The sequence below is a fragment of the Paroedura picta genome, chromosome 2 (assembly GCF_049243985.1).
Source record: "Paroedura picta isolate Pp20150507F chromosome 2, Ppicta_v3.0, whole genome shotgun sequence".
Taxonomy (NCBI): Eukaryota; Metazoa; Chordata; class Lepidosauria; order Squamata; family Gekkonidae; genus Paroedura; species Paroedura picta.
This window is the reverse complement of record NC_135370.1, coordinates 23951966-24056668: the sequence shown is the minus strand read 5'-3', so window position 1 is coordinate 24056668 and position 104703 is coordinate 23951966. Positions and strand designations below refer to the sequence as shown.

Genomic DNA, 104703 nt, shown 5'->3' with positions numbered 1-104703 from the left:
CCGCCCTCGGACGTTTGAGAGGAGCGGTATATAAATATAATAAATTGGATGGATGGATGGATGGATAGGGAGATAGGGAGAGGGAGGGAGGGAGGGAGGGAAGGAGGGAGGGATAAATGGATAGATGGATAGATAGGTAGACAGGTAGATAGGTAGAGGGATGGATGGATGGATAGGGAGATAGAGAGATAGGGAGAGGGAGGGAGGGATAAATGGATAGATGGACAGATAGGTAGACAGGTAGAGAGAGGGAGGGAGGGAGGGATGGATAGGGAGATAGATAGGGAGAGGGAGGGAGGGATAAATGGATAGATGGACAGATAGGTAGACAGGTAGAGAGAGGGAGGGAGGGAGGGAGGGATGGATAGGGAGATAGATAGGGAGAGGGAGGGAGGGATAAATGGATAGATGGACAGATAGGTAGACAGGTAGAGAGAGGGAGGGAGGGAGGGAGGGATGGATAGGGAGATAGAGAGATAGGGAGAGGGAGGGAGGGATAAATGGATAGATGGATAGACAGGTAGATAGGTAGAGGGATGGATGGATGGATGGATGGATGGATGGATGGATGGATGGATGGATGGATGCACGGCTTTTTTGCCATAGTTATGAGGGAGGGCCAGGTAAAAAGGAGCACCGGTTGTGCTCTTGGCTTACTGTCAACATTATTAACTCATCTTTAATATCGCGTCCAATTTTCCTCCCTCTGTCTGCATATTCCAAGAGCGTGTTTAAATGTTTACGTAAGTCCCGTCCCTCTTCTAGTCTTGAAGTTAGAAATTTTACATAGAGAGATCTTTGGGATAGAGTTATTCTGATATCTCTCCTCTAATTTTTCCCACATTTCCTTGGCAGATTTAGCTGTTAGGAACAGGAAAGTGGGGGCAGGGGGGCTATAGCGGGCCTGAATCCATCGGATTGGGGGGGGGGGACAGAGGTCCATGGGCAACTCTTTCTCACATATGAAATATGCCCTTTGTGTAGCATTAGGATAGGTTAAGGAACAAACTGCCAAGTTTCGAGGCAGAGAATATGGCAAAGTCCCTTTAGATCTTCCCAAAGATCCATACTTCCAGAGTAAATCCCATTGTGTCTTGCTCTGGCTCAATTTTGGAACCTCTCCCTGCGTTTGGGGATTTTCATCTTCGGCCGCTGGTACAAAAACTACCTATTTAAAAGATACAAGGGGTTTCCGTTGCAAAACTGAAATCCGAAGGTTCCTAAAACTGCCATTTTAGTAACCCTAGATCAGCCTTTCTCAACCTTTTTACCGGGTTGAGAAACCTGTGACACTTTCTTCAGGCTTTGAGAAACCCCAGAAGTGGCGCAATCATGCGGAATATGGTTGAGAAGCAGAGCTGTGCCTACACAAGGTCCTTCCCCTCCCCATCCCCTCCAGGCCCATTGGCCATTTTGGGAGAGGGGTGGGTCGTAAAATCTGATAAATGTTTCACAGATTTAAAAAATAGATATTAAAAACTGTTTCATTCCCATCCTTCCAGAGTTGTCAAGAAACCCCAGTGTTTCGCAAAACCCTAGTTGAGAAAGCCTGCCCTAGATATAACTTTTTTATACACCAATATCTCACGGGATGAAGCCAGAGCAATGATGGGAGATTCAGTTCCACACAAGAAATGTTTCCTCCTCCGCATTTTCATCTTGATTCATTAGATATTATTTTAGAAGAGAGCTTATTAAGGTCTGCTGTGACTTGAAAGCAAAAAAAGAGCTAGTCTTCCCATGCCCCCATGGCCAGAGCGAAGGAGAGGGTCAGCATTCCTCAAAAAGAACCAAGACTAGAACAGCCATGTGGGAGGCAAACTGCCTCGTGCTGCAGTGTCTGAACTGGGACACGATATAAACAATAACCTTCATTGGGTGTTGCTTTCACAACAGTCCTGTGAGGTAGGCAGCCCAGATTAGTTCTAACAGCAGAAAAAATTCTTCTCTGGCTAAGATGTTTGACTAACATCTATATCTATAACACTTATATTTATCATAAACCGCACAGAGCCATATGGAAGGGCGGGATAGATAGATAGATAGATAGATAGATAGATAGATAGATAGATAGATAGATAGATAGATAGATAGATAGATAGATAGATAGATAGATAGATAGATAGAGATAGATAGATAGATAGATAGATAGATAGATAGATAGATAGATAGATAGAGATAGATAGATAGATAGATAGATAGATAGATAGAGATAGATAGATAGATAGATAGATAGATAGATAGATAGATAGATAGATAGATAGATAGATAGATAGATAGATAGATAGATAGATAGATTTGGCCTTTTGTTGGCTTTCCAAAAAGCGACTCCTGGTCTGGATTTATACATTAACTTCTGAAATGTGCATTTCTTTGAAATTGTATATATTATTGACCACTGAGGAATAAGGAATATTATTGACCACTGAGTCTGAAATGCATACGGTCTTTTTGGTCATTGGATTTATTTATTCATTTAATTTAATTTATGGCAGTTACATATAGGAAGCAGGTAGTAATATAAAATAGGTAGCCAAGTAGATGCAATAGTTATGCAGACAGACTGGACAGTCTCCCTAAATACGAATATCTAAATTTTCAATCTACTCCGCAGCTGGGATGAGTACAAAGAGCTCTGTCACATCTCCCGGGAAAGCACGATGTTCAAATTCTGGGGTCAGATCGAAAATAGTTTGGCAGGCTGCACCAGAATTGCATTCGGGACTTGGTATTTTGGCCCATTTAAACAACAGATCTGCACGACTGCCAAATGCTGATCCTATTCATTGGATATATTCATCAGCTGCATATATGTATAAAATGATATTGTTTGTTAGATTACTACAGCTTCTGTAAGCTCATTCTGCTGTTCAAGGAGTCTGATATTCAGGCTTGTTTCTAATTGCCACCATTATGTACACTATATAATATAATTATATATGTGTTGATGATCATTTGTGGTAGTTGTACCCTTGCAACATTATCAGTATATTATGCCTTGAGCCCCCCCCCCCCCCCCACTTTCTTTTGTTTGTTTAAAATGTTTTACTCTGCATTTCCGGAGGCCTTCTACCTGGCCCTGTTGCAGAGCCCAGTTGGTGGTACAAAGGCCAGGGACCATAACTGGGAGTTCAGGTCTCGGCTTGGGGGCTTGGGTTGCCATCCTCCAGGTGAGACCTGGGGATCCCCGAGAATTAGAGCTCATCTCCAGGCTAAAGACATCAGCCCCCCTGGAGAAAATGGCTGCTTTGGAGGCTGGACACCATATCATCGTACACCACTGAGGTCCTGCCCCAAATCCAACCCATTTCCAGGTCCACCCCCAAAGTCTCTAGAATATTTCCCAACTTGGAGCTGGCAACACAGGTCCCCAAATGTCCCTGCTTCACAGGCCTGCTGTCCTTGGCCTTCCCATGCCTCCTCTTCCGGAATTCATTTGGCTCTGCGGAAGGACAGGAAATGACCCAGTGGCTCTGCTCACGCTGTTTGTAGAAGGCGGGGAAGAGAGAGGCAAAGCAGGCCGCCTCCCTTGCAGAGTAAACTTTGGGAGCATTCTGGCAAGATGAAGATGGAAACCAGCTAGATCCGTGCAAAGGGTTTGCTCAACAAAGGAACCAAAAGCAGACCTCGGCCTTCTGTATAAGTGGCTTTGCGGGTGGAATCTGCAAAATCTATAGCGTGCACCTGATTTGACGGCATATGAAGACTATCCTACAGGGGTGTATCAGTGGGGGAGATGGGCAATTAGCATATTCAGATTAGGAACTTCCTGATATTTTCAAATAATCTCCTCCTGCCTCCTGATTGGCTTAGTTGGAGACTTCCTGCTCCTTTGAGCCCACTTCCTCTCTACATTCCCCGCTAGACACCAGTCAGTCAGTCGGTTAGGACTACCTCACTCCTCTCTTATTTGCAAAGTTGTTTCCCTTCTCAAAAAAGCTATTTGATTCTTTGTGCCCCTGAGGCTTCCCTCCTCTTTTGCATAATTAAACACTGCAGACATTTGTGATCTTGGTTATGTCAGCTGACAGACCCTGCAGATGCCACTTATCTCGGCGTCCAGATAAGTGAGAACAACTTGCAACACATCCAAAAAAGATATGTACGTTCTCAAAACAGCGATAGCAAGCATGTCCCTCCCTAATCTTTCGCACTCGAGCTTCCGGTGTCCCGATTGCCATTTTTTCCCCCTTAAACCGGCCAAAGCAACAAATAAGCGATGCTTCTATGGCTGAAATCCCTCCACAAGCAATTGTCCGTAAAGTTTCCAAGCACAATACAGCCTCCTGTTCGACACCGCACTAATTTCGGCCAAAAATAGCACTGCGGTGGGGGGGATTTTTTTTTTCAGAATGTGTAAACGAATAAGCGCCAGCTCCTAAGCCAGCAAAATAAGGTCTTTCTGATACATCAAATGAACGAATATGCGTTGCTACTGGTCTTTTTGTGTTTTTAAAAAATGTTTTTAAAGGGAAACACGAACACAACAGTTAATTGGCTGCTCTCTTTGATTGACGGCCAGGGGAGGGAGGAAGCGCAGAAAAATATCGCCTTCTTTGTTGAGATTTCAGTGAGACCGGAAACTTGTGCGTTACGATAGCAGCTCTAGTGGGAGAGCCTTTCTTTCGATCGAACTGGCTGTGTGCGTTACTGAGACCTGCCGCTTTTGCTTCCAGCGCTTTTCAATAGCGCTTCGACTTAGCAAAATGGCCCGTTGTGCGGAATTACTCAAAGTCTGAAACAGATATAAGTGTGGGGTACAGGAGGCAAGCTTTTAACTGTTAGATTCAGTGGCGCTGCTTGGAGGAAGCTAAATTCAATCTTGCCGCTGTCCACGTTTCAATGTATATCCAAAGTGCCACAAACTAGATTATGACATCAGCAAAGTGACTCAGCTATTTGGAGCAGCTGGCAATAGCTATCAATAGAAATGGTGGAGAGAATGGTGAAAAAAGGAACTTCCGCCCTTCTTGTCGTATAAAGCAGCAGATGGACCTGTGGGTAGGGTTGCCAACCTCCAGGTGAGACCCGGAGCCCTTCTGGAATGACAACGGATCTCAAGTTTACAGAATTCCATGAAAATATGATGTCTTGAAGCAAGTTTTAGTTTTATGATATGTCTTAACTGGCCTATACCTTCTGAGTATACTGCGGTGGTTTCGCTACGATTTTGTTTGTATAACTTGGTCTGAATGACTGTAATAATAAACGTTGACTTTGACTACAGAAATCAACTCTGGGAGAAGATGGGAGCTTTTTGAGGGTGGGCAGCTCCCCCCTATCAAGGTTCCTGCCACTGTTCCTTCAAAGAGAGCTCGCTTGTTGTCCTGGTTAAGAGTGGCAGCCTCTAACTGAGAGAGCCGGTCCCTCCAGAAGATTAGAGCTGCAGAGTAACAGAGTGTTTTAAAAGTATGCAGTTACCTTTGTGGATGAGGCACTGTGTTTTGAGGTTTAAAAGAGAGATAATCTTTCCTGGAAATATTATAATCTTTCCTGGAAAGATTATACATCATTATAATCTTTCCTGGAAAGATTATACATGAAAATAGCATATTCATTCACTTCGGTCTCCTTACTGAAGTACAAAAGCTTAAATTATAGTTCCAAAGAAAACACACTGCAAGCCCCTATGGCTGGCTCAAGCAGACTACATGCCTACACATCAGCAGAGGGAGAGCTGAGAGCTTTGATGGAGTCTGCTCCTTGCTCCTGAAGAAAGAGGAAGTAGGCGGGAGCCCACCTTAAACAAAGGAATCCCCAAGACATGTGCAGCCTCTCCTGTGACCGCTTGATGCACTAGTGAGCAAACAGGGACAGCTCAGCAGCTTAAATAGCTTAACAACATTCCTTCAAGGCTGACTTCACAAATTCCTTGCTGATTTAAATTCCAGCGGATTCCCCACTCCTCCACATGCAGCCAGCTGGGTGACCTTGGGCTACCCACAGCTCTCTCAGTGCTCTCACCTACCTCACAGAGCCTCTGTTGTGGGGAGAGGAAGGGAGATGTATTTATCAGCTGCTTTGGGACTCCTTCGGGGAGGGAAAAGCAGGGTATAAAAAAACAGCTCTTCTTCTTCAACTGTGCAGGTGAGAGGCTACACTCACGAACACCAGAAGCCTTGGAGCCCCAGGAGTTCAGAGCCACACAGGGTCTTGCACTGCCAAAGGTCCATTTTAAGATTACAGCAGTTCTATTCTGCTCAGGATGAGAAGTGCTTCACTCAATGGGAAGGTGGGGGGGGGGGGGGGAGAGGGAACACTGGTCCCTGCCCTCTCCAGGGTCTAGCCCCCAAATCTTCAGGTATTTCCCCACCCAGAGTGGCCAACCCTGCTTAAGAGTGTTAAAGGCACCTCAATAACGGCTTGAGGCCTAGGTTCGACAGCTCTGGGTGGGGAAGTGCCTGGAGAAGTTGGGGGTGGAGCTTTGGGAGGGTGGGTTTTATGGAGGGGAGGGGCCTCAGCAAATGTTCCCCATAGCCCTGTTTTGTTGGAAGATCCGTAGTGTGCATGATTCAAAAGTATATGGAGAATATCCTCCAGGGGGCATAAGAGAAGATGCACAGTTAGCATAGTCAGATTAGGAACGTTGGTATTTTTCAAATCTCTTGTTTCCTGCTTGGCTCAATGGGAAACTTCCTGCTCCTTTGAACACACTTCCCACCCAAACCCCATCATTCCCAAGGCCCCTAGGAAGTTCCTAACATGTGGAATTCCCTGCCGCAGGAAGTGGGAGCAGCTTCAAGAGGGGATTGGAGAAACCACTGGCAATTAGCCACAAGGGACAGAGGGAAAACTCTGTCCTTGGCGGTGATTTATTTGTATTCCTTGTGCTCAGGTGGCAGCAGTGGAGTTCTAGAGCTTCTGGAGTTCTAGCCCTATGGTGGACTTCCTGATGGGCTCTGGGTTTTGGCCACTGATGGTCCACTGGCCTGATCCAGCAGGGGTTCTCTTACATTCTTATGTCTGGGGCAGTGATGCTCTGTCTTCTTGCTGCTGAAGGGGGAAACAGTGGGAAGGCTTCTGGACTTCTGGCCCCACTGGTGGGCCTTCTGATGGCCCCTGGGATTGGGCCATTGTATGATGACAATGGCCGGATCCAATATGGCTTCGCTTACGTTGTTCTGAGCTCACAGCCCAAAGCTGGAAAGCTCTGGGTTGTTCTCGCTCTCAACAAAATAGAGCCAAAGCAATTATAAATGTTTCTTATGCAGTTACTAAATCTTGCTGGCCTATTTTTCAGATGGGATTTGGGACAATGGGGGAAAAAAACACAGCATATGGCGTATGATATTAGGGTGATAAAGAACACTAAGATATATATTGTCAAATGCCAGCGGTATGCTTTTCTGCAATATCGCAATATGGTGTATTTCTTTTCTAAATGATAAAATGCTTTTAAAAACAACAACTAATCTGTCGCGTTTCCCCAAGCTGTCTGTGATGGATTATTTTTCGCGAGGAAAGTCACCCCTCGCAGAGGGCATAATTTTATCGACTTGCAGTTTACATAAGGCAGCACGGCTCTTGAGATAAAAGCCCATGCAAGAGTATTTTTTAGAGGTCCGAAACAATATTTACAGGCAACAGGTAGGTTACCTGCAGATGAAAGGCCTTGCCAATTAAAATAGCAAAGGGATATAAAGAGGGACAAGTAAAAAGGTGGGTTTTCTATTTGGCTTTCAATTAAAACCCATTTAGTCCACTGGTCAGGAATTGACTTCGTAGCTCCCTTGGACGGAACTGGGCCATTGGACTGATTTAATTCTGTTCACTGGCAGTCCTCACTACGGTTTTAAATGGTGGCCTTCTGGGTTTAAATCTGTATTTGTCATTTTATTTATTTTGTAAGCCACTTTGAGCTCTGCAGAACAGAAAGGCAGCTAATGAGTGCTTTAACTACATAATAATGTGGCAGTATTTTCTCCTTTGCCTGGGAGTGGGTCTCCAGGGTCTTAGGCATTCATTTAGGGCAGTGGTTCTCAACCAGGGGGTCGGGACCCCTTTGGGGGTCAAACAACCCTTTCACAGGGGTCGTGGCAGGGCAAGCAGCTTGGCTGGGGGGAGCGCCATCCACACAACAACCTTGTGGGGTAGATCAAGATCAAGCGTTAGTCTGTCTGGACCAGCAGAAAAGAGCGAGATTGGTATGGTAGAACTACAGGCAGAACTGAACTGAGAAACCCCAGAAAGAAACCAATTTATATACAATCCTGAACAATGGACCTTCATGCCGTTGGTCAGTTTCGGTTTAATTTCTGTGAAAGAACCCTTGCATAATTTTATGGTTGGGGGTCACCACAACATGAGGAACTGTATTAAAGGGTCGCGGCATTAGGAAGGTTGAGAACCACTTATTTAGGGTTACCAGGTCCCCTGGTCTGGGCAGAGGCCCCCCGCTATCCAGAGTCTTCCCCCCCCCATGCTCCTCAAACTGGAAGAATGCCATAAATTAACTTGACATCCCAATGTCACCTGGAAGTTACATTAGAACACTGGTGCTCTGGGTTTTGGTCAAAACTCTATGGTTAAAACTTAATTCTACCATAGAGCTTTGCCCAAAAGCCAGAGCAAACTCCCCCCCCCCCCCCAGTCCCCGACATTCTGAAATTACTTTTGTTCTTATGTCTGGGTCAGTGATACTCAGGGCCATTCCGCACTCGTTCAAAATTGCACAATGGTTGCAAATTGAAATCGCTACTGATTTGCTGTTATGCACAACGTCGTTGACAATCTGCAACACTCCTGAAACCGATCCACAAAAAGCGCTTCGTTCTAGCACTTTCAGGGAAATCCCAAAAAGTGGATTCACCCTCCGGAAAGTGCTACACTCTTGCAACCAATCTGCAACACTAGCGGGAAAGTTCTGTGCGTTAGCATTGTTTCTGCAAAGTCCCTCCCCCTGGCTCTCTCCTCTGATCTTCCGGCGAAGCGATCGCCATTTTTTTTTCTCAGCGCGAGCGGAGATCAACACACTGGCGAGCCTTCATTTACCCAGCGAGGCTTCCCCGGCTGCAGTCCCTGCCCAGAGCTGTTTTAAGTCACCAAGCAGCAAGCAACACACAGCCCTGTTTGCTGGTTTATTTTCCCTTTATTTTTCACTCTATTTTCGGCCGAAAATTGCGCCCGTGCGGGGGGGGGTATTTTTTTTTCACTCGGGGGGAGCGTGGCAACAATGAAACGGCAGCTCAAACACCACCTGCTAGCTAGATGGGTCTCTCCGTTGCAACGAATCAACGCAGATGCGTTGCAACGTGTGTGTGTGTGTTTTTTTTAAAACCTTCCTTAAAGGTAAAGAGGCTTTTCGGGAGCATGATAACGGCTGCCCATTGGCTGCTTGACGGCCAGGGGCGGGACAAAGCTCGGCAATATCACTTACTGGCTAGCGATTTTTGCCGAGACCAGAAACCTGTGGGAAACAATAGAAACGCAACTGGATTCCACTACAAAGGCAGGTATGCATAATGACGAATTCCACTATTTAAAATGGCGTTTTTTCGTTCCGCAACCAATTTGCTACATAGATCCTGGTGCGGAATGGCCTTCAGTATTTGTGGTGTTCTGCCCCCTGCTGGTAGACCTTTTGATGACACCTAGATTGTGGCCACTGAGTGACACAGAGGGTTGGACTGGATGGGCCACTGGCCTGATCCAACATGGCGTCTCTTATGGTCTTATATCTGGGGCAGTGATGTTTTGTATTCTTGGTGCTTGGGAGGCAACAATGGGAGGGCTTCTGGAGTTCTGGCCCTGCTGGTGGCCCTGCTGATGGCACCTGAGTTTTGGCCACTGTTGGACTGGATAGGCCATTGTCACGATCCAATATGGCTTCTCCTGTGTTCTTGGAGAAAAGTGGCTGCTTTGCAGGGCAGACTGTATGACATTATCCCCTTCTGAGATTCCTCTCCTCCCCAGGCTCCACCTTTACATCTACAAGAATTTCCTAAAACAGAGTTGGCTGATGTAATCTGGAGTGGTGGTCCCAGGTTATGGATTTATTGATTTACATGGTTCATGTATAGTTCGCCTTCCTCGTTGACTTCAAAAGTGGATTGCAGAATAAGAAGAATGCGATAAAAGCAGTTTAGTACATGATAAAGACAACGCAAAGGAACAAGCAGCACCCCCAGATTGCAAAATTAGGAAACAAGGCATTTTATATGCAATAAAAATACAGCAATAAAAGCAGAATGCCTTCAATAGGCCTTAAGGCACTGCAAATCTGAATGCTAGCGTGGTTGACATAGGAATGGTATTGGGGAGAACAGCTCTGCTAAAGCATTACATTTTACTGATACTGGTTGGCTGTAACGTCATGCAAACTGTTACAGTAAATGAGTTTTCAAAACAAAAGAGAAGAGCAAGATTGCCATCTGGGGCTTCTCTCAAGTATTTCTACAACCTAACAAGGAGATGCATTTGTGCCTGTTTCATATTCTTCTAGCAAATTCTTCCCTGGAGCCCTGGGGCTCCCCTGGCCTTTCCCCTATATCCTGCCTTAATAGACTTGGCCACACCTCTGTAAAAGAAGCTGAGGTCTTCTGTGTGCAAGACCTGAGCAAGGCTGTTATGGACATTTTGGAGTTTGGTCATTCATAGGGTTGCCATAAATTAGAAGCAATTTGACAGCCAAGAGCTGCACACAAAGCCACTGGGAGAGCTTGTTTTATGTGCGGAGCTGGGTAGCACTTGGTGGAGTCCCCCCTCAGGACAGAAAGATGAGCTAGGGCTGCCCACTCCGGGTGGGGAACAACCTGGAGATTCGGAAGGGGGAGCCTGCGTAGGGTTGCCAGCTCTGGGATGGGAAATACCTGGAGACTTTGGGGGTCAAGTGGGATTTGGAGCAGGGAAGGACCTCAATGCTATGGAGTCCACCCTCCAAAACAGCCGTTTTCTCCAGGGGAACTGAACTCTGTTGCCTGGAGATGAGCTATAATTCATAAATATAATTCTGCCAGTGGTCCACTGGTAGAAACCCAGAACCCGGAAACACATGCAAAGGTTCCTCAGGTTTGCAAACTGCTACCAGCAGTTCACCTCCAACCTCCTGTCCCTGTCAGCAAAGGACCACTCTCCTCTGTGAACCATCCCCAGTCCGATGGCCAGATGGAATGGGTCAATGCCATTCTTGAACTGTTCCTCTGTTGCCAAGGCAACCATGAACAGGACAACAGGTTGGCGCTCCTCCCATTGGCTGAGTTTGCATACAACCAGTCAGGACATTTGTCAACACAACAGACACCTGTTCATGGCCAACTACTGGTATCACCCTCATTTTCTGCCTGCTGCCCTGCCTGAGACCATGGTATCTGTTGGTGAGATACTGGCATACGTGCTCCAAGCCCAGCACACCATCATACAGGAATAGCTCAACTAAGCCAAGCGGGCCTACAAGACCAATGCTGACCAAAGGCAGAGCAACGTTGGCAACAAGGTGTGATTATGCATACACCATTTATGCAGCTCCTGGTCAACATGGAAACTGGACACCTGATTCATTGGCCTGTTCTTGGTTGTGGACCATGACTATCCGGTTGCCTACTGGCTACAACTTTGACCTTCCATGTCTACCTGGTCTTCCACCACTCACTGTTGATCCTCCACCATCACTTCCTCCACCAGTACTTGTCCACAGCAATGAGGAATATGCAGTCAATCAGATCCTAGACTCCTAGATTCCTGTGGGCATTGTAGACAGCTCCAGTACCTCATCGGCTGGAAGGGGTACGAACCTGAGGACCAATCCTAGGAAACTACAGAGTAGGTTCATGTCCCACACTCTTCTGGGTATTCCACAGGGCATATCCCCAGAAGTTGGGTCTGGACCCTTGCCAGGAAGGCAACCTTGTGGAGGGTGGAGTTGTCATGAGTCAGCCTCAGATCAGTGAGGACTCCTCAGGGTGGGAGCTGAGCTGGGAAGAGAGGACACAGACAGGGTCCCAACAGGAGAACCAGCTGCTCAGAGAAAAACCCATTTGACGCTAGTAAAAAATCATTGTTTAATGTGGTCACTAATGATAAGGAATGGTGTGATTGAGGTACCCCTTTTGGCACATTATTTAGAAAAAGTCACTCCATAGATGAATTTAAATTCGTTACCTTGGACAGTGTTTCATATAAGGCTCATGAGAAGATCAACACGGAGAAGCTCTTTCTTCCAAAGAAAGCTGCTTTAATAAACAAGTTGGTAAAATGTGGTATGGATCCTAATTCTGTCAGGTGGATGGATAACTGGTTGACAGATTGTACCCAGAGGGTATTTGTTAATGGTTCAGCATCTTCTTGGAAAAGAGTGACAAGTGGAGTAGCCCAAGGATCTGTTCTGGGACCTGTGTTGTTCAGCATATTTATAAATGCTTTGGATGAGGGTTTAGAGGGGATACTTATTAAATTTGCGGACGATACTAAACTGAGAGGGGTAGCAAACACAACCGAAGAATCAGAATACAGGGTGATCTCGAGAAGTGGGCTAAACTGAATAAAATGAAGTTCAATAGGGACAAGTGTAAAGTTCTGCATTTAGGTTGGAAAAACCAAACACACCAATATAGGATGGGGGAGACTGGTTTTGGCAGTAGCATGTGTGAGAAGGATCTAGGAGTCTTAGTAGATCATACATTGAACATGAGTCAATGGTGTGACTCAGTGGCTAAAAAGGCAAATGGGATTTTGGGCTGTATCAAACGGAGTATCGTGTCCAGATCACGGGAGGTGATGGTACCACTTTACTCTGCTCTGGTTGGGCCTCACTTGGAGTACTGTGTTCAGTTTTGGGCACCCCAGTTGAAAAGGGATATTGACAAACTGGAGCGTGTCCAGAGGAGGTCAACAAAGATGGTGAGGGATTTGGAGACCAAGATGTATGAAGAAAGGTTGGGGGAGCTTGGTCTGTTTAGCCTAGAGAGGAGACGACTGAGAGGGGATCGGATAACCATCTTCAAATATTTAAAAGGCTGCCATCAGGGATGGAGCAGAGTTGTTCTCCATCTTTGGAAATTTTTAAGCAGAGGCTAGATAGCCATCTGACGAAGATGCTGATTCTGTGAAGGCAAAAGGGTGGCAGGTTACAGTAGATGAGCAATTGGGATGTGAGTGTCCTGCATAGTGCAGGGGGTTGGACTAGATGACCCATGAGGTCCCTTCCAACTCTATTATTCTATGATTCTATGATCCTATGAATACATTAAATTGTTTTTAAATAACGAACGAACGGTTTTAATAACGTGATTTTTGTAACAACCATTCATAATCTTTTATGTGAGATTGTTTTCCTCCTTTCCCACTTTCTGTATACATTGGGATCATTCCAGCTATAGCTGTAGCTAATTACTAGCACCTTTCAAGGGCACTTCATCCTGTTGTTTGTGGTTTTCTTCTTAAAATCTATCACCCTGAAAGAAAAAAGATTACTTTGAAGAGGTTCTGCTGCGGTAAAAATAATAGTCACGAAGAAGACTCTAACAAGTCAAAACCAATCATTACTGGGGATCGCTTGACTGTGATATTTTTGGACTTCTATGTTACACGTTTAATGGCTTCATTGGACTGTCACCAATTTTGGGAGTTTCTTTTGGCAAACAGCATCACCTTTTGATTAAGAGTCACCTTAGTGACCACATGAAGTACTATTTTGATTTTCTACCAGCCTCAAACGTTTTTCTTTTCTTTTCCTGTTTTCTAACTCACTCCCTTTGGCCTTCTTGTTTGTCCGTCCAAGCCCAGTGGCAGAGCAGGCTGCACAGGATCCCAAGCTGGGAGTACCAGCGGAAGCTGTCCAGACTGGCTACCAGCCCCACCCAAAACTAGCTGGAGCTCACCAGATTGACAGCTCCCCTGAGAAAGCTGTGGGTTATCGCAGAATGTGAGTCAGAGGCTAAAAGGCAAAGTGCGCACCTACTTTCAGGTGCTGATTTCGTCAGAAGTCACCAACCTCCAGGTATTCCCTAGCCCAGAGTTGGCAACCTGCGGTGTTGTCTGGTCATCGCTATACAGCATGCCCATGTCTCCAATTTACTGGTGCATAAAGTTTTATTCCCCCCCCCCACACACACACACACTCTTTCCGCCAGGCAGGGTTCCTCTGCTTCTGGGGCAGCACCCGTAGGGCACCAACCTGCATACCAGGTAGGAATCCAACGGGTTCAGGTTTGCCCACTTTGGCTACGAGGACGGCCGGAGCGTGCACTTCCCGTCATGGCCTCTAGATGGCGAGCGCGCGAACCATAGAAAACGAGCCGAAAGAGAAGACAGAAAAGCCCTCCGTTCGCTTTTCCTCCCTTCCGCTTTCCGGCCGCTTGCTTCATAGTGGCGCGACCGAGTGACGCCATTCTCCCGCGCCGCGTATTGTCCGGCCTGGCGAGAGAATCTCAATGGGGCCGCTCGTGCTTCCGGCGCTGAGGCAGCGGCTGCCCAGGTAGGTCCCACGGGCGGGCGGGGAAGGCTGACTTCACAGGGATGGTGGCGTCCGTTGACGTCACGGGGGCGGGGCTCTGACATCACGGGCGTGGGAGGCCCGGCTCCGGCGTTTGTTGAGGCTTCTTTGGACAGCAGCCTTCTTGAGCATGCGCACTTCTTCAGTTGTCATAGTGAAGACCAACCGAGTTGACCTCTGGGTCTAGGTCAGGGGCGGCCAAACTGTGGCATGCAGGCTCATGGGAATTGTAGTCCATGGGCATCTGGAGAGTCCCCATTTGGCCACCCCAGAGCCAGGGGTAGGCAAACTGTGGCCCTCCAGATGTCCATGGACTACAATTCCCATGAGCCCATGCCAGCAAAATGCATTTGCTGGCATGGGCTCATGGGAATTGTAGTCCATGGACATCTGGAGGGCCACAGTTTGCCTACCCCTGCTCTCCGCTTTCTTGGGCAGGCATCCTCCGGATTGACCCTGGGTGGTCCTCAGGGGGCCCCTGGGCTCCCACTTTGTTCGGCTGCTTCAGCCCAACACAGCAACCTGCCTGAAGCTAGCTGCTGCTTCGGAGAGTAATTCTGCATATAGATCTCAGTGGACAGCTGTCAGCAATTGGCTGTCTATTTGCCCATGGTTCTCTTAATGTGGACAGATTGATTGAACCCGAGATGTTTGCCCTGCTATTCAATCTCGCATGAATCCAACCAATCCAAATTGCTGTTTTTTTTCCTGTTTATCTCTGGAACCTGCTAGCAGTTTTCATTGTGCTGTGTGTTAATGTATTCCCGCATGCTACCTATAAGTTTGAAGTGATTACTTTCATTCTGTCACGTAACTGAGGAAGGGTGTGGGCACACAAAAACCTTGAATAAAAATGTGTTGGTCTTAAAGGTGCCACGGAAGTATACATTTGTAATTCTGCATGGAAGCGTTCACGTGCATGCTCAGTTCATAGAATCATGGAGCTGGAAGGGACCTCCAGGGCCATCTGGTCCAACTCCCTGCGCAGTGCAGGAAATTCACAACTACCTGCCCACCCACATGCCCAGATGATGTCCCCCCCCCCAAAAAAAAACCCCAGAATCTCTGACTTGGAGGAAATTCACTTCCCAACCCGAAAGTGGCAACCGGCATTTCCCCAGGCATGCTAGAAAGGGCCACAAGAACCAAGCATTGACACAACCCTTCCTGCCACTGAGACCTGGCTTCTTTGGAGGTCGGACTCAATAGCATTCCATCTCTCCATCCTCCCTATGTTACGCCATTACATCTGCAGGAATTTTCCCATCAGGATTTTGAAAAGTTAGATGGGCAATTACTTGTTGCATCCCATACAATTGACATATTTACTACTTACATCATTGCTGGTTTATGTCATTGCTGAAAGTGGTGCACAGTAACCGAGATCACTTGTAACTAGGATTGCCAGCTCCAGGTTGGGGAAAAACTGGAGACTTTGAGGTGGAGCCTGCAGAAGGCCGGGTTTGGAGAAGGACTTCATTGAGGCCTAATGCCATTCAAGCCGTCTTCTAAGCAGCCATTTAATCCAGAAGAACTGATCTCTGTTGCCTGGTGATGAGCTGTAATTCCAGGGGATCCCCAGGTCCCACCTGGAGGCTGACATCCCTAGTTGTTACTCTTGGAGGCACCACCTGCTGGTTGGGAAATCAACTGCAGCCCCAGAGCTGTAATGTCAAATTACACTTGACCCCCATCCCATCCCTTTCACCCATGTGTGTGTGCTCCCAGGCGCCACCCTTAGGCTGCCAGATTGGTGAAGGTATAACCTCTAGGTTGTGTGGGTTCTGTGGGGCAGGCTTGGAACGAAACTTGCAAGTATCAAAAAATTTTTTAAAAAAGCAATTAAACAAGCGTTACTTTGTTTTCTGGTCGAAATCCAACACAGTACATAACAATGCCATAACAATGGTTCTCACCGTCTAAAGCAGGGGTAATCAACCTGCGGTCCTCCAGATGTTCATGGACTACAATTCCCATGAGCCTCTGCCAGCAAATGCTGGCAGGGGCTCATGGGAATTGTAGTCCATGAACATCTGGAGGACCGCAGGTTGACTACCCCCGGTCTAAAGGGTGGGCTTTCTTTTCAACAGCACACTGCCTTGTAGTCGACATCTTTCCCTTAAAGGAAAGATTCTGCAGACCAGATGAGCTGGCTTCTAGTCTTCCAGATTAATAGGACCCCGCTTTCCTCAGGCAGTTTCTCCACTGGCTTGGCCATCCACTCAGCCCCTGGCTTAACTTAACTTGACTATCCACTCAATTCAGACTGTCTTGAGAATATAGGATTTTTTCTTTGTACAATTTAAATTGAGTGGATGGCCAATCTAAGTTAAGCCATTAGTGGTTAGGTTTATCCTTTTCCCAAGCTCCCATTAGCGGTTAGGTTTACTGTAAACACTATGTTAGGAGCCCATGAATAATAATGAGAGCTAGTTTTTTATACTCTGCTTTCCACTACTTGAAGAGATCCCAAAGCTGCTTGCCTTTCCCCACAACAGATACCCTGTGTGTGTGTGTGTTTGTGGGGGGGTTGAGAGCTCTAAGAGAACAGTGACTTTCCCCGGGTCACCCAGCTGGCTGCATGTGGAGGAGGGAGTGAGGAATCAAACCTGGTCCTCCAGATTAGAATCTGCAGTTCTTAGCCATGCCCCTGACTACTCTGGCTTTGCTCTCCCAGCAGCCTCTTCCATTAGAGTGAGCCATCCCTGCGAACAGCGATATCAAAATATTACAAGAAAAGGCGTTGCACAGTACATAGAATGCAAGCCGATAAAAGAGCCCCAAAGGGTAAACTGTGCTGCTGCCAATGTGCAATCACAATAAACTAAATATAATCTAAGAAAACATATGTTTCTGTAAAATTATTCAATTTTTTTACACACAAAAAAAATCTTTGGCATTAAATCACGAAACATAATATTAACAAAGCTATTCCAGTAGATAATTTTTGTGTTTCAAGGCACAACCTAAACATTTGAAAATCCAGTTGCAGATTGAAGACTAATCAACATATAGAAGGAAGAAAGATAACAGTAACACAGCAATGAGTCGCTAGCTTTGATCCCCTAGCTTTGATCCCCTTTCGCCCTCCAGAAAGGGAAGTGGCTATTTTCCTTCCACAGGGGAGTTGGGTTTTGCAAGCTGCCAAAGACTGGTGCAATAACAGAATGGGTGAGAAAGCAGCAAGGAGAATAAAAACAACAGGAATTCTCCCCACCTTGTACCATTTGGTCACGGCGATCACATGGGAATAGATAACTGGGATGAAAAACAGTCTGTTCTGTATTGTCAAGGGTCCCTGTTACTTATGTTTATGTGTAGAAAAAGATTTAATATTTTAATATTTTCTAGAGAGAAGGGCTCACCGGGATGCAAGTATACGTGTGATGTACGTTTTTGGGTGGCCGAGGCTCTGCTGATCTTCATTTTCTTCTTTCAGGCTGAAACCATTCCACAGATTACAGGTCGTCCTGCAACATTTAGTGAGTATGGAGGACTCTTTCGTATTGGGTAGGTTAGCAAGGGCCAGACTGCAAAGAACCCTCCCAGCCCCGGAATTGTCCTTGTGTCAGGCCGCTGCCTTTCGTGCCACCGAGCAAACGGCTTGTGAACTGGAAGGGTTTCTCAAAAACATGCCAATATTTTTGGTGTGCAAAATGCCAATATTTTTGGTGTGCAATGTACGCAAACCCTCAAAATACCCTTCTTGCCTCCACCCCCCTAATGGAGATCTCTTGAGTTTTTATATCCCAGTCTGGAGGTGAGAAGGATGCTGTAAAGAAGGAACGCAGTGTGCAAAGGTGCCTATTAGAGAGCAGAGATATTCTTTGATGTCAGGTGCTGGATGTCAGGTTACACCTAGTTCGTCTCATGCATGTGTGTATTTTTGTCTGTCTCTGCAGAATATGTCCAAGTCTGCAGATCCTTCCGCCGAAGTCCTGCTGGAGAAAAGGGGTTGTGCTGGTATTATCACCTTGAACAAACCGTCAGCTCTGAATGCTATCAATGTTTCCATGATTCGGCGGATATATCCCCAGTTAAAGGTTGGTGGCCAGTGACGGTGGGCAGAAAATATTCCAGTGGAAATATTTCCTGTGGGAAATTTTCTGCCCCACGTATGTAAAAGTAGTCTGTTTATCTATAGGCGTCTGGCCTGTTGTCTTTCAAATCGATCCTATTAAGATGGGCTCAACGTGGGATATGAGTCATGTTTATTTATTCCTTGGAATGGGTTTCGAAGCAAGGTGAAACACATGGACTATGGGGCTCATGGGAATTGTAGTCCTCGGACATCTGGAGAGCCACAGTATGGCCACCCCTGCCCTAGTACAGCATTCCAATTGCTAGCACTATCCTAGCTACACTCTTTAATTAGATATTAAATATTTAATTCATTTAAAACCATTCGAATGTCAATTTCAATATCAATGATGAACAGAAGGAAACTCATGAACAGGCCACACAGATAAGAGTGTGTTGGGTTCATAATGACTCTCCAGGGGTGAACAAGTATAATCTTCCCCCTCCCCCCAAGGCTTATTTCTATTCCAGTGTGTCAGATTAGGATCTTGGAGATCCAGGTTCAAGCCCCACTGAGTTCCGATAGGGTTTCCAACTTCCAGGTGTAGCCTGGAGATCTCCCACAATTACAGCTGATCCCCAGACTATGGAGATCAGTTCCCCTGGAGAAAATGGCCACTTTAAAGGGTTGTCTGTATGGCATGGTGTTATGCTGGTGCCCCTCCCCGGGAGCCAAGGTAGACATACACACTTACAATCCTTTAAGTTCTTGAAGAATTTGTTTCAGTTGCAGTCCCTGGAGGTCAACATTAAGCGGAGCAAGAAGAAAAGTATCTTGTCTTCAGATCCAACCGAGACTAGTATCCTGGGTATAAACTAGTTTCGTTGAACTTCTTCAGTTGTACAACAATAACAAGTGACTGATAAATTCAGGTGGAGCTCAAGTCTCTTGAGTAGCTGAAAAGAGGTCCTTACTGTGGTTGAAATGAATTCTTTGGAAACTTACAGGATTTATTGCCCTGCATGTCTCCTGGGAGCCAGGACGGTTTAGTGTTTAAGAGCAGCCGTCTATAATCTGGAGAACTGGGTTTAATTCCCCACTCCTTCTCCACATACAGCCAGCTGGGTGGTGACCTTGGCCTAGTCTAATCATTTATGCTTTTACCGTTCTGTAGATAAGTTCATTTCATTAAGAAATCTGTTTCCTTTAATTTATTTTCCCCTTTAATTTTATCAGTCCATTCTCTGATAACTGGAGACAGTTTCTTTTTCCAGGGTCTATTGTGAAGACTTCAAGGATCACTAGCTGTAGTGATTGCGTGTCATGTAACGTCTTGGGATTTTCTTTTAAGGGAAGTTATTTAGCAGCAGCACTTCCAGAGCAAGAGAAACTTGCACATTTATGCCCAATGGCAACATCTCAGCAATGGTTCTTCAATAATTAACTACATTGATATTAACAACATTCATAATAATTAACAACACTGTATTTTAATAGATGTAGTTAGCCGCCACGGGCTACCTGGCTAGAAGCAGTGGCCTAGAAATCAAATCAAGCAATTAAAAAAAACATGTAGGCTAAAGGTGGACTTGGTTTTTCTGACATCATTTTTTGTTCTTTTTCAGAAATGGGAGCAGGATCCCGAAACTTTTCTGATCATAATAAAGGGAACCGGAGGCAAGGCATTTTGTGCTGGGGGTGACATCAAAGGTGAGAAATGTTCACGGATTTTATCTAATGCGTTTTTCTTGGTCGCTGACGGAAGCAGTTTTATGCAACATCTAGTTACAGCACTTAAGCCCTTACAGTCTGTTGGCCTATACACTTTGAGAGCCAGAGTGGTTAAAATAGTGGTGGATTCTAATCTGGGGAACCAGGTTTGATTCCTTACTCCTCCTCCACATGCAGCCAGCTGGGTCAGTCAAAATTCTCTCAGAGCTCTTCTCAGAGCAGTTCTCTTAGAGCTCTCAGCCCCACCTGCCTCACAGGCTGTCTGTTGTGGGGAGAAGAAGGGAAAGATGTTTATAAGCCCCTTTGGGACTCCTTCGGGCAGTAGAAAGTGGGGTATAAAATAAACATATTTTCTTCTTTCTCCTGTGCTCTCTTCAGCAAATTCATTAGGTGCCCCAAGCTGCACCAATAGCACTTTGATATTTGGGAACTGTATTATAAAAGCTGATTTTTACCATAGAGCTTTGCCCCAATATCAGAGTGTCATTTAAACATCTCTGGTGTGATGATGTCACATCCTGTGTGATGCGGGCAACAAGGCCTGGGTTTTTCTCCAGGCCAGTCCCCTGCTGTTCCCCGCCAGTTGCCAACAGGAACCTGGCAGCCCTAAGTAGCTGAGGTTTATTGTGCTACACTTTATAGAACACTAGAGGCAAAGCCCGTTGTACCCAGGAATACAGCGGGTGCTAGGAAGCACGCCTGCACTGTGGCCTTCCTGGGGGCTGGCTACATGGCCAAAGCTCCTGCCCACCCTTGGACTTTTGAGGCCCTGCCTCCAAACCTCAGGAAATTCCTGATCCAGAGGTCACCAACCTCCAGCTGCAGCCTGGAAATCTCCTGGAATTGGACTAGAGATCAGCTTCGCAGAGGGAAATGGCTGTTTTGGGGTGGGGACTCTTTAACAAGAATTCCTCTCCAGGCTCTTGCTTGGGAGGGGGGAACTCTGTGGCAGAGAGGTTGCAGGATGGGAGAGGTTGGGACCTTGGGATTTGCAGGCCATTTCCAGGCAACAGAGATCCATCCTCCTGGAGAAACGCCCTGGCTTTGGATCCCATGGAGGTGCAGGGATGCCAGCCTCCAGGTGGGAAACAAAGAGAAATGCTGGGTGGCAGTAATTGCTAATAACAATGAACATCAAATAATTCATAAACTTGTCAGTTTATTCCTTCAATGAAAGTATTCAATTAATAGCAAAATTTGCCTAAAGAACTGAAAACCTTTCAGTCAGTACATTCTTCAAATCTTAAAACCGCCCGCGGCGCCATGGGCACTGCGGACTAAATAAAGCAGTAACGGCTGTTGGGGAGGAGTTAGGGCGAGACCTGTCCGGGATAAACACTCGGAGAGGGCCAATCAGGAGCTGCAACGCGGCTCCTGATTGGCCCCCTCCGAGTGCCACTCGGGGGCCAAGTGGCCAATTGGGAGGCGCGCGTACCGCCCCGGACTCCGTGCCCATACTCCGTCCCCACATGGCTCACTGGTGGGAAAGGAGCAGGGCTGCCGCATCGAAGACTTTATATGATGCCTTAATATTATAAAGGTTTGTTGCAGTGTCCAATTGCTTGGTACTTCTAAGGTAATAAACATTTCAGTATCCGACTCCAGTCATTTTGTTTGCTAGCTATCACAGAAGCCGGAAGAGCTGGAGACAGGCTGGCCAAAGATTTCTTCAGAGAAGAATACATCTTAAACAACGCCATTGGTATGTATGATGGAGTGGGGTTTAAGGAAATGATTACAATTGATCGTACAGTTAATGGAAATTGGCTTTGTTTCCATATTGGAGACCGAGGGCTGACCTCTCTCTTAAGAAATACTGCTTGTTAGAAGGGCCTTCCAGGTATGGTAAGAAATTCATAGAATCACAGAATCATAGAGTTGGAAGGGGCCACACAGGCCAACCCCCTGCTCAACGCAGGATCAGCCCTAAGCATCCTAAAGCATCCAAGAAAAGTGTGTATCCAACCTTTGCTTGAAGACTGCCAGTGAGGGGGAACTCACCACCTCCTTAGGCAGCCTATTCCACTGCTGAACTACTCTGACTGTGAACATTTTTTGCCTGATATCTAGCCTATATCGTTGTACTTGAGGTTTAAACGCATTACTGCATGTCCTCTCCTCTGCAGCCAACGGAAACAGCATCCTGCCCTCCTCTGACAACCTTTCAAATACTTAAATTATGGATCAGGATTCTAGGTCGCTATGGCTTTCTATCCTTGATCGAATAATATCTGATAAAGTAAGATTGTTTAGGGAATATGCTCTGCTTAGCATAAGCTTGAAGTGATGTGTTGACCTGGTGACCTCCATGGCACATCAGGGGCCCCAGGGCTGGCCTGGAGACTTCCGTGTGGTCCTGGAGATGACACTGAAGAAGTAGCATTATTGCATTGTTCCAGGCCTTTGAGTCAGCCCTGGAAAAATAGACCAGATGTTGACATATAAAATTCTGTGTAACCCTCTCTTTTTGGTGTGGTTTTTTTGACGAACAAGAGATCCCTGTGACTTTTTCTTTACGCTGCCGCTAAAATAAAAGCTCATTTAGTTTTCCAGTCTGTTTTGTATTTGGATAATCCTTGGAGGAGGGCAGGATGCTGTTTCTGTTGGCTGCAGAGGAGAGGACACGTAGTAATGGGTTTAAACTTCAGGTACAACGATATAGGCTAAATATCAGGGAAAAAATGTTCACAGAGTAGTTCAGCAGTGGAATAGGCTGCCTAAGGAGGTGGTGAGCTCCCCCTCACTGGCAGTCTTCAAGCAAAGGTTGGATACACACTTTTCTTGGATGCTTTAGGATGCTTAGGGTTGGTCCTGTGTTGAGCAGGGGGTTGGACTAGATGGCCTGCATGGCCCCTTCCAACTCTATGATTCTGATTCTATGATTCTATAATTTATGCTAGGCAATTACCCTTGGCTCAGGGCCCACATGTATGCAAAAAAAGGCAGTGTATCAGATCAAACAGCCATATATTAAAAGGGTGCATGCAGTCTTAAGGGGCTGGTGATAATACCAATCTGTCGTATTTAATCTGAAGAAGAGATGGAAGTGGATTGTGAAGGGGAAGAATCTGAACTAACATTCGGGAATTCATGGTATGTGCATACACTATACAAAGTTTTACATATTGGTTAGAGTGTTGAAATTTGGGACTTGGGTTCAGATCTCTGTTCTGCCAGATAAATCCCCTGGAATTACAGTTTACATTCAGACTACAGAGATCAGTTTCCCCAGGGAAAATGGGTGCTTGGGAGTGTAGACTCAATTTCATTGTATCCCACTGAGGTCCCTGTCCTTCACAGGCACCTATTCTCAAATCCCTAGCTGGATCTGGGAAACCTAACCCCCCACCACCACCACCACCCCCGTCCCCTGAGAGTGGCCAGAGAGTGTAGTGAGCCCCTTTGGATATTCATTGGAAAGGAAAGTAGGGTGTCCATAAAGTAAATAAATATTCCGCAGCCAGTTTTTAATGACTCCCATTTCTCTGGAGAGGACTTGATCTTATACGTAAGGGTAGAAAAAGGTAAAGGTAAAGGTATCCCCTGTGCAAGCACCAAGTCATGTCTGACCCTTGGGGTGACGCCCTCTAGCGTTTTCATGGCAGACTCAATACGGGGTGGTTTGCCAGTGCCTTCCCCAGTCGTTCCTGTTTTACCCCCCAGCAAGCTGGGTACTCATTTGACCGACCTCGGAAGGATGGAAGGCTGAGTCAACCTTGAGTCAGCTGCTGGGATCGAACTCCCAGCCTCATGGGCAGAGGTTCAGACTGCATGTCTGCTCCTTTACCACTCTGCGCCACAAGAGGCTCTAAGGGTAGAAAACAAAGCAAAAAAAAAAAGCTGTTTAGATATCCTAGAAAAGACCTGTCAGAAAAATGACATGGTAAAGGTGCGTAAAATAAAAAGCTGTCTTATTAAGCCTAGATTCAAGTCCAGTAGCAGCTCAGAGAGAGGGGGCCTTGACTCTAGAAAGCTTATACCTGGGAATTTTTTTTCGTCTCAAAGGTACTACTTGTTTCCGGAGTTTAAAGATGCAATGGAGGAACAGGGCACCAGTTGTTTAAGGAATACAAAAGTTTTATTAAAAAGAGAAACTACTATGTAAAGAAAAGAGGAGAGAGAGTCCTAACTGTCTAACTGTTGTTCTTCTGGAAACGATCAGGGAGGAAGTACATTCAAAGGAGCAGGAAGTTTCTAATACAGCCAATCAGAACACAGGAGGAGATTGTTTTAAAAATGCCAAGAAGTTCCTAATCTAAATATGCTAACTACAGACCTCCTTGGATGCCCCCTGTGGGGTATTCTTCAGAAGCTGTTGAATGAGGTCCACGACAGATCTTGCAGATTCCAGCACTGCAGGATTTGAATCTAGCTCCTCTCCTGCAGACCCTCTGAAACTCATTAAGGCTGATTCAAACATTCATGGTTGCTATGTTGTTGTTGTTAGGTTCGAAATCATGTCTGACCAATTGCAACCCCATGGACAATGATCCTCCAGGCTTTCCTGTCTTCTACCATTCCATTTAAGTTTGCACCTACTGCTTCAGTGACTCCATCCAGCCACCTCGTTCTCTGTCGTCCCCTTCTTCTTTTGCCCTCAATTGCTCCCAGCATGGTTGCTATTATGTGCTCTAAATATCGATTTGCAAACTAGTTAATTGGTACCAGTTCAGTTTTTAGACTGTGATTACAGCTGAATGGCGGACCTTGTAGTGTGTGAAATAGTTGTGTATTTCTCTATAGTTTAGATACAAATAAGAAAAGCATCAATTGAAGTACAAGGAGAAAAGGAAAGCTGATAAACATACACGTGGCTTGATTTTTCACGCCATTGTCCCTGCTATGGATAAAAAACGCCTTCACCTACATCTACCATTTGCATGAATACATGAAGATTATGCTACACACAAAATGTAAAAATAATTTAAAGGACTCACTGCCCCCTTACCGATTAACAGCATAGCGGAAGCTTTTGACTGTCTCAGGCCTCTTCGTTGTCTTGACCACAATAGATGAACATGCCTACTTCACTTAAGTTCAGGGTTGATTCACAGGTTCAGATGGCCCCCTGTGTTGAACTGTGTAATAGCTTGGCCAGGTGCTGGTATCAGACTGCAGCATTCTTCCCAATTCTTCCAAACAATCAGAGCTGAAGGAGGTGACAAGATGCAAAGTTGTTCCCAAGCCAAAGTTTAGGGTCAGGCAACCACAGTTTCCGGCCCAAGAAGTCAAGGTTTTCTTGACAAGAGACAAGAAAGCATAGAACTTTCATTGTGTCCACACCCTACAACATTTCTCAAGAGCTGCTCAGTCTCAATCCTGCAATAACTCATCATCACTCTTAGCAGACAAGCCCAGTCACACTACAGGGAGCAACAAGATAACTTGGGTTCTAGGCTTCCAAGCTTCTACCCTGGACATCTTGCTGGTCTTTAAGTACTATTGGTCTTGGATTGTGATTATCAATAATAATAAAAAATCATTTAGCATGACAAGCAGTTACGGGTTCTGTTTCCTCACAAAAGCATGCACTAGGCTATTACAGACATCTGATTTTTGTTATTTTTCTTTGTGACAGGTACCTGCCAGAAGCCTTACGTGGCACTTATCGATGGAATTACGATGGGAGGTGTAAGTAGAATTCCCCCCCCAACATATGTGAAGTGGTTGGTCTTGTGTATTCAGCTAGTTTTAAAACGTAGTGGATGCCTTTGCTTCAAAGAGTGTGGGAGGGTTTGGAAAAGCCTTTTGGGATAAAAGTAATAAGTAGCTTTGTTTCTTGGTGCTTTCCTGTATAGAAGTTATATAAGGGGTCCCCTTGTTAAGCCTTCGGGCCCCTTTGGAATTCTGATACAGCACTGTGGGCTCAACCACAAGATGGCCGCCATAGGAGGCGGAGCCAGCCTTGCAGTGGCTGCCCCCGCTTACCTTTGGTCACAATGAAGATCCTGGTGACAACTTCTCCTGGGGCAACCTGATTTCGACCTGCCCAGGCAATCAGAACTCCAGTGACCTATCAGGAAGCTTGCTAGGCAAAAGCCTAATTTGGACCCCCCCCCACTTTCTAAAAACATAGGAAATAATGCCAGCAAGCAGCATGGCATTCACGGGCATCAGGTTGGCATCTTACACTGGAGATGCAGCCCTTGGTCTTGTAAAATGCTGCAAGATAGCCACACTCTCTTCTGTGGGAAGTTTTCAGCCACAGAATGTTAACACCATTCCAGTCCTGTGAGCTGTAATGAAAGGGTTGACTGGCTGGGATGAATCTTAATAAAGGCTTAGAGCAGTAGTTCTCAGCCTGTGGGTTGGGACCCCTTTGGAGGTCTAATGACCCTTTCATGGGGGTTGCAGCAGGGCAAGCAGCTTGGCCAGTGGGGAGCCATCCACACAACAGCCTTACGGGGTAGATTGAGATAGAGCATTTGTCTGTCTGGAGCAGCGGAAAAGAGTGAGATCGGCATGGTGGGAAAAGAGGCAGAACTGAGCTGAGAAACCCCGGAGGGAAAAACCAATTTATAAGCAATCATGAACCATGGATCTTCACGCTATTGGTCAGTTTCGGTTTAATTCCTATGAAAGGACACTTGCATAGTTTTATGGTTGGGGATCACCACAACATGAGGAACGGTATTAAAGGGTCATGGCATTAGGAAGGTTGAGAACCACTGGCTTAGAGACTGGAAGGAACTGTTTGGGCAAAGGTTGATGGCTGTAGGTGGGACTGTTCCATGAGTTACGGGGTGGAGACCTCAGAGGCTGAGAATGTGAGCAATATTGTGTATGAGCAGTGTGTTGACCACTGGTTCACCAGGATGAGTGGTATAAAAGTCTAATAATAAACAACATTTTAAAAACCTGCAGGAGAGATGGGCAGGGGCAACAGAATCTTGAGAAAAGGATTGCTGAATTTGGATTAGGTGCTGGAGGAGGGAAGGCTTTGAGACACCCCAAAAGAGGCGTGAACGTGCAGAATATGGTTGGGAAGCATAGCTGTGGACACGACCACCCAGAGCCCCTCCCCTTCCCACCCCCTCCAGGCTCATCATTGGCCATTTTAGGAGAAGGGTGGGTGGGTCAACATGACCAGATATGGTCATTTCACCCAATAAATATTTAACATATTTTTAAACTATATAAAATTTCATTACCTCCCACCCATTCAGGGAACTCTTCTAGGGCCGTCAAGAAACCCCAGGGTTTCACACAACTCTGGTTGAGAAACCTTGGGCTAAAGGAATCGGGACAGAATGATTAGCCGAAAGGAATCCCTCAAAGGGAATCATGGGAAATTCTGAGTATTGCAAGAGGCTGAGTAATGCAAGATCTTTCTACCAATTTTTACGGGGTCCTTCCCGTGGGAGAAACCCTTCTTGAGTAATAGACAATTAAGCTTACATTCAAGGGGAACTATTGAGGGAAATATTGAGATCCATTCAGAATTCACACACAAGCAAAAACATACACATACTGAATTCTACAGGCCAAAAGGTTAGCCAAATAGGGAAATACTGCACCTGAGTCAGTCCAAGAAGCAAAGACATGGGGTTGATGACATCAGGAGCAGAAACAATGCCAGTTGTGGAGAGATCAGCACACACTCAGCAGAGCTCAAGTTCTGACAGATAAAGAGTTTGTTATTCCCAGGCCAGCCCATGGACCGGCCTGTGGGGAGGTACTGTGTGATGCAGGTGATCAGTGATTGGCTATAGGTTATTGGCTATAGGTTAGAGCAGGGGTAGTCAAACTGCGGCCCTCCAGATGTCCATGGACTACAATTCCCAGGAGCCCCTGCCAGCATTTGCTGGCAGGGGTTCCTGGGAATTGTAGTCCATGGACATCTGGAGGGCCGCAGTTTGACTACCCCTGGGTTAGAGCCTCTGGTGGCACAGAGTGGTAAGGCAGCAGACATGCAGACTGAAAGCTCTACCCATGAGGCTGGGAGTTCAATCCCAGCAGCCGGCTCAAGGTTGACTCAGCCTTCCATCCTTCTGAGGTCGGTAAAATGAGTACCCAGCTTGCTGGGGGGTAAACGGTCATGACTGGGGAAGGCACTGGCAAACCAGTATTGAGTCTGCCATGAAGGCACTGGCAAACGTATTGAGTCTGCCATGAAAATGCTAGAGGGCGTCACCCCAAGGGTCAGACATGACCTGGTGCATGCACAGGGAATACCTTTACCTTTTATAGGTTATGGACAAATCTGATAGGTGAGATGGCATATGGTGTAACTAGAGCGGGAGGTATGGGGTTGTGTCGTGTAAACTTATCAAGTGGAACAATACCCTGGCTAGGTGTGAAGTATATCCAATCTAAAGAATGTGTCTTAATGGCCCTGTGTTGTTTATTCAGGAAGGACTCTTGTGGGGAGGGGGAGTACAATAGGAGACATTAAACGGGAGAGATGCTACTGACTGAACAAATAGACAGGTGAAGTTCTGGGGGAGCCACTCCCTTCCCTGGGCAGTCTGATGGTTCTGGCTGGGTGGGAGGAATATTGTTCTCCCCATAACGTCCATTCAGCTTACGTCTGGTGGAATGGCCTAAAGAAAATGGAGGATAAGGGAACTTTCCCATCCTGTTCTAGGAACTCCAGACAAGATGGAGATCCTAGTCCAAGAAATTCATCCAATGACTTGCCATATCCAGCAACTGTCAGTCTGATCTCTGTGTCTACCATTCTGCACAGTGCCCAATATGTGCCAGGCATACGGAGGTGCCACCTCGAAGTCTGCCTTCTGTTATAGGGGCTCTTGCCAGGGTAACAGGATAGCCCAGGGCAGCATGCACCAAAAAAGCAAGTGGAGGAAACAGGAGTGACTGAGCATCTTTGAGGGTCATCGCGGGTTGGGTGGGGTCATGCTCTGTCTTTGTAGCTCCTTGCCCCAGGTGCTGGATCCTGACTCAGATTGTTGATCTGCCACCGCACACGTTTCGCTCTGCTAATGCAGCGCCAAAGGCGCTCCCCGCTTCTGAAGCACAACACAGAACATTAGATGATCGAATCTTCTTTTCCCTCCGTGATTGAATCAGGTCTGCAGATGTTTCCTCATTTAAACTATCAGTCTTTAAGATGACATTCGCCAGATGGGAAACGAGGCGGAAAGAGGCAAACATCTGTCACGGCAAAATACTGCCGGAGAGGGGAGTATGGAAAACAAACCACTTAGCGATCCAGCCGCAGGAGCTTTTAGGAGAGTTTTACGGGTTAATTTATCAGCCTCTTCATGCCTGTAGACGAAGTTGAGGTTTCAATGAGCTCTCTCGTGTTTGCCTAACACAGCCCTTCACAGAGAAATCGAGTGAATGTTTAGAAAGCAAAGGACTCTGGCTTGTGCTGTAATTCTGTAAGCAAAGAGGAGGCCAGGGAAGCAAGTTTCTGCCAGGGGATCTTTTTTTTTTTTTTACTTTTCTTGCCGTCAAGTCACAGCTTGACTTATGGCAACCCTGTGGAGTTTTCAAGGACAGAGATGTTCAGAGATGGTTTGCCTTGGCCTGCCTCCACATAGCAAACCTAGACTCCCCTGAAGGTCTCCTGTCCAAATACTAGCCTCTGGAGGGCCAAGAACTGGGCAGAGAGGCTGAGGCCTTCCTAAGAACATCAGAAGAGCCCTGCTGAATCAGACCAGGGATCCACCTAGTCCAGCATCCTGTCTTATACAGTTGCCAACCAGTTCCTCTAGAGGACCAATAACTCAGCATAGAGGCTGAGACTATCTTCCCCTTCATTTATAGTAGTCGAGGAGATACACCCAAAAGAGGATCGAGGCTGCCGTGATCCACCCACTGATAAAGAGGGAAGGAAACAGTTTGGGCAGGAAGCTATATTCTTCTTCTTCTTTGGAATTTAAGATGGCCAACTACCAAACAATATTGGCTGAAGACCAGCTGTTTTTTTTTTGGAAACTTAAGGTCGCATTTATTGAACTTTTGCCAGAGGATAAGAGACGGTTAGCAAAAGTGTTCCAATCAGAAGCTGACAAACTGTCCAAACAACAAATTCATGCCAGCATACGCTCCACAGAGTCAACTCTCCGTTCCGTGGCTGGCTTGGTTGTACTGAGACATCAGTCCTGCTTCTTTCCACAGCACTGCCATTTGAGGCCAAGGGCAAGGTGGAAGATTTACCCTTTGAGGGTTCCACGCTGTTTTCCTCTAAGACAGACAAGACTTTATTGACTGTAAAGAAAAACAAATAGCTAAATCCTTGATGTCACAGCAAGAACGGAGTCAGTTTAAACAATGTCCCTTTCAAAGATCCCTTTCAACCCTATCAGAGGCATGACCGGTTCAGCAGCTGATGAGGAGCACACTCTCCTCAAACAAAACCATTTCTGCAGCAGGGATACTCCAAGTGGAAGGGTTCTAGCTGTTCCAGAACAGCTTTTCCCCCTTCTTCCCGGAAAGATCCTTTGCTGCAGCACCAGAAAGCTGGATTCTGACAAGAGGGGTTTCCTGGGCATTTGGAGAGAGATGAGCTAAATTTACTAAAACTTGGCATCACATTACTTTGGACCCTTGGGTCCTGCAGATTTTATTGAGATGGGTTACAAGGTAGAGTTTAGCTCATTGGGAAGCTCTGGTTCAGAAAGGAGCGATTGAGGAGGTACTGCATCCAGAATGTTCTGAAGGCTTCTGTTCTCATATGTTTACATTTGACAAAAAAGATTGGGGTGTTAGGCCCTTCTTTGATTAAAGAAGGTCAAATGTTTATCTACAATTCTCACATTTTAGAATGATTGATGTCACTTCAATTTTGAAGCTATTAAAATCCAATTGTTGGTTTACTGTGATTGATTTGAAAGATGCTTATTTTCACATCTCGATTCATTCTGGAGATAGAAAGTGCCTGCGATTCAGGTGTGGTGACCATGTTTTTCAATACAGTGTTCTCCCCTTTGGTCTGTCCACAACCCCAAGGGTGTTTACAAAATATATTGCCGCAGTGATGGCTCATCTAAGGTTGAAAGAAAGGATGCAACATCTTTCCTTACTTGATGATTCTTAGTAGCTGGTACTGGCTAGCCCTCTGCCACCTTGCACACAAGGCTTCTGCTGGACTGAGAAGGGCTTTCTGGCACATCCTTGCTGTAGTCTAAGAACGGGGGCCGCCCCCATCTTTCATCAATCCCCTTGGGCAGCTGTTTCCTCACTACTTGACTGGCTTCAAATCTTCCCAGACCTCAGCTACTTCCCTTCTGCCTTCCCTTCCCTACTGCCCTGGTCCTCCCCCTTGAGGCTTGAAGGCTCCCAATGCCTGGCACCTGTGGGCCAAGCTGACTTCCAGACACCAAGCTCTGTCCTGATGCTGTGCCCAACCATACAGGACTTGGCCTCCATAGCAGCTGCGTTTCCTGGCCATGACCCGCTCCCTTGAGCTGCCGACTGCACTCACTCCTCTGCTGCCACATTGTTGCAGCCATCCAACTGCCCCATCCAGTGACTAACTTCGCGGATGTCATGGGGATGAGCGGGGGTGCCACACCTGGATGCCGGTGGATGGCACAAACAATATTAAAACAAATCAGGGTTCCGATTGCTGGGCTGGCAACTGGAAGGAGACTGAAATGGTGAGGGTTTGCATGCAATGTAATTGCATCGATGGGGACATATTGACATACTGGCATCATTTCTGGTGCACCAGGAAATGACATTGCCAATGTTCAGTTAAAACTCTGTGGTTTAACCATAGAGTTTTGTCTGAATGTTAGCGTATGCTTTGGAACCCACAGACATCATTTCCAGTAGCATGGGAAGTGACATCATTGCATCAAGAACCTGCCTGTTCCCACCATTATTTTCCCCCTTTGTTTTTCTTCCATTGCCCAGCTGAGTGGTGGGAACCTGGCAAACCCTAAATATAATACACACAATGTTATCTGCAATTTTATTGCAACTTTATATTTAAAAACAGCAACCGAATTGGTGTTTGATGTACTGAGCTAGAGGAAGAAGGGTTTTGACAGTACTTCTTCCACTCTATATAATTAAATCTCTCATGCACTTTTCTCCGTTTCATACTGACTGCCTTGTAGTTGAGGCTTAAAAAAAAAAAACCCTCTGAAACCGGAGCCATGTTTCCCTCCCCCCAATGATTTTGCTTCCAGCCTGCAAAGAAGCTCCGAGGAGCCCCACTCCCACGTTTCCACATACCTGTTTTGAGTGCTCCTCCCAGTTGGAAGGAGGCAAGCTCAGAGCAGTGACTCATGCAGAGACGTAGGGGTAATTGCGTTGCCCCTCTGTGTGGGGACTGAATAATACAAGTTCAAGTTTGAGTTCAGTTTATTACATATAGCTGATGGCCGCTGCGAGCCTTACAGTAAGCAACTTTAATACTATACAAACTACATACACAGAAATCATTAATATAGAATGCTTGGGTAAATCAAAGGAATTTATGTTTGACAAATCTGCCCCTGATTTTTCTTGCAGCAAAAGCAAATAAGGCTACGCTGTGGGTAATATGGGGGTCTACATCTGACAACGGCATGCATAATATTTCATCCTCAGTATGTCCACTACACATATCAAGCACCTCTCTCAAAAAATTGTATCTTGGTTCTAGATAGAGAGAAGGTTGGTTCTTATATACTGCTTTTCTCTACCCAAAGGACTCTCAAAGTGGCTTACAATCGCCTTCCCTTTCCTCTCCCCACAACAGACACCCTGTGAGGTGGATGAGGCTCAGAGAGCCCTTATATACCTGCTTGGTCAGAACAGCTTTATCAGTGCTGTGGAGAGCCCAAGGTCACCCAGCTGGTTGCATGTGAGGAAGGAGCAGGAATCAAATCTGGCTTGCCAGTCCACGCTCCTAACCACTACACCAAGCTGGCTCTCCTAACCACTAAATCAAGCTGGCCAGTGGACAGTGAACCACCTAATGAATTAGATCCTCTACAGCGGGTTCTCTTGTGGCGCAGAGTGGTAAGGCAGCCGTCTGAAAGCTTTGCCCATGAGGCTGGGAGTTCGATCCCAGCAGCCGGCTCAAGGTTGACTCAGCCTTCCATCCTTCCGAGGTCAGTAAAATGAGTACCCAGCTTGCTGGGGAGTAAACGGTAATGACTGGGGAAGGGAATGGCAAACCACCCTGTATTGAGTCTGCCAAGAAAACGCTAGAGGGCGTCACCCCAAGGGTCAGACATGACTCGGTGCTTGCACAGGGGATACCTTTACCTTTACCTTTTACAGCGGGTTCTCCACAGACACACATCCTTAAATCTTTTTTTCATTTTTCCTTGCCCTGGGGGAAATTTGGCTTGGTTCATAGTCAGTCTATCATACGCAGCATCATGGCTATAAACCCATTCTTGGATAGGTCATTAAGGTGTTCCAGCTTATAAGTTCTCATCAGTTCATGAAAACAAAATTGGGAAAATGACTAATTCTGAGCAGCTTGTGCACTATGGGGAGATTTCAATAGGGGACTGAATAATGCAGTTACACCTACCTATGCACTAGCGCTGCAAATTGCCCTGTCTCTTTTGGAAAGCAAGGAAAAACAGTATGCCGAACCACGCCGGAACCGAATCAGGTCGCTGAGGGTAAAAGCCCAGCGATCATGGAGCTCTTTAATTGTTTCGTTTAATTGTCACAGCATGCACATTGGGAATTAACGCCCTGATGGCTATGCAACTAATCCAAGGAAAGTGATAGCTTAAATTTAAGGAGCTCTGCATCTCTTTATCTCAGTCACCTTTCTAAGTGCCATCTGGCATCTCCAATATGCTTCTCCCCTGGTGGTTACACCAGTTACACTTCGGTATGGAGAGAGTCCCATCTTGCCCGTGTCCTACCTCTGAAAATGCCAGCCACAGTTTCTGCTGAAATGTCAAGGATTAAAACAACCTGGAAAACTCACAACAACCACTCGTCTCTGGCCATGAAAGCCTTTGATAATTCATTGTTATACCGGTGTTTCACAGCACCTCAGGATTTTCAGTAAGCCACGGAATATATCCAGGGCCCATTCTGCACATATCAGATAATGCACTTCCAATGTGCTTTTGCAGTTGTGCGGAACAGGAAAATCCACTTCTAAATGGTATTGAAAGTGCATTACGTAATGCATGCAGAATGGGCCCAGGCAACTGCAGGCAGAGCTGTTTCATGAGTGGAATGCACAATCTATGCTCAGGACAAGTGGCTACCAATAGGACCAAAAATGGAGTATTCCACAAATACTCAAACCCAAGGTTATCCAGTAGAGCTGATGGGCAGTAGGTTCAGGATGGACAAAAGGAAATACTGCTTAACACACAGTGTGATTCAAAGGTGGAATTCTCTACCAGAGGGTGAAGTGACAGCCACAGAAATAAAGAGCTCTGAAGTGGAATTAGGTAGATTCATGGAGGATACGTCTATCCATGGCTTCTAACTATGGTGACTGAGGGGTCCTTCCCCATCTAGAGGTACTAGACCTGTGAAGTCAAGAGTCAGGAGGCAACATCGAGGGAAGGTCTCGGCCTCTCTGTCCTGTTGTTGAACCTCTAGAGGAACTGGTGGCCCTGTGTGAGACAGGATGCTGGACTAAATGGACCACTGGTCTTATCCCGCAGGGCTCTTCTGATGTTCTTAGGAAGGCCTTGGCCTCCCTGCCCTATTATTGGCCCTCCAGAGGAACTAGTTGGCCTCTGTGTAAGGCAGGATGCTGGACTAGATGGACCACTGGTCTGATCCAGCAGGGCTCTTCTCGTGTTCTTAGGAAGGCATCGGCCTCTGTGCCCTGATCATCTGGCTGGCCACAGTGTGAGATGGGATGCTGGACTATTGGTCTGATCCAACAGGGCACTTTTTGGAGAGAAACATGATTGTTTCCAGTTGGCCATTGTGTCAGACAAGGGTGTATTTTATCTCCCTATCCCTTTGATCTGTACGCAGAACAGATCATGTGGAAAGCCGGATTAGTTTGACATTAAAGAGGAATGAAAATTGGTGGAAGGAACACTACAAATTTGACATATGGTGATGACACCATGTTACTTGACAGAAAGAGAAGACTTTTTGGTCCCAAGAGGCAAGAGTCACTGGAAAGGACAGTCATGGCAGAAGTCATCAAAGGTTGCAGGAAAAGAGGAAGACCCACGTGAGATGCATTGATTCAGTCAAGAAGGCTTAGCCTTCAGTTGGTAAGACATGAGAAGGGGTGCTAACAGTAGGATGCGAACTCTCGTTCGTAGTATTCTGGCTCCCCCTTCCTGCTCCCAGTATTTTGCTTCCACAGATTTCTTCTCCCAGCCTTTAAAATGTGAATAAAACAAATTGTAAACACGATAATAACGAGGCAACTCTGAAGACGTTTGCAATTGCAACCTTGAAAACGGAAGGCAACTGTTAGAGTCAGGGTGGCTATTAGAGCTCTCAGAAGAGCAATAGGACATGACATCCAGTTAGCGCCATTCGCCTGTGCCCGTGGTGATGGAATGCATTTTATCCTTCCCTGCACTTACAGGAGGGGTGGAAGTGTCATAAGCAATTGCTGTGGTAGCAGCGCACAGGTAAACACCTTTTGAGAAGCCCTTAGCCAAGCGGCCCCTGCTAGCGTTATTGACAGTGAAGACGTCTCACGGTAACGTTCCGGCTGTCACCTGGGCGTTTCAGGAAGCTGCAAATGACGCAAATGGTGCCGTTTCACAGATATTAGCAATAACCTCTTGGAAGACTTAGTAAAACCGTTCTTTGAGCATCTTGCTGTTCAGGCTTCCATGTCTGTTGGGCAGCCGGAGGTAAATATAGTGTGCGTCATTGATGTGACTTGTGAAAGGAGGCCCCAGGCGGGCCTTGGAGCTCTGTTGGAACCACTGCTGATATCCACATGTCAGAGGTCAGTTCCCCTGAGGAATCCCTACCAAATATGCTCCTCTAGCTCCACTCCCAAATCTCCAGGGGTTTCCCAGTGTGGTGTTGGCAAGTCGTTTGCTAGCTGAATAGGCTGCCTAAGGAGGTGGTGAGCTCCCCCTCACTGGCAGTCTTCAAGCAAAGGTTGGATGCACACTTTTCTTGGATGTTTTAGGATGCTTTGGGCTGATCCTGCGTTGAGCAGGGGGTTGGACTAGATGGCCTGTATGGCCCCTTCCAACTCTATGATTCTATGATTCTGTTGTGACCTCTGACCTTCTGATCCTTCTAGCTGCATGGAGCTCTTTCTGCTTCTGACAGTGTGGTTAATTAAGACTGATAGAATCATAGAGTTGGAAGGAGCCATCCAGGCCACCTGGTTCCACCCCCTGCTCAGTGCAGGATCAGCCTACAGCATCCAGGAGAAGGATCTGTCCAGCCGCTGCTTGAAGACGGCCAGGGAGGGGGAGCTCCCCACCTCCTTAGGCAACCCATTCCACTGCTGAACTACTTATTTATTTATTATTTATTTAATTTGTTTATATTTATCTATAGCTCCCTCCCCTGAGGCTTAGGGCGGTTTACATAAAACATAGAAAACAGTAAGAACTGAGTGTACATACAACAGTAATAATATTCACATCAAACTGTAACACAGGTGCACAATATAACAATGCAAAGAGCTCCAGAGCAGAACACATGGGTGGATTTTTTAGGAGGGAGGGAGGGAGCAAGGGGCCTTGTAGATGTTGTTGGTAGCTTGGCCTCAACCAAATGCCTGGCGGAAAGGCTGCCTTTTGCTGGCCCTGCAGAACTGTTTTAGCTCCGTCAGGGCCCTGATCTCCTCCGGGAACTCATTCCACCAGGTGGGGGTCAAGACAGAGAAGGCTCTGGCCCTGGTTGGGGCCAAGCAGGCTTCTTTAGGGCCAGGGACCATTAGCCGGTTGGTGGTGGCAGAGAGTAAAGCTTTTTGAAGGGCACAGGCAGGGAGGCAGTCCCTCAGGTACACTGGGCCCTGACCATGTATAGCCTTAAAGGTAATTACCAGAATCTTTAGCCTCATCCGGAATTCAGCTGGCAACCACTGTAGTTGATAGGCTGAATGTGAACCCTCCATGGTGTTGCTATGAGGACCCTGGCTGCTGCGTTTTGGACCAGCTGTAGTTTCCGGATCAAGGCCAAGGGCAGGCCTGTGTTTTTTCCCTATCATCTCCTGCCTGGAGGATGGCATCTGCATGCTAGACCTGAGAGTGAGAGAGAATCTCCTTCCTGCTTTGGCAGTTTTCAGGTTTCCGCCGTCTCCGTGGCCTGGGGGTGGGGGGTTGAGTTAGAGGTTCCAAACCTTCAGGGTAGCTCCAGGAGCCTCTTTTCTAATAAATGCACTAAACCAAAACAAAATTCGTCTTCATATAATTTATTTTATTCATCCAATTTGTATACTGTCCCTCGCTATGACGTCTCGGGGCGGTGTACACAGTAAAATAGAATGTACTTTGAATTATTATAACGATATAGAAGCTTCCTTGTTGTTAAGAGAAGTCGAACTACACACACAGAACTTTCTTTGCTTTTCGGTCCAGGTGTGTGTGTTTGTGTGTTTTGTTGTTCCTTGAAATTTCCAAGCAGCCAGTAGATGGCGCTCTAGGGCTTCCTGCGTATATCCTTTGGAAGGGCAATTCTTGCAGTGGCTTATTTGCATACGGTTCGTTATGTGTAATGGCCTTTGAACAATTCCTGCCCTTCCCTAGAAGCAGAAAGGAAATGTACCAGTGTGCTTTGATTTGAGAAGTCAATGGTGCAGATAAGTACTGATCCATTCCTGCGTAAAAGGTACTCCAAATGCAGTGGTATTGATGCCCCAAAGCTGGATTTGGGGCTGAACTCCATAGTCCTGAACACGAATTTATTTTCTCTGCATGGACTTTAGTTGTTTGGAAAGCTATTCTTCCTCTATGCAGTTGCTCGTTGTGATGGGAAAGGGGTAGTTTTGGTGGTCTGCTGCCCCCCCTCCAGCTTCAAGAAATCCGTATAACCACTTCTAGAAAGTAGAAGAAGAGCTGGTTTTTGAATCCCGCTTTTTACTACCCAAAGGAGTCTCAAAATGACCGATAATCACTTTCCCTTCCTCTTCCCAAAACACGCACCCTGTGAGGTAGGTGGGCTGAGAGAGCTCTGAGAGAACTGCAACTTGCCCAAGGTCACCCAGCTGGTCTCCCGTGACTCAAAAGTAGCTGACAATCGCCTTCTGTTCCTCTTCCCACAACGGACATCTAGGAGGCAGATGGTGCTTGAGAGAGCTCTGAGAGAAACTGCGACTGGCTGCATGTGAAGGAGCGGGGAATCAAACTCAGCTCTCCAAATTAGAGGCTGCCACTCTTATCGATTACACCAGGGGTAGTCAACCTGTGGTCCTCCAGATGTTCATGGACTACGATTCCCAAGAGCCCCTGCCAGCAAAGGGGCTCATGTGAATTGTAGCCCATGAACATCTGGAGGACCACAGGTTGACTACAACTGCACTACACTACACTACAGGTCCCGATTTAGGCCTACTCTTGACCAGGACGTGATCCAGCTGCCCAAAGAACCATGAAAAACAAGTTTTCCAGCTTGCGGTCGGCAACCCCGGCTTTGCCTCATTCGTCCGCGTTATTAAAAACTTTAAAAAGGGAAACGGCAGCGCTATCTTGTTTTCCCCGTCTCCTAACAGGCTGCTTACATCTCCACGATGCATTTTTAAAATGGGCCTTGATACTAGTAAACCATAAAAAGAAATGAAAAATTGGCAAGGAAGCGCCCCCCCCCCCCCCACACACACACACACACTCTGAGCAGGGAAAAGCCTTTCGCCGTCCTTAACAGGGCAAAATCATGTTTGACAAACAAACGAACAAAGAGTGCTGATAACCTATTACATGAGCTTAAATGGAAGCGGCAAATCAGCGCTTTGTTCGCTCGGCTAATTTCTGCTGAACTTGGGGGAATGGGCCGGCGGCTTCTTTTGTCACGAGCGGCGCATCCACATGAAGAGCGGTGCACGTTAGCTTTGCACTGCAAGCCCCAGCCTGGTTCTGTTTTGCTCCTGCTATTATGGACAATAAGAATACAGAGAACTGCTAGTCCATCACAGAGATGCAAACAGCCTGCTGGGACACAGGGAAAACATGCTGGTTCCCTTTTTCAGTTAATAACTTGAATGAAGGAGGCGCAATCAGGCTGCTAGCCGCGGGTTGGAACATTCCCGGAGATTTGGGGGCGGAGCCTAGGAAGGGCCGGGTGTGAGAAGGGGCGGGGCATCAGCAGGGTACAATACCATAGAGTCCGAGCAGCAGGACTGGTCTGGATTGTGGTCTGTTTTACTCTTCCTCATTTCATGGGGGGGGGGGGGAGGTGTTAAATGACTGCTGGTCATTTAACCCTTCATGGTCGATTCTACCCCCTACCCGCCACACACACTTTCTCCAGACTGTGGCAAGCTGTGGTCGGAGAAAGGTGGATCCCAACAGGCTGGCTCAGTTTGGTTTGGGGCTTGGTTTGGGCCATCCCAAACTGGAGCAAGCAACGTATGGAGAGGTGATAGCCTTTGATCTCTCTACCAGCAACACTTTGGCTTCTCTCTGTAAAGTACACTGAATTCTAGGGCAGGGGTAGTCAACCTGTGGTCCTCCAGCTGTTCATGGACTACAATTCCCATGAGACTACAATTCCCAGCAAACGCTGGCAGGGGCTCATGGGAATTGTAGTCCATGAACAGCTGGAGGACCACAGGTTGACTACCCTTGTTCTAGGGCAGTGGTCCCCAACCTGCGGGCCACGGCCCGGCGCCGGGCCGCAGCTCCCTCTCCCCGCCCCCCCCCGCAGTAAAAAACTTCCCAGGCCGCAAGCTTGGCCCAACCCGCGGGCGTGGCTCGCGGGCGCGGCCCGATCAGCGGGCGTGGCTTCCGGGCGCGGCCCGATCCGCGGGCGCAGCCGGGCGTGGCCCGATCCGCGGGCATGGCCCGCGGGCTCGGCCAGAAGTGTGGGCGTGGCCCGCGCGGGCGTGGTCCCCACGGGCGCGGCCCGATGCCCTGCCAGTCCCCAGCCTAATAAAGGTTGGGGACCACTGTTCTAGGGGATTCATTGGCTGTTTTGACAAAGGATTATCATTGGCTGTATCTGGTTGTGACACAGATGTAACATAACTGATTTTTGCTATATATTCCCTGTCATGTAAGAAGTTCATAGTCTGACGAAGGGTGCTTGCACTCGAAAGCTCACGCCTTGAATAAATCTTTGTTGGTCTTAAAGGTGCTACTGGACTCTGATTTCATTGTGCTACTTCAGACCAACACGGCTACTCATTTGAATTTATCATTGGAATTTTTAGGTTCATGCCTGAATGTTATTTGAATGATTAGAAGAGAAGCTAACTTCTGCATCTGTGCTCTGTTTATTCAAAACATTCTTTTCTGACTTCATTGAGCCCCTTTTAATTAGAACTGTAGGAAATACCATTTTTTAAATCCCCATGGACATACATTTAGTTGAGATTTTAAAGAGTTTAAAATTCGTTGTGCATTTGATATGCATAGAAAACTGACTGTGGAATAATATATGGAAAGCGTGTACAATATATTTTAAAAACAGAAGGGCAAAAAAGAAAATAGCAATGGGAACGAAGAAAAAAGGAGTATAGATGAAATAGATGAGGATCAGAGAGCTGAATAAATGGTGGGGAAATGATTTTGCGTACCTCTGTGCTAAATGTAACAATTTAAGAAAGAACACAAAAGGCTACTCACGATTTAGAGGAAAAAATGTTAAAGATTATCCATAGTTTTCAGAGAAATATTCAAGAAACTGAGTAAAGAATCCAGAAGAACATTCAAGAAGTGTGTCAAACAGTATTGCCTGGATTTTCAGAAATTAATTTTGAATTACAAGAACAGTCCCAAGAAATCATAAACATCAAAGAGGTGCAAAAAGGTAATGGCACACAGTTTGACAGGCAGGATTTTCGGATTAAGAAAACAAAGTATTAAAGTCCTGGAAACTCAATGCACATCTAATTATTTGGATTTTAGAAAAATCCTGGGGCCTTTTAGGAGGCCAAATTTTTCATCGTTTTTTGATACAACTTGTAATACTTCAACACCGTTTTCTTGTGTTAGGCAAAATGTAATAGATTTTGTGGGGCCGAAACGTGATGTGAGAAAAAAATGACATAATTTTCTTTGATCCTAAAAACTCGCTTCTGAATTTAAAAGAAACTAAGAGAGCCAGTTTGGTGTAGTGGTTAGGAGTGCGGACTTCTAATCTGGCATGCCAGGTTCGATTCTGCACTCCCCCACATGCAGCCAGCTGGGTGACCTTGGGCTCGCCACAGCACTGATAAAACTGTTCTGACCGGGCAGTGATATCAGGGCTCTCTCAGCCTCACCCACTTCACAGGGTGTCTGTTGTGGGGAGAGGAAAGGGAAGGCGACTGTAAGCCACTTTGAGCCTCCTTCGGGTAGGGAAAAGCGGCATATAAGAACCAACTCTTCTTCTTCTTCTAAAACATTTTCATGGGCCGCGGAACGTATTGTGAACCCTAGGCACTGTGCCTCTTCTGCCTAATGGATAACTCTGTTGGGATGTGCAAAATATTGCATGTGCATAATTCAGCCGCATAGATGAAGAATATGTAAACTGCCCTGAGCTACAAGGTACAGAAATATAATTAATTTATTAACAAACAGAAACAAACCAACAAATAACCTATGTGGACATCAAAGGAGATGTGTAGTTATCTTCCGATATTTTCAAAGTATCTCCTTCTGTGTCCTGATTGGCCCAGATGGCGACTTCCTGTTCCTTTGAGTCCACTTCCTCCCTGCTTGCCTCCAGGACGAATGCAAAATAGTTCACTAGATTGTGAAGATCCTCTCTCTCTCTCTCTTTAAAAAGTTATTTCCGTTCTCAGTTAAGCTATTTATTCTTTAAGCAGCCAGTGCCGTGCCCCTTTGTATGTTTAAACTCTGGCCAAAAATGTCAACCCCAGACCTTTCTGTCCAAGGTTGTTGTCCCTTTCTTGGAGGGCACATCAGAGAAGAAGTTCCCCTTCTCTGGGGCACAACAGGCCTCAGTTGTAGCTGGAGTGCTACATTTATGAGTCGGAGAAGCAAGCCAACTGTGGCACTTTGAATCTTGGCAGGATTGCTACGGAGACATCAAGAGTAATGTTTGCCCTTTGCGGGCCAAATATACAATGAATAATCGCTCCCGAAAGGTTTATTATTGAGAAATACTTTTAGCCAAAGCTTCAGTTGTTGCTGCTGCTGTTGAAAAACATCCCAACTGGGGACACCATTTGTGAGCTGGCCAACCCCAAGGCAGACTCTGTACATGGGCGATTGGGGGGGGAGGGGGAATGTAGCTGCACAGAAGCTTCTGCTGAATGAGTACAGGTGTGATTTGTGGATGACGCCCTTGGCCAAGCCTCATTAACCTCAGTAGGTAACAGCTTGGCTGGAAAAAAGAGAGGAGAACTAGGTGAGCGATACATTGAGAGGGCTCAGCTCACTAGAACATCAGAAGAGCCCTGCTGGATCAGCCCCCAGGGGTCCATCTTGTCCAGCATCCTGCCTCACACAGTGGCCAGCCCAGTTTGTCTGGAGGGCATAGATGCCAAGACCTTCCTAAAGACAGAAGAAGAGCCCTGCTGATCAGACCAATAGTCCTGCAGGATCAGACACGTAGTCCATCTAGTCCAGCATCCTGTCTCATGCACTGCCAACCCGTTCTTCTGGAGGGCCCAGAGGAGGAGCGTGTCTCACGGCTTAAGTGCCACTCAGCGTTTAACACCCACTCAGGGCGGCTGTCCCGCCCCTGAGTGCCTCCTCCTCCAACCAGCTTGCCTTTTTGTCCAGCGGCCAGCCAGTCGCCTTCTGTCCCCTACCCCTGACCACCCTCTCCTCCACTTCCCTCCGAGACTCGGAGGCTGCAGATCCCTGCTGCGTGAGAGCTGCCCCTAGCAGCTGCCTGCAGCCTTTCCAGGTCCCGGGGGCAGGGAGAGGCCGTCCACAGAGTTCTCCCCACCTCCCAATCAAGAGCCTGTTGTATTTCTGAATGCAACAGGCTTGGCCCCTAGTAAATAAATAAAAATCATTATAAATATAAGGCAGCGGCTCATGTGCTTGTATTCTTGGGTGGTTGGTAACTCCTCTCTGACCCTGTGAAAAATCCTCATCAGTAAATTAGCAATGTACAGAGCTTTTGCAGTGAAATACAGCTGAAGGGCATACCTGTACTTAAGATGGCACCAAAAATACTTTTTCTGTGTAGGTTCATGCATGTCACCAGAATGGAACCTCCATCTTGGAGGATTTGGGGGCCTCTTTCAACAGTCTAGCATTCATGTTTGAAATTACTTGATTGTCTTTGAGGTACGACAGAACAACGTTTGAGTCCAGTGGCACCTTTAAGGCCAACAAAGTTCCATTCTGGATATTTGCTTTTGTATCCGAAGAGACGTCCGTGCACATAAAAGCTTATGATTTCGCTGGTCTTAAAGGTGCCATGGGACTCAAGCTTTGTACTGTTGCGTCAGACCAATGCAGCTACCCACCTGAATTCTATTTCTAGGTTCAGTGATACTCAAATCAATATTGAGGGAGTGACTGTGGCTCAGTGGCACGAGCATCTGCTTGGCACGCAGAAGGTCCCAAGTTCAATCCCCGGCTTCTCCAGTCAAAAAGGACCAGGGGATGTGGAAGACCTCTGCTGGAGACCTTGGAGAGGTCTGATTATACCAGGGCTAGTCAAACCGCGGCCCTCCAGATGTCCATGCACTACAATTCCCAGGAGCCCCCTGCCAGCGTTTGCTGGCAGGGGGCTCTTGGGAATTGTAGTCCATGGACATCTGGAGGGCCGCAGTTTGACTACCCCTGGATTAGACCATATGGACCTTGATGGACCAAGGTCCTGATTCAGTCCAAGGCGATTTCACATGTTCATGAGTCGCTGTTTGTTGTCCTGGGTGATAGCAGCTCTCCAGTTCCTAGGTGATGGTGGTATCTCTAAGGGAATGATGAACAGAATTTTAAAGACTGGAGCTTTTCCACTTCACACTTACTGCTGTTTGTAGAACAATAAATTATCCTCTGAAAACCACTTAGCAGGTTCAGCCTCCTTCTCTCTCTCTCTCTCTCTCTCTCTCTCTCTCTCTCTCTCTCTCTCTCTCTCTCTCTCTCTCTCTCTCTCTTGTGTGTGAAATGACTCAGGCTGTAAAAGTGAAGGACAGGGAGAACTGGCTGTTACGGGGTTCTTCACTTATGCCTTGGTCTGTGGTGAAATTATTCTATCAGCCGTTGGGTGCGCCAAACTAGGTGGGGCAAGACATTGTATTGTCTCTCAGGACAAGATCGTACCCCGAGCAACGAGCGTGTGGCTAAAATCCACACCCTGTCCCATGTCTGCATAATGATGACTTAATTCAGAATAATGGATCCCCAAATATAATGCTCCTGAAACCGCCTTGAATGCCCTGGGGTACGAACGACCCAGTGAAGTGAAAATGCTTTTAGTTCCCATCAGTTCTTCAGTGCAAAGACTACAGTGCGGAGAAGTCTTTTAATTCTGTGTTGACGGGGGAAGGGGGATGACAGTCTTTGAAGGGTAGTAATGTGGTTTTAATAGCGTTTGTGGTTTCAAATGCTAGGGAAGCTTGGGCAGGCTGGTTAATGGAATAATCATGCCAGTGCTCACTGAAGCATGTAGGCCTTCATCTAGAAGTAGTCGTGGCCAGGAAGTTATTGCACGCTGCTCATAGCATGCTGGGAAATGCCATGTGTAATAGCCCAGAGAGGAAGTGGTAACTATACATTTTCTTCCCTGTGTGCACCTTCATGTCCCTCTGCACAAGGCCAAAGGGGAGCTCATGAGTCCACCTACATGTGCTATGTGACCCCATTCAATTTGCAGTGGTGGTCAAAGGAAGGTGTGTTGTGTCCTGCACTGTGCAAGGGGTAGGATTGGGAGACCCTGGGGGGACCTCCCTGCTCTATGTTTCTAAAAAACAAGGCAAGAAACAGTAGGCAAAATCAGCACCGTGTGTAGATATTTGATGAGAAACCCTTCTTTATCTATTTTTAAAAGAAAGTGTGGGGGGGGGGACCCTCTCTCCTAAGAGGTCATTATGCATCCAACAACCTTACAACTTTGGGCTCCTGTATTCTTCCTTCGTAATCACAACTGCATACAAACAGTTGGCATCTTGGTGGCATCTAGTTGGGATTGCCAGGTCCCTCGGAGTGGCCACTGGGGGATGGGGTGTGTGTACACTTACTGGGAGCAGGGAGGGACTCCGGGAATTAATGCAACACGCCTCCCTGACCCAGAAGTGACACAGGCACACAGGGGAGTGACGCTGTGGCTTTTGGGCAAACACTCTAGGGTAGAATTAACTTCTGCCATCAAATTTTGCTCCCAAATCAGAGTGTCGCACCCCCTATATGCCTACATTACTTCTGGGTCACACAGGCATATTGCATTCCTTTCCAGCATTCTTTTTTAGGCTGGTGGCAGAGAGGTGGGGCCTGGCACCCCACCATCTAGGGTGGGTCCTTTTGGAATCATAGAAGTCATAGAATCCTAGAGTGGGAAGGGGCCATACAGACAATCTAGTCCAACCCCCTGTTCAACACAAGATCAGCCTTAAGCATCCAGGACAAGGATCTGTCCAGCCACTGCTGAAGACTGCCAGTGAATTGAAAGGCAGGTCTTTGTGAGCCAAGCTAGGTGTCACAGCAGCTGAGAGTCCATCCTTTGGCTTCTGATGCCATTTTAGATTTTTAAAATTGTGCATTTAAAAAGTGCCAAGAGGGGGTCCATGACACAGGATGGGTGGGTGCAGGTGGATTTGTCCCCCCACCACCTTTTAAAGTGCCAAAGCAGCCCCAAATCCCTTCTGTCTACCAAGCCACCTCCTAAATAACAACATCCAGTATAAGTTTTCACAAAGCCGTCTCTCTGCACCTGCAAACTTTCTTCTACGTGAGCCACCTGCCGAATTAGAAGCAGGTGCCTGCATTCTTCTTCCCGTACACGGCCAGTTTGTGGCATTAACTGGACTGCGAGATCGGCTGTTGAATGTGTGTAGCAACTAGACAAAGGAACACAATTATTTTCCCTTAACGAGTGAATGACATTTTGAAATGGAATAATTGCGGCTGCGTTTTAGGAGCAAAAGCCCCGGTCCTGATTTTAGGCAGTGGAGGAGGTTGTCTCCACATTTGTTCTTAATCAGATGCTGCTTTAACGTCCAACTGACCCAGACGGTTTTGAGTTCAGGTGCCCACTGAGCGAGCTCGGCTTGCGTCAAGGACGAAGTCATTCCGGGGTTACGCGAACTCCACCGTGAGCGGTAAAATGTTCCGATAGGGTTGGCCAAGTGTGCAAGAGCAACAGCTTGTTGTGCTGGTCTTCTCGCACGATGACAAATAATAAAGACTTCACAAAGAAATGATATAATGTGGGCAGTCATGCATTCTTGGATTCCCCACGGTCCCGTTTTTGCTTATTTCATCACCGAAGGACATTTTGAATATGTGCCTATTAGGATGTTGTCTGTCGTCTTACGTCGCTCTGTGAAATAGCTCTGCAGAAAATATTGTCAGTCCCCCAGGTCAGGGCATGGTTCAGAAATTTCTGAGAAGCAGGTGACGGCCTGATGATGAAAATGACGTATGTATGAGCAAAGGGGTGGTAAACGGGGAGCATTCCATTCGAGGAACCGAAAGATCCATTCCAGGTGAATGAAGAAGAGTCCAAAGCATTGTTGTATTTTTCCTTTCCCTCTTGAAAGCTGGAGATGCCCTCTGCATAAGTTTTAAAAGGCTGGCTTTCTAAGGGAAACACATTGTTGCAGGAAGGGGTGGTGACAAAAAGGCTAGACAATTTCAAGAGGGGATTGGATGAACATATGGAGCAAAAGTCCGTCATTGGCTCTGAGGCACAAGATTTTGATGGAATACTAAGTCTCGGGCAGTTATTTCCTGTATTCGTCATGCTTGGGGGGGGGCACTGTGGGAGGGTTTCTGAAGTTCTGGCCCCACTGGTAGACCTCCTGACGGCTCCCGGGTTTCGACCACTGTGCGACACAGAATGCTGGACAGGATGGGCCATTGGTTTTATCCAACATGACTTCTCTTACTAAGGGCAAAGCCTGTTGCATTCAGGAATACAACAGGCGCTAGACTGGAGTGTGTGTGGAAGTACTCTGTGGATGGTCTCCCCCTCCCCCCAGGACCTGGAAAGGCTGCAGGCAGCTGTTAGGGAACTCACCGGCAAGGGCAGCTCTCACACAGCAGGGATTTGCAGCCTCCGAGCCTCAGAGAGAAGTGGAAGGATGAGAGGTGGTCAGGGGTGAGGGACAGAAGGCTGGCTGCTGGCCAGACAGAAGAAGAGAAGAAGAAGAGTTGGTTCTTATATGCCGCTTTTCCCTACCCAAAGTAGGCTCAAAGCGGCTTACAGTTGCCTTCCCATTCCTCTCCCCACAACAGACACCCTGTGGGTGGGTGAGGCTGGGAGAGTCCTGATATCACTGCCCAGTCAGAACAGTTTTATCAGTGCTGTGGAGAGCCCAAGGTCACCCAGCTGGTTGCATGTGGGGGAGCGCAGAATCGAACCTGGCATGCCAGATTAGAAGTCCACACTCCTAACCACTACACCAAACTGGCTCTAGACAGGCAAGCGGGTTGGAGGAGGAGGCACTCGGGGGCGGGACAGCTGCCCTGAGTGGGTGTTAAGTGCTGAGTGGCACTTAAGCTATGAGACTAGCTCCTCCTCCAGGGCCTTACCAGAAATATTAAGAGAAGAAGATTTCCAACATTCACTGGTACAGTTCAAGTCTCAGTAAATTATTACTTTCAATAAATAACCCAATTTCCCTCTCCTTGATTTTATTTACTGGTAGGAATCGGCCTTTATCAAGAAAGATGTGTTCTTGCACGTGTTCAATGGTTAGCTTGCAAAAATCCTTTATTGTCTTGGGGAATACATTCATTCCAATGGAATTCTTTTGGGGGGAAGCCTCTTCTTATCCCTACCCCTAACCCTCTACTCCTTTTTTGCCATCAAATCACAGCCGACATGCGGCAACCTTGTAGGTTTTTCAAGGCAAGACATATTTAGAGATGATTTGCCGTCACCTTTCCCCTGCATCATGACCCTGGGCTTCCTTGGAGGTCTCCCATCCAAATGCTGATCAGGGATGTCCCTGGTTAGCTTCCAAGATCTGATGAACTCAGACTAGTGTAGCCTATCCAGGCCAGGACAGTAATAATAATAAGAGAGGAGCTATTTTTTACTACCCAAAGGAATCTCAAAGCAGCTAACAATCGCCCTTCCCTTCCTCTCCCCACAACCAACACCCTGCGAGGTAGTTGAGGCTGAGAGAGCTCTGACAGAACAACTCTGACGGAGACGATCGCCAGACAGTGTTGCCCGGCAGTGGCAAGGCTGTGAGCGGGTACATGGTGGATCTCTGTCATCCTCTGTGCCATGACATCACGTCTGCAGAAAACACAGAACTGATGTGGGATAGCTGTAAGAATCCCCAGGAAGTCTGTGGTTAAACCATAGAGTTTCTTGTGATTCCTGGAGCTACCCATGTCACTTCTTGGTTTTCTCTGGAAGTGATATATCAGCACAGAGGATGCTGACTTAAAAAAAAATCCTCTTGCCACTTTTCAAAGCGATGGTGGGCAAGAGCTCCTACTGCCTGGAGGCTTTATTGTCAGGGTAGGTGTGAGGTCTGTAGTCCCTAAACTTGGGTCAAATCTGGGTCCTTGATGGGGAAATTCTGAGGCCAGCCAGGCTGTCGTGCATTCATGGGGTTTGGCTTTCAGGGTGGTTGATTAAGGGCAGGGCTAACATTGCTTCTCTCTTATCTGGCTTCCATGCTACTTGGGTAGCAAATATTGACCTGGTTCCTTCCAGCCTTGGAAAACTTAGTTCCGGTTGGCAGCAGAGGATAGGACCCAAAATCATAGGTTTAAAGTACGTGTAGAATGGTGCCGGCTAGATTTCAGGAAAAGGTTTTTCATGGAGTAGTGAAGGAAAGCAGTGGAATCGGCTGCCTAAGGAAGTGGTGAGCTCTTCAATCTGTGACTGGACAGATCCTTATCCTGGATGCTTTAGAGCAGAGGTCTCCAACCCCTGGTCCGCGGCCCGATACCGGGCCGTTAAGGCCATGGTACCGGGCCGCCAGCGGCCGCGCCTTCCTTCCCCTCCCCCCGCAGCGAGAGGGGGGGAAGAGGCAGGTGCGGCCGCTGGCACGCCAGTGACGCAAACGCGCACGCATGGAGCCGCCGCGCATGCGTGTTTGCGCCCCCTGCTGGCGAAAACGTGCACGTGCAGCTGTTCTGCACATGTGCGTTAGCGCCACCTAGTGGCGAAAACTCACATGTGCGGCAACTGCGCGTTCGCGTTTACATGCAGCTGCTGTGCCCGGGCCGCCGGCTCTCTCCCGCCCTCGGAGGCGGTCCCCGACTACAAGAAGGTTGGGGACCGCTGCTTTAGAGTGATCCTGCATTGAACAGGGGGTTGGACTAGATGGCCTATAGGACCCCTTTCCAGCTCTATGATGATTCTATGAGTCTAAGACAGTCATGCTATGGAAAGGTGAAGGCAGCAGGAAGACTCAACACAAGGTGGATAGACTCCATCAAGGAAGACTCAGTTGGCAAGACTGGAATAAGGCTGCTAAGGATGTTCTGGAGGTCATTCATTCGTAGGGTCACCATCTGTTAGAAGCAACTTCAGGCACTTCGCACACACATGAGTCAGCCTGCTTTCCCTCAGTGAATGTCATCAATGGAAGCAGTTGCCCCCTGGACCACAATAAAACCCTTGAAATTGGAACAGACTATCGATGGCACTCTGCCTTCCAAGGTTTTCAAGGAAGTGAGAGTATTATCTTCCCACCTAGGGTTGCCAGCTCCCAGGTGGAAGCTGGCATTCACAAAGAATTACAGCTGATCACATGATAGCGATCGGTCCCCCTCAAGAAAATGGCAGCTCTGAAGATTTCTCTCTGTGCTGCTCACCTCTCCAAACTCCTCCCTCTCGAAGTTCTGGGAATTTCTACAACCCAGAGTTGGCAACCGCATTCTGATATCTTGCAGTTTCAATTATGTGTTAAATATGTGTTACCATAATTATATCAGCGAACCTTCAGGCAAAGAGATGGTTTACAGTGTACCATAGTCTGGACTGGAATGGAAAACAAAGTGCTGTCAACTCGCAGCCAACATTTGGTGACACTAAGAGGCAAGAGACAAACATGGGTGGTTTAAGAACATAAGAGAAGCCATGTTGGATCAGGCCAATGGCCCATCCAGGCCAACATGCTGTACCACACTGTGGCCAAAACCCAGGTGCCATCAGGAGGTCCACCAGAGAAATGCCCTCAGTCGCTCTCCAAGCACCAAGAATACAGAGAATCAGTGCCCTGGACATAAGAACATAAGAGAAGCCATGTTGGATCAGCCTAAGGGCCCATCCACTCTCACAGACTGTGAGATACAGGTGCTATCAAGAGGTCCACCAACGGGACCAGAACTCCACTGTTGTCTCCCAAGCACGAAGAATACAGAGCATCCCTGCCTCAAATGTAATGTTCCGTCTAGAGCAGGGGTAGTCAAACTGCGGCCCTCCAGATGTCCATGGACTACAATTCCCACAAGCCCCCTGCCCGCATTCACTGGCAGGGGGCTCCTGGGAAATGTAGTCCATGGACATCTGGAGGGCCGCAGTTTGACTACCCCTGGTCTAGAGCTTGGGGCTGACAGCCACCAATGGACTTCTGCTCCAGATGTTTCTCCAACCCCTTCTTGAAGCTGTCTAGTCTTGTAGCCACCACCACTTCTTGTGGCAGTGAATTCCACATGTTCATCATTCTTTGGGTGAAGAAGTGCTTCCTTTTATCTGTTCTAAGCCTACTCCTCATTCATTTCCTTGGGCGCACACAAGTACTTGCATTGTAAGAAAGAGAGAAATATACTTCTTTCACTACCTTCTGTGTCCCCTGCAAAATTTTTCAAACCTCAGTCATGTCACCCCTCAATGTCAAAGCACCTCTGGAAACCTCTTGGCTTGACAATCCAATGGGGTCACCACAGGTGACACTTCATACTGACATGGTTTATACCAGAATGTCACCTGATGATACTTCCTACCAGCATGGCTTCTTTGAAACTCAGCTTTTTGCCCTTCTGACCAAGGCTTGTGTGTGCCTTTGGTTTTCCTGTGAAAATAAATCTTAATGGCCCCAAAACATGTCCATGGAGGCTTGGGCATGCCTGGTGAAATCAACCACTTCCTTTAAAGAGTAGCGCTCCGAGCTGTACCACACCCTGCCATTAAAAGCTCCTTCTCTTTCAAAGGTCATGTTCATGCCTCACCCAGGCCCCGATTCTTGGTCATATTTGGACTTTTACTTGCCCCTGGATCGGATCCGCAGAGGAGAGCCCCTTCCTTCATCCCTCACGCTGTGTCTTTTGCTAATTATTTTCCTCGCGCATCGCTTGGAGCGCTGGGTTCCTTGCTAAATATAACCTTCAGCCACCTCAAACTGTTTAGCGCCTGAATAATGGAATGCACCATGCAAATTTAGAAACATGTCGCACGGGGATGGTGCTGTCATGCAACGACTGGAAGCGTGCGGATTAAAGACATGCCGGTCTGCTCCCAGGGGTTCACGGACGCTGTGAAGCAGAACAAACAAGGAGGTGCCCCCCTTCCCTTATCAAACAGAACTCCAAAACGTTAATTATTAGCCAGCTGTTTTTCTACCTGTTATAAGTGCCTTATCAGCTCTCATGGGAGGGCAGGTAAAGCATTCAACAGTGCTGATATGAATTGTTTACATCAGGGGTAGTCAAACTGCGGCCCTCCAGATGTCCATGGACTACAATTCCCAGGAGCCCCTGCCAGCATTTGCTGGCAGGGGCTCCTGGGAATTGTAGTCCATGGACATCTGGAGGGCCGCAGTTTGACTACCCCTGGTTTACATGAATGCCCAAAGCTGTAGAATGCCCCCTCCTACAGCAGGGTGTGAGACTCCTTGTGGGCACCCAGGAAGCTATCTGGATCAGCAGAGGCACACGGATACTGCTGCCGTTAGATTTTTTTTCGGTGGCAGGCCAGGAGCATCGTCCAAAGGGTCTGAGTGTGGCATGTGACATGTAATTGTAATACTAATTACAACCAGAGTTGCCAAGTCCCTTCTAGAAGCCATGGAGGAAAGGGGGCGGGCTTACCAGAAACAGGGAGTTTCTACCAATGATTCAGTGACATGTCCATGCAACTTCCAACGTGACCTGGAAGTGATGTAGGCAGGGTAGAGACATTAGAGCAAAAACTCTATGGTAGAATTAACTTCTACCACTGAGATGCTGCCTAAGCAACAGATTGTCATCCCAACGTGCCTTCATCACTTCCAGTCACTATGAAGTCATCAGAACATTGCTAAAATGTTGAATGTTTCTCCCTTTTAGAAGAGGGGGGGAGTCAGCTGATCAGTGGCTGGCCGGCTCATTGGTGGTGAAGGGGTGGGGCCTGGCAGGGAGGTCTAAGAAGGACCTCCTAGGCCGATTGGAATCTGCAAGAGGTTTGTGTGAAAGCAGAAGGCAAAGGACTCCTTAGCAGCTTACATGGGGCAGGGAGGAAGTTGGATGCTTAGCCAGAAGAAAAGCTCTGGAGGGGGAAAAAAATTCTAGCACTTAATTTTTGAACAGAAATGTTTCCATTTCTTTTTTCTTTTTAATTAATGTAATTTATATTTAAGAACATACCAAATTTATTTCTTTGCTACCTTTATATCCCAACATTTTGCCCTCTTGGGGGCCAAAGGAGGGTCAGAGAAGACCGCAACCCTTGCTCACAATACAAGAACGTGGGCAATCCCATGAAATTGAGGAGCAGTAGGTTTAGAACAGATCAGAAGAAGTCCTTCTTCACTCAAGGAGTAATTCAGAAGTGGAATTCCCTGCTGCTGGAAGTGGTGGCAGCAACAAGCGTAATTCAAGAGGGGACTGGATAAACATCTGGAGAAAAGGCCCATCAGTGACTATTAACCACATGGTTTATTTCTGGAGCAGTGATGCTGTGTGTTCTTGATGATGGAGAGCAACAGTAGGAAGGCTGCTGGAGTTCTGGCCCTACTGGTAGACTTCGCCTTCTGATGGCACATGGCTTTTGGCAACTGTGTGATACAGAGTGTTGGCCTGGATGGGCCATTGGTCTGATCCAACCTGGCTCCTGTTATGTTCTTATAGCCCTGCTTGTGGACCTCCTGGTGGCCTCTTGGTTTTGGCCACTCTGTGATACAGAGTGTTGGCTTGGATGGGCCATTGGTCTGATCCAACCTGGCTCCTGTTATGTTCTTATAGCCCTGCTTGTGGACCTCCTGGTGGCCTCTTGATTTTGGCCACTGTGTTATACACAGTATTGGCCTGGATGGGCCATTGGCCTGATCCAACATGGCTCCTGTTATGTTCTTGAAGCCCTGCTTGTGGACCTCCTGATGGCCTCTTGGTTTTGGCCACTGAGTGACACAGAGTGTTGGCCTGGATAGGCCATTGGCCTGATCTAACATGGCTTCTTTTATGTTCTTAAGAATAATGCACAGCATTCTATTAATCCCAGGACACTATGACTTTTGATATCAACTTAAACATTTATATCCATTGAACATTTATATCCATTGTAAAATTGCTTCTCTAACCTGTTCTTAAGGCTTAGTCTCATTCCAATATGTTCCAGTGGGAGGGTTGGTAGTGGGGGCATAGTTGGCAATACCTCTACATCACTTCCAGGGAAAACCCGGAAGAAGCATAGGGTAGCTTTAGGAACCGCAGGAAGCACCATGATAAAACCATAAAATGGTGAAACCATAGAGTTCCTGGCAATTCCTAGAACTCCCCTATGGAACTTCTGTTTTGTTTTTTGTTTTTTCCTGAAAATGTCATTTAAAAAAATCCACTGTTGCTGGAGACAACAAGGGATGCCGGTGGGAGATGTTCCGCTGTAGCAGGAAACCTGGCAGACCTCGATGAAAGGTTGCCAGTCGCTAATACATTTTTCATGAGCAGCCACTTTCCCTTCCCGCGTTTGCCTGTCTGCAGTAATGCTCTCCATTTAGCCTAATAAGCCAAGTTTTTTCTGGTCTGTTAGGTCACCTAGCTTGGTTCCAAGACCGTTCCGTCGGTGATCTTGCTGGTATTTCCATTTTCTCTGTGTGTCTCTTTTTGGTATAACGAACCCTAAAGAACAGCACTGGGGTCAAATCCTATTCTAAAGTGTGTTGTTTCTCATATACCTTCGGCCGTTGAACAAATATCAAAAAGGATCTCATTATCTGATTACAACTTCTGCCTATCTCAGAGGTTGATGGCACAATTTGAGATAAGATATCATTTATACCTGGCGTAGTGTTAAGGGTGTGGTGTAGTTTTCACTGAGCTTGAGAACCAGGTTCAGTTCCCTGCTCCTTCACATGCAGCCAGCTGGGTTACCTTGGGCTAGTCACAGTTTTTTTAGGGCTTTTCTTACTGAGCAGTTCTCTTAGGGCTCTCTCAGTTCCACCTGTCTCGTCACAACCAACGTCTGTTGACCCCACCAAGGAGTTTCCAAAGCAGGGGAGAAACAGAGGTGGTTTGCTGTTCCTTGGTGGTTTCTCTTCCAAGCATCCGCCCTGCTTATCTTACGAGATCAGACAACATCAGGCCACACTGCGTTGCTTTCCCTCCTGATCCAAGATCCATAACAATAATATTTGCTTCGAAGATCACTTAGCTAGAAGTTACTGCTGTCCAAAACCAAATAAGCTACTTTTTGCCACTGTTTATAGAGGCAAAAACATCCTGCTCTGTTCTTCCAAATTTTTGTGTTTCGGAATCGAATGCAGCTCTCATCTTAAAATGTACCAGTTGCACTGAAGACATTAATCTCCTGTTTCACGACGGTTTGAGGTTGACCCGTGTGCTATTTTAGCAATAATGACGGAGAATATTTAAAGCAGCTCTGATCCAAGTAAAACCGACGCGGATTGGATCTCGGCAGATGTGCCAGCGTTTCCCATCTGGCCTCAGCTGGCTATTAAGCCCCTGAGCTTTATCCTGTAGGCAAAGGCTGCAGTTAACTCTCTAGCTTATCTCTGGCTACCGTAGTAACTCCTACAAGTGAAAGAATGGAATCTGTTAATGGCATGCTTGATTTGGGTGAGAGGGGCAGTTGCTAATTTGGATACATTAAACCAGGGGTAGTCAAACTGCGGCCCTCCAGATGTCCATGGACTACATTTCCCAGAAGCCCCTGCCAGCGAATGCCAGTGACCAATTGCCAGTGACCAATCAGAAGCTTTGCTGGGCAAAACCCCCCACCTAACCCCATCCACTTCCTAAAAACATTAACGGGGCACCAGGAAAGGTGAGAAAACTCCTAATGAATGAAGGCCTGGAGGTTTTACATGTGAATAAAGTGCACACGTGAGACTTCAGCACCAAAGTATTACCTCTGCATCTAGTGTCTGTTGATCCTGAGCATGAACTCTCTTTTTCATATATGGGGCCAGAAGAAGAAGAAGAAGAAGAAGAAGAGTTCGTTCTTATATGCCAATTTTCTCTACCTGAAGGACTCTCAAAGCGGCTTACAGTCCCCTTCACTTCCCTCTCCCCACAACAGACACCCTGTGAGGGGGGTGAGGCAGAGAGAGCCCTGATATTACCGAAGAAGAAGAGTTGGTTCTTATATGCTGCTTTTCCCTACCCAAAGGAGTCTCAAAGTGGCTTACATTCACCTTTCCTCTCCTCTCACCACAACAGACACCCTGTGAGATGGGTGAGGCTGAGATAGCCCTGATATTACTGAAGAAGAAGAAGAATTGGTTCTTATATGCTGCTTTTCCCTACCCAAAGGAGTCTCAAAGGGGCTTACATTCATCTTCCCTTTCCTCTCCTCACAACAGACACCCTGTGAGGTGGGTGAGGTTGAGAGAGCCCTGATATCACTGCTTGGTCAGAACAGCTCTATCAGGGCTTTGGTGAGCCCAAGGTCACCCAGCTGTTTGCATGTGGAGGAGCAGGGAATTGAACCCGGCTCGCCAGATTAGAAGTCCGCACTCCTAACCACTACACCAAACTGGATAACAGAAATAAATGGATGCATCTCATGTTCTCATTGCAGCATTCCCTCCTGCCTCCAGTCCCCCTTTCTTTATCCACTAACAGGGCTCCCTGCAGCCTTCCGTTCTAACCCAGCAGGAAGATCAAGGAGATGGGGAAAGGAGGAATCCACGTCCCGCGTAATTGTCCTCGACGCTTGAGGTGTAATTGCTGGTACCGGTTGTTTGAGCTGTCATCTCGAAATGTATCGGTCTGTGGTTTATCTAATCTGCTCCTGTCTCTTAAAATGTCTCTCAAGGGTCTTGCGGGCGCCGAGGAAAGGTTCTGATTCTTGTGTTTAGTACCTCTAGCCTGCTTTTTAAATGAGTCTCTTATAGTGTTGGCACTGCTGAGGCTTCAAACTCCCAGGCCATTCACTGAGATTCTCTTAACTGGAGACGCCCCTATTTGAACACGTAACATGTGTTCTTCTGCCCCTATTCTCTACCCTCTTGTCTCCTTCTCAGATGGGCATTCGCTCACCAAGGCATTGCTTAGGCTTGGGTGCTTCGGGGCACCTCGGATCGCAGAAGCCTGAGGCAGCGTGCGCCGCAGCACGGAGGGGAGAGCATGTGGGTGCAGAGCATGTGGGTGCTGGCTGGCGCACTGGCGCCACCTCTCCCCTCCGCACTGTGCTGCTACCCGCCTCGGGCTTCCGCAGTCGCCGAAGCAGCCGAGGCGCAGCAAAGCAGCCGAGGCGCAGCAAAGCAGCCGAGGCGCAGCAAAGCAGCCGAGGCGCAGCAAAGCAGCCGAGGCGCGCCGAAGCACCCAGCCCGAGAGTGTGAGATCATTGTTTCTCATTTTTGTGCAAGTGTAAATCCCAGACATCTGTCATTTCTTGGCCTGGTAACCGCCATGTCCTGGGTGTTACCCCTGACATTTGGCAAAAATGCTCGCAAATGAGACCGGTTCCTGGCAATACATTGCAATATGAATGGAATGACTTGTATAACTTTCCTTTTTAAATCTTGGTGGTTGCTGTTGTCATCTGACACAGTATGGTCAGCCTGTGTGAAACGTATTTCTTGGCATCTTTTATCGAGCCCGAATTCCACAGAAATGCAACATGTCCTTATGTCTGGAAAGCTCATGTGAGCCTGTGGTTGAACAAGGAGCGTGAATCAGTGACTCAAACAGAGATCCTTTATCAGGCATTAAAACCAGCCTGGGAGTCCATAAGATACGTGACTATTACAGCAATAATACATTGGGAAGAGGAGTCAGCATGGTGTAGCCCGATCTTGGCCAGTTTTGGAAGCTTAATAGGGGGGTTAGCACTTGGACTACCCAAAAAAGAGGAAACCACTTCTGCTTCTTGTATGAGCTAGATACTAGATCAGGGGTAGTCAAACTGCGGCCCTCCAGATGTCCATGGACTACAATTCCCATGAGCCCCTGCCAGCATTTGCATTTGCTGGCAGGGGCTCATGGGAATTGTAGTCCATGGACATCTGGAGAGCCGCAGTTTGACTACCCCTGTACTAGACATTTGCACAGGAAAAAAATTCGGACCGTTTTGGATTCGGCCTAATCCGAAAGGGTGCAAATTACACTTCCCTGGCTCAAATTCAATCAAATCGATTCGGACGTATCTAAAAAGATCGGAAAGCAACCAGTTCTTTAAACTTTGGTTTGGGCTGGCGCGGAGCTCCCCGTGCCTCCCTTCCCCAGTGCAAACTAGATCTCCGATTGTGGGAAGGGTTGGGAGGGTGTGCCAAACAGCTGATCTTGACGGCTCCCTTAGAAACGGGGGCATTTAAAAGGCCCCTTCTCCCCACTATTTCAGGCAGCATCTGAGAACGTGTGTGTGTGTGTGGGGGGGGCGGGAGCATGTGCCAAGCAGCTGATGTGACAGCGTAGTGTAGTGGTTAAGCACAGGAGCCTCTAATCTGGAGAACCGGGTGTAATTCCCTTTCGCTCCTCCAAATGCAACCAGCCGGGTGACTTTAGGGCAGAGCTCTCTCAGCCTCACTTATCTCACAGGGTAGGCGATCGTCAGCCGCTCTCAGACTCCTTCAGATAGTAAAAAGAGCAGTACAAAATCCCCGACTCTTCTCCTGCGTCTTCTGCTTCAGAATTGTCACCACATGGATTAGTCTTGCGGTTCACCTCTTCATCTTGTTCCAGAGGGGTTAGAAAATACAGAATGACGGTTGACTGTTCAGAAATGCCCCCATTTGTCAGCAGTTCATTTCTCTTTCGGGTCGCACAACATGCACATTGGAAAGGCCTCCGGTTTTGCAAGCGCTCAAAGGCTGCCTTTCGCGAACAGCCTCGGAAGAAGGGAAGCCGTATCCTGAAATGATCTGGCTTCCCTGCCGAGAAGCTTTGCTCGGGAACAGCCTGAGTGAATTAATTAAGTCTTTTCTTCTATTTTGAAAGCCACGGCCTGGCAGCCCTGCAGGGGAGAGACAGTCCAGTGCCCAGGGGGGGTAGGGGGACGGGATGTTACGCCATTTCCAGATTTCCATCCTTGAGACAGTTTCTTGACAGCAACTCTGCAAACGACCTGTCAGAAATGGATGGAGAGGGGTAGTGACAGCCCAGGTCATACTTCTTACATAAAAAGGGAAGCAGTGCACAAAATATCAGAAGTGGGGAAGAGATTAACGCTGGCTCAGCGGCTGGCACTCAATTCTGTCCTCAGGCAAAGGGACAGTTGGGTCAGAGGAGAAGTCAGAAGAAGAGGTCAAATCACCTTTCCATTTATCCCCCCCCCCCCAAGTTCTTTAGAGGTATGGAATGAAAGGAGAGATAGTTTAGGATTCTACAACATTGTCCCTATAGGCATTTCCACATGTGTCTGCCATGGGTTTCGGGAAAGTAGGTGAGGCTACGGTAAAGGTAAAGGTATCCCCTGTGCAAGCACCGGGTCATGTCTGACCCTTGGGGTGATGCCCTCTAGCATTTTCATGACAGACTCAATACGGGGTGGTTTGTCAGTGCCTTCCCCAGTCATTACCGTTTACCCCCCAGCAAGCTGGATACTTATTTTATCAACCTCAGAAGGATGGAAGGCTGAGTCAACCTTGAGCCGGCTGCTGGGATCGAACTCCCAACCTCATGGTCAGAGCTTCAGACATCATGTCGGCTGCCTTACCACCTTGTGCCACAAGAGGCTCTAGGACCAGCAAATAGCTACCTTCGGACAAATAAAAGGGCTTTTCTGCTTGCTCTGCATCCTGTGGCAGACATTTTGTGATGATGTCTGTCATCCTGCCTCAGCATTCTAATGGAATTCTTTAGGCTCCACATTCTAATTTAGGCTCCAAATTCAAATGGTGCCCTTTAGACTACACCGGCTTGGTGTAGTGTTTAAAGAGCAGCAGCCTCAAATCTGGAGAGCTAGGTTTCATCCCCCACTCCTCCTCCACGTGCAGCCAGCTGACCTTGGGTCAGTCTCAGCTCTCTCGGAGCTCTCTCAGCCTCACCTACCTCACAGGTTTACTGACTTGCTTTTAATAAACTCAATCTTTTGCACCAAGTCAAAGAGTCGGGAATTGAGCAATCTGCAGAAACCTCACAGAGGGGAGAGGAAAGGAGGGTGATTGTCAACTGCTTTGGGACACAGGAGGCCTGCTGGGGGCCTTGGGCCAGTCGCAGTTCTCTCAGGACTCTCTCAGTCCCACCTGCCTCACAAGATGCTTGTTGTGGGGAGAGGAAGGGAAGGTGATTATAAGCTGCTTTGATACACAGGAGGCTTGCTGGGTGATCTTGGGCCAGTCCCAGTTCTCTCAGGACTCTCTCAGTCCCACCTGCCTCACAGGGTGTCTGTTTTGAGGGGAGAGAAAGGGAAGGCCATTGTCAGCTACTTTGGTACACTGAGGGGCATGCTGAGGGACTTTGGGCGTGTCCCAGTTCTCTCAGGACTCTCTCAGCCTCACCTACCTCACAGGGTGTTTGTTGTGGGGAGAGAAAGTAAAGGTGATTGTCAGCCGTCTTGAGATAGTAAAAAGCAAACTACAAATAACCCCAAACCAGTTCTCAAAACGTTGGAGGACTCTGATTCTGATAGATATAATGCCATGATGATGAACTTCCATTATTGTCAGGTAAGATACAGTGCCTGATCTGCTCTATAATATATCGGGGGGGTGTGTGAGTATTCTGGCTTGGAGACCTGCTGGGGAGGGGGAAGCAATTGATAAAGACATCTCACTGTTCTTCAGGAAGCCAAACATGTGTCTTCATGTGCATTTGTAGGAAATTCTTGCAAACTTTCCCAGCTTGGGAGAGATCAGTTGAAATTCCCCCGAGGCAAGCAGACTGATGGGCAAAACTTCATCTTCTCTCAGGCAGTTTGATCAGAAATGGAAAAAGATAATAGATATCCCGCAGTGAGCTTTTAGGCTGGTGACAGAGGTTGGGGGGAATCAGTGCAGTCTGCTGATTGGAGGGAATTCTTCCTTTGAACGCAGTTTGTTAGTCACAAAGGGTGGAGGAAGACGGGAGGGGCAAACGCTCTGCCTCATGACTAATATTTTATTGGAGCATTGGAATTCTTGCATTCAGACATCACACTACAGAAGAACACAAGAGAAGCCATGTTGGATCAGGCCAGTGACCCGTCCGGTCCAACCCTCTGCATCACAGAGTGGCCAAGACCCACGGGCCATTAAGAGGTCAGAACTCCAGGGGCCCTCCCACTGTTGCCCCATCAAACATCAAGAATACAGAGCATCACTGCTCCAGATAGAAGAACATAAGAGATGTCATGTTGGATCAGGCCAGTGACCCAACCAACCCAACACTCTCTTGTCACAGAGTGGCCAAAACCCAGAGCCTATCAGGAGGTCCGCTAGCAGGGCCAGAACTCCAGGAGCCCTCCCAGTGTTGCCCCCCAAGTTCCAACAATGCAGAGGATCACTGTCCAAGATGGAGTCTTCCACCTGTACCTTGTAACCAATAGCCACTGATGGACCTCTGCTCCAGATGCTCCAGATGTTTCTCTAGTCCCCTTCTGACACTGTGTGTGCTTGTAGCTTCCACCACTTTCTGTGGCAGCGAATTCCACATGTTCACCCTTTTTGGGTCAAGAAGGACTTCCTTCGATCTATTCTAAACTGTTGGTTTTTAACAAGCTCATTGACATGGGCAGCTGGAACAACGTGCAGATGCTGATATATGGTTGCCAGCTCCAGACTGGAGAATTCCTGGAGGTCTTATTTGTGGAGCCTGGAGTAGGTAGGAACTGAGGAGGGGAGGGAGCTCAGTAGAGTATAATGCTACAGAGCACTCCCACTCCCCCCCCCCCCCAAAGTAGCCTTTTCCTCCAGGGAACTCAGCTCTGTCGCATGCAGGTCAGCTGTATTTTTGGGAAATCTCCAGGCCCAAATGGACATTGGCAACATAGTTCAGGTTGCGAGTGCTGATCTCATCGGTCTGTAGGTGTGGCTTCTTTATGCAGGCCAAATTTCAGTGTGCAAAGAAGTGATTAAAAGAATAACATTGTTTTATTAGAAGAGAAACAAATGTGTATAGAAAGAGAGGAGAGGAGAGAGGTAGTAGGTCCCAGAGAGAGAGGCCTCTAATGGGTCAGTTGTCTGTATTCATTCTGTTGTGGAGGCAAGCAGGGAGGAAGTATACTCAAAGGAGCAGGAAGTCTCCAGTTGAGCCAATCAGGAGATTATTTGAAAATATCAGGAAGTTCCTGATGGAACTATGCTAACTACACATCTCATCTGATGCCCCGTGTAGGACATTCCTTGTATTCCATTCAATAACAGATTTTGCATATCTCAGCATAATCTGAACATATGGAGGCTGTGTTTTTAAAAAGCTGTCTAATAAGCAGTCTGTTTGTTTTCCTTTTAAAAAATATGTGCATGTACTATCAGCGTATTTATCATCGTTTCTTCCTTTCCTTTGTTTTGTTTTTTGGCAGGGTGTCGGTTTGTCCGTCCACGGGCATTTCCGAGTGGCCACAGAGAAGACCGTTTTTGCGATGCCTGAGACAGCTATAGGTAAAGGCGGACCGTGTGATTTCAAATATTTGGAAGGAGAGAAGGCATTGGGGAAGGGCAAGCTAGCAAGGCTGGCAAAAAGAGCTGAAAAATTAATCATATATTGGAGCCACAAATATTAGCACAGCAAGGTGTATGTGTGTGTGTGTGTATGTGTGTGTGTGGGGGGGGGCGGTCCTTGTGTGCAGCAAACATATATAAAGGAAAGGACACAGTTAGAATTCCTGGGACAATAAGTCCCTGGCCAAACAAGATATCTGGCGACATCGATAAAGTTGTTTATGCCAAAGAAGAGTCTAGAAAGTCCCTTTTGTAGAACTAATGCGCCACACGTCTGCTTGAATGTCTGTGCATGACCTGCTTGCGTATGTCTCCATGACTCTCTTTGTCCTGAGCAGGGCTGCCAGGTCCATCAGCGCTGCCGGTGTGGGATGGGGAGCACTTTCTGTTAAGTTTTTGTGTTATGAGATTGGGTTTTAATGGGGGTTTTATTGAATTTTATTGTATGGATTTTTTTCTCTATGTAACCAGCCACGAGCCAATTTTGAGAGTGGCGGGCTATGAATGAATGAATGAATGAATGAGTGAGTGAGTCAGTGAATGAATGAATGAATGAGTGAGTCAGTGAGTGAGTCAGTGAATGAATGAATGAATGAGTGAGTCAGGGAGTCAGTGAATGAATGAATGAATGAGTGACTAAGTCAGTGAGTGACTGAATCAGTGAGTCAGTGAATGAATGAATGAATGAATGAATGAATGAATGAATGAATGAATGTCACTGCTGGCAGGCACAGAGCTGGGACCTTGACAAGCTGAGCGGGCAGGAAGTATTGATTCCTAATGTTCTTAACTTGGTTTTCTCCTTAAATTTGTAGGCCTTTTCCCCGACGTAGGAGGAGGTTACTTCTTGCCCCGGCTGTCGGGGAAGATTGGCTGTTTTCTGGCCCTGACGGGGTTCAGGTTGAGAGGGAGAGATGTCCACCGAGCAGGAATCGCCACTCATTTTATCGAAGCAGAAAAGGTAAATTTTCCTGAGCGGGCTGTGCAGGGCCTCGAATAGAAGGCAGACCCCAATGTGGAGGGGGGTCTGTGTGACAGAGATAGTTTCTAGCTGCTTGCTTAACCCTTTCTGAGTACCGTATGGGAAAGAAGGACGCTCCCCTTCTGTAAATTCCTCCCAGTTGGGCACATGAATATACTTTAAGCGGAACGAGACCGTGGTCCTTCCAGGTCAGTCTTGTTCACTCAGGCTGGCTGTGGTTCTCCAGGATTTCAAGCCGATAAAGATCTTTCCCATCACCTCCTGCCTGGTTCTTTTGACTGGATATGCCAGGGATTGAACCTGGGACTTTCCGCATGCCAAGCAGAGGCTCTGCTACTGAGCCACAGCCCCTCCCCAGTTATCCTGGTAAATATCCAGACCAGTACCCAACGGTTAAAATCATAGAGTTGGAAGGGGCTATATAGGCAATCTAGTCCAACTCCCTGCTCAGTGCAGGATCAACCTAAAGCAGCCAGGATAAAGATCTGTCCTGCTGTTGCTTGAAGACTGTGAGTGAGGGGGAGCTCACCACCTCCTTTGGCAGCTCATTCCACTGCTAAACTGACTTTGAATTTTTTCCCCTTATATCCAGACAATATCGCTCTACACATAGTTTAAACCCATTTCTGCAGGTCTTCTCCTCTGCTGCCAACAGTAACCTTTCCCTGCCCTCCTGCAAGTGACAACCCTTCAAGTACTTAAAGAGACCCATCATGTCCCCTCTCAGGCTCCTCTTCTCCAGGCTGAACATCACTCAGCCTTTCCTCAGGGGCCTTGGTTCCCAGGCCCCAGATCAGTTTGTCGCTCTCTTAGGCATGCTTAAGCACCTTGATGTCTTTGGCTTAAGCATTTGTTTATTTTCTTAATTCATTTATACCCTGCCTGTCTCCCCAGTGAAAACCCAAAGCAGTATACATTGTTTTCCTCATCTCCATTTTATTCTCACAACAACCCTGTGCGGTAGGACAGGCTGAGAGTCCTACTGTCCCAAGGTCTCCCAGAGAGCTTCCAGAGCACAGTGGACATTCAGACCTGAGTCTCCCCGATCCTAGTCCCAAACTCTATCCACTGCACCAGGGGTAGTCAAACTGCGGCCCTCCAGATGTCCATGGACTACAGTTCCCAGGAGCCCCTGCCAGCGAACGCTGGCAGGGGCTCATGGGAACTGTAGCCCATGGACATCTGGCAGGGGCTCATGGGAATTGTAGTCCATGGACATCTGGAGGGCTGCAGTTTGACTACCCCCGCACTACACCATACCAGGTACCTGTATACTGGATTGTGGCCTCAGGCCATCTTGTTAGAGTTCTTTTCAGAGGAAAACAATGGACAGTGTCGAATTTTCCTATGCGGTAATTTGGGGGACTGGTTTTTACAGCTCTTTGATGCTTACCTGCAGGTGGCAGCCCTAGAGAAAGACTTAACAGAGCTGAAAGCACCTTCTAAGGAAAATGTGACTGATCTCCTGGATTCCTACCATATGAAGGTACGTTGGGAGCCAGCTGTGGTCCTGGCTTGGGGGTTTCTGCATTCTGCTTTTCCTAGCATCTATGTTCCTATTTCTTCGGGGACGTGGTGTGTTCTGTTCCACACATGTTTTCTTCCTCCAGTGGCTGATATGATGTTACAGCTGTTTAAGTCAAGCATGTTGTTGTTGTTATATTTCCTGCTACTCTCAAGACCGGCTCGTGGCGGGTTAAAGGTAAAGGTATCCCCTGTGCAAGCACCGAGTCATGTCTGACCCTTGGGGTGACGCCCTCTAGCGTTTTCATGGCAGACTCAATATGGGGTGGTTTTCCAGTGCCTTCCCCAGGCATTACTGTTTACCCCCCCCCCCCAGCAAGCTAGGTACTCATTTTACCGATCTCAGAAGGGTGGAAGGCTGAGGCAACCCTGAGCCGGCTGCTGGGATCGAACTCCCAGCCTCATGGGCAGAGCTTTCAACATCCAATTACAACATCCAATTAAAACCCCATTAAAATGGACCACAAAACCACAGTATCACATACATGGCAGAATACCTCCAACTCCCCCCCCCCCCCCGCATCCTTACCTCTGGAGAGGAGGAAAGAGGTCAAGATCACAATAATTGCTGTTTAGCACCCGGCGAGCCCATCAATCTTCCTCACTGTCCCCAGCCCTAACCATAGACCTGGTGGAAGAGCTCGGTTTTGCAGACCCTGTGGAACGCCGACAGCTCCTGCAGGGCCCACAGGTCTCCCGGGAGCTCATTCCAACAGATTGGGGCCAGGACCTTGCCACCCAGGTCCCTGCTGAGCGGGAGGTGGCATTGGGACCAGAGCAGCCCAGCCAGACATAAACCAGTGTAATATTTTGGGGCAAAACAAAGGCGAGACAGGAACACCCACCACCTTCAAAGAAACAGGAACTTACAAGCTAAGAAAATGCGGAAAGGCCTATTGTAGCAGAAAACCTTTCTACAGCAAGCTGAGTCTTTGTAAATAAAAAGTTTTATTTCTTCTAGCTCTTCAGGAATGCTTTGAGTTCTGAAAAATGACCTAGAACTGGTTGGGGAAAAAGGAAAAAGAAGTCCCTTGGATATGGAACTAGCTGTTGGCAGTTTAAATATGAAAGGAGGGGTCAGAGCACTGGGTACTTAAAGAATAGTTTTATTCAGAGGGGAATCAGCTTTCTAAAGAAGAAAGGAGAGAGAGTCCTGTTGTCTAACCTGGGGGTCATCAACCCCCGGTCTGCGGCCCGCAGCTGGACCGCGAGAGCCTCGGCAGCAGGCCGTGGCTCCCTCTCCCTGCCCCCCCTGCAGCGAGAAGCTCACAACGCCGCGAGCAAATCAGCTGCCCAAGCAGCCGATTAGCTTGCAGCCCTGCGAGCTTCTCGCTGTGGGGGGGCAGGGAGAGGGAAGCAGGGACGTCGACACGCTGGCAGGGGCAAACGGGCATGCATGGAGCTGCTGCGCATGCGCGTTTGCACCCACTGGGGGCGCAAACACGCACGCGAGGCAGTTTCACGCATTCGCGCATGCACAGAGCTGCCGCATGTGCGCGTTTGTGCCCCTGCCAGGAGCGCAAACGCGCATGAATGGCGTTTGCATGGGGCTGCCGCACATTCACGACGCTCCCCCCCCCCCCGGTCACCCTCTCCCCCCACCCCTTGGCAGAGGGCCGCAACAAGAAAAAGGTTGCGGACCGTTGGTCTAACCGAATACCAGCTTGGTGTAGTGGTTAGGATTGCAGACTTCTAATCTGGCAAGCTGGGTTTGATTCCCCACTCCTCCCCCACATGCAGCCAGCTGGGTAACCTCGGGCCTTTTAAAAAACGAAGTGTGATTGCATTTCAACCCTGTGTTTAAGTTTTTTTTAAAAAGCAGTCTTGCACAGCTTTATAACATTATAGCCCAGGGTTTTAAAAAATAATTAATTCAGGACACTTGGGGGGGGGGAAGGGGGATGCAATCAGGGTGCAGAATGGTGGGGTTAAGGGGCTCAACAAAAGCAGGCACCCTTGCAAAAATCACATTTTCTGAAAAGGGAAAGAGAGCAAAGCATGATGGGAGGCGGCCTCTATCTTACTCAGTGCGGAAAGCACGTCACAAATTTCAGCCTGAGAATTAAGGGGAGGAAAACTCAAATGCAGAAACACTAGAGTCGACTTGCAGCATCCAAAGGAAATCCAAAGTGAGGCTCAAAGAAGGTATATCTCCTACTGCAAAAATGGTTCACAGTATCCCTGATCCTGCACATTTCCCAGTTAAGGGGAAAGGCTGTTCAAATGAATGACAAAGATGATCTGACTCCACTGGTAATAAGAGAAAGAATTTTTTACTTCCAAAATGAGAAGTTTATCTTATGTGGCATATCCATGTAAGGACATTGAACTTATTGTGAAAAGATTAACTTTGAAGAGGTTTATTTGCTACAGCTCCAGAGAGAGAGAAAGAGAGAGAAGGCAAATTAAAAAAAAAAGCCAAGCAAGGGCCAAAGAGGCTTAACATCTAATCGATTAGAGGGTGGGGCCAACTGCTAAACATATGTGAATGAGAGAACTAGCTTAACCTTTCTCTCCCAGATACTCTTTCATGTAACATGACAATATCCAATACTAACATGGGCTAAGTGCTCCAGTTGGATAGTGTGCCTGTCAGTTATTGTAGGGTTTTATTGGGGTTTTATACAATAACTCGCCTCGAGCCTACAGTAACATTGACAATAACATTAACAATAATGTACCTACTGTGTTTCTGCCTGTCTTTTGCTGCAGAGACAGGTAAGCTCAAAGCTGTAGATTTTGTACCATTGCCAAAAAATGGCAACTCCAACCTCTTTAGTTCAGATCCAAAAGCTGGAAGAAATGTTATACGGGTCAAGTTACCCTTCAGGGCGATGACACAGGGTTTTAATTATCCTCTTTCTGAACCATGCCTCCATCATGCACTTCAGCACACCTGTCCTGTTATTGTGTTGAGTTTTAACAAAGCTAGTCCTGGCTGGGCTCCCAGGTCAACTTGTTTGGAGCAGTCGAGAGAGTCCTGCAGTTATAAAAACGCCGTACATCCAGTAATTTAGTGGAGGGGAAGTTATCTGTTCAGGAACCAATTTGCAAGGTTGTTGGTGGTGATATAGACAGGGTGGTGGAGGAATAAGTCTGGTGTGTCTCCTCAAGACCCCCAAGGTAGGACAGGGAAAGAGAGGAAACAGAGAGCAGCTGAGTAGCCTATGTTCCTCAGCGTCGATTTTGCTCAGTGACAAATTTTGCTGGCGCGCCAAACATGTGGGCATCCGACGATTCTATGGATCCAGAGGGCTGGGCTTGGAGGCCTTAGGGCAGGGGTAGTCAACCTGTGGTCCTCCAGATGTTCATGGACTACAATTCCTATGAGCCCCTGCTAGCGTTTGCTGGCAGGGGCTCATGGGAATTGTAGTCCATGAACATCTGGAGGACCACAGGTTGACTACCCCTGCCTTAGGGTTGCCAGGAGAAACGGGGGGGGGGACAATATCCTGTGCACCACAATGTAACTTCTGGGCTTCCCCTGGAAGTGACGGCAGGGCGCAGACGTCACCGTCTTTTAAAAAACTCTCCTGCTGTCACGCCAAGCAGCAGCGGGATCTGGAGGAAGGAGGCAAAGCCAAGAGGGTTGTAAGCAGAACTCAGCTTGCAGCTCCGGAGAAGCCACGGACCAACTGCTCACCACGCAGAAGGTCCCCGGTTCGATCCCGGGTATCTCCAGCTAATAAAGAACAAGGTAGTAGGTAAAGGGAAAGACCTCAGCCTGAGACCTTGGAGAGCGGCTGCCAGCTGAGTAGACAAGACTGACCTTCGTGGACTGAGAGTCTGATTCCCCATTTCCTCTTCATGCCCCCTGATTCTGCAGCAAACGACAACCCCGAATCCGACCCTATCGAAATATTTGAGGGGGGTTTGTCAGCAAGCTTGTTAGTTTCAAATGTGAGAGACCGAACAGTAATATCAGGGCTCTCTCAGCCTCCCCTCCCTCACAGTGTGTCTGTTGTGGGGAGAGGAAAGGGAAGGTGAATGTAAGCCGCTTTGAGACTCCTTCTGGTAGAGAAAAGTGGCATATAAGAACCAACTCTTCTTCATCCCATTTTTCAAAAAACCCAAAATATCCCACCATCTTGATGGACGTATGGGCTGTTTACAGAATGTGTTGCAGTGGATCCAACCCCAAATCGGCATTCCAACGAAAACAGACCATAATCTCATGTCATCCCAAAGAGCCAAAATGGATGGTATTGAAATAATTCTTCATCATGGATCTGTGAGAGAACCGAATGATTTATTGGCACAATCTATTTTGTTGCAGGCGCTTGAGCTTTCAAGCAAGCTGGGCCTTCCGCATCTCAATCAGTATCTTTGGGTTTAAAGATTCAAGGGGATTTTCCTTGTCAACGTAGGCAGTTGTTTTCAGCTGTCCCGATATGCCTTGCAGAATACTTTCAAGGCAAACAAACAAACCCAGACTGTTGCAAAAGATCATTTGCTTCTTTCCCCCTTCTGCGGAGTATTCCCACAAGAGATTCTGTTTCCCGTTTATGGAACTGCTAGATTCACTTATGATCAATTAAAATTTGTCGGACGCTCTCTTCCGTCCCTTTCACTTTAAATAGGCATGCTTTTCACTTCCACAGGCTGTTTCTTTTGGCAGAAAAGCAAGGGCGACAAGGAAAGAGAACTAGATTCGAGTCCAGCGGCACCGTTGAGACCAGTAAGATTTTCAGGGGTATGAGCTTTTGAGAGGCAAAGCCCCCTTTATCCAATATGCTTGAAGGTTCATCTTGTTGGCCTCTGAAATGCTACCAGCCTCAGATCTAGCTGTTCTGACCAAGGAAGCTCAGACTCTCAAAAGCTCTCTCTCACACACACCAATCTTGTTGGTCTTTCTAAGGTGCCGCTGTACTCAAATCTAGCACTCCTACTACAGGCCAACATGGCTGCCCTCTTGAAACTATCTTTGAGGAATAAGAGCTAAATAACTAGCGTCCAGCTGTCCTCACCTGGATACCCCAGGCAAGCCAGATTCCGTCAGCTCTTGGAACCTAAGCAGGGCTGACCCTGTCTGGTATTTGGTTGGAAGACCTCCAAGGAATTGATTGGTAGTTCCTCCAAGGAACTCTAGGGGTCACGACATGGAGGCAGCCAATGACAAACCGCCTCCCAACATCGGACAAGCCTCGGATCTCGACACACCGCAGACAATAAATAAAGAAATAACTGTTCAGTTTGAAACGTTGAGTGCCTGCAGGCATTAGTCCTGTCCGAGGCACGTGCCTCTTCTTCCTCCTGCTTCAGCATGGCTCTCTTGCCTGAGGATCTGAGATAAGCAGGCAACAGAAATATTAATGGGCTTCATTCAGAAACCGCGCGGGTAATCCATTTTCAGCAGAGCAGAGAGCGAAAGAGTCCCGTCATGCGGACGCTGGCCGTTAACGAGCCGAGGGCAGGGAGGGGGCGGCAAGCAAGCGCCAGGCGTTTGTCTCTGATCTACCCCGACGGGATTGTCAGGGAGCCGCATCCTCGTCAGTTCACCCGGGCCCTTGTGGTGCCAGAAGGTCCGGGGGGCATTGGGGAGGGTTGTCACAAGCTACAGTTCAAACACTTCACATGACGCTGCCTTCTCAGCTGGCTGGGAAGAGTCGATACTCTTCATGCGTAGTTCTGGGACGATTATAAATAGCCAGGGAGGTTCATTGGTGAAGAGACTGGAGGCTAGTGTAGTCTGTTGAACTGTGAACAGTCGAATGGGCCTGGCCACTTTGACCTCTGGCTACCCTGTTTGTGTGTGATCTTCAGAGGAAGTCAGGGTGGCACTCAGGGGTCTCCCCTCCTCCACTTCATCCACAGAACAACCCTGTGAGGTAGGTTAGGCTGAGAGAGAGAGAGAGCTTCACCTCAAGATATCCACAGTACTGTCAGAAGAGTTAAAGGTAAAGGTAAAGGTAAAGGTATCCCCTGTGCAAACATTGGGTCACATCTTACCCTTGGGGTGACACCCGCTAGCCTTTTCATGGCAGACTCAATACAGGGTGGTTTGCCATTCCCTTCCCCAGTCATTACTGTTTACCCCCCAGCAAACTGGGTACTCATTTTACTGACCTCGGAAGGATGGAAAGCTGAGTCAACCTTGAGCCGACTGCTGGGATTGAACTCCTAGCCTCATGGGCAGAGCTTCAAACAGCATGTCTGCTGCTTTACCACTCTGCACCACAAGAGGCTCTATATCAGAAGAGTTATACCCTGCTAAATCCACTGAGATTAGGCTTTCTATGTTTCTTCGACTCTGCTGAGGATGGCTGTATAACTGGCTTTTACTGCGGGGTAGAGATTTGAAGTCAGGTCTCCTTGGTCAGAGTGTGTCACTCACATGGCGCCAACATGGCGCCCATCCAGTGTTTTTAGAAAGTGGGCAGGGTCAGATGGGGCTTTTGCCCAGCAAGACTTCAGATTGGTCACTGGAAACGTTTTGGGCTGTGTAGAATGTTTAAAATGTTGCTTTGGCAGCAGCTGCCACCACATCAGAAATAATCTCCAATGTGTAGCTGAAGGTAAGCTGTGGCAGCCATTTTGTGGCTGACTCCACCTCCTGCAGCTGCCATTTTGTGGCAGCTGTGTTGTGAATGTGTCCACCACGCTCTGTCAGAATTTCAGATGTCCCCATAGGCTCAAAAAGGTTGGGGACCCCTTCTCTAACCACTACACCACGCTGACTCTACTGACAATATAATGCACAAGATTAGCTCAGGGGTTTTCTCCTAAAAATGTAGTTACTATGCTTGAGAGCATTCTTTGAAAACCGAAGGACCTCTGCTGATAATCCGTTGTCTTACAAACAAAGGAGTGTTATGAGCTTCTGATTTTGGCACAGATTATCTTAACTCGTTTATAGAAATTCTGTTGTCTCATGTTTTCTTAGCAGGGACACAGCAAATGAGTCCTTATATTTGCATTTTCAGAATCTGGGTGATGACATTTAAGGACTTTTTTCTTTTTCATTATTTGTCAACAGTGCAGACTTGATCAAGAAAAAGAGTTTATACTAAGTGAACATCTGGACAAGATTAACAGGTATTTTCAATTGCCATTGACCCATCCATCTCCTTCCTTCCTTCCTTCCTTCCTTCCTTCCTTCCTTCCTTCCTTCCTTCCTTCCTTCCTTCCTTCCTTCCTTCCTTCCTTCCTTCCTTCCTTCCTTCCTTCCTTCCTTCCTTCCTTCCTCCCTCCCTCCCTCCCTCCCTCCCTCCCTCCCTCCTCTATCCATCCCATTCCCCTTCCTTCCTTCCTCCCTCCCTCCCATTTTTAAACTTCTGCCAAATTCAGGAGGCTTCCACCAAATTGTGGTTGTTCCAAAGGCAGACAAGCCACTATAGTTGAGGTAGGCAATCTGGAGCAGTGGTCCGCAACCTTCTGGTTGCCGCGGACCACTGCTCCGGAGTGGCGAGAGAGGACGCGCATGTGCGGACTGCCACGCATGCGCGTTTGCGCCACTGCCATGCCGGCGGCCGCGGCTCCCTCTCCCGGCCCCTCCGGGCCACCAGCAAATTGGCCGCCGAAGCAGCCGATTAGCTTGCGGCTCGGCAAGCTTCTCTTCCCACCCCCCACCCCCCGAAACAAGAAGCTTGCTGGGCCGCGAGCTAATCGGCTGCTTCGGCGGCTGCTTTGCTCGCAGCCTGGTGAGCTTCTCACTTCGGGGGGGGGGGCGGGAAGAGGGACCTGCGGGCCGGCGCCAAGGCCACTGATCTAGAGGATGGTCGCATCCATCCAATTATAAAATAGCCCAGTTCACGAAAATTCAGTTTATGATGGATAAATGCAGATAGATTCAGGTGGGCAGCCCTGTTGGTCTGAAGCAGCAGAACAAAGTTGGAGTCCAGGGGCACTTTAAAGACCCACAAAGTTTTATTCAAGATCTAAGCTTCCGTGTGAAAAAGTGTGCATGCACATGAAAGCTTATACCTTGAATAAAACTTTTGTGGGTCTAAAAGGTACCATTGGACATACACTTTGTTCCAAAAAATACAGAGTACATGAATAAATATAAATATAAATATAAGAATATATTTTGCCTGCAGTAACAGGCAGACTTCCGTTCTTGATTCAGTTGCGACTTTTCTACTTATTTGCTCCGAAAATTTCTATGCCACATTTTCAAAGAACTTGTTCCAGGCAGCTGACAAAGTAAAACATAATAAAAACATAAATGTTATTAAAAACCAATCCTGGGGTTAAAAACCCGGCAACAGCATAAAAGCAGGACAACAGAGCCTTAAAAGATCCTTATAAAACTGTACTCGGGCTAGAAGCAGATCAGAAAAGTGATTTTAAAAGACTGGCCATTTGTTTGAAATCCTGGATAAACAGAAGCATTTTGCCTTGACCCTTGCCTCTTTAACTCTGTTGACAGCTTGAGAGGAGGAGTACACACTCAGCTAATCTGAGCACGCCCCCCGAGTATTAATTCAGATAGATTTGGGGGGGGGGGATTTTCCCAGTTACCGAAATGGCCGAGCCCAAAAAATTCTGAAGTTTTCAGGACTGCCAGATAGCCACAATTAAGCCATTAAAAAGGACCGAGATCCCTTTAAATGCCTTCTCTACTTCAAGCTGCAAAGCTGGCGTGAACTCTGGGGGCCTTTTCGCACAGGGATCTTTGTTGCAAATTGTTTGCGGAATGAAAAATCGCCATTTAAAATAGTGGAATTCGTCGTTATGCATACCTGCCTTTGTAGTGGAATCAGTTGCGTTTTTTAGCGTTTCCCACAGGCTTCCGGTCTCGGCAGAAATCGCTAGAAAGGAAGCGCTATTGCCAAGCTCGTCCCACCCCTGGCCGTCAAGCAGCCAATGGGCAGCCGTTAGCATGCTCCCAAACAGCCCCTTTCCCTTTAAGAAAGGTTTTTTAAAAAAAAAAACGACCCATAGCAACGAATCTAGGTAGATTCGTTGCTACGGAGAGACCCATCCAGCTGCCTAATGTGAGCTGTCGTTTGATTGCATGATCGTTTGCACGCTGCCTCGAGTGATAAAAAAAAAATCCCCCCCCCCTCTCACGGGCCCGATTTTCGGCTGAATTTATTTGTAAAAAATAAAGGGACTTTATTTCAGCAAACGGGCTTTTCAGTGGTTTGTGCTTAGTGACTAAAGGTGAAGGACTGAAGCCAGGGAAGCCTCTAAACAGAAAGAGGCTCGCCGGTGCGTTTATCCCCGCTCGCTCGGAGAAAAAAAAATGGCGATCGCTTCGCCGGAAGTTTGGAGGAGAGAGCCAGGGGGAGGGACTTTGAAGAACCAGCAACAATGGTAACGCACAGGTCTTTAGCGCTACTGTTGCAGATTGGTTGCAGGAGTGTATCGCTATCCGGAGGGTGAATCCACTTTTCTGGATTCCCCTGAAAGTGCCACAACAAAGCGCTTTTTGCTGATTGGTTTCAGGATTGTTGCAGATTGTCTACGACGTCGTGGGTTATGGCAAATTAGTAGCGTTTCCAAATAGCAACCATTGTGCTACTTTGAAGCCGTGCGAAATGGCCCTGGCATTTGAAAGGATCTTTCTCCCTTTAAATGCTCAGGGTACATGGAGCCAAAAAAATGTGGCATGAAAAATAGAGTGGGTTTTTTTGTGTGTTTTGTACACTCCTGGGGAGTCTTGCTGTATCCTGAGGCCGAAACACACAAGCCTCATCGGCTGGCTGGTCACTTTGTGAGACAAGGTGTGGGACTAAATGGGTCATATAACCAGGGGTAGTCAACCTGTGGTCCTCCAGATGTCCATGGACTACAATTCCCATGAGCCCCTGCCAGCGAATGCTGGCTCTTGGGGATTGTAGTCCATGGACATCTGGAGGACCACAGGTTGAGTACCCCAGCAGGGCTCTTCTTGAAGGGTTGGAAAGTTCACATTTTGTGGTTATTTTCACATTGGTTTACTGATGACCTATTGAAGAAGAGTTGGTTCTTATACCCCACTTTCCACTACCCACAAGTAGAGAGCCAGTTTAGTGTAGTGGTTAGAAGTGCGGACTTCTAATCTGGTGAGCCGGGTTTGATTCTGCACTCTCCCACATGCAGCCAGCTGGGTGACCTTGGGCTCGCCACGGCACTGATAAAGCTATTCTGACCGGACAGTGATATCAGGGCTCTCTCAGCCTCACCCACCTCACAGGGTGTCTGTTGTGGGGAGAGGAAAGGGAAGGCGACTGTAAGCTGCTTTGAGCCTCCTTCGGGTAGGGAAAAGCAGCATATAAGAACCAATTCTTCTTCTTCTTCTTCTACCCGAAGGAATCCCAGAGTGGCTTGCAAACACCTTTCCCTTCCTCTCCCTTTAAGATATACCCTCTGAGTTAGGTGGGGCTGAGAGAGCTCTAAGAGAACTGCCCTGTGAAAACAACTGTGACTAACCCAGGATCACCCAGCTGGCTGCATCTGGAGAACTGGAGAATTAATCCTGGTCCTCCAGACTGGAGTCCACAGCTCTTAGCCAAAACACCACGCTGGCTGTCAATATTATAATCTCTGTTGGCTAGGCTGCAATAAATATATAAATGCACATCATATGTTCCTCACGCTTAAGAATTCATTCTTTTTCTGATCCCGAAATGTTTTAACCAGTGGTTGCTTTGCGACATTTTCTGTTTAGCCTGTTTTCAGCCAGCAGCATGGAAGAAGTTATCCAAAACTTGAACCGGGATGGCTCTCCTTTTGCACTCAAGCAACTCCAGGTAATATTATAGTGCATTTCACTTTATTGTTGGGGCACACACTGAGCCTTTCTGTGACCCGCATAGCGACTCCCACTGGCCTGCATCCCAGACCACTCTTCTTTGGGCTAACCAGGGTTTCAGGACCCTTCCACCAACCCCCGGTTTGAAATGAACCACGGTTTGGACTAATATTGGGGAAGCGGTGTGATGGTTAGCTCTGAGAACTGGGAATTCATACAGTTTTTTGTTTATTTTACTTGTGCTTTGCCTTACTCCCTGGTAGGGATCCAATGTGGCTTTCTTAATTTGCCACTCCATTTTTTCCTCACAACGGTCCTGCGAGGTTACTTTAACTGAGAGCATGCGACTGGCCCAGGGTCATCTGGCAAGCTTTCCGGATGGAATCGCATTCGAACCTGGTCTCCTCCCTCCCCCCACTCCTCCTAATCTGATGCTCACATGCAAGCCAGGAGAGCGGGAGCCGAAAATAGCAGTTTTGGGGAATGCCATAGCTGCACTGAACACCTTGAGGGAGGGGCTCAGTTTTCAGTGGCTTCATATTTCTCTGGTTTTCATTTCAGGCAGAAAAACTCTAAACTTGTGCCATTTTTTACAAAACTAAAATACTTGAGGCACAACTGTGACTTTTCTTTGGTTTAAACTACCCACACTTTATTTAAATGCTCTCTTTTGTAAGGTTTGACGACCTGTCAGGGAAGTCACTTACTTTTGGTAAGATTGCAATGAAGAAGAGGAAGAGCTGTTAGTTTAAGCCTCACTTTTCACTACATGAAGGGGTCTCCAAATAGCTTACAAACGCCTTTGCTCTTCCTCTCCCCACAATAGACACCCTGTGAGGTAGGTGGGCCAGAGAGAGCTGTGAGAGAACAGCCCTAAGAGAACTGTGACTAGTCCCAGGTCACCCAGCTGTCTGTATGCAGAGGAGTGGGAAATTGAGCCCAGCTCTCCAGAGTAGAGACTGCAGCTCTCTAACCCAGGGGTAGTCAAACTGCGGCCCTCCAGATGTCCATGGACTACAATTCCCAGGAGCCCCTGCCATCGAATGCTGGCAGGGGCTCCTGGGAATTGTAGTCCATGGACATCTGGAGGGCCGCAGTTTGACTACCCCTGCTCTAACCGCTCTGTCGCGCTGGCTGTCACTGTCAGCACCATCAGAAGTTGTATTACCCCCTCCCGATCGCACAGACTTCAGTTGAAGGATGAAATCCTGTTTAGGGTAACACTGTGAGCCATTGGGCTAGACCCTGTCTGATGCTGACAGGCCCTGGGTCGTCCTGTTTCAATCCTGCTTCTTCACTGAAGCTACTCCCAGACATCACCACAAAAGGCTGTTCAGATTTGATGAAACGTTTCTTGGGGAGAGGATTCGCCATTTAAGCTGGAACCCGGTCCGGTGGAAGATTGCCACCCTGCTGTCTTTCTTCCCAAACTATCGCTGTGAAGAACGTCACATGAGGCTGACTCGTTTCCGAGGAAAAGAAGCAGCTGGATCAATTTCTCCTTCTGGGTTGCAAGTCGAAAACTCTTGGGTATCTCTAAAAGGGCGTGAGAAGCCTCTCTTCAGAGACCGCATGGATCTGTGCACCGAGAATACAGAGCATCCCTGCCCCAGACATAGTAACATAAGAGAAGCCATGTTGGATCAGGCCAATGGTCCATCCAGTCCAACGTTCTCTGTCACACAGTGGCCAAAACCCAGGGGCCATCAGGAGGTCCACCAGCAGGGCCAGAACTCCAGAAGACCCCCAAGAACCAAGAATATACAGCATGACTGCCCCAGGCAGACTGTTCCCTCTGCCTTGTGGCTAAGAGCCACTCATAGACCTCTGCTCCAGATGTTTATCCAACCCACACCTGGCGCCATCCATGCCTGTAGGCACCACCTGTTAGAATGCTAATTCTTGTTAGATAATTACTGCATGCCCTCCTCTTCACGCTTTATAATGTACCTAAGGGGGCGGAAGCTGGATGATTCAGGCGAAATCGAAGAAGAATACTCAGAGACATTCCTCTAGTCAGGAAAACTGGTCGCACCCTAGCCCCGGTCGGTGATCCAGGATAAAGGAACGGGAAGATTAAGGAGCAGTTGATAGCAGATGGCTTCCCCCCACCCACCCACCCACCCCCAAGCTACTTTCATTTTTCCCTCCGGAGCGGCAATTAAGCCAACTGGTAACGATTCATGTACACAGAACCGGGGGCAAAGCCCTCTGTGTCCTCTCGTGCTCTCAGATCTGCCCGGCAGCTGGGAATTAGCAGATGCCAGGACACCACGCAAAATGGGTCACCGGCTGATAAAGCGGTGTCTGCCAAGAGAGGGGGGGGAGCCAGGGATCTGAGCGACCGGGGAGGCAGGAAAGCAGCGGCCGCTCTGAGTTGGACAGCTGCCGCCCCACCCTGCGGCCGAGCGGACCTGCCGGAAGCCGCGGCGAGGCGTAAATCACACCATCTGCCTCTCCCCAAGGCACCACTGGCAGGTCATGCTAAGTGGTGCGGTTCAGCTCCGATTTGTCAAGCTTATCCTTGGGGTTTTGCTGGTTTTTAGCGGGCTCTCGGGATATTGGCAAAGAGACGTTTGGGGAGGGGCTGTGGCTCAGGGGTAGAGCCTCTGCTGGGCAACCGGGAGCACCTTGTCATCTCCAGGTAAAAAAGGACCAGGTGGAAGGCGATGGGAAAGACCCCTCTCTTCCTGAGATCTGGCAGCCTGCACAGACAATATGGACTTTGCTAGACCTAGGTTCAGATTCGGTATAAGGCAGGTTCATGTGTATTGTCCAGGAGCAGGAAGTCCTTTTAGCTGGAGTCAGAAGACAGGAAGCTGAAATGGATCTAACCTGGAGGTGTGAACTCCCTCCCACCCCTTAGTCTTTTCCTACTTTGGCTGGTCACCAGATGTAGGCACTACTTTTTGCTGCCTTCCCCCTACCCCCTTCCTCCCGGATCCGAGTGTAGCACCATAGACACCCACTAGGTTTTCAGAGTACGTGTCCGACAAAGCCAGTGGTAGGAGCCAGCTGCTTCTCTTTCTCCAACGAGGTCCTCTTTCTAGGAATCACAGATGGGGAGTTTCCAAGCAAGAGAGAGTAGAGGGCAGGCAGTGGTTCTTCTGGAGCCTCCCCACATTCATGGCTCATCCAGGGCGTCTCTAGACGTCCCGTGCCCTCCTTTTGATGGAGACAGAACTCTCACGGTTTCTGGGCCCATTCCCACAGAAGCCGAGCAAGGTTTTCAGAGCATGGCTAGAACTCAAGACGGAAAAGGACAAAAAGATCCCAGCTTTCACAGTACAAGCAAGAGAGTCAGCATGTTCGTAGGGGCTAGAACACCGGATCAGGATCGGGGAAACCCAGGTTCAAATCCCCACTTGCGCCGTGGAAACTTGCTGGGTGACCTTGGGCTGCTTGTGCATTGTCAACCTAACCTACCTCACAGGGTTCTTATGAAGATAAAGCAGCAGAGGGGAGAATGATGTCTGATGTTATGGCAGCTGCTCAGGTCCAAATGCTAATATTTTCCAGAAGAGCACAGACATCACCTGCACCAGGTGAGATGCGGTGGGTAGAAAGAGCTGCCTGCCTTGCAGGAGCTTCTGGCATTCCGCAGGGCCTATAAAACGGAGCTCTTCCACCAGGTGTATGGTTGAGGTCAGTACGGAAAGGGTGATCTCAGCGGTCCCAAACCTTTTTATCACTGGGGACCAGTCAACGCTTGACAATTTTACTGAGGCCTGGGAAGGGGGTAGTCTTTTGCCGAGGGACGTCTCCACCGCCGCCTGAGCCCCTGCTCCACTTGCTGTCCCGCCGGCACCCCTGACTTCAGACCACCTGCTGGGGGGTGCTGCCAGCAGCAGCTGCGCAGTGCCACGCCAAGGGGGAGCCCCAGCCATGGCAGCCGCCGGAGAGCACCATAAGTGAGCTAGCGGCAGAGTGGCAGGGCAGCTCCCAAGGCAGCAGCCGGGGAGGAGGACGAGGAGGAGCCGCAGCCCGGGACCGACTGATCCACGGACCGGTCCCCGTCCCTGGACCCGGGGATTGGGGACCACTGATGGCTCCCCTTCCAGGATGTGACGCTTGCTAGTAACTTCTGCAACCTTCTTTCTCCCACTCCTTTTGTGATATTGGGATAACTGAGCTGAGGATATGATTTTTTCCACTGTGTATCTTTCGTGAGTATATGTATATGTGATTTTATACTGGGATTTTAATTGGGGTTTTATGGGGTTTTTACCCAGTTATTGTAACCCGCCACAAGCCGTAAGGGAGCGGTGGGCAATAAATTAAATAAATAAATAATAAATAGAAGAGGTTCTGGGAGTGGGAACAGTCCTGGGGAATTCACCTGCAGCAGGACTCCCTTCCAATGAGCCTCTTGTGGCGCAGAGTGCTAAGGCAGCAGACATGCAGTCTGAAAGTTCTGTCCATGAGTCTGGGAGTTCTATCCCAGCAGCCGGCTCAAGGTTGACTCAGCCTTCCATCCTTCCGAGGTCGGTAAAATGAGTACCCAGCTTGCTGGGGGGTAAACGGTAATGACTGGGGAAGGCACTGGCAAGGCCACCCTGTATTGAGTCTGCCAAGAAAACGCTGGAGGGCGTCACCCCGAGGGTCAGACATGACTCTTGGACAGGGGATATCTTTACCTTTTTACCTTTAGGACTCCCTTCAGATTTACCTTTCCAATGATTCTGCTTGGCGATGGCAGAAAGGGTCATCAAGGCACAGCTGATTTATGGTGACCTCATATGGTTTTCAAAGCAAGAGGGGAACACGGGTGGCTTGCCTGCTTCTGCGTCACAACCCTGGATTTCCTTGGGGGTCTCCCATCCAAGTACTGATCAAGGCCAACCTGGCTTAGCTTCCAGTATCTGATGAGATCTTCAGAAGTACTTGGGGGGGGCGGGGTTGGGACAAGGACTGCTAATCCTTTTAACAAATGGAAGAATTGTTTGGCTTTTTTCTTTCAAGTGCTTTGAAAAGAGCAGTATACCCTCACAATAGCCTAGGCATGCCCTATCCTATCAGCCCTCGGAAGCTAACCATGGCCAACCATGGCTAGTATTCGGATGGAAGACCACCAAGGACGTGGGTGGTAGGTCTTCCAAGGAACGCTAGGGTTCATCATGATGTGGAGGCAGACTTCCAAACGTCCCTTGCCTGGCCACCAGACAATCCTAGGATCCCCAGGCTACGCTACACACACTGTACGATGCCCTAATGTTCTTTTTTTATGTGCCTTTCCTGCTAAAATCCCTACATAGAATACTGGTTCCTGGGATAGTCTTGGAAACGCTCCTGATTGTATGAAATATGAGATTCAAATAAAAAGGTAAAGGCCTCACTTCAAGAAGGACGTAGATAAAATTGAAAGGGTACAGAGGAGAGCGACGAGGATGATCTGGAGCCAAGGGACCAAGCCCTATGAAGATAGGTTGAGGGACTTGGGAATGTTCAGCCTGGAGAAAAGGAGGTTGAGAGGGGACATGATAGCCCTCTTTAAGTATTTGAAAGGTTGTCACTTGGAGGAGGGCAGGATGCTGTTCCTCTTGGCTGCAGAGGAAAGGACACGCAGTCATGGGTTTAAACTACAAGTACAATGATATAGGCTAGATATCAGGAAAAAGATTTTCACAGTTAGAGTAGTTCAGCAGTGGAATAGGCTGCCTAAGGAGGTGGTGAGCTCCCCCTCACTGGAGTCTTCAAGCAAAGGCTGGATACACACTTTTCTTGGGTGCTTTAGGATGCTTAGGGCTGATCCTGCGTTGAGCAGGGGGTTGGACTAGATGGCCTGTATGGCCCTTTCCAACTCTTTGATTCTATGATTCTATGATTCTAGGTATCCCCTGTGCAAGCACCGGGTCATGTCTGACCCCTGGGGTGAAGCCCTCCAGCGTTTTCATGGCAGACTCAATACGGGGTGGTTTGCCAGTGCCTTCCCCAGTCATTACCGTTTACCCCCCAGCAAGCTGGGTCCTCATTTTACCGACCTCGGAAGGATGGAAGGCTGAGTCAACCTTGAGCCGGCTGCTGGGATCGAACTCCCAGCCTCATGGACAGAGCTTTCAGATTGCATGTCTGCTGCCTTACCACTTTGCACCACAAGAGGCTCTTTTGAGATTCAAATACGAGATTAATAAAAAGAAATCTTTGATTTGCTCCACAGACAATTGCCAAAATGTCCCCTACATCTCTGAAGATAACCCTCAGGCAGCTTAGAGAAGGAGCAACCTTGAACCTGCAGGAGGTTCTCTCCATGGAGTACAGGTTAAGCCAAGCATGCATGGTAAGACGTCACTCCGACCACGTAGAGTAGACTCTAGGCCATGTGCAATGGATTTGCTCTGCTGGCGGCGAATACTCTGCTGTTAATCTGGGTGATTCAAAATGAGGTCTGGAGGATCACCATTTTGCATTTGTGCCCATGACAAAGGGACGTGATGTTCCTGTGCACAGAGCAGAATCATGGAGAGGAGAGGCCTCTGCTTGACACGGTTCCATCCCCAGGACCTCCAGTTGAAAAGGACCAGGCAGGAGGTAACAGGAGAGACCTCAACCTGAGACCCTGGAGCAGGGGTAGTCAAACTGCGGCCCTCCAGATGTCCATGGACTACAATTCCCAGGAGCCCCTTCCAGCGAGCTCTGGCAGGGGCTCCTGGGAATTGTAGTCCATGGACATCTGGAGGGCTGCAGTTTGACTACCCCTGCCCTGGAGAGTGGCTGACAGTCTGAGTAGACAATACTGACCTTGAGCGACCCAGGGTCTGAAAAAAAAATTGGCAAAAAAAAAATTGGGAGGGACCATAGCTTAGTGGTGAGACCTCTGCTTGGCATGCAGAAGGTCCCAGGTTCAATCCCTGGCATTTCCGGTTAAAAGGACCAGGCAGGAGGTGATGGGAAAGACCTCTGCCTGCAGCCTGGAGAGTGGTTGACAGTCTGAGTAGACCATACTGACCTTGATGGACCCCAGGTCTGGTTCAGGAGAAAGTAGCTTCACGTATTCCTGTGTGTGAGTTTAAGCTACTGAAAATGTGGAGGACAGCAGTGGGAGTGGAATTCTATCAAACTGGAAGAAGAGATGCTGAGAGTCAGGTCACAGAGGATGGCATCCTCAGCTGAGATCCAGAAAGGCCCCCTCAGAAGCACATAACGGCAGTGCTAGCTAGCCTGAAATCTTGAAGGAGGCAGATGAGTTAGTGCCTTCATGTTAAATCTTGGCATTTGTAACAGAGACACGTCCATAGGCTGGTTTTGAGTCTAGCAGCACGGAAGGGGTCAACAAGATTTTGGGGGTATGAGCTTTTGAGAGTCAGATATCTGACAAGGGAACCTTTGACCTTCAAGAGTTCACTCCCTGAGGATTTTGTGGATACCCTGGAGAGACATGGCAATCTTGGCGGGTCCTGGACTCAAACCCAGCTCTTCTACCACAGACCTTCCGCTGAATCCCTGCCTAGTTCCTTCACCCCTTTCCCACTTCTTTCTGAAGCTGCTAGTCATTCGGCCAGCTAAAACTACATCCAGACGCGCTCCCCCCCCTCCCCTGCCAGGGCCATTGGGGCCATTTTGCTCTGTCAGATTAGCATCTGATCCACACTGGGTTGAATGTCAAGAGAGAGGGACAAGCGCGAAGGGAGCCCAAGATCCAGTGTGTTTCAAGGCTATAAACCATAGACTGCTGGATGCTAGACGGTCTGCATCACCTCTCTGGGTGGGCCCTGTTCCAGGGGAAGTGAGGTGACTTCGCTTGAACAGAATACAGGAAGAGCATTTCTCCTGGGGGGGGGGGAGGTATGGACGGCAGCATTCTAAGGTTTGTTTTGTTTCTTTATCTTCCAGAAAGGCCATGACTTCTACGAAGGGGTGCGAGCAGGTAAGGTTCAGGCTGGAGAGCCATGTCAAGTTTATTTTTATTTGGATTTCTAGGTGACCCCTCTGCACAAGTGGGTTCGAAGTGGCTCATGACACACAAAGCCATTTTTAAAACAATTTAAACAGTATAAACTTTAATATTTCTGTCTCCTCTGCAAGCCACATTGTCTCATTCAGGCCCTCCTTCTGGTCTTGGTGGACTCCACAGGGGTGTGTGTGGGGGATCACCATAGAGAGAGTACAAAGCAAGAGGGTACATGACATGTGGGAGGCCCACAGTTGTCTCTCAGCTGACCTGGCCTCTGCCGTAGAAGAGTGCCATTTTGCCGGCCCTGCAGAACTTGGTTAGCTCCGTCAGGGCCTGGATCTCTACTGATAACGCCTCCCACCAGGATGGAGCCAAGGCCAAGAAGGCCCTGGCTGTGGTTGAGGCCAGTCATACTTCCCTGTGGCCAGGGATCACCAGCAGGTTTGCATTGGCAGAGCGCAGAGCTGCTAGAAGGCAGGATGCTGGACTAGATGGACCACTCATCTGATCCAGCAGGGCTCTTCTGGTGTTCTTAAAAATATGTTCAGCTTTCAAGACTCAAAGTTTCCTTTATCATATAAAATTATACCATCAGGACCCCCAAAAAAGGCTAGGCTATCACTTTTCCTTCTGACATTCTTGCTTTCGACATTAGAATGTGCAATTTCCTACCTGCATCTGAAAGTGCAGAATCTGAGATGACTTAGTTTTGTCAGTTTTTATGGATGATGAGATGGGTTCACCTTGGGCCTGCTTGGGAAATGCACTGCCCATGGCAGAGAGATACCTCTTGTTCATGTTACTTTCTGAAAAGGAGGTTCTAAATAGGTAGGAAGACATGGAGAGTTAAGAGAAATCAGAGCAGAGACGAACACCGAGAATTGTGATTTTCATTGAGAACAAGCACTATTATTAACGGGCCCTGGTAGTCCCAGATTAATCATTGTGCCGATCGATCTAGCTGCCTCAAGTGATGATTGAGAAATAAATCTCTCACGATGGCAGCGATTATTGATAATCCATTTCCTCCTTAAGGGCCTTGATTCTTTAGAGCAAAAGGTTGAATAAGACCATCAGTGGCTCCTTGTAGGCTTGCCCTGGGCTTCCATGTTCGTCCGTCTCTTGAGACCGAGTATTGGCGTTATTGACATAAATGCGCTAGAGGCTGCGGCTAGGGTAGGGGTAGGGATATAGATTATTCTACCTGCCACCAAAGACTTTTGTCGTTTCTGATTTATGGGGTTTTATTATTCTTTTCTTGTAAACCGCCACGAACCAGACTGGCTTCAGAAATGGCGGTGAATAAATCCAACAGGATGGATAGATAGATAGATAGATAGATAGATAGATAGATAGATAGATAGATAGATAGATAGATAGATAGATAGATAGATAGATAGATAGATAGATAGATAGATAGATAGATAGATAGATAGAGATAGAGATAGAGGGAGAGGGAGAGGGAGAGGGAGAGGGAGAGGGAGAGGGAGAGGGAGAGGGAGAGGGAGAGGGAGAGGGAGAGGCCCTCTCAGTGGCCCCCTTGTAACAGTCGTGTCTAGGGCCTTGGTAATTGTAGAGGTAGACCAACCTTTTTAATCCTGTGGGCACCTTTTGGAATTGTGACACAGTGAGAATCTGAATCAGAGCCACACAGAGCTGGAAGAGACCACAAAGGGCCATCCACTCCAGCTTTTTCAGGGGCTTAAAAAGCACACACACCTGACAGGTGCTTATCCAGTCTTCTCTTTAAAACTTCCAGTGAAGGAGATTCCACCACCCTTTGAGGCAGCGTATTCCATCTATGAACAGCTCTTACCCTCAGAAAATCCTTGCTAATATTGAATTGGAACCTCCCTGCCCATGAGGTAGATGCAGGCACAAAATGGCTGTCACAAAATGGCCGTTGCAGGAGGCGGAGCCAGCTGCAAAATGGCTTCCCCTATGTACTTTCAGTTGCACAGGGAAGATCCTTGTGATATGGTGGCAGCTGCTGCCCAAGCAACATTTTCAAAAATCTACAGTGTCAACCAAATTCTCAGTGGCCAATCAGAAACTTTAATGGGCAAATGCCCCACCTGGCCACACTCACTTACTAGAAACAGTTGGTGGGAGGCAGAAAAGGTCTGGACGCGAACCCTGAAGTTGACAAAGGCAACATACTACTGGAGCTATCTGCATTTTTAATTTTTATATACCTTATTTATAGTCCATCTTTATCAGCAGGACTCCAAGCAGATCACAAAGAGTGAGCTATTACAATCAACAGGATGGGAATTTTAGTCAACAATGAAGCAGGATTTGGAATGCAGAACCAAGCAGAAATCTGAGAAACCCGGAACTGGCCTACCTAAATGTTAACACATTAAACAATACATAGCCACACAATAGGATCCAATCCTCAGCAAACAATAGTACAGGCCACACTCCCTGGTATTTTCTGCATTGTTTAGCCTGAGTAGGAAAGTCCTCTGGAATAATTAAGTTTTGCATTTTTTGAGAAAACCAGGAGAGGGGGACCCTTCCTGAACTCCTCGGGCCGGCCAGGCCAGAAAGTGGTTTTGTGTACTCTAGGGGGTTGGGGACTTGTCTTGTTCCTCCCTGCCCCATCATGTTGGGTTAGCTGCTTCCTCTTGTCCCGTGACCTCTTCCCACAGCTGAGTATTGAGAGATCCTCCCAGTGGGGAGAACCAGTGTCCACTGGAGCTTTGATGGGAAATTCGGCAAGAGGCCTAGACTAGAGTCTTTAGAACAGGTATAGGTTTTCGGCGTTACTTCATAGGGTCACTGTGGGTCAGAAGCACCTTGGCGGCACTTAACACAGACACATAAAGACTCTCAAATAAAGAAAATTAGTGCTTCTGAGGTTATAGTACATTTTCATAAGGCAAATGTTTTCTATGAATACGAGGCTGAGCTAAAAAGGCGGGACGTTTCTGATGATCAGGGGGACACTTTGAATGTCTCGGATTCAGCAGTCACGCCGGGCTAGAGATGCAACAGGATGCAGTTCATTATGGCATTCATGCAACGGTTTGTTCTGTGCAGCGCTGGCTGTTCAGATAAGCGCTCAGTACCGTCACGTTTAATTAGGCGCCATTACGTCTCAGAAGCTGAGAATGCAAATATTTACTTTTCCTTTTGAGCTAATAGAGGAACGGCCTTCTCTTCTGCGGAGGAAGCTCAGACCAGACGAATAGCGCTGCAGTAGAGTTTTGTTTTGCTATACAATTAGCCAAGGGACTAGAGTCAGGGGTAGTCAAACTGTGGCCCTCCAGATGTCCATGGACTACAATTCCCAGGAGCCCCTGCCAGCAAATGCTGGCAGGGGCTCATGGGAATTGTAGTCCATGGACATCTGGAGGGCCGCAGTTTGACTACCCCTGGACTAGAGAATCGGCTATTCCTGATATTTTTATCAGCCTCTTAGCTGAAAAAAAATTTATTATTTTCCCCCTTTTTCCGGCAGTGATCATTGACAAAGACCAGTCCCCCAAGTGGAAACCTGCCACCCTAGAAGAAGTCACCGACGAATTTTTGGACTCGTGTTTTCGTTCCCTTGGAAGCGATGACCTCAAGCTGCAATAGGTTTGGACTCAAGCCAGCCTCATTCTGAGCGAATTCTAGTTTTCTTCGGCATGACGAAGGCGGTTCTCATAGTCCGCGCGGAAAGGAATAACCTGCCATGAACAAACGCTTATTACAGTTACATAAGGAAGAGGATTTAACATTTTTGGAAGCAAAACTCAGACTACTAGAGAACTGGCACAGGGCTGTCGTCAGCCAAGTTGACGCCCGAGTGCTTCCCAGAAAAAAAATCTAGATTGCTCGTATAAAGAGTGTATCAGTTCACACGAAATACTGTCTGCAACCCCGTGGAAGAGAGGAACCCACAATCCCTTGGTCACCATTGAGTTTTTCCATCACTCGAACAGGAGCAACCAGGGCGATAAACACGAGACCCATAAAACTATAATTGTATTGTTTCTCATAGGGGCGACATTGACTTAAGTTGATTAATTGTACGAGTTAACTGCTTCAAATTAATAAAGACTAATCTAAACGGGGGGAAATGCCTTTTTAAAAAAAGATAAGGTGGCATGGTAGAGCTCAATCTCGTCAGATCTCAGAAGCCAAGCAGGGTTACTACTTGGGTGGATGGCCACCAAGGAGGATTCTATAGAGGAAAGCAATGGCCAACCACTTCTGCTTCTCACTTGCCATGGCTGGGCTTGCCATACGTTGCTTGTGACTTGATGGCACTTTATATACATTTTCCTATTACTGGTGTGGGAAGGGGGTATGGTGTAGCCCCAACTTGTCAGATCTCAGAAGCTAAGCAGGTCAGTACTTGGAAGGGAGCCCAACAAGGACGGCTCTGCAGAGGAAGGCAGTGGCCAACCACCTCTGCTTCTCAGATCTCAGAAGCTAAGCAAGGTCAGTACTTGGAGACCACCAAGGAAAGCTCTGCAGAGGAAGTCCATTGCAAACCACCTCTGCTTCTCAGATCTCAGAAGCTAAGCAGGGTCAGTACTTGGAGACCACCAAGGAGGACTCTGCAGAAGAAGGCAATGGCCAACCACCTCTGCTTCTCAGATCTCAGAAGCTAAGCAGGGTCAGTACTTGGAGACCACCAAGGAGGACTCTGCAGAAAAAGGCAATGGCCAACCACCTCTGCTTCTCAGATCTCAGAAGCTAAGCAGGGTCAGTACTTGGAGACCACCAAGGAGGACTCTGCAGAAGAAGGCAATGGCCAACCACCTCTGCTTCTCAGTTCTCAGAAGCTAAGCAGGGTCAGTACTTGGAGACCACCAAGGAGGACTCTGCAGAAGAAGGCAATAGCCAACCACCTCTGCTTCTCAGTTCTCAGAAGCTAAGCAGGGTCAGTACTTGGAGGCCACCAAGGAGGACTCTGCAGAAGAAGGCAATGGCCAACCACCTCTGCTTCTCAGTTCTCAGAAGCTAAGCAGGGTCAGTACTTGGAGACCACCAAGGAGGACTCTGCAGAAGAAGGCAATAGCCAACCACCTCTGCTTCTCAGTTCTCAGAAGCTAAGCAGGGTCAGTACTTGGAGACCACCAAGGAGGACTCTGCAGAAGAAGGCAATAGCCAACCACCTCTGCTTCTCAGTTCTCAGAAGCTAAGCAGGGTCAGTACTTGGAGGCCACCAAGGAGGACTCTGCAGAAGAAGGCAATGGCCAACCACCTCTGCTTCTCAGTTCTCAGAAGCTAAGCAGGGTCAGTACTTGGAGGCCACCAAGGAGGACTCTGCAGAAGAAGGCAATGGCCAACCACCTCTGCTTCTCAGTTCTCAGAAGCTAAGCAGGGTCAGTACTTGGAGACCACCAAGAAGGACTCTGCAGAGGAAGGCCATGGCAAACTGCCTCTGCTTAATTTGCTTTAAGTCGGGTTTGCTGTAAATTGGCTGGGACTATGGCGCTTTACACACTTGTGTTTACAAAGCGGAAGTCACCATCTTAGAGGTGCACATGAGTTAGAAAGGAGGTGAGAAAGGCCAAGGCAAAAACCACCTATGAACCTCTCTGGCCTCGAAAGCCCTGCTGGGTTGGCGTGAGTCGGCTGCGACTTGACAGAGGAGAAAAGAAAACTGAATTAATGACCTTCAAAATGCCTGGTCATTCACGTCCCTTTCCAGGTCTTGCTAATTGACATCCATGACCTTACAATTATTATTTTTTAAATCTGAGATTCTGGGGAATCTTTTGAGTTAATCAGATAGTTCTTAATTGCTGTATCCTGGCAATTACTCAAACCTGCAGCCCGGTTTCCCCTGCTCCCCTTTGCTTTCCCCGTCAAGCCCCTCCTGCTTTGGCCCACCTTCAGTTTGATGCCTCCTCCTTATTTCTGCAGGAAAGGCCTAACAGTTTGCCCAGAGTCTGCATCCAGGGGCCCCTTTAAAACCAACAGCTTAATTCTGGGTACAAGCTTCCATGTGCACGCATGCTTCTTCAGAAGGATTGGACTTCCACAACCATTAAATGTAGGTAGACAGAGGCTGGGGGGGGGGGGGCGAGTTAGTTGCCAGGGAGAACTTATCTGAGTCAAGATTCAGAACTAACTGGTAAGTATAGCTAAGATTGGATCAAAGCCATTGGGAAGACCTGTGAATAGCAGCACATTAGTATACAGCGTTAACAAGCAGGTGTGAGAACTAATCTTGAGCCCAGCGGCACCTTTAAGACTAACATTTCATTCTGGGTATCGGCTGTCACATGGATGTGCATTTCTGAGTATGCCTGCACACAAAATCTTGTACCTAGAGGTCAACTTGGTGGGTCTTCAAGGTGCAGTCAGGATCTGTGTTGGCATCAGGATCCTGCCGTTCTCTTTACTGTTTGTGTGCTTCTGTTTCCTGTGGGAGGGGGAATGGGAGAGCTTGGCAACATTTGGGAGTAGAGAGTTGTTTATAGTTTCAGTTTGATCTCTGTGTAGGCTGCCTGTTAACTTTATGTTGACAGATGGGCGTTGGGAAGAGAGGAAGCTTCAGGGCTCTCTACAGTTCTGTCCTTGGCGCTGTGAGGTCTCACACCTGGGCGTAAGAAATGTACCTGGGAAAGTGGGGGAGGTTCCCTCCGGAAATGGGATGGTATGACGTGGCATGAGGGTGGCGCCGATGGGGAGTATATGGATCTCTTTAGGGATTGCAAGCTAATCTCAACAAAAGGTATCATGAGCTTAGTTTGTTTCTTTTCAATAAATCGCTTTTGCTGAATGTGCCAAGCCTGTTTATTTGAGAAGGCGACTGGGGATGTAACAGGTGCCCCTGGACTCAACCTTAGTTCTGTCGCTTCAGTTTGGTGTAGTGGTTAGGAGTGGGGACTTCTAATCTGGTGAGCTGGGTTCGATTCCATGCTCCTACCCCACATGCAGCCAGCTGGGTGACCTTGGGCTCACCAGGGCGCTGAGAAAGCTGTTCTAAGCAGGAATATCAGGGCTCTCTCAGCTTTACCTCCCTCACAGGGTGTCTGTTGTGGGGAGAAGAAGGGAAGGCGATCATAAGCCGCTTTGAGACTCCTTCGGGTAGAGAAAAACGGCATATAAGAACCAACTCTTCTTCTTCTTCTTCAGTAATATCCGGGCCCTCTCAGCCTCACCCACCTCACAGGGTGCCTGTTGTGGGGAGAGGAAAGGGAAGGCAAATGTAAGCTGCTTTGAGACTCCTTCAGGCTGAGAAAAGCAGCATATAAAAACCAACTCTTCTTCTTCTTCTTCTTCAGTAATCTCAGGGCTCTCTCAGCCTCCCCTCCCTCACAGGGTGTCTGTGATGGGGAGAGGAAAGGGAAGGCGACTGTAAGCCACTCTGAGACTCCTTTGGGTAAAACCAACTCTTCTTCTTCTTCCCAACTGGGCTATTACCTGAAGAATGTGCAGGCACACAAAAGCTTTGACCCAGAATTAAACTCTGTTGGCCTTAAAGGTGCCCCTGGATCAATTCTGGTGGGTGGCCATGTTGGTTTCATGCAACAGAACAAAGTTTGAGTCCAGGGGCACCTTTAAGACCAACAGAGTTTAATTCTGGGTAGAAGCATTGGTGTGCATGCTAACGTCTTCAGCTGGGCAGTGGTGTTGGTCTCGAGCAACGGAGCAAAGTTTCTCTTTGCACAGTCCTCCTGTTAAAGCAAACATAGAATGACTTGTGATAATCCTGTCCCAAAGAACTGCTGCAAATTCCATCTGTTATATTCTGCACACTCCAACCCAGAGGGGTCAAACTCATTTGTTACGAGGGCCACTTCTGATCGAAATGCCCCTTTGTCAGTTGAGCCCTCTGTGCCATGAAATGTAAAGCAACTGCTGGAGATAAAAGCTTTATGAAGGACACGGGCAAAGCCCAGTCACGATGTCTTTCACTCAAAATACAAACATGCTCTAAGCGTTTAACACTTACAGGATGTCCTCAAAGTATCTCCCTGATGCCCACCCTCCTGCTTCCACCGGCCCTTATGTATTAGCAGTGGGACAGTGTTCAGAAACATAATTCACAGCCTCTCTCATTGGCCACTAAAGGTTGTCAGTTCTTCCTGGGCCTGATAAAAGCCGTATGTTTGACATCCCCGCTCTAGAATCTAGCGAGGAAGGCTAACCCTTTAAAAACAGACAAGAGGGAGAAGAGCTGGTTTTTTTTGGTACTTGAAAGGTTTTTTACTAGCCAAAGGAGTCTCAAAGTGGCTGACAATGGCCTTCCCTTCCTCTCCTAACATCAGGCCCCTTGTGAGGCAGGTGGGGCTGAGAAAGTTCTGAGAGAACTGGGGTTGGCCCGAGGTCACCCAGCAGATTCTCCTGTGTCTCAAAGCGGCTGACAATGGCCTTCCCTTCCTTTCCCCGTGGCAGACACCCTGTGAGGTAGATGAAACAGAGAGCTCTGAGAGAACTGACTGGCCCAAGGTCACACAACTAGCTGCATGTGAAGGAAGAGTGGGGAATCAACCCCAGTTTTTAAGATTGGAGGCTTCTACTCCATATGTGTGTGTGTGTGTGACGCCCACTAGCGTTTTCATGGCAGACTCAATACGGGGTGGTTTGCCAGTGCCTTCCCCAGTCATTACCGTTTACCCCCCCCAGCAGCAAGCTGGGTACTCATTTTACCGACCTCGGAAGGATGGAAGGCTGAACACCCAGCCTCATGGTCAGAGCTTCAGACAGCATGTCAGCTGCTTTACCACCCTGTGCCACAAGAGGCTCATATACATACATACATACATACATACATACATACATACATACATACATACATACATACATACATACATACATACATGATAATACTTCAAAGGAAGCAAACTATAATGCACACATAGGTGTAATTGCCTTATAGAGATTGGAGGCTATCGTCCTGCCCAGGGGGGGGGGGGTGAGGTAGGGTCAATCATGCATGTTGCAGAGGGAAAATTTAAAGCGCCCCAAATCTAATTGGAAATCGAATTCAGGGTAGATGACAGAGATTTATTCAGAGTGGGAGTGGGTAAAAAGCCCCTAGACCCCGCCTACGATTCAGAGGCTGCCTGCCTTTGAAAATGGATGTGCCTTTTAGTCACTATGCCTAGAAGCCCCTGATAGACCCCTCCTCCACGAACCTATCTCACTGCCTCTGCCTGTGCTCTACTGCAGGGGTAGTCAACCTGTGGTCCTCCAGATGTCCATGGACTACAATTCCCATAAGCCCCTGCCAGCATTTGCTCATGGGAATTGTAGTCCATGGACATCTGGAGGACCACAGGTTGACTACCCCTGCTCTACTGGTTCTGGCCTCCGTTGGAGGACTAGCGTGCATCTGTTCACATCTGGTCCTGACCTGGATGGCCTAGGCCAGCATCATTTCATCCAGCCTCAGGCAAAAAGAAGAGTTGGTTCTTATATGCCACTTTTCTCTACCCAAAGGAGGATCAAAACAGCTTACAGTCGCCTTCCCTTCCTCTCCCCACAACAGACACCCTGGGGTGGGTGAGGCTGAGAGAGCCCTGATATTCCTGCTCGGTCAGAGCAGTTTTCTCAGTGCTGTGGTGAGCCCAAGGTCACCCAGCTGGCTGCATGTGGGGGAGAGCAGAATCGAACCAGGCGTGCCAGATTAGAAGTCCGCACTCCTAACCACTACACCAAGCTGGCACTAAGCAGGGCGGGAGGCCACCAAAGATGCCCAGGGTTCCCAGGCAGAAGGTGGCAATGGCAAACCTGTTCAACTCTTGCCTTGAAAACTCTACCGAGTGGCTCTGTCAGCTGCAACTTGGCAGTTTTTCACACCTGAGTTCAGCCCACAGTGAACCAGCACAGTTTTCCTGGTTGTGAATGGGCGAAGGAAAGGTCCCCTTGGACCATCAAAACAAACAGGTGATGGTCGAATCCAGACCCTGCACCCCCCCCAAGTGGCTGTAGGTGTTTTCTTCTACCGGTTGAGCGCTTGCACTTAATGTGCTTTTTATAGCCTGGTGAGTCAAACCGTGGGTCATCGTCTTCTTCCTGCTCGTTTCCATGGCGACAGACAACGGTGACCATTTCAGAATTTGGGTTGCTCTGAGGAAGGAAGGTAAGTTGTGGGGAAGTGGAAGAAAAGGATTCAGCAGGTCGCCCAAAACATTCTGCGGCGGCGAACGAGAGATTGGCCACAAAAAAAATATTGATATAATAGACCCACCCACGCTCAGAACACACAACCGTCAATTGACGGTACAGGAACCTTTTGCTGAGATTTAATAGAATTAACGTCTTCATGAAACAGAGAGGAAAGACACTCAAGCACAGTGGTTCCTGGCCTGGGGGGGTCAAACAACCCTTTCACAGGGGTCACGGCAGGGCAAGCAGCTTGGCCGGGGGAGGGGTGTGCCATCCACACAACAGCCTTGCGGGGTAGGTCGAGATAGAGCGTTCGTCTGTCTGGAGCAGCGGAAAAGAGCGAGATCGGCATGGCGGGACAAGAACTGAACTGAGAAACCCGGGGGGGGGGGGGGAGAACCAATTTATATACAATCATGAACAAGGGATCTTCATGCCATTGGTCAGTTTCAGTTTAATTTCCGTGAAAGAACCCTTGCATAATTATATGGTTGGTGGTCACCATAACAGGAGGAATTGTATTAAAGGGTCATGGCATTAGGAGGTTTGGGAACCACTGTTCAAGCAAGCCTTGCCCTAACACAGAGTCATCAGGTCCCCTCTAGCTACTGGTGGCATTAGGGGCAGGGGTGCCAGATCCAGGATGGGAAACTACCAGAGATTTGTGGGTGGAGCCTAAGGGGGACGGGGACCTCAGTGGAGTACAAGGCCATAAAGTTCACCCTCCCAAGCATCCCTTTTCTCTCACGTAGGGATGAGCTGTTATTCAGGCGGCATGACCAGGTCCCTCTTGGAGGCTAGCGTTCCTACCCTAACTTGGTCTGTCAGCAAAATTGCGGTGCTTTCCTCAGGGGTAGTCAAACTGCGGCCCTCCAGATGTCCATGGACTACAATTCCCATGAGCAAGTGCTCATGGGAATTGTAGTCCATGGACATCTGGAGGGCCTCAGTTTGACTGCCCCTGCTCCACATCTTAATGGTTTCATCACATCTCAGGCCCAGTTCCCAAATACACCATTTAGGCTGAAAGAAAAGGGAAGTCAGTCATCGCTTTGCACGAGGGCTGCCAGGTCTCTCCTGGGAATGGGTAGGGAATCGGGAGGGTACCTACCGGGCGCAGGCTCAGGCAACCTGCAGCAACATGCCTCTGTCACAACTGCCTGCATGACCCAGAAGTGACACCATCACGTCACGACAACACTCTAGTATGTGGGCAAAAACTCTATGGTCTGCCTAAATGCCAGTGTTGCCCTGATGTGATGATGTCACTTCCAGGTCACATAGGCAATGATGAAGGCACATCACTGAACGTCGATGTTTTTTTGGGGGGGTCTAAATTCCCCCCGCTGGCCAGCTGACCTTCGAGTCTGGCTGTGAGAGGCCCCTGCTTCAAGTCTGGCCACCCTACGTTATATTTTCTCAAAAAGGAGAAGAAGAGTTGGGTTTTATACCCCACTTTTCATTACCCGAAGGAGTCTCAAAGTGGCTTACAATTCACACTCTCCCTGTGGAGTAGGTGGGGCTGAGAGAGCTCTGAGAGAACTGCTCTGTGAAAACAGCTCTAAAAGGACTGTGACTAGTCCAAGGTCTACTGTGTTGGAGGAGTGGGGAATCCAACCCAGCTCTCCAGACTGCTCTTAACCACTACACTAGGCTAGCTCTCTACGAACGCCATCCTGCTTTTCCCCTCCTCTCTGTTTCTTCGAGCATCCTTAGCCAGTCTTATATATTTTAAGTTCTCTTGAAAAACACACAGAAGTACGAAATTTTGTTTTATTCAAACACGATTCCAAGTGGTTAATCACAACGTTCTCTGGGTAGAAAGAAAATGTAACAAATATTGTAAAAATAGATTGTAATACACTATAGTTGAGGGTAGAGTCCCCTTTCCTGATAGATGGAATATCTCGTTTACAAAGATCTGTTGCAGCTTTAAAGCACAGTGGCCATGATTTCCTATCTGCTTACATCTTTTTGAAGATGAAAGTGAGTCTGGTTGCACCCCGCGCTACATCGTATCTCACAAGAGCTTTGACTTTCTGCGTTATTTTCGTAGAACGCGGAATCCTCTAGAGCGCTGATCGTCTAATGGGGAGCCCCATCAGGCATTTGGTCAGCCCTATCAATGGCATTCAATGGCGCAAAGAGGCAGATGAACATTCATAAACACCAAGAGCTTCACCTGGAGTTCCAGCCCAGGAGAAGTCATGCTGCTTTCCAGCTGTGCTTGGATTTCCCACTGCTCCCCTCTCTTCCCAGCCCCCTCCGTGCCTATCAAACCCAGTGGGAGCTGCACTCTGCTAGAAAGAAGAGATTCAGCCTCCAGGGTAAGGATCGTTTCCCCCCACCTCTTCAAATAGCTATTCCACCTGCCAGAATAAAATGCAGGGGCCTATCCGGTGATCCTTCCTGCTATTATATATATATGCACAGATACAGCCATGTTTCGAAATGGTGTCCCCAGCGGGTGAAGACATAGTGGTCCGAGGCTACAAAGTTGTCATTTTAGGTCTCCTTTGGACCAGTTCTCCAAGTTGGCAGGCCTACTGCAAGTGGGGCTCTTCTGCTTCCATTCCATTAGCCATCTTTTGGCGAATACCGTCCGCATATAAACCAAGAGATCATTTCAGTGGGTTGCCATGACAGTCCACAGTCAGACAGCTAGATTTGAGTCCAGCAGCAAGCCCAGAGAAGAATTTCAGAGGGATAAACTTTCAAGAGTCAACCCTCTCTTTGTCAGATGCGAAGGGAGCTTTGACCGAGGAAGGGAACCTTGACTCTTGAAATCTCTACCAGACTCAAATCTAGACCCATTGGAGTGGCCAAACTGTGGCTCTGCAGATGTCCATGGACTACAATGCCCATGAGCCCCTGCCAGCATACTGGCAGGGGCTCATGGGTATTGTAGTCCATGGACATCTGGAGTGCCACAGTTTGGCCACCCCTGCTCTAAGGGAACCATCTGTGTGCCGTTTTTTTTAACTGCACCCATCAATCACTGAACCAACTTTTCTTTTTCAGCTACTGGTTTTCCTTCCTTCTCTTACAAATTGTGCTGCAAAAACTTATCCCGCTCTTTCCCGGTTTCTCTAACCTCTGATCGCCAGCTCTGCTTTGCTGCAGTATAACTGAGAACCTCGAGCAAAGAGATGGAGAAGGATCTACAGTGGGAACAGCTGAGCCGCCATCTTGCCCTGCGCTGCCGCTGACATTCCAGAAGGTGCGCCATCTTTTGAACGGCCTCACCGTCCCCTCCCACCCTTGTTTGGGCAAGTCTTTGGTATCTGAATGAAGCTGTAAACAACAGGTCTTGGGGGGAGCCGATATGTTCAGGAAAGGAAGCCCTATTGGCTGGGGGGTGGGGTAGCCCATTATGGCGGTCCACCCTCAAATTAAGATTCTGCCCTCTCTCTTTCAATAGCTGCAATCAGCTCCTGCTGAACCGTCTTCAACTGTGATATACGGGACTTCAGCGCTTCATTTAAGCAACCAGCAGCGTGTGCTTCTTTGAGCAAACCGGCCGCTCACATACCTGCGGATCCTTGCCGTTCTCAGCCTGCCCCAGCCCTAATGCAGCCATACCTGGCCTCGACTCATGGCCTCAACTCTACCCCCCGCAGCAGCAGACCATGGGCTCCTGCATTCCCAATTGAGCGCTAGTGTTGGTCCCAAACAGGATTTATCGATACACGTAGCCTAACAAGCCATCCCTAGAAACACAGATGCGACTCTGGCTTTCCAGGAAGGGACTATGTAGCCTTGGTCAAACCTCGCTGCACCTGGGAAACGGGCACCGTAAAGACACAACGTCTGTTGTGCGAACTTGGCTTTATTTGCGCTAGCACCAGAACGCGAGACGGCCGGCGAGGGTCTCGACTAACCCGGCCCTTCATGGCACGTCGCTCTCGATGAAGGGGATGTCGCTGTACTTGCTTTCCGTCACCGCCCACTGCTTCACGGCCTGATCCAGAATCTCCTGGGAGAGTCGGTGCGCAAAGTCCAGGATGACGGTGCTTGTGGAAGAGCTCACCACCGGCCTCCCTTGGATGAGAGGTGGCGCGTCGCCGCCGTAGCCCCCGTTGTACGCGCCGATGGCCTTGCTTCCATCGTCCAAAATCGTGTTTGAGGCCGAGAAGGTGCCTTTCGATTTAATACATCCCATGGTATAGCGGTGGTTTTAAAAAAAATCCCCTCCGATTTCCTCTTGGAATAGTCTCCTCTCAAGAGAAACGGAACACCGCTTGCTGTTGAGCCAAAGTGAGAATAATGGGCCGATCCAAGCTCGTAGTTCCTGCGGAGAGAACATTTAATATTTGGGGTTTAGCTAGCTGATTGATTGGATTTGTAAAGCCACCCCTCTCGACCCAGCCCTCTCGGGGCGGTGTTCGACAATTTAAAACCAGTCATACCATAAAACAATAAATAAGCTTGCTAAAACCTGTCACCGAACGGCAGCCGGTATCCTCTGGAGTTCCAGGCCCAGTCCATCTCTCTAGGGGTCATGCTCTTAAGATGTTCCTTGCAGCCTGGCCTAAACTGGAGGCCTAGCTCAATCTTGCAGGCCCTGAAGAACTCTACGAGTTCCAACAAGGCTTGTGTCTCTTCTGGAAGCTTGTCCAACCATGTGGGGGCCAGGAAAGAGAAGGCCCCGGTCCTGGTCGAGACCAGGCAGATTTCTCTTGGGCCAAGGACCACTAGCCTGTTGGAACCGGCAGAGAATGCTCATCGGAGGGGGGAGGGCGCTATATTTGTAGAGGTGGTCCCTCAGGTACACCCGGCCCGGACTGTGAATGGCCTTAAAGGTCAAAACCAATACCGTGAACCTAATCCAGGGTCCATTCTGCACACACTGGATAATGCATTTCCAATGTGCTTTCGCGGCTGGATTTCCCTGTGCAGAACAGGAAAATGTACTGCAAAAGTGCACTGAAAGTGCATTATCTAACATGTGCAGAGTGGGCCCAGTATTCCACTGGAAGCCAATTTTGCTGCCTCAGCACAGGACATATGAGTCCTCCACAGTGTTCTGGTGAGGAGTCCCGCAGGTGTGTTTTTAACCAGTTGTAACTTCTGGAGTACAGACAAGGGAAGGCCTGCATAGAGCGAGTTACAGAAGTCTAGTCTGGAGGAGACCGTTGCATGGATAACTGGCTAAGTGATCTGGGGCCAGGTAGGGCGCTAGTAGCTTAGGCTGGTGCAAGTGGCAGAATGCCAGTTGAGCTATTCTAGTGACTTGAGCCTCCATGGAAAGGGAGACAACAAATATCCCTCCCAGATTCCTGGCTGGTTGTGCAGTGGTAAACGGAATGCCATCCATGCTGGTCAGGCATACTTCCTCCACTGTCCCCTTCCTACCTGGCCACAGGCCCTCGATCTTTGAAGGGTTCCGCTTAAGATCTCTGCTTTAGACACTCAGCCACAGTCTCCAGAGAACTGGCAAGTTGTTCCAGGAGGGAATTCAGCTGGTTGCTCATCAGGAGATAGAGCTTGGTGTCACCAGCATATTGGGGACACCCATGCCCAAACCCTCACAGCAGCTGGGCAAGAGGGCACGTGATGATGTTGAACAACATCCGGGAAAGGACCGCCCCCTGCGGAACTCCCTGTGGAGTATCCAGCATTGGGATTGGTCCTCCCCACCCGCAACCCTCTGTCCTCGACCCTGAAGAAAGGAGACTAGCCCCCGTAGTGCTGTCCCCTGGATTCCAGCATCAATGAGGTGGCGAGCCAAAAGCTCATGGTCTACAACGTCAAGAAATCTAGCATTACAAGTGGTGACAATACACCTCAGCCCACTAACTGCTCTGCACGTACCCAAACGAATTGTTTCCTGATATTTGCGTTCGCAAGCAGGAGTTGTGAAAAAGAATCTTGCCGTTTCTTTAAATAATTCCAGTAAGTCCCCAGAGTGACTCACACGGTGAGCCCGTTAGGCCCTCCTTAATTGCTGTTTCCCACTTAATCAGCCATGATGCCCACCAGGCCTTGAAGCGTGGATGTTCCAATTTTAGCTACTAATTGCAAACTTCGCCTTAGAAACAGAGCTTGGAATAGAGATTGAGCACCATCCCCAAGAGGCGGGACAAGAGCACAAGTGGCAGCGGGAATAGCGAATGACCTAAAGGACGGAATCAAAGAAATGGGGAGGGGGGACGTTACTTGACAACATTGCTAGGGTGGCTAAATTCCAGCATAGCTGGAAATTTGCGGTTACAACTGATCCATGGGGCAGAGACCAGTTCTTCTGCAGAAAATGGCTGCCGTGGGAGGTGAGCTGTACAACATTAACTCCATGAAAGTCCCTCCCCCTCCCCCAAATCCTCAAACGCTGCACCCCAAATCTCCAGGTATTTTCCAATTCTGCACTGTCAACTCTAGCCATTGCTATGAGATTCAACACAGTCGGGGGTTTTTAGTGTGAAAGGAGATCAATTCACTGTCTCTCTGGAAACATGAAAGGCACCAAAGGGGGAGGGGGGTGCACTAGTATGGAATCTTTTCCCCCACAGAATCCAACTTCAAAAGCAAGGGTGAATGTATAGGCACCATGTAGCCATCCTCTGCCCTTTCATTGTCTCTGAAGAAGACTGCACAGTTGTCTGGGGCACTAGCTGCAGAAACGTATTTCCTTTTGTATCCTGTAAATATGGAGCAGTGGTGTTTACTTTTCAACACAAACAAACCATGGCTAGTTTAGACATTGAGCCTGGTGAGTTTGGGGAGTTGTTTTTACAAAACCAGCATACTGTGATACGCTCATGTATGCCGCCTCTTGTTGAACACTGAAGATAATTTTGGAGGCTTGAAACGTCAGTACATAACAGCATTTCCCCCCAATTAAATCCAATTAAATCCCCTTCCCTCCAGAAAAACAAAACAAAAACCAAGCCAGTTCACCTTTTAATGGTTCTGTTCACCTTTTAATGTTCTTTTAGTCAGGAAAACCTACTGCAAAAGTGCATTATCTAAAGTGCATTATCTAAAGTGCATTATCTAAAGTGCATTATCTAAAGTGCATTATCTAAAGTGCATTATCTAAAGTGCATTTCAGTGTACTTTCACAGTAGATTTTCCTCTTCTGCACAGTCTGAGTGAACAATGCTGACCTTGACGGACCAAGGGCCTGGTTTAGGATAAGGCAGCTTCACATGTTTGTGTACTTCAGTGGACCAGTGGAGCTCTCCGCAGGCTGAAAGTTGCCCATAATATATGTCCATCAATACTTTCCTCAACTCCTGTGTGTAGAGCTTTAAAAGAACGACTGGAACACACAGGGTTGCTTGAATGGCCAGCTTGGTGTGGTGCTTAAGAGCGGCGGGATCCAATCTGGGGAACCAGATTTGGTTCTCCACTCCTCCTCCACGTACTGCATGATCTTGGGCCAGTCCCAGTTCTCTCTGAGCTGTTCTTGCAGAGCAGTTCTCTAAGAGCTCTCTGAGCCCCACCTACCTCACAGGGTGCATGTTGTAGGGAGAGGAAGGGAAGGCGATTGTAAGCCCCTTTGAGACTCCCTCGGGAAGCAAAAAGTAGGGTACGAAACCCCCCCAGCTCTTCTTCTTCTAAAGCCTCCCATGAAAACCAGCATGACCGAAGTCATTTTAATATCTAGCTGAATCCCGCTCTGCAGTCCGAGCGACAGCTGAGAGATGCTCACAGGTTGTGTGGCTGGAAAACTGCATGTGTTCAGCTGGGTTGTTTTTAAAGGAAGCTGGGAATCACAGCCTTCAGAGCTTTTCTGCCAGCAGACCAACATTTCACTCCGGCTCATTCGGGGTAGCCAGCCCAGCACATTCAACCCTAATCAATGTGCTAGGCATGCGCCGTTTCCCTCAGTGTGATGCCCAGCTACCAGAATGAGGCCTCAGTTCGGCCAGAACTCTCCCCCCAGCCACAGTCCGCTGGGCCAAACCCGTCTCTTCCAACGTGCAAAGTCCTGCTGTGACTCCGCCCCCCCGCCAACATTGCAATAGGCCACTCACCAATTAGTGCCCCGCCTTGAGAGTCTTTCTCCTAATGATCCAGAGAGCGCAAGGCACGGCTCCAAGTCTCAGTTCCTGCACAGACAGAGAATTCATTCTTGTTCAGACAAGCGGCAAAGCTCACCCCCCCACCCCGCCAAATTCCACCACTTATACACACACACAACCACAATCCTTTTGACCTCTTTGTCCTTGGATTAATAGTCCTTAATTCGGAAAGAACTTTCAGGGGAGAAAGGACGGACATTGGGGGAGGGGGGCAGGACAAAAGTTGAAGGGTGAGAAAGTCCTTCTTGAATTAGTTTTGTTACGTTTGATAAGGACATGCTGCCAGGACGTGGTCCCGAGGGGGCTCCTCTCTAGGGAGATGTTTGGATAGAAAAGGCAGATTAAAAAAAATGGTTTTGTCCTTTATCATCATAGTGGGTCACATACACAATGCTTAGAAGGTACAGGAACCTTCCCAGAATTCCTGGAGATTTGGGAATGGCGCCTGGGGAGGGAGGGGTTTAGGGAATGGGTGGGGATTCAGCATAGAGTCCTTCCTATAATCTGGCTTGGGAAATTCCAAATTGGGTTTAGAACATACAAAGAGCCCTGCTGGATCTGAGCAGTGATCTCCTTGGCCCAGCATCCTATCTCACAATATGGCCAACCAGTTCCTCCACAGGGTCAACAACATGGCATAGAGGCTGAGGCCTTCCTAAGAATATAAGAACAGCCCTGCTGGATCAGGCCAATAGTCCACCTAGTCCAACATCCTGCCTGACACAGTGGCCAACTAGTTCATCTGAAGGGCCAACAACAGGGCAGAGAAGCCAAAGCCTTCCTAAGAACATCAAAAGAGCCCTGCTGGATCAGACCAGTGGTCCATCTAGCCCAGTGGTTCTCAACCTTCCTAATGCCGTGACCCTTTAGTACAGTTCCTCATGTTGTGGTGACCCCCAACCATAAAATGATGCAAGTGTTCTTTCACAGAAATTAAACCCAAACTGACCAATGGCGTGAAGATCCATTGTTCATGATTGTATATAAATTCGTTTCCCCCACGGGGTTTCTCAGTTCAGTTCTGCCTCCTGTCCCACCATGCCGATCTCGCTCTTTTCCACTGCTCCAGACTGACAAATGCTCTATCTCGATCTATCCCGCAAGGGTGTTGTGTAGATGGTGCTCCCCTGATGCGACCCCTGTGAAAGGGTCATTCGACCCCCAAAGGGGTCCCAACCCCCAGGTTTAGAACCACTGGTCTATCCCAACATCCTGTTTACTGCAGTGGCCAACCAGTTCCTCTGGGGGTTTAACAACAGAGCAGAGAGGCAAAGGCCTTCCCTGATCAGAACCAGAAATACAATCAAGGAATACCAGTGTAAATAGTATTAAATATTCAGCCTATAATTTTTTAGCAATGCAGAGTTCAAGGTAATCCTTCAAGTTTCAATACTGTTCTACTTCCCAGGTCTCTAGAAAGTTAACCGAACTGTATGTTTGCGGAAGGGATGGGGGGACGGGACATTTCAGCCCTATATGTCAACTCGTGTGTAGTCCCACTTTGCTAGCCTCTCACTCCTGCAATTCTCCCACAACCACCAAATTCCGGATACAAATGTTGTTAGACGTGCTTAAAGGTTCATTCAGAACCCAAAGGTTAAAAAAAATCGAAATTCACGGGCCTAACAATCCAACTTCTCCTCAAAAACATTAAGATCATCAACAATGTGAAGAATATACATGTATTAATTGCAAAATGCTTAAAAACAGTTTATAGGCCTCAAGCCAGAATTAAAGTAGACCATATTCTCAAACATGGGACATAAGTGAACGTGGCCATACACATTTCGGCCAAATGGCCTTCGTTTTCCAATGTACACATTACACAATGGGTCCAGATTTTGAACTAATCAACAATAATTTCTAAAAGTTGGAACCAGTTGAAAGGGCTTTAAAATCAATAACTGTGACTCGAGGACGAGATACACTGCAGAGACCTCTTTCAAAATAACTTTTGCCCTGGTTGAGTACTCATATTTGAGTTAGTAATTTTATTATGTACCTTCCTGTCCTGGTCCCGAGAAAATAAATCTCAAATGCAACAGGGAGCCAGTAGCGTATTATAGTATGCAGTAAAAGAAACTTGGCCTTGAGTCAGAGTTATTAATTTTAAAGCTATTTCAACTAGATTCAGCTTTTTGAAATTATTGTTGATCCGTTCAAAGTCTGGAGCCACTGTGTAACATTCATGTTTGACCGCTGAAGAAGGCAATTTGGCCAAAATGCACAAGTATATGGTCCTTATGGTCCTTATTTGAGAATATGGTCATTTGAGAATACTCAAATATAGTCCTTATTTGAGAATATGGTCCTTATTTGAGAATTATTTGAGAATATGGTCCTTATTTGAGAATATGGTCCTTATTTGAGAATACTATATTATGTTTTGAAGCTATCATTTAGACCTGTAAATTGTTTTTTATCGTTTTGCAATAAATTCATGTATTCATAGAACTGATGATTTTAACACTTTAGGTGGAAATTTGGAATCATTAGGCCTTTACATTTCAACCTTGAATCCTGAACTCACGTTCCTGGGTTACGTTTTTTCTCCCTTCTGCTTTGTTAGTTGACAGGCTTTTAAGGTTGCCAGCTCCAGGTCAAAGAATTCCTGGAGATTTGGTTACAGAGCCCTGCAGAGGGCTGAGTCTGGAGACTGTAGGGAGCTCAGGATGAATTTGATGGCCACAGAGACAACCCTCCAAAGCTACCGCTTCTGATCTCTGAAGATCAGCTGTCATTTTGGGTGACCCCCATTTTGGGTGGCCCCACCTAGAGGCTGGCAACCCTAGAGCGTCTGGATTGTAGCTCTTCCAGAATAAGCACAACCAGATCCCTTCTGCCGTTAAACATTCTGCTAATACATCCTGGAGCAGAAGCCAGCAAAAGACAGCCTGTAGTATGAGCAGGCCAAAGATTTCCAGTGCCAAGAGGGTGTCACGCTTCCTGCTTTGCACGGGGGAGGCATCCGAGGGCATGTGGGAAGAGCCGAGTTCTAAAGTGGAACCCTTTAAAAAGCCTGAAATTTAAAAGAAACCTACGAAAGTTAAAAAAAAAAAAAAAAAAGCCCACTATGCCATTCTGAAGCACTCCCGAATCTTCTTGGCTTTCATAAAATGAGCTAAGCGTTCAGCATCCCTTTATGTGTATTTCAGGGTTGCCTGCTCCAGCAGGGCCTATTGGGTACAGCAGGGGTAGTCAACCTGTGGTCCTCCAGATGTTCATGCCAGCAAACGCTGGCAGGGGCTCATGGGAATTGTAGTCCATGAACATCTGGAGGATCACAGGTTGACTACCCCTGCTGTACACA

At 47.9% G+C, this 104703-nt stretch overlaps 2 protein-coding genes across 5 annotated transcripts in view; one reads left to right on the top strand and one right to left on the bottom strand.

Annotated features, from left to right (window-relative positions):
• Positions 1-14279: 14279 nt before the first annotated feature.
• On the top strand, positions 14280-87365 carry HIBCH (3-hydroxyisobutyryl-CoA hydrolase). The gene is made up of 14 exons (XM_077319475.1): positions 14280-14410; positions 17868-17910; positions 18331-18471; positions 20075-20159; positions 21802-21882; positions 25759-25811; positions 62085-62163; positions 63039-63184; positions 64605-64691; positions 71706-71764; positions 75327-75408; positions 81568-81687; positions 83241-83274; positions 86768-87365. The coding sequence occupies exons 1-14, from the start codon at positions 14367-14369 to the stop codon at positions 86884-86886; spliced, it is 1173 nt and encodes a 390-aa protein (XP_077175590.1). The 5' UTR covers positions 14280-14366; the 3' UTR covers positions 86887-87365.
• A 7760-nt stretch (positions 87366-95125) lies between these two features.
• The window catches only part of AKAP19 (A-kinase anchoring protein 19), a 22398-nt gene continuing 12820 nt past the window's right edge, over positions 95126-104703 (bottom strand). For 3 of the 4 annotated variants that reach the window (XM_077319473.1, XM_077319471.1, XM_077319470.1), the window contains exons 2-3: positions 101346-101420; positions 95126-97657 (exon numbers count right to left, since the gene is read on the bottom strand). In XM_077319473.1, coding sequence (XP_077175588.1) covers positions 97256-97528 — 273 coding nt within the window. In that variant the 5' untranslated portion in view covers positions 97529-97657; positions 101346-101420 and the 3' untranslated portion in view covers positions 95126-97255. The remainder of the gene's footprint in view (positions 97658-101345; positions 101421-104703) is intronic. The other variant, XM_077319474.1, reaches the window with a different exon arrangement.

What these genes read in the sequence shown, in the direction of transcription:
- HIBCH (XM_077319475.1), top strand. Translation starts at nt 14,367, where the DNA reads ATGGGGCCGCTCGTGCTTCCGGCGCTGAGGCAGCGGCTGCCCAG. An exon ending in GGATATATCCCCAGTTAAAG is followed by an intron (nt 18,472 to 20,074) that starts GTTGGTGGCCAG and finishes GTTCTTTTTCAG; the next exon opens with AAATGGGAGCAGGATCCCGA. An exon ending in CATCTTAAACAACGCCATTG is followed by an intron (nt 21,883 to 25,758) that starts GTATGTATGATG and finishes TCTTTGTGACAG; the next exon opens with GTACCTGCCAGAAGCCTTAC.